The following is a 144,179-nucleotide window of genomic DNA, read 5'->3' as shown; positions in this document are numbered from 1 at the left end:
GCAGAAGGAGGCAGGTCAGTATGCAGCCAATCTACATCCCTTTTCTCTAGAGAAAGCAATGGATGCTGTGCGCACATTCCAGCACACCCATCAGGCCATCTATGGTAAACAGAGGCAGATAAGATACCTGGCATCTGATCAAGAAGATCAAATCAGGGCTGTGTCAAGGTCACCAGTTAGCAACTCCAGAACCCCAACCCTGGAAAAGAAAATGGACCAGCTGGAGGCAAGGTTCGACAAGATTGAAACCATGCTATTCAAAGTAATGGGAAGGTTTAGTAATAGGCGTTCCCGTTCCTCTAGTCCTGCAACATAACCTGCTCGGAGCAATGAATGTTATTAGTGTGGCCAAGTGGGACACTTTAAGATAAATTGTCCTCAGAGAAGCCCGATTAAAGATAAAAGGGTAACATTTCAAGAGGAATGGAGTTCCGGGGAAAAGGAGTTAAACTCCAACGGGGTGGGTCGAAAGGCCTAAGTCCTACCCCGCACTGGAGTGAAGGCCAGCTGGAAACTGCAATCAGGGCGCCACAGCTAGGTCTCTCAAATTCCTTTAAAGGTGCCCACGAGGAAGTCACTGCTCACAGCAATGGTCCTAGCAGACCACAAACTGCTGTGAGTAGTGACATCTTCAAATGTCCATGTCCTGAAGTTACCATCAATGCAGTGCATCATGGAACAGTTTTTACCATCCCGCTATTGGTCCAGGGCACAAAGGCAGAGGCAATAATTGATACTGCAGCAGAGGTGACAATCATCTCTGACAAGTTATTCAAGAAGCTTCAACATTAACCAGCGAAGAACCATGATGTCACCTTAGGCACGGCTGGACGAGAATTGAAGATGCAGGGTTTCCTCACCAAACCAGTCACATTGCAGGTTCAAGATAAGCTTTTCCAAATGCCTGCATATGTGGCTCCAATAGGAGATGAGATAATCCTGGGCTTTGACTTCTTGCTGAAAAATAGTGCAGAAATTGACATGAAAAATCATATCCTAACTATAAATGGAACAACAGTGGGCATGGTTTTAAGGGATTCAGGTAAACCAGTTAATGCATGTCGCATCATGATACCCTGGCATATGTTACTACCACCCCATTCGGTAACCAGGACACCTTGTTACATGGAGCAAAGTTTACAAACCTACATCTCCGAACCAACTCCAGAATGGCCGACATTATATCACCACGAATTCTTCATTCACCGGGAAATAAGCCAGTCATTTGCTTCCTTAACACTACAGACCACCACATTACGGTAAAGAAGGGTCAAATTGTTGGGGAAGCATCAGAGGTGGATATCAGGGAAGTCGCTCTGGATGAAGGAGATGACAGGAACAAACAAGACATCAATCTAGGGACAGAACAGCCTGGTGAAATAGATCATGGCACACATGTAAACTTACCAGAACATCTCAAGGACCTCTATTTACTTCGTGCAAGCATTTGCCACAGGATGATCTTTCACGATTAACAATGCTTTTATGGAGTGGGTCACATAAGTGAGCCACTGTTTTCCCATCCTTTTTTTGTACTTTTTACACAATAAAATATGTTTAAACTTCTGTTTCAGGAATTCATTTTTACCCATTTTACCCAAGTTTTGTCTAAATGGCGATCATAATAAAATAACACCGCTTATGAAGAGTGCGACTGAGGACATAACTAGTGGGGAGTGGGGTCACACACGGGTATATTCTTTCTTGTAACATTACAACAGCTCTCATCTATGTCAACCGTTATCCATCTGGGACATCATAAGTTTGATTGATAACTCGAAAAGTATGGTGCAGTAGTAAGCTCAATATTTTATTTACATCTCTGACGCTGTTGATACTTCAACACCCGCCATCACATTTTAGTGTAGCACATACATAAATACACTACACAATGGTGTATACCTGCCATGTCCACCACTTAGACGGTCTATTTGCAGAGGTTCCCTGTATGCTCTCTCCGTCTTTCCAACCTCTCCTTTATGTAACAATATGTTATAAGTTGTAGCATTATCACGAGGAGTATTTGGGGTTTTATGTGTCAAGGTTGAGATTTTATGACACGAGTCGGAGCCCGCATAAAACCACTTATATCCAGAGCTATACAACGACAACGAATTGATCTTGCCCACATGTTTCAATCTGCCGTTGTAAAATAATTAAAACAAATTGAAAAATTGATAGAAAATATCTCTTGAGCTGAGGTTAACTTGTGTCATTGACTCGTAAGAAACGTGCAGCGTTTTGCTTCGTAGCGGGGTATGAGTGTTTTATTCTCTCGCTCAGAAATCCACGTGCAGCCTGTTTTCATAGTGGCGGGGTATTAATGATTTATTCTCCCGCGCAGAAATCCACATGCAGCCTGTTGTCTTCGTGGCTGGGTATAAGCGATGTATTCCCCCGCTCAGAAATGTATTTCCCTGCCAATTTTGTATAAAGATAACGTGAACTAGTCAGATCTGAACATTCTGAAATGGTGGTAAGATAAGCGCGGTTGATCCATAAAAGTAACTGGTACAGATACATGAGCCTTCGTTTTTCTGGACAGATCTGATATGATGTCTTTTTCATGATAATATTAAATTGATACTTTCACTTAATTATCGTACGAGGAGACCCAATACATCTGACTCGGTGACCGGGTTGCTTTTGTTTCATCGTAACCTGATGGCGTGGATCGTTGCTCATAATATCAATCACTGGTTTGTCTGGTCCATATACTCAATTATTTATAATTACTATTTCGTACAGATGGAATATTGCTCAGTGTTTCATAAAATTACCCACAAACAAAAATACATGGACGTAATTACAAGTATTTGAAACTGTTTAATGCTTCCAAATAAAACAACAACAAACAAACAAACCATTCTAACTGTAACATAAATGAAAGCGGCAAAACTATTTCCATAATTATAAGAAGTTCATTGTACGGTTCCAACGATATCATAAGCATGCGTTTATGAAACACTTTCAAGTAGTGATGAGTCCAGGTGTGAGCGGAAACTGCCCCTATTAATGGCATCCATCACAAACACATGCAAAGGCAAGTTAAATGTTCACCTGAACAAACACGGGAACATAACAAGTTGAATTGGACATCAATCTGGTCACTGGTGGATCAAATTTGGAAACGTCCATAAAACATCATGTTTTCTGAGACCTAAATCCTCTGAGTAAACAAGTGAAGGCATCTTCAAAGAGACGTAATGTATTAATAAATCCGGGGCGGAAAAAGGCAGATTTGGGGTCGGACCGATCATTTAGATTGCACAGCGTGTCAAACACGTGTGAGGGTGGGGGTGCGGGTGGGGGCAATTTGGCCTTTCGTCTTTTACTTAATCCTCACATATACGCTGTTACCGTTTTCAAATTTCATTTTGGTCAAGCATTTGCGATTAAGTAGGTCCTAATGTATTAAAATCTACAAAGTTGCTATGTAGACTTTACTTTCCCGTTAGGAAATATATACTTAAAGCAGAGTTCCTTGTACAATTCCAACTATTCATCAGCACGCGTTTATAAATCACTATACAATCCGTCACAAGCACATGCACAGGCAAGTAAAATGTTCATCTGAACAAACACATTTCAAGTTGGAATACGGCATCGCGTAAGACATCATTTTATCCTATGACGTCCTTCTAAATCTGCGGGGGCACGGGTGACCCAATCGTCTAAGGCGCCGCGATTTGCTGTGCAGAGTTGCGTTCCTTAAGCACGCCAGAAACCTATGATTGTGGGTTCGAATGCCGGTTCGCCCCGATTATGGTTCTAGGTTTGTCAGCACCATACTCGTGCTCGTGGGTTTCACCGAAGTGGTAAACGTCTGAGACCTGCATCACTTCGGGCTTTCCTCCCACAGTAAGCTGACACGCCGTGATATAACTGGAATGCTGTTAAAAGCGGCATTAAACCCAACTCACTCACTCACTCTAAATATGCGTAGAAAGAAGTCATAACATGTATAACTAGTGTTGAGTTCACAACCTCAAGTCAAACGTGTGAACAGCGTCTAGCGTGACATATTTTACTGTTCTAATGAACACAAATCAAATGGCGAGAAGTGGATGGTATCACTGACACATTCTCCGTTTCTCACCAAATATCAACAAGTGTCGACAAAATCACAATTTTACCATTTTTGAAATCGACTTCAAGTGTAACTGAATTGCCATGATGTTTGATGAATTAATTAGGGTACTAATTTGCCAGTGAATGGCACAATTACAATCATAAAGTTAACTTCTGGATTCATATTTGTGGCTTAACCTCGACACTCCAACCCAAGAGCTTCTGTTTTTTTCTTTTCATCGAACATCACCTTCTCCAGTACTTCGCAAATGCATTTGTTCTGACGAGACGTAGGATGTCTTGCAACAACAGATTCATTAAAGGTGGAAGAAAAGAGGCTTTCGTAATTGCTTTCAATAAATGAGAAGAATTTGCGTCTTCCAATGGTACGAGCTGTTTCCTGAAAAAAGGAAAACTATGAGAAAAGGTAGGTTAATGAAATATAGTTTTTCAGACTGCCTTAACATGAGGCTTTTTTATAGCTAAACGGCCTCTTGGTGTTTGATTTTTAGGTTTAATCAAAAGATGATAATATCATGGACCCTTTACCGTGCCAGACATGCATTTCAACATGAACAGTGAAGTTGTCTAAAATTTAAAAGAGGGACTATGCTCCATTTACGATCTATGTCTAGACAGTGTAGTCATACCCCTGTGAGATAGGAAGACACTGTGACTGTGTAATACTCAGTAACCGAGGAGCACGGGTGGCCCAGTCGTCTAAGGCGCCACAATTCGCTGTGCAGAGATGCGTCCCTTTGGCACGCCAGAAACCTATGACGGTGGGTTCGAATCCCAGTTCGCCCCGATTATGTTTCTAGGTTTGTCAGCACCATTCACGTGCTCGTGGGTTTCACCGAAGCGGTAAACGTGTAAGACCTGCATCACTTCGGGATTTCCTCCCACATTAAGCTGACACGCGGCGATATAACTGGAATACTGTTAAAAGCGGCGTTAAACACAACTCACTCACTCAGTAACCGCTAGAATTATATACATTTATAAAATAATACTACAAATTTAAACAAATTAAAGTCGGTTTTGAGTGACTTGAATCAAACTTCCGTGGACTGCCAATTAGCTATTTAATACGGACTAGGGTGACGGCTACTTGATTAAGCATGTCAGTAATAATAATAATAATAATAATAATAATGCGTCCATTTGTATGGCGCCAAACTCCATACCAGCTCGTGTGCTTATGGCGCTTACATTATTACCCCAGTCAATAGATCAGTGAGCATTCGATTTTCATTCTCAGCTCCCTTGGGAGTATACAAGCCAAGCTGCCTGTGATTGAAAACGCAGTGATTCAAACTAGTGTGAACGAGTTAAACTAAGTTGTCGCAAGCGCTATGCATTGTTATTATATTTTAACTATTGCTTATAGAAATGTGATACATTAAATAACGCAAGAAATATCAGGACCTATCTTCCTAAATTTCAACTAGTTCGCCAAACATCTTCAATGACGCAATACTGCTTCACGAAACATCATGAAGTAAATTGATGAATTTGAACCCAAATTGGACTCCTCAGAGTCGGAATTTCTTGTGTGTTTTTTTGTTTGTTTGTTTGTTGTTTAACGCCGCATGAGGCAATATTCCAGCGATCCGTAAATAATCGAGTCTTGATCACTTTCCAGTGATTGATATCATGATCATCGATCCAAGCAATTGGAATACGATGATAGCATCAACCAAGTCAGCGAGTCTGGACACCCGATCCCGTTAGTCGCCTCTTCTGGCAAGCATGGGTTGCTGAAGACCTATAGTAACCCGAATCTTCACGGGGGCGGAAAGTGTGACATAACTATATGCTTATCATACCTCTTTGTTCACGTCTTGGCAGGTTTCATCTCCGTCTACTAGAGTTTCATGCATCTTGTCACAGATGTACTTCTGTATAAATGTAAGAAGAATAAGGGAAAATAAATACTGAGAAAACAATGTCTGCATTACATGCAAAACAAACGGTACCAGCCCTTTCCTGAATGTCAAAAAAAACCTATCCCCCAGGACTAAAAAAAACCGTATAAATGTTAAAACACGGATTTCACAAACACAAGTCATATAACAGCTGTTTTCTGACTCCGACCAGTCCTTGTTTACCCCAGTAATGCTGAGCGTTAGACAGGGTAACAACAAGTACCATATATATGTGTAATAAAGTGTAATAATCTTGCACTCCATCTCAGCTCACCTCATCCCACCTCACCCCACCCCACCTCACCTCACCAAACCTAACAGTCTTGTAGTAAAGCGTTTAATTGTTTCACACGTCGCTGCTAAATGGGGTCATAGGTTACAATTCGTCGCGATATGACTGAAATATTACTGATGTGACGTTAAACTATAACTCAGTCACAACCAATACTTAATGCCGGAATAACAAACTGAAAGTATATACTTACCAGACAAGGTTTGATGTTGTAGTACATTATGTGTATCTGGATTCGGAGTTAAGATCACTGTTTCTTTTTTATCTAGGGACATAATTAACATAAATTAACTAATTCTAATTAGTAAGCAGTACTTTGAAATGTAAATATTATTTGGTATATGGATCTCATATATACTCATTATCTGAAATAATTATTTTATGATCTTGCTACTGGCCAATACCACATCGATTTTAGTTGGCTACCAAGCCATGTTGGAATCATTGGTGATGTCCAAGATCATATATGTTCTGCCCTCGGATCGTAGCTCAGGGTGATGACGGAAGACAAAACTCAGGGTTGAAGACAGCAGCCATGTTTATTGATGCAGGTTGAAATAGGTAGAAATGGTTATCACGTGACAGAACGCACACCGGGACCGAGTGGCCAATGTTCCCAGGTGCGGAGACCCGCTCTGTCACTTACACATAGGCAGGAAGTCGGACGGCGATTCTTCGGCGTCGACGTAGTTGTTGGTGAGGCGACGACCGTAGCCGACGCCACGACTAGCCTACAATCCGTCCGCTTCTGTCAATGATCTATGTTTTGTACATAGAAGTGTTACGTAACGTGGTAGGAGGTCATCTGACCACGTACATACGTAATATCCGGCGACGTAAAGTGTTAATCACCGGAGATTAAGGATCCTGCCCAGAAGGGTATTGTGGTTAGAGGGGATACGCCGAATGTTTGCTGTATACATTAAACAAACAAGAGAAGACAGAATTTCGGTATACTTTGGAAACATATTAAAACAATTAGGTAATTTCGATAACTGAAGTTTTTAGAGAAACGTATTGGAATGGTTTGCACTTTAAGAATAACACAAAGACAGATGCTGCTGCAAAGGCAGCACTCAACACTTCTGTGACACCACTTCTGATCCCATACAGTGATATAAACCCTGTATGCATTTGTTACATCAGAGATCTTATGCAAAAGAAGTTGGACACCCGAGTAGGTATAAATAATTACATCAAATTAAACCAACTACCGGTTCCACCTACGTGGGTTGTCAGTCCAAATTTGAAGAGGTCGTTTTATGAATGTCTCAAATGCACATGCAGAGAATTTGCTGAGTAAATGGCCCAAATGGCATTAACATAGTTGTGGCCATAGCATCAGAGCGCCTTTACGTGTCAGCAACTTTAAGAGACGTCATAGATGGGGTAACCAATGTAAAGTTTGAGGGTTCATTGGTTTATGGTGTCAGAGAAGTTTATGACGACGGACAATGCGCCATATATACTGAGCTGTTCATCTATAAATCCATAGATCATTTCTTTTATTATTATTTCAATTATTTTTTTTAAATTCCATTTTCCATCATATTTTACATTTCAATATCATACACGCCTTTTTATTTCCTAAGTTCCACCAAGCCACCAAGACACCAGGACACCAAAATACAAAAGACAAGTTAAAGTCCGTCATTATGTTTATGCATTCACTACATAGAGATTATCATACGAGCATGTGTGTCATACCGATGACACGAAAAGAGTGTCATAATTCAAGCATTACACTCGCTCTCTCATGACGCAAACAATATTCACCTATGACGTCGTTTCTAGTGTGACGTCATTCCGACCTTACGAAACAATAAGATTTGAATTAACTCAACAATGCCGTCCGGATGACGTTAACAATACACTGTTGCGCATGAAGTTATATTTGCACCAGTACACATACGATTGTTAGGAGCTCGTTTATTTCTAACCCTATGAGTAATAAATAGAGAATACCGCACTCATTCTCGTTAGATACCATTTTTACGAAATGAGGGGATTTTCTATGGTATCTGACAGAGCGAAAACCACGTAAAATATGTATTTAAGTGTAAATACAAAACAACATTCGTTCGTTAACACACCAAACTGAAACCAGTTGAAAAATCTGGTTGTGCGTGAATATTAAAATATATGCCCAAATATGGGCATTGTTGACATTTCTCTACATACGCATTAACAACATTTATTATATACTTAAGTGTGAAAGACTGAGTTTTCCGAAGTTGAGATATTTTCATTGCAGTGATCATAACAATTGATATTTCACTGCAGTGAACATAACACTTGATATTTCACTGCTGGGAACATAACAATTGATATTTCACTGCAGTGAACATAAAACTTGATATTTCATTGCTGGGAACACAACACCTGATATTTCACTGCTGGGAACATAACACTTGATATTTCATTGCTGGGAACACAACACCTGATATTTCACTGCAGTGAACATAACACTTGATATTTCATTGCTGGGAACACAACACCTGATATTTCACTGCTGGGAACATAACACTTGATATTTCACTGCAGTGAACATAACACTTGATATTTCACTGCTGGGAACATAACACTTGATATTTCACTGCTGGGAACATAACACTTGATATTTCACTGCAGTGAACATAACACTTGATATTTCACTGCAGTGATCATAACACTTGATATTTCACTGCAGTGAACATAACACTTGATATTTCACTGCAGTGAACATAACACTTGATATTTCACTGCTGGGAACATAACACTTGATATTTCACTGCAGTGAACATAACACTTGATATTTCACTGCTGGGAACATAACACTTGATATTTCACTGCTGGGAACATAACACTTGATATTTCACTGCAGTGAACATAACACTTGATATTTCACTGCAGTGATCATAACACTTGATATTTCACTGCAGTGAACATAACACTTGATATTTCACTGCAGTGAACATAACACTTGATATTTCACTGCTGGGAACATAACACTTGATATTTCACTGCAGTGAACATAACACTTGATATTTCACTGCTGGGAACATAACACTTGATATTTCACTGCAGTGAACATAACACTTGATATTTCACTGCAGTGAACATAACACTTGATATTTCACTGCAGTGAACATAACACTGGATATTTCACTGCAGTGAACATAACACTTGATATTTCACTGCAGTGAACATAACACTTGATATTTCACTGCTGGGAACATAACACTTGATATTTCACTGCAGTGAACATAACACTTGATATTTCACTGCAGTGAACATAACACTTGATATTTCACTGCAGTGATCATAACACTTGATATTTCACTGCAGTGAACATAACACTTGATATTTCACTGTTGGGAACATAACACTTGATATTTCTCTGCTGGGAACATAACACTTGATATTTCACTGCAGTGAACATAACACTTGATATTTCACTGCAGTGAACATAACACTTGATATTTCACTGCAGTGAACATAACACTTGATATTTCACTGCAGTGAACATAACACTTGATATTTCACTGTTGTGAACATAACACTTTGACGGAACTATTCTCATATAAAAAGAGACCTCCCCTCAAACTGTCTCCCTGTATGGTGTCTGGCCCGTTCACAAACTGTTGACGTCCTGTTAACGTTAGTTCCACACTGGCAAGGCAAAATAAGGACAGATGGTCATTTATGGAGTAAACATCTCCTCATGGCGTTTGTTGTTCTCTTGAAAATGTTCCGTTATAAACTGTAAATTTCTCACTTAACTCGTCAATCGGGACCGTTCGTTTCGCAAAGCGCCATTTTTGTTACTTGACCAGCGTGTATTCTTTCGCTTCCAAACAGCGGTGTCGAAGTTTTCAAGAATAATTTTTGTTCAAGTTGATTTTGTATATAATCATATCTATATGTATGATACAGAATTTTCGCGACCCTAAATATTTTTGTTACTTTTGTTTATATTTTTCATGATTTTGCAAACACTAAACGTTTTTAGTCGCAAATACAAGAGCTGGTGACCCGTCCCTGTGTGTTAGGTAGGGAGAATAGGATATCCCATGTGTAGCCACGAGTGAAAATACCTCCTTTTCCCCGTCACTGATGAGGGAAACATGATATTTCCCTCGACACATGAAATATCCTCTATGTTCTTACTTACTGTTATGTTTTTTAAGTTTTTAAGCTGTTATGTTTAAAAACATAACAGAACCGACGCCCAAGACCCTTTCAAATAATTTATTTAACTTATGGTAATTCAAACGCAGTGTTGTTAGTACGCCGGAAACCTTTAAGAAAACTTAAAAAGTCAATTAGCGCCGCGCTTTGAATATCGGACCAACAGTCGGTCACGCGCACCGCCGGGATCCACGATGTTCAATCACAGTGGTTCGATTGCCTTGATCTATCAGCTGAATTTATATCCTGAACGTGCCATTTTTGAAGAGGAAAAAGACGACCATGTTAACTGTACGACCCTATAACGAAGACGTTAAAATCAAATCTGCTTGCATGTCAGTGATAGCTTCGAAAGAAGGGCAAGGTCACCATCGGAATAAGAAAAGACAACAGTGATCTACTCACAGCGTTTTACGCTAGAGATCTTAGAGGGAATATTATTGTTCGCATTTTGGATGTTTTGGGCCACGAAATAAGTCAGACACACTTCTACGGAGTTTTCGAATGATATGTGTCGGAACTGTTCACTGTGAGTTGTGCAGTCGTGTACGTTCATTCACGAACAAACACCTCCCGAAACGGTGCCACAAACTACGCTTGGCATGGGGAGACTGATGGTACAACGGGAGCATCCACGTAAGTCTAGATATCTGTCCACATAGTTTAAACTGACTTCATTTCACCACGCTTAACCTTTCAAGTTAAATCAAACTGAAAGTTGCGAAAGCGGTCGGGTGCGTCACACTCATCTATCGATCGGTAGGCCTAGTCTTACATTGCAAATTGATATAGCTCGATTATAATGTATATAGTAGCTCTATACATAGCTAAATGTAGAATGCTAAGCGAATTTGATGCATGTGACTATCTTGTTTTATTTTATACAGTATTTAATTTGTAAATGTCTCTCGCTTTCATGAGATTCCTTCATTTCTGCCCCGTAGTTGTAACTGTTTTGTAAAAGTGAATAACTCCTCGTCTTTTTTTAATGAATTCAAAAGTAGTTCCAGTTTGACAGAGGTCACGGGTATCCAATCAGAACGAATAAAACGAGCTCAACCTTGTTTATTTATGTACGACATACGTGTGACGTACGGATTTAGTATCTTCACCACGTGGGTAATAAAGCTCATTATGCTCGCCATGTTACATATAACTGGGTAATTCAACTAACTGCAACCAACACTAGTACCCAATAAATCATATGATAAGGAGAATCTGTTTACAAAGGATACAGAGGGTTTAGTGAAGTCGACATGTATGAAGATGTTCGTTTCCAAGACATGTCGAAGGCTGTAGTTGCGTACCCACTTCTGTACTCGTCTTTCAGCCTGTAACCAGGCATATGAACTTGTGAGTATTTAAACATATTCCATTTGGTATAAGAATCAAAATAGCTGCGAAGATTATGTGAATGGATCAGTTGTTTGATTAAGGTTATAACATCCAAGGCCTCAGTTAAGCTTTCAGAAAGTTATATTGTAGCCATGGGGAGGACATTTCCAAATTTGAAGCTTTAAAATTATGTCCGAAGCAATTCCCTATTTTCACTTGTACTGTATGTTCCCGTGTTTTTTAGGTGAACAATTGACTTGCATTTGCATGTGTTTGTGACGGGTGCCACCGGTGGGGTATCGTCACTATTTGATAGTGATTCATTAACACACGCTCATGATATAGTCGGAACTGTACAATCGACTGTTTTGGCATAGACTTCTTATGAATATAGAAAAAGATTTGTCGCTGGTATTTACAGCACCTCTTCCATTCATTATGCTGATACATCAGAAAAAATATTAAGCAATTGCACAACATCCTTGACTAAAAACGACTTGTCCTTGTTACAATGCACACTCACCATTTTCATCATGATGCAACTTGCGATTATTTGCGCAGTTAGCAGCCCTGGGACAATTCCAAACCACATAAATGTGGCATCATACAGACGGCTCCGTGTCGAATGTATTAAACCCACAATGAATGCTACCACAAGAAACCACAAGACGAAACTGATGCAGTACCAACTGCAGCAGCGGCCGCAGGAATTGAAGAGGGAAAAGTATTTCATCCGAAATGAGTTGTTGATCACATAACTTGCTTCATAATAAGTTTTTTCAGCAAACTGAAATAGAAGGTTTATGTATCACTCTTCAGACAGAAACGCCATAGGTGACCTTTTCTGTAATTTGGAATGTGCTTTGACATTTGTCTTTCGCTAAGAAAGTTGTTGCAGTGGTTTCCGGGTGATTGTCATATCAGTCTGGTATGTGTCGGGATTAATCGAAATACATACATCATGTACAATATATTACATGAGTGAACCTCGAAGTGATGAAGATTTAACGATGACTGATGCACGCAGAATGATCGTGTAAATCCAAATAGCAGTCATGGAATCATAAGTTAATGCTCCATTGATAGTAAAGTTCCCGATCATATCCTAAGTTTCTGCCCGAGGGAACTGCATTGTAATAATGAAGAACAGACGTAAAAAAATGTCAGATATATATTGTGATTCACTGTTGACAAAAAAAATAATTGGCCAAAGCCAGAGAATATCCAGTCTCGATTATTCAACGAAACAGATTACAGTAGGAGTAAAAGACACAAAAAATGTGGTGAAAAGTATATGAATGGTTCACTGAAATTCAATGACAACAGGTGTTGGCGAATGATTGCCTAGTTCAGTGCGTGTCATGAAAACCAGTTCGTGCTATTGCTTAAGGCCACACTCAGCCCTCGGATAGGTTACAATACATAGATACATAACCGGCTGTAATGACTGCATCATTACCTTGCTTCCAAGCTGGCGTAGCTGGTAACGCTGGTGCTGGTCAAGACTTGAAAACCACCATGCTGGCCCTCTCCAGGATTTCACACGTTTTCCTCCAAATATCTGAACACTTTGTCCATTCAGTGGTCCTCAAAACAGATATTTTTTCAAATAAAATATTATAAAGCTAATGAATTATCTTTCACAAATGCTAAACCTGAGCAGATAGAAGTTCGATCATATCTTAAAATTTAATTTAATTGACTTTTAATTTAAAATTTAAAACTGAAGGTGCACCGAGGTACTTTAGTTTAGAGTCTTGAATTGTCAACTGAAATATGACCAGGTGAGGAAAGTTGTTGGCATCAATACTGTTAAAACAGGTATGCATTGAAAATTCAGACACACAATATTATCGTTTGAGTATTTGACGCGACACTCTGAAACGTACTGAAACTACGAAGGATGTATAATACAACCCCAACAGTTTGCATGTCAAAGACAACACGTTCCATGATTAAGTGATCATCATTTGCTTATTTCAACTATATGATGAAAACCTATGCTTAAAGTACAAGACGAATGGATCGAGTTATTTCAATGTTTGCTCCTGCAAGAACATGTTTCATTTTATGACCAAATTTGTAAATACCTATATTCTTTTCCCGATGTTTGATTTCAGGTACGAGGTACTTCATATCACCTGAAAATATTAACATGATTTGACTATTGGGACAGCAACTACAGCGACGGCGGCCCGTCAAGGGCCCAATACTGAATACCCGAAAAATATGCAATGAAAGATGCTGATAAAGTTTTGTTTTGGAACGATGAAGAGGTGTTCATCTTAACGTAGATGTTCACAACAACAAACACTATATCAATGCAAAATGTGACATGAATATACATCTTACATCTTCATATATGCTCCCCTAGAATATCTTCAAACTCGTACAGTTTGTACAACTTAAAACATATGGATGTAGTAACAGTGCAAAATGGCACTGTCAGTTGTCAGTAATTAGTTACTCGCCATTCCTCCAAAATGGCTGATTCTATGTACAGTTCACCAATGAAACAGCCGTACACTTCTTTTTGATCATGTTTAAGAATAGTATCAGAGTCAGAGCAGAATGCATTTGTCAAATGTAGAAAATTTTGGCCATTTGGCTTGTTTCAAGATATCCACCTTGGAGACATCTTGAAGCATCGATGACCACTGATAGGAGTAAGCTGCAAAGTTTGTACAGAGAAAAACTTGTATGGATGCCTGAATGCATGTTCTTGAAGTGAATTCCCTGCTCACCACAGCATCAAACACGCTTTTCCCAAGAGCATTGAAATTATGTCCGAGTTATGTTTCTCCAGGCTTTCGAGTGTAGTCCTGTTGATCATTCTGAAAATTCGGTTAATAAGCTCCGTTCAAAGTTGACTTCTCCACAAGAGGGTATAACTGACCTTAACTGGCCCATTGCTATCAACATGGAATGGATACAATACCTTCTAATAGCAAGTAACTTCTGTACATCATGCATCAGGGCGTAGTTGTACAAAGCGATATTAGCGCTAAGGGGGTCGTAACTCCAATGCATTAACATAGACTTACGACAGTCTTAGGGCTAAGGTTGTTTTGTGCAACGGCACCCTGGATCCTGTTTATAGCTGATGTATTGAAAGTGTGTCATGTTGCACTGGGCACATGAGCCTATCTTGGTGGTCTCGTTCACCTTCTCATTACTATGTGAACATCTACAGCTTGTCAATCAAAAGGTAAACATATACCTCCTGTTCCATCCAATTGTGGAGCACAACTGACCCACTCATAAAGGCGCAGCAATTCATTGTGCAGAGTTGCGTCCCTATTGTCATGGGTCAATCCCTGATTATCCTCCTTGATTTACTGACCCGTGAAGATCCGGAGTATAGAATAGGTCTTCAGCAACCCATGCTTGCCATAAGAGGCGACTAACGGGATCGGATGATCAGGCTCGCTGACTTATTAATGCATGTCATCGATCCCAATTGCGCGGATCGATGCTCATGATATTAATCACTGGATTGTCTGGTCCAGACTCGATTATTTACAGACCGCCGTCATATAGCTGGAATATTGCTGAGTGCAGTGTTAAACAACAAGCAACCAACCTTGATTTACTAGCATCTTTCCAGGTACAGTGACATTCATCTCATTCGTGTGGACTCACACAACAAGCTGACATGATGTGGTATATATATTCTCAAAAAACTAGGGGATCGTAAAGTATTATGTCATGATCAGTCGTCAGCAGACAGATCAACTTTGAAAAATGACTGCTAGAATGGTGTCGGAACCAAAACCTAGCACCCTAACACACCCGAAACATGTGACATGAACCATGCAGCTCGCCGTGCACGTAGGTCGGGTTCATTCTTGGATGTTTGACACTTCAGTGAAATGTCGTCAAATCGCTCTGAATTATGGGTATTGTTGATTTTCATTACCCACAGTAACAAGTAATCACTTTACTCTTGCTTTTTAAAGCAATATTTGTGATCAGACTGGGAATGGGTCGTCTACAACGTGATGAACTCCTAAGGGCTATTGGCATGCTTCGAACTGGTAGGACTTGAGAGGTAGCCAATATGTTCAAAGTGTCTCTGTCTGTCATGTTTCTCTTCTCTGGAGACACCTTAAAGCATAGCCTTTCTTGTTGATTCCCACAATGTGGAATCAGCTGCAAGGTTGTATCAACTTCAGCCTCTATGACCATACAGTTTGACAAAACTGAGGTTAAACCTTGTTCTGTGTGTGGGTGCCTGAAGTGTAGTGCTGCTTGATCATTCTGAAAAGCCCCCGGATGTTGATAATCTCCCTTCGAAGTTTACTTCTCCACCAGAGGGTATAACTGACCTTGAGGAGATCTGAGCAGGTCTGGCAAAAGAGGTACCTTGCTATCAATATAGAATGAATTCAATACCTACCGATACCAGGAAACTTCTCCCTATCAGACTGTACCTAAATGCACCTGGATCTTTTTTACAGATGATGTGATGGGCGTGTTTCTCGTTGCATTGAGCCTACGTGTATATATGCCTATTAGTATTTTTAATTATATGCATTATCCACGTTAAACATGGAAAGCTCTCTACTCTTGCTTAAATGCAATATTTGTGAGCAGACTCGTAATGCCTAAGGGCTTTTGGCATGTTTCAAACTGGTAGACATCAGCAAGAGGTAGCCAGCGAGAGGTAGGTTTCTACAGACACACATTCTTAATCATCGGCCCGCGCAAGGCATTCCATCTCAAAATCACACGTCCAGGATCGATCAATCAGAAACCAGGCTTAATGAGATATAGCTCCAAACAAATCAGTGTTCAATTACGTCAGGCCACCGTTGTTCAAGTCAATGACCAATCGTATGCATGTGGCTATTCTGAATGATCGATGTGTTACCACCATTAACAAATCGACACATTCTAGCCAGACGACAATGGTGTTCAGGGCGTAGAAACCAGGGGAATCGCCTATGGTCTCATGCAATGTTTCCGAATGAATTCCGATTCACTCTGGACGTTCTGGATAGCCGTGGATGTGTCTGAAGGCGTCCTAACGAACGTCATGCGTACGTTAACGTAAGGTTATATGACCTATTTCGGGTGTAATGCATTACGGGGTCTGTAATGATTTGGGGCGCGATCACACAGACTGTCAAACTGCATATTGTCCTTGGAAGGGCCACTGAACAATACGAACTCGCGCCATACTGATCTACGTTGCCTAAATTGAATAAATGGGACGTCTAAATATGTTATGTAAATATAGACAAGAATGTTTCTGGTTGACTAGGGTATTATAACTTTTATTAATGTCATTACGTGAACGGTTTTCTAGAATGGAATGCAATTCTAGAGACATATGAAACATATTAAAAGATTGGTCACGAAATTGTTTCAAAACGAGGTTAACGTCAACAACTATTTGACTTAACCATATAAAGCAGTAAGAAAACCAAAGGTTTCTAAAATTTGAAGCCCACGTGTTACCTTGCCCATATTATCTAAATCTACCAGCGTATTATAAGGAATAATACTTTCTCTTTATGCCGTGCAATATTCCAGCAGCTCCAGCTTTTGGTGTCTATATTTCACAACTTTTGAAATATGACCCTTGCTCAAAAGTTGTTTAATCAGGGATACAACATTCATGGCCTCAGTAAAGCTTTCAAACAATTTTATGGTAGACATGTGGAGGACATTTAAACATTTGACGCATCAGTGAAAAAGATTATGCAATTCCCTTTTTTTTGCTTGTACCATATGTTGCCGTGGGTTTTTTTTAGGCGAACTATTGACGTACACTTACATATGTTTGTGACGGGTGCCCCTGGTGGGACAGAATATGCTCACCTTTTCCCGAACACCTGGTATCATAGCTATTTAAAAGTTATTCATGAACTTTTCTTGGAGTAAAGATGTATTATGATGGAAATGTTATTGACGCTTTTATTAAGATTGTGAACAGAAGATTTTGAACCGTTCCCTTTTAATTTTGTATCATGTTCCACACAATGGTGTTCGGGTACTTGTTTTGGAGACATATTTCTTCCAACATTGATGCCTATTTTGTTTGAAAGCACGTCGTAATGTTCAGTTCATCTAAATTATTATGAATTGTTAGCAGTTTGCGGAAAAATATATCTGCTTTCTCCCTGAAGTTTGATGCCTGTTTGCGTTCATTGTTAAAGCATGGTTTAGTAATAAGATCTGCAGAGATATTAGGAATATTTTGGTCAGCAATGTCATTAAGTTCATAAAAAAACAACTGAATCTGAATTTGAATAGTCTTTGAAACAGTCAAGACCGCCCCCGATGTATATTGGATAGAGCCTTTGACCGCCTATTCCATGACAGGCCCGACGAATAGTATTTGGAAGTCATTGGCCCTAAAATGCTTCAAGTTTTCAGTTACCTTATAAGATGTTCAGAAGTATATAATACCATGTCGATATTTTGGCCTGTTTGGGTTTCTAATCTTAAACTTACACGTGTCTTCGTCAAAAGAGCGTCGAATTCTGAATGCATAGTCTTCCCCTGCTGTGACATCAACATAATTCATGGTCGTCAGTATTCCAGGTAACTCACACATTTTCAACATGAAAGGTATAATGTGATTCTCTGTACTGTCCACAGAAATTCCAAAAGCGAGACTGAGTTCATATCTACACCATCCGCTCCTTACTGCCTCTGACGAAGACGACCTTCATGGAACACAGGATTCCACCCTGTATCAATTCGCCAAGATCATTTCCGGGGGTACACTAAAATATGCCATAGAGGAATTTTGGCACAGATGGCATACTCATCTGAGGCATCACAATTTATTAGCAGAGTTATGTCCCCTGGATGTGCCAAGGTCTGCTTACTTCGTATTCTAATCCCTTGGTTTGTCCGCACCATACCCATGAGCGTAGATTACACAGACCTGATAAACGTCGACATTATACATGCGTATCTTTCCTTGACATTCAGTTGCGATTCCGATTATAACTTAAATACTCTTTAAACAGGCGTTTAAGCCATCTTATCTATCCATAATTTAAAAACATTGAAGGTATAATTAAGCAAGCAAATACTACGTACGTGTGTCTTCGTCAAAGCATCGACGAATTTTGAAGGCATATTCCTCTCCGGCAGGCACATCAATATAATTCAGGGTCTTCAGAATGCCAGGAAAGTCGCACTGGCTAAACATTACAGGAATTATCTGATTTTCTTTACTCTCAACAGAAATGCCAAACGCAAAATTCCGTTCATATTCGCACCATCGGCTTTCCATGGAAGCAGGAGACAGAATGAAGACAACCTTCACAGAAGACAGGATTCCACTCTGTATCAAGGATCCAACATCATGGCCGGGGGTAAAGTCTCGTTTTGGCCAAAGGCATTTCAAGCCATAGTCTCGCTCCATGGTGTTGACCAGTTGCTCTGCCCATGCCAATTCATCCGGAGGATCATTACTATGAGAAATGAAAAGATGGTGTGTTTTTCCACTTGGAAGTGGGGGGATATCCAGATTCAGGGTGTTCTTTTTGAATGCTTCTTCCTCCCTAGCAGCTCTCTCAGCCTCCATGCGGCGTTGTGCCAGCTCAAAGTCATATTCCTCATCTTCTTCCAACTGGATAAGAGTGTGGAGATCAGTCGAGGTAGCCATTGTTTATTTCTCCGACATCTGCAAGAGTTAATAAATGTTTTTCAACAAACTTTTTTACACAAAGAGATAAATTACACCTGCATATAATAATACAACACAGCCTTAGGTCAGGTTACAGTAAACTACGTTTATAACGAACACGCTTATAACGAACTGACCGATATAACGAACTTATTTTTCAGTCCCGGCCATGAATTACATACTTACATTTAGTACTAACGACTAAATGACTTTATCGCGCGTATCCAAACCATGGGCTAATTTCGTCTGTAACCCAACCACCCCTCGTAACCCAATCACCCCGGGCCACCACTCGGCACCGTGCCCGGGGAATAATCCCGCGCAAGCATCATCCCGCCCTTTGTTAGTCCGGCATTCGCGAGCAACCCTCCCCCGAGTACACACGTGTGTCACTGTATCTAATCGCTTTAAATACCATCTATTTTCAGCACTCGCCGTATCGCATTTATTCCGTTCTACTCCCGAACTTCACCCTCGGGACAATTTACGCTTGTGGAATACCAACTCACCACCTCGACCTTTCGTGATGCCTCCCAAGAGAAGAGCAACCGTCAACCACAAGCTTGTGAGGGGAGCCAAGCAGCCCAGGACAACCAGAAGACAAACCCCTGGAGTACACATTGTACAGGAGGCAACAGCTGATGGTGAGTCTGCCAATTACGGCACTATCGAAGGTGGCAACAGAATTAACGTGCAATCGGCGCAGCTTGTAAATGCCGCGCAGGCTGCCAACTCGGCTACCCAGGTAAACGAGCAACTGGAAAAAATACTCCAGTTGCTGGAACATTCAGCGCCTGGCCCGGTTAGCGCAAACCAACAGGAAAGGCGTGGTTTTAGTTCTCCCGCCATTTCGCCCAACATAGGGAGAATCCCCGATGCTCTCAACGAGGCCGACGGTGACGCGGCTTGGCCAGCCAATCACACCGCAGGATACGGGGATTCCCTTTCTTTCCGTGCGGACGGAATAGACGCGCACGTCAAACAACAGGTGAGGGAAAAAATCTGGCGTGGCGAGTATGTCGACCTCGGCACAATACTACCAAACAACGAGGGAGGTCACGAGGACGGTACGATTACCATGGCGTACGACTCCTCAGGTAAGGTAATTTTTAAACCAATTAAGCAGCAACCAAAGCGTCTGTCCCTGGCAAGCTGGACTTCAGCTTTCCACATTTTCATGTTTATATATGTTAGTAGGCACTCCGAGGTCCGCACAACCCAGGGGTTGCTGTCCTACATGGAAACCATAAGGACGGCGGCACTTCGATTCGGGGGGGATGCCTGGTCAACCTACGACCAACAATTCCGACACAGAATGTCAAGGGACCCCTCACGACGCTGGGACAACAGCGACGGGGAGTTGTGGTTGAAGTCCATGGTAACACAGCCGGTACGACAACCAGAATCAGGCGGACGGGGCGCAATGACACGCGTACAGGGGGACATCGCCAGTCAGGTATGCTGGGATTTCAATAAATTTGGCTGTAGCAGGGTTAACTGTAAGTACACTCACAAATGCGGTAAGTGTGGCAAACATTCCCATAGCTCTAGGACCTGCTTTCGAGGGAATGGGGTCCAACCGACCCCATACAAGCCCAATCAGCCTTTTCCTAACAGAAAACAAGCCGGCAAGGCAGGTAAATTCAATGGCCCCTTCCCCCGTGGACCTCAATGAAATGGCACCTTGGTTACGCCAATATGCTAGGGTCAATTACAGAGATGCAAATTATTTATGGGTAGGTTTTAGCTTTGGCTTTAAGCTCGAGTTCCAGGGAAGCCGCACGGGTCGCCTGGCACGAAACTTGCGATCAGCCACGCACCAAGACACGGCAGGCTACGTGAAACAAAAACTACAAAAGGAAGTCGACCTTGGCAGGATGGCGGGCCCCTTCAAGGACACCCCCCTAGACAACCTCCAAGTATCCCCAATAGGCCTGGTGCCCAAGAAGCAGCCAGGATATGGTCAGCACCTGGGTAAGCATGCGGAGGAATTCCGTCTAATTCACCATCTATCCTATCCCAGGGGTAAATCTATAAATGACTTCATAGACACAGAGGCCTGCTCCGTTGTGTACGCCAGATTTGATGAAGCTACCCATATGGTTCAACAACTGGGAAAGGGAGCACTACTAGCAAAATTCGACATTCAGTCGGCCTTTAGAATTATACCAGTCCACCCATCCGATTTCGAGCTGCTAGGCATCAGATTCGAAGGTGAGTTCTATTTCGATAAATGCTTACCATTTGGTTGCTCCATATCTTGCGCCATATTTGAAACGTTTAGTACCTTCTCGCAATGGTGCATGCAACCGCATCTTCCAACGCGTCCGATCATGCATTACCTGGATGACTTCCTAACGGGGGGCACAGCAGGCACCAGCCACTGCTCAGACAACCTCAACGGATGCGTGAATACACTTGAACAGCTTGGGGTTCCTATTGCGCACGAGAAGACGGTGGGCCCCACAACCAAACTGACATTCCTAGGGCTGGAAATCGACACCATTGCAATGCAGATCAGAATCCCAGAGCCCAAGATCAAGGAGGCAACAAGAGAAATCCATGACATCCTGTCAACAGGTAACATCAAGGTCACAAAAAGGGCCCTTCAGTCCCTCATAGGCAAGCTTAACTTTATGTGCAGGGCTATACCAATGGCAAGGGCATTCAGCCGCAGGCTAATCGACCTGCTTAGCAAAGGTAAGCAACCATTTCACCACATTAGGATTACCAGCTGGGTCAAGGAAGACCTACAAATGTGGTTAACATTTCTTACGAGTTACAACGGCATTTCAGTGTTTCAGGACCAACTATGGGTGGACAGCGATTTCCTCCAGCTGTTTTCAGACGCAGCGGGCGGCGCCGGCTTTGGGGCCTACATGCAGGGCAAATGGTTTAACGGCGCATGGCCAACCCAGTGGGTGACGGATGGAACTACACGGGACTTGACGCTCCTGGAGCTGTTCCCCATCACACTGGCCATCCAAATCTGGGGCAAGCAACTCGCAAACAAAAAGGTCCTCTTTTACTGCGACAACCAAGCCGTCGTAACAATAATCAACAAGCAGTCAACCAAGGCCCCCAGAGTGATGAGCCTACTCCGTCGCCTAATCCTGCAGTGTCTCCGATTTAATATTATGTTTAAGGCGAAGTATGTATGTTCCACTGCTAACACTATTGCCGATGCTCTCTCGAGGTTTCAGCTCAAACGCTTCCGAGAGGCAGCACCAGCCGCGGACCAGAACATATGGCTGATCTGAGGCAGGAAGCCGGCAGACTCCTACAACAATCTCTGTCTACTAATACATGGGCCACTTACCAAACAGGCATCAATGCCTTGCACCAGTTCCGGTCCGCACACCAGCTACAAGAGGTGAGGCCAGTCCCGCTGGATCAGGTTGTAAACTTTATTGCTTATCTGTCAGTCACTCACCACTCCCCCAACACAGTCAAGACTTACATTGCAGCGCTGTCTTCACACCACAAATTCCACGGGCTCACCGACTGTACAAACCATTTCCTGGTAGGCAAGATTGTAACCGGCTTACACAAATCAGCGGGCCGACCAGACACCAGAAAACCGATCACTGCAGATCTGCTGCAGGTAGTAACCAACAATGTGCCTCACGTATGCTCATCAGCATACGAAGCCAGGCTGTTCAAGGCAGTCTACTGCACAGCCTTCTTCGGTTTCTTTAGGGTTAGCGAACTGGTCCAAACTGGACCCTCAAAAACAGGTTGCGCCATCCAGAATCTAAGCTTCTCGGGCAACCCCCAGCAGCTTGCAATCCATTTACCACACTCAAAGTCCGATCAGTACAGGATGGGGACAACAGTTACAATGTCATCTATACCAGGTAATCCGCTATGTCCGGTAGTCGCCATCAAGCACTACCTGGAGGCGCGCCCCTCCGGCCCACAACATGCATTCGTCCACTTTGACCATTCCCCCGTTACAAGGTACCAATTCCAGGCACTCCTAAAAAAGGCCTTAGCACACAGCAACATAAACACGGCCTGCTATTCTTCGCACTCCTTCCGCATTGGGGCAGCCACATCAGCAGCCATGAACGGGGTGCCCGAACACCTCATACAACAATACGGCAGGTGGAAATCAGATTGCTACAACGCTTACATACGCCTACCAACAAATTCAATGTTGCACAACTAATTCAAATAGTCTTTCATGGTACTTACTACACTTCTTATTGTTTACAGTTTGGATGGTGGGATCCAGCTACATGGCCAGGGCACGGCAGTACTTGCTCCTGAAGGGCACCAGTCCGAACCAACCGAGGATGCTATGGCTGGCACGAGGGGGGATGAGATGGAAGGAGCTGGACACCATTCTGGATGCACAGGTCAAGGCGACACGGCGCAGCCCCAGAGCCCTCATCATTCACCTGGGCTCCAACGACCTGTGCTCAGTCAAGGGCAGCCAACTCTACCTTGACATGGTGGCATCAACCCTTCGGATACAACTCCAGCTTCCTGACACCAGGATCATCGTATCCTCAATGCTGCCCAGGCGCTACTGGCACGATGCCAGGGACCCACTAAAGATCGAGGGGATGCGGAAGAATATCAACCGCCGACTGGCCAACCGAGTCAAAGAGCTCGGCGGTACAATGGTGCCACATCCCCAGATCCTGGCATCAGACAAGACATGGTACGCCTGGGAGGGCGTCCACCTCAGCGACAAAGGACTGTGTGTGTTTACGGACAATTTATTGCATGCCCTGGCGCTCGTTTTGCGCCAGTAAAGATATTATCTCCACAGGTTAGTGTTTCCTTCCAGTACACAGGCAAGCCGGGCAACAATGCTATCTCCGCGCATCGCGTGGCCGTGGGTGTGGGGTAGCACTCGGGTGCTTTGTGGCGGGGTTCTTGTGGGCTACACTGCTAGTAACAAATTTACTTGCTTCAAAATTAATACTCGTGCTTAAGGCTACCTGCTTTTCAGCGGGAACCTTTCCGGGGTTACCTGCTTCTCAGTGGGAACCTTGTCTTTCCCGACTTTTCAGCCGGGGAATCGTAAAATAACATACGTTGGGGCAAACAATTGCCACGTATATGGGCCCGGCGGCGGAAGTCGTCTTGTCAAGCGGTAGCTGACAGTTGGGTCCGCGGCGGGGGCCGCACAATGGTTTTGCTAATGGGGCCGGGCAGTGTGATCTGCTTTGGCCGGCTACCTGGGGCCGGGCAGCGGTAGTCTGACTTAGGCCAGCAGCGTGGACCTGCTTTTGGCAGCGTGGGAGTTGCCAAGCAATGGTAGCGTTTAAATATGCTACCGTGGGGGCCGGACAGCGGTAGCAGTCCCAGGCCAGCAGCGCTAGCTGCAATCGCCGTCGGCCACGCGCGTGGCCTTGGCAACGGTAGCATTTTGGTATACACAATTAGCAGCTAAGTAGCCCACTAGTACCTGCACACCCTCGGCCATTTAACCCAACCTCATCTTCTGTTTTTATTATAGGCACGGGCACCCACGGCTCGGTGCCCCGTGCCTCTCCTTGGCATATCGCGGGATAATTACATTTAGTACTAACGACTAAATGACTTTATCGCGCGTATCCAAACCATGGGCTAAATACGTCTGTAACCCAACCACCCCTCGTAACCCAATCACCCCGGGCCACCACTCGGCACCGTGCCCGGGGAATAATCCCGCGCAAGCATCATCCCGCCCTTTGTTAGTCCGGCATTCGCGAGCAACCCTTCCCCGAGTACACACGTGTGTCACTGTATCTAATCGCTTTCCCACCCACCCACCCACTCAGCTTGCCACTCCCTTTTCTTTCCTTTTCAGCCTGACGTGTCCTCTTCACCTGGAATGCTAATCACTTCTTTTTCAGCGTTTATTCTATTACAGGTACCAGCAGAGCGGACTGTATATATGTAAATAAACCTGTACATATGTAAAATAGGTTTTCAGAGCGCTTGTATATATGTACATACTTTTAAATGATTCTGATATATGTAAATAAACATGACTTCTTAATAGCTGTATATATGTATATATGAAATACCTGTCTCAACAATAAACTATGTCGAGGTGTAGGGGGTTCTTGTGGGCTACACTGCTAGTAACAAATTAACTTGCTTCAAAATTAATACTCGTGCTTAAGGCTACCTGCTTTTCAGCGGGAACCTTTCCGGGGTTACCTGCTTCTCAGTGGGAACCTTGTCTTTCCCGACTTTTCAGCCGGGGAATCGTAAAATAACATACGTTGGGGCAAACAATTGCCACGTATATGGGCCCGGCGGCGGAAGTCGTCTTGTCAAGCGGTAGCTGACAGTTGGGTCCGCGGCGGGGCCGCACAATGGTTTTGCTAATGGGGCCGGGCAGTGTGATCTGCTTTGGCCGGCTACCTGGGGCCGGGCAGCGGTAGTCTGACTTAGGCCAGCAGCGTGGACCTGCTTTTGGCAGCGTGGGAGTTGCCAAGCAATGGTAGCGTTTAAATATGCTACCGTGGGGGCCGGACAGCGGTAGCAGTCCCAGGCCAGCAGCGCTAGCTGCAATCGCCGTCGGCCACGCGCGTGGCCATGGCAACGGTAGCATTTTGGTATACACAATTAGCAGCTAAGTAGCCCACTAGTACCTGCACACCCTCGGCCATTTAACCCAACCTCATCTTCTGTTTTTATTATAGGCACGGGCACCCACGGCTCGGTGGCCCGTGCCTCTCCTTGGCATATCGCGGGATAAATGCTGTATAATGCTTTTAACGAACTACGGTTATCACGAACTAAAATTAGTGGTCTCTTTGAGTTCGTTAAAGCCGTAGTTTACTGTAATTCATTTCGAATATTATATTAGATCGGTTACGTCATACAAAGGAAACGTATAGTGAGCAGATGAAAACAGACACCCTCACATTTGTTTCATTGCGAATGTAACATGCCAACTTGACTAACGTGGTACAATTGGCAGAAACATCAGTACAGAAAGCCGTCTTCCTCTCGAACAGCTCTCTCAGACTCTGTGCGATGTTGTACCAGCTCAAAGTCTTATTGTCTTCTCACATTTTCATTGCTGAGAGATCGAAGAAGAGACATGAAGCGTTCATTGATTTAGTACGCCTAAGAAAGAACTAAATATTCGATTGGGATAAGTTTTGGAGAAACATAACACAATGTTTCAATAAATTATGTGTATCAACGGATAGACGCATGGGCTTAAATAGAACCATGAGGTAGAATGAAAAACTGAACATGAACATGGCGTTGTGAACATTTGTTATTAAGATACCATAATTATTGAAGCAGGTGACCGAATTTGCGGATAGGTAGAACTACAAAATGTACTTTACCTGAAAGTGTCAAAGTCAGGAATGATACCCGAAGCACGTGTGTAACGCTACTGCGTGCGGCACGTGCAAACTCTCGGGTGTTTTTTGTTTGTTTGTTTTTTTTGGTCCTCACAGATGTTTTTTTTTAATTTTTAAATCAAACATGTGACTCAAATGGGTATACCTGAAGAATATGATATCAGCAATTACATTGGTTATTGAGCGTGACGCCACAGTAAACAACTCCGTTGTTCAATGTGTGGTGCAATATCGGGGAATCCCCGCTATTCTTAACTAAACAAGTTTACTCAAGTGCTAATGGGTGTATACTTGTAGGTCGGGTTTTCTGTATGGGAGTTTCGTTATTAGCAGCTGGGGCACGGGTGGCGCCGCGATTCGCTGTGCAGAGCTGCGTGCCTTGGGCACACCAGAAACCTATGATTGTGGGTTCGAATGCCGGTTCGCCCCGATTAGATTTTTAGGTTTGTCAGCACCATTCCCGTGCTCGTGTGTTTCGCCGAATTGGTAAACGTCTGAGACCTGCATCACTTCGGGCTTTCCTCCCACATTAAGCTGTAACGCCGTGATATAACTGGAATAACGTTAAAAGCTCACTCGCTATTTTTTATGGGTTCTTTCAATGAAATAATGAGTAGTTAGTATGGCAGGGCTTTCAAGGTTTGCGGCATTATGCACAGTGACAGGTACCTGGACCATTGTGAACAGCTTTCAAAAGGTTTTCGTTTATCAGGTTTGGTTTGGTTTGGTTTGGTTTGTTTGTTATTTAACGCCGCACTCAGCAATATTATAGCTATATGACGGCAGACAATCCAGTGATTAATAACATGAGCATCGATCTACGCAATTTTGTTCGTTTATCGGAAAATCTGTGAAAAAGTACAAAAAGTACAAAAAGTGCAAAGGATATTACTTTGAAACGTCAAAAGAGAAAGCTTGGATTTTATCCCCCCCCCCCCCCCAAAAAAATAAATAAATAAAAATAAAAACAAACAAAAAACAACAACAAAAACAAAAAACAAAATATCAGGGAGTATGAATAATATTTTTTGTGAAGGATTGTTTGGCATTCAATGAATTAATTCAGGATTTTATGTCAGAACCATTTTTTAAAATATTATTCACTTCCTCATAGGTAAATCTTCATATTTTTTTTTAAACAAATGGGCAGAGAGGGGTTTGTTTTTCCACCCATCCACCCCGAACCCCACCCTCCTCTCCCCCACCCATACGCCATATAGTTAGTATGACTGGCAAAAACTGCTTAGAAACAGGAAACTCTTGTGCAGTAGAAATGTTTTCATGATAAAAAAAAGTCCCCAAAATGTTTTACCAGTTGTTTATCGTGCTATTAGAACATAATGTAAAACGCTACCGCCATTACGATCGTGTTATTTGTCGCTTTGTAAGTGAATATATGAATATATGCTCGTTTGTCACCGTCGGTGGTGATTTTAGAAAAAAAGAATTGAATAGCCATAGTATTTCCCTCTGTAGTGTATATAGAGCTGGACAAGTAGGGTAACTACCCTGGTGGGCCGTTGTTGGAGTGAGGAAGTCAACAGATTGCTGTACAAAGTAACGGTTTGGGCTGTGGTTTGCGGATAACCACAACGAAACTGATTTGTTGGGGTTAATGGACAATGTATTTTCTTGTTTTTTTGTATTGGGAACTTAACGGTAAGAGTTCATCACAGCTATGTTCAACATATCAGTTAGTTTGGTTGTTGAAGCACATTAATGTGACTTGCACGGGTCAATCTTGGATGTTTGTATTTTTGTTCACTTCACTGTTGAGTTGCTAGATTAAATCACTAAAATTAACTGAAACTTTGTATCCATGTCCTGTTGAAATGCACAAGACAATGTATTTAACTTACCCGAGTCTTCCGCTTGTCTACTCGTTGTCATTGACACCCGAAAAACAATCGGGATAGACACAAACACTGGGGGAAGGAAGGTCAAGGACGCAATGACGTAAGAGTCTCATGTACATTTGGATTTCCCGAAGCAATACACGACAGTGTGGAGCTCAGTGATTTCTTTTGGTAAGTCGAGCATTCTCTGTTATAGCTTATAACCTCTTTTTAACCAATCAGAATCAAGCATTCATCAATGTCATGGTAGAATCTATATTATTACTAGTCCGTGAAGAGATCACCCGTTTAATAAACATACAGCTGTATTACACATTGTGTAATACCAAAACGCGTGCTTATGTACTCCCGCCGAGAACACGTTTCACGAACAAATATTGACAGCTCTTTACATCCCTTAGCTTATTCAACGACATTGCAAGTGGAGATGATAGATCACTGAGAGGAGCTTATGCACACTCGATGGCCCCAGCAACGTTGTTGCTAGGCTGACGAAACATGGCATTGTTTCGCCGATGGATCGCAAAAAAATTCAACAAAATACGTCATTGTAAACTTTTAGGTGCAAGGCCCCGTTCCGCAAGGCGATCATATTGTAGCACAACGACAGCCGTTAGTCTAAGTTAAAGTATGTGAGTTGCGATAACCTTAGCGCTACGATAATTTTGAGGAACGGACGCCTTAGTTCTAAAGGTGGGCCGTTGTATGATATTAAATTCATACGTTTCAACTTTTGACGTATTTGAAGCATTATTCTGTTAAACTCAATTGGACTATGCCGTGGATCGTGTAGGTGTCAGCCTATTCATACTCAACAGTATAATTCTAAAAACGTAATACATGACAAGTAATAAATAAAACACTAAACCCGCTCCCGTGTCAAACCAATTTTATCAAACTCGTGAATAGTTGTGGTATCTATACCAGAACTATTCACTCGTTTCATAAAATTGTTATTACACGGGAGCTCGTTTAGCATTCTATATGTATCTGTAAAGTGGCAGTGTAACATTTACGATTAAAATGCCAAAATGCATTCTAGAGTTCAATTTGGGTTTCATTAATCGGATAAACATTTGTTCTTTTTCCAGTCTCTGATGTTTATTGCTGGTATATAATTTATAAAACGGAAAAAAATATTAAGTTTCCCGTTTCCGCAATCATTAATGTGTTTGCTGACTCTAGGAACATTAGGGTCTCTATTTTGCTGTTTTTTGTACAGTGACTCCATTTTTCTACACCAAAGTGAGACAATGAAACAAGGTCTGAATACATTTAATTATAAAATTATAAAAAGTACCAGGCAACCCAAAAATCTCAAGCAAATTCTTTGTCCATCAAAGTATTTTTGTACAGGGTGTATCATGTGTTAAAAGATGTAACAGACCAAGATGCAGCACATGTAACATCATTTGTGAAGGTACATAAACAGCAAAACAGAGACCCTAATGAGACAGTGAAAGTACTATGTCTGAAACTGATATAAAGAAGATGTTGGACTAACGTGGACTTTATTATTTTTTACATATATATATATATATATACATATTCCCATATGAAACCTTTTATTTTATTGTTATTTCAGACCGACAAGGACATACATGAAGCAAACAACATACTTGTAACTCGTATGTCTTGTTCCTGGCCAGATCAAGGACAATGCTTACATTGGGATCTTGCGCTATCCTTTTAGGTCTCCTGGCCGGAATTGCAAACACCTTTATGTGTCGTCCTAACACAGTGTCAGCAGGAATCAACTGGAGGTGTATAAGTGTGAAGGAGTGTATAAGTAGAGGATTTCTGGTTTACGGTAGAAGGTGTGTGCATTCCTGTCCTCATGGAACATTCTTTCTGCGGGAGACACGTACATGTGTTAACCAGTGTCCGAGACATACCATTTTAAATGGAACCGAATGTTTGAATGGAACATACTGTATGTCCAAAAACAACCAGGTACTCTTCAATGGAACCTGTCAGGCAAAATGCCCTTCCTTCATGGCTTTTAAGAAGTACGGGACTTGTTACAGAATGTGTCCAAATAATACAGTCGTCAATGGATCGGAATGTTTGCTTCGGGAAGATTGTAAAAAGAACAATGGTTTCGTCAATGGCAGTGCATGCGTGGTTCAATGTCCTCCAGAAAACAAATACATTCTGAAAGGTGTTTGTCATCGTTGGTGTCCTTCCAGTATCGCTGTAAAAGGCAATGGGACAAACTGTTTATATAAGGAAACTTGCACTGTTAAACTAGGATGGGTAATTTTTAATAGCTCCTGTGTCGCGACCTGCCCACGTGAAGCTCCATACAAAGATACCAGCACCTGCTATAAAACGTGTCCGATAGGAAAGGTTGCTCTTGGAAAAAACTGCATTTTTGTTGAAGAATGTAAGCAAAAGATCATGCTTGTGTATCAGAAAGCTTGCACAGCAAACTGCCCGGATGTTGCACCGTTACGTGTTGACAGCCACTGTTATGGGCAATGCCCAGAAAGGACAGTCTTGTATAATGGTTCATGCATCTACGAACAGGAGTGTGTATCACCATTCGGTCATTTTATGGTAATATTCAATGGGACATGTGTTGATATATGTCCACAAGAAGCACCATTTGTCAATCATGGAGGCTGCACCAACACGTGCCCAAACACAACAGTTGTCAGTGATATGCAATGTGTTGACATATATGACTGTTTGGATAGCAATAGATATATTTCAAATGGAACATGTGTTTCAACGTGTCCACAAGCCTCGCCATATGTATTACGTAGCTTGTGTTACCATACATGTCCAGAGGGCAGTGTAATTAGTGAACCCGGCCAGAAACTGTGCGTTGAAGAACTGCAGTGTAACAAATTGAACAAGAAGGTGTACAACAACACATGCGTAGCAACATGTCCATTACAAAGTCCGTACATCTATGCTGGTCACTGCTACTCAGTTTGCCCAAACAAAACTGTAAGCTTGACAAGTAGGTTTTGCATATTAGCCTTGTCTTGCAAATATCAAAACAAATTTGTTCAGGAAACCGAGTGCGTTGACTCATGTTCATCAACCTTTCCATATACTCTGGACAACACCTGTTATTCAGAATGCCCCTCTAACAGCTCTTTGTTTCCCGGTAACCGATGTGTGACCATTATGAATTGTTATTCTGAATCAAATGCCGTCATTTACAATGGTACATGTTTACCATCGTGCCCACAGAATGTTCCATACAAACAGGATGGTAAATGCTTGTCAAAGTGTCCATTGGAAATGTTGATAAACGATCATGATTGTGTTTATCCAAGATCATGTCCTCCCAGAGTGATTTACAATGGTACATGTTTACCATCGTGCCCACAGAATGTTCCATACAAACAGGATGGTAAATGCTTGTCAAAGTGTCCATTGGAAATGTTGATAAACGATCATGATTGTGTTTATCCAAGATCATGTCCTCCCAGAGTGATTTACAATGGTACATGTTTACCATCGTGCCCACAGAATGTTCCATACAAACAGGATGGTAAATGCTTGTCAAAGTGTCCATTGGAAATGTTGATAAACGATCATGATTGTGTTGATCCAAGGTCATGTCCTCCCAGAGTGATTTACAATGGTACATGTTTACCATCGTGCCCACAGAATGTTCCATACAAACAGGATGGTAAATGCTTGTCAAAGTGTCCATTGGGAATGTTGATAAACGATCTTGATTGCGTTTATCCAAGATCATGTCCTCCCAGAGTGATTTACAATGGTACATGTTTACCATCGTGCCCAAAGAATGTTCCATACAAACATGATGGTAAATGCTTGTCAAAGTGTCCAATAGGGATGCTTATTAAAGGATTTGGCTGTGTGATCACATTTTCCTGCTTCCTGTACAATGGAATATGTATGCCAGCCTGTCCAACGAAGGCACCATACACTGCTAAAGGGACCCTATACAATACATGTCATTCGGAGTGCCCACAAAGCACGTTCTTAAAGGGTTCTTACTGTGTCACTGAATATATGTGTACACTTAGCAATAATTTCTTTATTTACAATGGTAGCTGTGTCACAGAATGCCCACCAGGAACTTTGACTTTCGTTAGAGGAGTATGCTACGATGCAAGAGTAGATCAATACGCCGTCACAGTGATACCAGCCTTGATCTTGGTGATGTTCGTGTTACTATACTGTTTGGTCCATAATCCTAACAACTTGAAAGGAAAGGATATTACACAGGTGCGACCCGTCAATCTGAAGGTAAGTTGAATCGGATTCCCGATAATGATAACACACTGTGACATTGTCAATGGATAAAATGGCTGTCACATTATCCATTGACAACATCACGATACTACGCTAACACTACATTTGAAAGCATAATGAATGTGGGGAAATGGGAAGGCCTTTTGGTTTGTTTTGTATCCTTTATATTGACTTTTTCTGTCAGTGTAGAACAGTTACTTATGAAAGAGTTTTTTTGTCATGCAAACGGGTTTATAAACAGGAAAAAGGAAAGTCAGGTCGTCGCGTCAATTAGGCCAAACCAAAAGATCAGAATCATAATACCTTTTTTGCCTAATGATAAAGTGGTTTGTAGTCACATGTTTAATTCTTCCCGTTTAAGGTTCAAATGTTCTGCTGCAGTTACTGGAGGCCGACGATGACCTCAATTGTGTAGTTCTTCAAACTATGCTAACCCAAGAGCAAGGAACCTCAAGTGGACCCGGTCAAGAAAAAGAATGTCCAGAGGTGATGATTGCAATGGAAGAACTATCCAATGCCAACCATCCCATGGCGGAAGGTGGTGTCGTCGGTGCCATTGTCCAGCACCACAACGACGAAGATGATGTGCCATTGCTTCGAGATGACAACCCTTTGATTCAACACGAGGACATATATCAGAATCACTCAACAGACGATGCTCTCTTATTCGGTGATGGAAACAATGTTTAGGTTAACTTATAACTTGCTTATAGAGATATGTTTTACTGTTGCCATGTTTGGATAAGAACTGACAGAGTTAATTTTATACGGATAGACATATGTCAAAGTGTGCATATATCCTCGCGTTCTGTAAAGATAATTAGTTATTAATCCTAAGATGCTATTGTAATTATGTGAGTGAGTGAGTTGGGTTTAACGCCTCTTTTAACAGTATTCCAATTACATCGCGGCAAGTCAGCTTAATGTGGGAGGAAAGCACGAAGTGATGCCGGACGTTTACGACTTTGGCGAAACCCACGAGCACGGGTATGATGCTAACAAACTTAGAAACATAATCGGGGCGAACCGGGATTCGAACTCGTGATCATAGGTTTCTGGCATGCCCAAAGGATTGCAACTATGTAAAAAGATTATGAATGTCACTTTGTAATTTCTGTTCATGATACGCTTGTTCTGGGCAGATAAATATTTACCATAATACTATTAGACATTTTATTGTCATCTTGTACCTTATGAATGTCTGACTGCAATTGACCGAAACCAGCTTGTGGCTCGTTGTTAATGAAGCATTTCTGTCTCTCTAAACTGTAAAACTTGCAGTTATCTCCCTTTGACTGCAATGCCCACAAAACGCCATTACACTCTCGAGGTTGCATTGCATACACACAATGCTTCCAAGTGTTCGCGAAAAGATGAACGTATCCTGTCCCATTGGTGGCACACGCGCAAACACATGCAAAGGCAAGTCAATTGTTCAGTCAAAATAGCGATTTGTATCAAACTTATTTTTTGCCACTTATGACATATTTGGAAATGCCCTCCACATGTCTACAATAAAACTTTTTGAAAGCTTCACTAAAGCCTTGAATGTTTTAAACCTGATCAAACAACATTTGAGTTGTATGACGCTCTTTAAAATCATCGTAGTAAGAGCATGCTCGCTTGTACAGCAATAGGCTGGAGCTGATGGAAAGTTGACTATTGGAAACTTGGAGTCGTCCCTCTTGTCATACAGTCATTCGGATAGTATTTGTTGTCACTCTGAATCTATATGGGTGGATCTAATTATGAAACCTACGAGACACTGTTTTGCTGGTATACGTATTTTATTCTTCCCGTATTATCTAAGTACAACACCGCCACATTTATATTCAAATTTTTTTTGTATTGTTCTAGAATTTGTATTGGGATATGTAAATATGTTGTTATGATTGTGCGTTTGACAATAAAATAAACATTACACTTCTTGCACTCCTGTCATGAGAAAAATAAGAAAGGTCGAATGATTTACATTATGGGGACTACAAAACAAGCTAACCGTAAAGTTACGGGTTAGAAAAGGTCTTCATCAACCCATGCTTGTCGGAAGATGCGACTGACGGGATCGGGTGGTCAGGCTCGCTGACTTGGTTGATGCATGTCATCGTGTCCCAATTGCGTGGATCGATGCCCATGATGTCATTCACTGGATTGTCTGGTCCAGACTCGATTATTAACATACCGCCGCCATATAGCTGGAATATTGCTGAGTGCGACGTTAAAACAACAAACAAACAAAACAAGCTTGCTCATTTCCTAACTATTGCCTCGAGGGGAGGATCGTGTGGACAAAAAAAAAGTATGAAGAGGAGGTTGTAGGTGACAATTGTTTAGAGATTTATCCACAAATCATCCGCAAACACAATTCAAATTCTAGGATGTGTGTGTGTGTGTGTGTGTGTGTGTGTGTGTGTGTGTGTGTGTGTGTGTGTGTGTGTGTGTATTTTGTGTGTACGAGTTGACACACAACTGCAAACAAGCCGCACGTGAGATTTTGATTTTGGTGGTCGTATTAATTTGGTTAAAAAAGTATCACCATAAAAAACATATTGCAGTGTTTACCTAAAAATCAAATATTTAAAACTAACAAATGTGCAATATGTTACACAGGTCGGTGCGGTGAAGAGAAGTCTACCTGTTGTCTATTTATTGTTCGAGTCCTTGTAGTTAATGCACATGTCTTGTGTAAACCGCATAGTATCTAATTTGCGTAAGTGTAACTTCTATATATTGTCATATATGAAAAGGGACGCGGCTCGTGTTACTGTGGTAGACCCTTGGGACATTGTATACTGGCCGACTCGGTTTACTGTAGCAGAGAGACCCTATTGATATGCTCCAACAACCCCTTGGGAATTATCTTGTGACTGAGTGAGTATGGTTTTACGCCGCTCTTAGCAATATTCCAGCAATACTAGTCACGGCGAGGAACACCCGACATGGCTTCATACATTGTTCTCATGTGGGGAATCGAACCCGGGCCTTCGCGTGACGAACAAACGCTTTAACCACTAGGTTACCCCACCGCCCCTTTGTGGACGGGAAGTCATATATAAAGATGGTCGCTACACTAGATCATTTTGTTGGGGTTTGTAAATATAAAACGTCAACGCCACTGAATAACCAGTCTTGATTGTCCGCCAAAACAGATTCCTTTGGGGGTAAAAGTCAAAATAGCGGTGAAAATTGTATGAATGGATCACTGAAAATCAGTGATGACACTAGGTTTTCTCGAAAAGGGTAGGCAGGTCATGCCCTACCAGTAGCATCCGCCACTCAGCACCCTTTGAATAAACGTGTATGTGTTTGTTCAGAAACAAAGCTTTAACAGTCCAAACAGCACATCAATTCGTTGTTCACATGATCCAGGCCACCGGAGTACAAGTTACAGACGACGATTAGAAATCGTCTGCATGCTAGGCGACCACGTGTTATACCATCGCTAATAAATCGACACATTCCAGCCAGGCGCCGATGGTGTTCAGAACGTAGAAACTTTGTCGATAGTCTCGTGTAATGTTTACAGATGAGTCCAGATTCACTCTGGACACTCTGGACAGTGCTGGACGTGTCTGGGGGCGTCCTCACGAACTACCGAGACATCTCACTGGACTGGAGCCAATAGTTGTGTCATGTGCGCGGCATGCAGGGCCAACTTGCACAAATCAATCTTAGTGCTAAAACTATCGTAAACCTATGTTAAAGTATGGGAGTTACGATCATCTTGTGCAAGTGGTCCCTGGTCCATGTTTTGTCATCCCAGGCGATAAATGTCGTGCCCAACGTGCGCGTGTCGTAATTAATTACCACCAGAAGCAAAACATCACCAGAATGCAACAGCCAGCTATGAGTTCTGACCTTTCCCCCACAGAGCCCGCCTGGGACAAAATCGGGAGACGTGTACGCAGACGTCAAAGGCCAACGCCGACGTCAAAGGCCAATGCCGACGTCAAAGGTCATCCCCTACGTTAACCGAATTGGGCCTCGTGCTCCAAGAGGAATGGACAAGACACCCTCAAATTGTCTTTGGGAGATTGATTCGGACGTCGCCATGCTCTTTAAACGATTAGATGACCAATCGTGTAGGCACGACCTATCCCTGATCAGATCATCTCAAACGTATATTTTTTGGCTACACACGCCTGCTGTTTGCACCCTTACAATATACCGCCAACATATTCGGTTGATTGCGTTACACCTCGTCCTTCCTCTTCCTTATGCATCCATCCACATCACTCGATACCGCTTTGTATTTCTGTAATCATGTTTTATTTTCGAATACCCCATACTTTTTGGGAGGCTATATAATAACGGGTTGCGATCGAACTCTGCATACACCATAGAATTATAAGTAGATTTTATTTACTCTTAATAACCGTTTTACCGTTTAAATGCAATCTTTCAACATTATCTCCTCTACGGGAACCCCAAACCTCAGAAGCATGACAATGAATATTGCCAACGTAACAGTCAAATACAGAAAGCAAAGACTCGGTGTTGAGACAGACATGTTACAATGTGACAGAGACAAGTGCTTATAAACCAAGATCCGACAACCTTATTTCAGCTCTAGTAAGCTAATATATAGAGAATCTCACCCGAGTGTCTTTTGATATCAAATATATCAACACGAGTTGATAAAAGTGGAAAAATTCCGAGGTTTGCCGTGGATTTTTGCCACTTTTATCAATTTTGATGCCCTCGTAAAATTGTTTCGAAATTTATATCGCCAAAGTTGCCAAAACTTATAAAATGCCTTAGCTACCTCACATTTAGACAATGATTTTCAGTATATTAGACTGTTCTTTTGATGATGATAGCAATTATCCGTGTAGTTTATCCAGATTCCCGATGGTTAATTCTGACTCGATCGCCGAATGACGAGGGCGACGCCATGTTTGTTTATTAACAGTGAAAGTCGTCCCTACTTGACATTTTATATCTATCTGATATTGCATCTCTATCCGCATATGACCCCAACGGATGTCGTTTTTATCCGTTGGCTTTATCCTGCCGAGAAACCTACCCATTATATGATAAATAATATTATATAATTCCCAAATATGTATCACCATGATAATGACACTGCTTCCAATGCCACTGATTCAAGGAGTTTGTCTCATTTCACCTACACGCCAATTCACCTACGCTTCAGTATGCTTACGGGTACTGCAACCACCCCTCGACCCAGAATGCATCGCGACCTGAGCCATGTGAGACTGAGGGAGCGAGCACATGCCGCTGAAAGGAAGACACCGCTTCAATTCCTTGATGCTTTATATGTTTGTTTGTTTATTTATTTGTGTGTTTGTTGTTTAACGCCGTACTCACCAATATTCCAGCTATATGACGGCGGTCTGTAACTAATCGAGTCTGGACCAGACAATCCAGTGATTGATGTCATGACCATCGATCCACGCAGTTGGGATACGATGACATGCATCAACCAAATCAGCGAGCCTGACCACCTGATCCTGTTAATCGCCTCTTACAAGCATAGTCGCCTTTTACAGCAAGCATGGGTTGCTGAAGACCTATTCTACCCCGGATCTTCACGGTTCTCCTGTCGATCATCTATTGAAGTAGAGATAATATAGATCTATTGTATGGTCTCTTATTGAAAGTTTAAATGACTTTGAGTATGACTAGTGACTATGGTGACGATGAAGGTAACTTGTTCAGCCCATCGCAAAAATAGATAAACTTTGATATTTCTTGTTATCTGTTAGACCATACCATCGTTGTATATATATTTATGCATCATAAATTATAAAATCTCTTGCAATAACACCCACAGTTCGTCTTCTTGTTGAATACAAAATGGCCCTGTCCATTCTTCACAAGGGGTAGACGTCTGACTATAAGAGCATATCTTCACGACCACTAGACCATAACTTGTTGTTATAAGACTGTAGGCAAAGTGGAGTGTAGGCGATAGGATAACATGTAACAAATGCTATATGTGGGATAACACTTCCTAAGTAAAGTACAGATTCTAGTACTTTTGGGGGGTTGAGTCCCATCCGGGATTCAAACCCACATTCCCAGAGTGAGGCACCTAAACGCCAGCACACGAAGTCAGCAACCTCACCCATACATGCAGCCACCGAGGCTTCAACAAAAAAGGAAAGTCCGACAACTGATAGTCTAGATCACATACTTTGTGTACCCCTCTGACAAGTGTATATTGGCACGGCTCCCACGGCCGAAAGCTAAGAACACACAATGCCATTTAGAAAATGGTCTAATGTAACAATTGTTACCCTGTCTGGCGCTCGGCATTAAGGGGCTAAAACAAGGACTGGTCGGCTCGGAGTCAGTATACTGTGTCTGAGTGGGGTATTCATGTTAAACTGCGGCATGGTATCTCAGTGAGCTAGCACTATAAATCGGCATCAGTCCGGACTAGTACAAGCAGCCACACACACGCGTGCATGCACGTCGCTATATAAGTGCAATAATCTTGGACGCGACGTTAAACCCAATTTCCCCTCACCTCACCTCACCTCTAATGTAACAAATGTTATAGTAGTATTTGGGATAACACTTTCTTAGTAAAGTACAGATTCTTCCAGTACTTTTTTTTAAAAAGTATTAGAATCTGTATTTTACTATCAAAACAGTACTAGAATCTGTTCTTTACTAAGAAAGTGTAATTCCAAATATAACATTTGTTACATTTGACCACTTTCTAAATGGCATTGGGTATTCATGATATGATATTAATTCAGCTGTAAGCGCTCCATCCGTCTCCAACACAGCTCCTGCATCTCCGAGTGTACTGGACATGCCCAACACATTCAACCGGTGTTCCTGAACTGAACTGAACTTTATTACGATCAGGCAACAGTCTGTATCACAATCATGTACAATGGGCCTATTAGATACTTTTTTGTACAATTTACACACATGTACAGCAGTGAGTGGGTACCCGGTAGGATGAGATGGTAATGTGGCTGCTTGGGTTGTATAGTCCCCAGGGAGCTGAGAATGAAAATCGATCCTTGGAGTTTGGCGCCATACAAATGGACTCAGTATTCTTCTTCTTCTTCTTCTTCTTCTTCTTCTTCTTCTTCTTCTTCTTCTTATTATTATTACAGATCTGCGTTTGATGGTAACAAATATATACACACAAAATACATATAGAATATAGAGATATACAGAAGTTCCAAACACAATTCATTTTCTAAATGTAGCCATAATTTTATTGCAAAATATAGATAATTGTCTTAGTCTTCCTAATTTTGAGCTATTAAAGAGATAATTCATTCTGAGATAATTCATTTTGTAACAGTGTATTCATGCAAGTCCCTAATCCGCTTCGTTTACAATTCACTGTTTCCAGAGCAGTTAACGCCGAGATAAGCCTGTTACTTTGTAGGACCACTTTGTATAGCGTTAATTACGTTCATCACAGGGTGCCTGAATGACGATGGTTACTTGGTGAATAATTGATTAACCCTGTCGGATTTGTTTACTAAACGGCTTTCCACGAAATGAGCCATTGATTGGAAATACATGTAATACATAATTAGAGGTGATAATTAGTGGTGCTCGTGTTGGTTGCTAATTTTCGGGAATATATATGCACATATTTGGTTTCAAAGGGACCACGAATAGACAATCAAATAAAGGAAATTATCAGTTTACAAATTGTTTGAAAATTTCAGCCATTTTACAAATTGACTTATAGTGAGTGCCTGTGACTGAGATTTTACGCACAGTTTTGCAATATTCCAGGAATATCACGGCAGTGTATAAATTAGGTACCAAGGTCCACAGACCATAGGGGCTTGTTAACAAAAACTGTTGCAAGCCTACGTCATATTTTACTAGCTCAAAACACTTCCGATATACTACGAGTGGCAGTGAAATGGGGTTTAACGTCGCGTCAAAGACTATTGCACTTGCATAACAATGCTATGTGTGTGTGGCTGCTTGAATTACTCCGGACTGATGCCGATTTGTAGTGCTACCCCACTGAGATACCATGCCACAGTTAACCAGTCCTTGTTTTAGCCCCTTAATCCCGGGCGACAGACAGGGTAATAACAAGTACCATTCTTTTAACGTCTTTTGGAATGACGCGGCCGGGGATCGAACCCTTCCGCTCTCCGGGCGGACTCTCTACCACTAGACCACGGAGGCGGTCTGATATTCTACGAAATGTGTGAGTTAAAATTTAACGTCGCATCGGCATTATTTCAGCCATATAGCGACTACTACGAAATGAAAAGTTAACAAAATGACAACAGTCGGACCAGCTTCACGGAAATGGCTAGTGGTCAGGCCGCTATTTCGAACACTGATCACGTTGTGGGGTGGGGGCACAATAAAATGGGCTTTACACGTCGCACACATGTGGTAAATCGACAGCTGTAACAACGAATACACCTTGTTGTCATAATGGAGTAGAATATAGACAATTTATTATCATGACCTCTATATAGATGAACCGGAGATTGACCACAATTGACCCCCGATCATGATTAATTATATTGATCGAAAGCCAGTTTAGTGCAGGTTATAGTGTCCAAACGGAACACGGACTCTCCATTATCAATCAATCGTTTATTTCAGTACTTTTAGGCATCAGGTCTTTCTGTACAAACATTACGGTACATCGCAGTTTAACGTACATTTCTTTCCAATTTGTGCATAGTACACATATTTTGCTAAATTTGTAATGATGTTAGAGTTTGACGATGGCATCAACATGTTAAATTTATGGATGTTAGGATGAAGATACAACTTTGTGTTAATGTATAGTTGTGTTAACTTTCGTATGTTCGACACACAAAAAGAAAATGGATTTCATTTTCAGCGCAGTCTGAGTTACAAAGTTTACAGTTTCTTAAATTTCTAGGTATATTGAAGTGACGCCCACGCTCAATTTCCGGGTCATGACAACTTAAACGAACACGAGAAAGAGCAATTTTGAATCTGCTTTGTGTTATGAGGTTCAAATAGTTTTCACAATTTATATGAACTTACAACAGTACAAATACACTCCAGGTTAACTCAACTTTATCATTTACAGACCATTGGACCTCTACAATACACTGTTATCTTCAACTAGTCCAACAAATGTCCATTCGATGCAACTGTTCAAACAGCATACATCCTATATGCCAACACATTAAAAAAAAGGGGCCAAGAATACACCATTGTCTCACACCTAATTGCCAATCCAATGGTGCGCATTATTATTCGTATTATTCATGGTGTTCAGCGTTGTTTGCAGCAAATTGGAAATAATAAATAACAATCAAAGATTATGTGAAGATAATAACAATATGAGTGTAATTACGCAGCGGGCATTTTCGTAAACACAATACGGAAACACTGGAGATTCCGTAACATACCCGACATAACGCAGACACTAAAACTCACATACATGAATATCACGGTTGAGCACACCACTATATAATCTGTAGCTATGTTAACAGGAATGGAATACTGTAGTACATTTAAAGAAAGAACTTAATAAATACAAAGAAGCATTACGATGACTATATACAGAAACCTGTTACCATATTCTGTTCAATAGCACGGTCCATTTTCACGTTGCTAGAGGGGATACGGGTGGCCCAATCCTTTAGGCGCTATGATATAACTGAAATACTGTTCAAAGTGGCGTCATATCCAACTCATTCACTCGCATTGCTATGGTTCGTTTCCAGCTACACGAGGGCGGTCTGTACATATTGGACTGGACCACACGACCAAGTGATTGACATCATGAGCATCGCATTGCTATACATACGATCAAGGTTCTGTGATGCCATAGCTTCGTGTTTGGGTCATGTTCGGCTGTCTGTGAAGGTCGACAATGAGACGGGGCACGGGAAGTCTTGAGCGATGTTAGTTAAATGTATTGTTTATATGAAAACGATCGAAATCAGCAGTGGTGACATTTTCCGATATCTTATGCAGCTAACATATCATTCCTTTTCTATTCTTCTATTATCATAACCAACTGAGGAGCAAAAGAAACTATATACCTCTCAGCTGATTTGATCACATGTTTGATTTTTAATTGAACATATTTTAAGTCAGCAATATCATAGCCATAAAAGGAAATGTACTGACGCTTAGTCGGTCCTAAAAGAATACTTCTACAAGGTTTTATTTTTGAAATTTATTTTGATGTTAAACTTTTAAAAATTAAAATAAAATACAACACTCATGATGGGTATCTAAGACATATTATTTTTGAAACATTTCAAACATGGTAGGGGTCATGTGGTTGCAAATTCATTTCAAAACCCATTCTTCATTGAACCAATTAATATTTACACAAAATAACCCAACCACAGATTACTTTTTACAAACTGTTGCAGGAATGATTGATGGTTAGGCAGACATAATCAAATAATTTAGCAACTGTTCTTTTAAGTTTTAAATACATAAAAACATATACTTTCTTTAGGCCCCCAGGTTTATAACTGACATTATGTTCAAAGCGGCATTTTTTAAACCCACTCACTCACGCGACACAAATTCAAACCTGAATTTTATGTTCATCCCGTAGACAATTTATCCAATTAGTAAACACAGCCAGTAGTGAATGGGTACCCGGTAGGAGGAAATGAGAAAGTAACGGATAACCTTCTAGTGCCACACAGGCAGATTGGATTGTATACTACCCAGGGAGTTGACAATAAATCGAGTGCACACTGATCCACTAATGTGGCGCTTTGAGCATGCTACAGCAGAGAAACAAGTAGATTTAGTAGTATTGCATTCTGAGTTGTGTCTTTCCATATCCGAAATTCATAAAAGGAATTTGAATATGAAAGATCCTTAAACATTTCATCTCTCTTTTCAAGTAGGGCATTATTAATGATTTTCTTACAGGAAGTCTCGAAAGACGATAGTTTGTTTGTTTGTTGTTTAACGCCGCACTCACCAATATTCCAGCGATATGACGGCGGTTTGTAGAACAATCGTGTCTGGACCAGACAATCCAGTGATACATGTCATCGATCCCAATTGCGTGGATCGATGACATGTATCAACCAAGTCAGCGAGCCTGACCACCCGATCCCGTTAGTCGCCTCTTACAACAAGCATAGTCGCCTTTTACGGCAAGTATGGGGGGGCTGAAGACCTATTCTACCCCGGAATCTCCACGGGTCAAGACGATAGTGATATGTATTATTCATATAAATACAATCGAAAGCAGCAGGGTTGAGATTTTCCGAAATCTTATGCATTGCTATAAAATCATTACTTTTCTATTACCATAACATTCTGAGGAGCAAATGAAACTATACCTCTCAGCTGAAATTATCACATGTCTGATTTTTAATTGAAAATATCTAAGTCAGCAATATTATATCCATAAAATAGAACCACTGGTATTAAGCCGGCACACAAGGAACACTTCTACACAGTTCTACTTTTGAAAATGTAATTTGATTTAATGGTATTTGATGGGAATCGTAGATATTTTATCTTTGAATATCAATAAATATGCTTTTTTCGACACAAATTTTCAATCAAACATGGGGTCATGTGGATGCAAATACATTTCTTTACCCAATCTTCATTGAACCAATTTATTTTTAAAAAAATACCCAACCACAGTTTTTACGAGACTGTTGCAGTAATGAGTGATGGTTAAATAGACATAATTAAATTTAACAACAGTTTTTTTAATTTTCAATTACATAAAAAAACAAAAAACTCGGTATACTTTATTTTGTCCCTCAGTTTATTATCGTTGAAGTTGTTTTTGTAATACATGCACACTCTCATGATTAAACGTGTTTGTTATTATCACCATCATTAGGCTAAAGAATATTGATTTTTATGGCTTCACAAAATTATGTGACATTATTTGTTTATTGCATGTTGAAAATGGCTTGAAACATTATTTACATTCCTGTAAACGTTTTAATTAGATTTGAAGTACGCACTTGCTCAAATTGTGCCTGTTAAAAACCCATGCTGCGATTTAAATGATAATTGTCGTGGCCCACAATACGTATACTAACTGCTGGCCAAAAGAAGGTATACACTTGAAAATTGGATTTGACCAAAATATTGCTACCGTTAACACACGCTACTAGGCTGAACGCTACTAGGCCGTAACACTGCAAACTTAATGCCCACAACAGAACTATGATACCCATATCAAATACATCAACATCGAATAACTAGTTTTTGTTTGTTTCGTTTTTAGCGACCATGGTACATGGGTGAAAACATGTATTTTCTTTTGCTCGACAATTTACTTCAATTGCGAAGAAATGAAAATAATTTCCTCGTTTCTTTCATCAAATATTTAAATTTCGTTGAAAATATTCAAAGACATGTTATTTGTACTTTAAGTTACTTGTGTTTATCGCGAATTGCTCGTTTCACTGCGTCAACACCCTGAGGAACGACCTGCCTGTCAACCACATGTTCCTGTTTACAAACTGTAAACCTGGGATTTCCCCTTGTGTATTTTTAGAAACAACCGGTTGCGACCGTTGTCAATGCATGCTGGGATGTTTAAACCTCCTAATGTTGAACCATGCATTAACCAATCATCTAGCAGAATCTAGCCAATGGAATGCGGCGAGTAGGCGTCCATAGTGCCCGCGTTGTCAAGTTACCTTGATAAAAAAGCGACCCGCGTTATACATTCAGACGGCGACCTGTCATCTACATCGAAAAGGCAGAAGTTACATTAATATTCTTACAGTTGGCCTTACAGTTTTGATAATACGTCGTTCAAACCACCAGATTTGTAAGTATGACATTGTTTATTGAAACGACGTGTGTGCAATAATAGCTATTTCGTAAAGTGTCTTTGTGCGCTCGTGCCATTTCGCGTGCTTTTTAATTTCCGAATAATCCTCATTGACAGCCACTGCCCGTGGAAGGCCATTACATAATTTATGTCAATTTTTATTACCGCCGAAGTATTTTTTCACAAGCAAAAACAATATATTGATGTACAGGGATACTTATTTAGCCAAGAAGGTACAGCAGTGTCTTATTGTCACGTGTCATTAGTGCCGCTATAATTAATATGAGGTCATTATAGTAATCGTCGATTTGGCGGTTTATAATGATGTCATCACATAATTGATTTAAAGTCGGTTGGTAAAAACATTAATCGTGTGACTCAGTCTGAGATTTTAAAAATCAGAAGCACAGCGGTGACACAGCGGGAGATTAGCCCGATCGTGTCCGTGCAGCGCTTCGGGTGGTTTCGTTTATACTGACTCTGGAGATCATCCTATCCGTATAAATTTCAGAAAACACTGTTATAGTATTGCTATTTAAAGCTAACTAGATTTAAAGAGCTTTTTTATTTGATTTTAAATGCGTTAATGTCCGTACATATATTACATGATTATTCCTTTTTTTCATCTAAACGGGATTTCTATATATTTTTAGGGTAAGCAAATGATACAGATAGCCCATATAATTCATGATACTCTCTTATTACTTTCAAATGTTACGTCATTCCCATTCATCGCTGACCAATCCTTCATTTTGTTAACGTGGCCGGGTATGTGAATTTATTCAGTTGCCTAGGTTGCCATGATGCCTATAGCGGTGTGTACAAAGTGTCTTCCCATTCACATGTGGGGCACTCCCTGCAGAGCTTTGTAAGCAGGAATGTCAGATATAAACGGCGGTCTTATACCCTCATTGACTGCCCCCATTCACATGCCTTGTGGCAGGCTATGGTGTATTTGCTTAAAGGTAGTTGAGGGTTCAGGAATGTCAAGCATACAATCATATACAGTGTTAGAAGGTCTTGGGTGCCATGACTGAGGTCTCCTGCTAACATGTCCAGTCTTGGGTACCATCTGGCACTGTTAACATAGGTTTGAGACATGGACTGCAGGGATAGAAACTGCTACTTGACTGTAACTTAGCCCTACTCTTGTAAACATACAGAGGGACTCGTCTTACATAACCACTAGTCCGAAATGAGCAATGGACTATATAGCTATTATATAGACTTGACCAATGGTGGATCCTTGACCTGCATTCTTAATCTGGAAACACTGATTTAATTTTACTTTGACTGATTTTTGTAATTATAGTTACGTGTGTTGGTGTATCAGTTATGTCACTGGTCAAAATATGTCGGTACTCTGTCGTACTTGTAGGCTGTTTTGTGTCTTTATTATTTCTGATATTTCATATGAAACATTTGTTTTGCAGCAAAATGACCGAAAGGAAAGCAGTCATCAAGAATGCCGACATGAGCGAGGACATGCAGCAAGATGCTGTAGACTGCGCCACAACAGCTCTCGAGAAATACAACATTGAAAAAGACATTGCTGCCTACATCAAGAAAGAGTTCGACAAAAAATACAACCCAACATGGCATTGTATCGTTGGACGTAACTTTGGAAGCTATGTGACCCATGAAACAAAGCACTTTATCTATTTCTATCTTGGACAAGTTGCCATCTTACTCTTCAAGTCTGGATGAAATGGAACTGTATACTTCCTCCACGATGATATTTACCGGTCTCTTTCCTACATATGACGGATGAAAGGCAAGCTGACAGCTGGGAATCGGCTGATTAGTGTGGACTTGTGTGTGAGATGATGTTTCTTGACTGTTTGTGGATCTGCATTTCTCAAAGAACCAAATCAAACCAACCTCTGAATCAGGACGTATGAGCCTGCGACTTAAAACGTTTTTGTACTTATATATTTATCATTTTTTGTTACTTTTGTTGTCATCATGTGGAACATAATGAAGCCTTTTTATTTAATCTATTAAAATCATATTGTTTACTATACAATCATTTTCTTGTTTTCTTGTGCTGGCATAGTCTTTGAGCAGGAATATCACAGACGATGTGATACCACTGACTTAATTTGGGTCCAATGTTGTAAGTACAGAGATGACAACCATTCATCAATATATTTTTAACCATTCTGCTTATAGGAGTAAGTGAAAGATACTGGGAATGTTTTCAAAAAGCATTGCCCAGTGAGTTTTAGCTCTCCTGACTGGCAGTACAGTAATGTTATGTCAGGCCTGGTTTGTCAGAAGCATCTTCACAGAAACCACTGAACCAATGAAGCTGACACTTCACATACATGTTCCCACCAATGATGACTTCCCAGTTTGTTTGAGAGATTCAAATCTCACTTTCAACATGGCAGACACAGCAATCCTATTCACATTTACCCACCAATAACTACAATTTTTCAAGAGGTTTGAATCCAATTTTCAATATGTTCACACCAGCAGCCATATCGAACAAGCACTGTACTAGTTATCAGCCCAGTTACGTCACATATGCAAACAATACATAAATCAATTGATAATAAGTTGTTTAAGCTTGAAAACAGGGTGTTCATCTTCCTGAGGCAAGGGACTTAAAGAACGATAAAAGTCCAGTTTCCACCCTTACTGTTAAAAGGCTGGAATTTTGTGGCTAGATCATAGCGTCACACTGATTTTACGGAACTCATGGCAGAATTCCTTATATGTCAGCATGACACACAATTTCTTTATTACCTATTATTTCATAGCCACTCTCCACTCCCCTTGAGAAAAGGTCACTAATCATGATCCGCATACTAGAAAGCAACAAATGTTTTCAGCTCTGAGGTTGTTTCTAGTGAAGTCGTTCCGAGCATAAGTCATGATAAGTTTGAATGCTGTCAACACTGCTGTACGTATGATGTAAACAATACGGTGGTGCGCGTGAAGTGATATTTACGCTAGTGCACATACAACCCCTGAAGATCTGTGTTAGAATAGGTCTACAGCAACCCAGGAGGCGACTATGCTGATGGTAAGAGGTGACAGGATTGGGTGCTAAGACTTGGTTGATGCATGTCATCGTATCCCAATTGCTTGGATCGATGCTCATAATATCTATAACTTTCTAACCCTATGGGTAATAAAGCAAAATAGGATATATTTTATCAAACTCATGAAGTCAACCATGTGTACTTTAGATCCTTGTTATCCTAGATGTTCCTATAGTGGCATGGTTTGTCCAAACTGATCGCAGACCAGAACAAGCATGGTAGTTGTCTAGTTCTCAGAGCCATCATGACCGAGGTTTAGAAGTCCCTACATTCTACAGTAGAAGAAGCACACTTTAATTACCCCGCGCCCTTCTTAACTCAGATCCGGGGTAGATTAGGTCTTCAGCAACCCATGCTTGCCGTAAAAGCCAACTTTGCTCATCGTAAGAGGTGACTAACGGGATCGGGTGGTCAGGCTCGCTGACTTAGTTGATGCATGACATTGTTTCCAATTGCGTGGATCGATGCTCATGATATCAATCACTGGATTGTCTGGTCCAGACTTGATTATTTACAGACTGGTGTCATATAGCTGGAACATTGCTGAGTGCGGCAACAAACCAACCAACCAACCTTAGAATTGGTCCCTGGCAAGAGATGCTGATGGTATGAACCGTCGAAATGGATCAGGTGATCAGGCTTGGTTCATGGTGTGTTGATGAGTTCTCAGAGCCATCATGTCCGAGGTTTAGAAGTCCCTACATTCTATTGCAGAAGAAGCACACCTTTATTACCCTGCGCCCTTCTTAACTCAGATCAGAGTAGGTCTTCAGCAACCCATGCTTGTCGTAAAAGGCGACTTTGCTCATCGTAAGAGGTGACTAATGGGATCAGGTGGTCAGGCTCGCTGACTTGGTTCATGCATGTCAACGTATCCCAATTGTGTGGATTGTTGCTCATGATATTAATCACTGGATTGTCTGGTCCAGATCGATTATTTACAAGATGGAATATTGCTAATTCCTGCATTTAACCAAAAAATAAACTGAATTTCAAACCTTGTCTCAGACTTATTACATTTTGAACATCGGGGGTAGAAGAGATCTTCAGCAACCCATGCTTGCCAATGCTTCTCATCGATCCCAATTGTGTGGATCGATGCTCATGATATCAATCACTGGATTGTCTGGTCCAGACTCGATTATTTACAGACCGCCGTCATAAAGCTGGAATATTACTGAGTGAGACGTAAAAGAACAAGCCAACCAACTACTCTGCAGTGTAGTAGTGAGTGAGTTGGGTTAACAACACTCTGAACAGGTTTCCAGTTATATCACGGCTTGTTGGAATATTGCTGACAATCCAGTGATTGATATCATGAGCATCGATCCACGTAATTGACATTTCTAAGGATATATATATATATTAGACACTAATTGGGACAACTTGTTATTTTTTATATAAACTAGAAATTATGATTTAAACTAATAAATATTGCCTAAGAGACTTATTGCCTTAGAGACTTGTGCAAGTCTACAAATATGATACAGTCCGAAGTCTCACGGCCGAGGTGAGCTGACATGTATGTTCAATCTCCGTATCTGGAATTCTTGGATGCAAGGTTGGGATATTTCCGTACACAGAATGTTGATGACTTGATTATGGATAATCTATCTTGAAAGGACAAGTAAGTGAAGTTGGTCAATAAGAAGTGTTGAGACTCGATAATGTGAATGTTTTCTGGAGAAACTAATTATGACAAAAAATACAGTAATTTCTAAGTGGGAATCCCTAGGCAACGTCGTGCAACAGAACTGTTGAAATCAATAATATAAGTGACTAGAGCTAATGAAACAGCCCATTACAAGTACTGTATTCAGCATTTTTCCTTCAAATCTTTGGAGTTTTTGTAACCAAGCTCCTCACAGCAACACCTCGTGTTGGAGGAAGTTATGTCATAAATGCACAGAAGCAGGGGGCCCAGTTGGCCCAGTCGTCTATGGCGCCACAATGCGCTGTGCAGAGTTGTGTCCCTCAGGCACACCTGCAACCTATGGTCATGGGTTTGAATCCCATTTCTAGGTTTGTCAGAGCCATACTTGTGCTCGTGGGTATCACCAAAGTGGTATCGTCTAAGACCTGCATCACTTCAGGCTTTCCTCCTACATGAAGCTGACACACCGGGATATAACTGGAAAACTGTTCAAAATGGCGTTAAGCCCAATTCTCTCACTCACTCACTCATAAGAGCATGTTTGTGATATTCAATTTCTTTTGTAATTGAAATTATGCTTCCCAACTGAAGATGATATTTTTAGTCATAAAACCGGTTTTAGGGATGCAACACTTTTCCAAAATGGACACTGCCTTTTTTAAAGAAGATAATAAGAAATTATACCACTTGCAAACACATGTACATCCACGCACTCCACAAATCAACAAACAGCAACGTTAAGATGACCCGGGAAGATCCGGGGTAGAATAGGTCTTCAGTAACCCATGCTTGCCGTAAAAGGCAACTATGCTTGTAGTAAGAGGCGACTTACAGGATCAGGTGGTCAGGCTTGTTTACTTGGTTCATGCATGTCATAGTATCCCAATTGGGTGTATTGATGCTCATGTTAGTATTAACTGGATTGTCTGGTCCAGACTTGATTGAAGATCCAGGGAAGAATAGGTCTTCAGTAACCAATGCTTGCCGTAAAAGGTGACTATGCTTGTTGTAAGAGGCGACTAACAGGATCCGGTGGTCAGGCTCACTGACTTGGTTCATGCATGTCATCGATCCCAATTGCGTGGATTGATGCTCATGTTATTAATCACTGGATTGTCTGGTCCAGACTTGATTATTTACAGACCGCTGTCATATAGCTGGAATAATGCTGAGTGCGGCTTTAACAACAAACAAACAAAAGTATTGAAGTTGTGTTTTGTGTGCAACAAGCAAGGGTCCTGGAATCCCAACAGGGCTTCGGTTTGGAGGACAACATACAAACAGTAATAAGCTAGAACAAGGCATTTTTTATGAGAAATTTAAATATGTTTAATTTAATGTTGCAGGTTTCAAACCTTTCTATAATATCCCAGCTAATACTGGGTTCTTCAAACAAAATTCTTCATGATAAACTTCAATTTGCAACAATATCAAGGAAAAGATTGAGTGCACAACAAAGTTAGTTTTGTGCCATGTCGTCAGTGATGACATGATGATGATGATAATCTGGTGATCCCCTGTTCCTTCTATATGCCCATCATCTGTCTCTCACAAAGGTCAAACACCAACCTTATGTATCAGTGGTAAACCTGTGTCACTCATGCTGCAAGGAATAATTCCCAATGATCTTATTAAAAAAGCAGACCTTTTACTCTGATACTCATTTTGTGAACATCTGACACAACGATTTTGACGTTTTCCCCTGGCAGCCTTAGCAACAAGCACCCGTTCTATGGCACCCAGTGGCACCCTGGGAGGATAAGTTTTTATTGTAATCCCTGTCGTGATGACAACCATGGAGCTAACGCTGTCCTTCTGTCGCAGTTCGTCGCCAAATTCTTCGTCTTCATGCCATAAATTTGATTCTGAAAGACAACCCACAGAACAAAAATACCATGACAGCAAACCTGATAGTCCATGGATTTCACAAAGGAAACAGGAAGGAAAATATCCACATCAATGTACTGTAGTACCACATACTTTATTATTTTCCATTCAGAACTTCCTGTCTGTGTTCAAATTCCAAGTCAACAATGCTGCTTTGAATGCTTCACTCAGTGGTAGTGATAATTTAGAAGCCTGATTGGCTGATAAGAAAGTTCACCTGACGTGACCTAATGAGTGCTAGTCGGATCTTCAACAGAGAGGTGTGTCAGGGTGAAGGTCTGATATTACTGACATTGAGTTCACACAATCTTAAATCCAGAATGAATGGCAGCGACTCCAAATGTGAGGTTCTCATGGCTGACAACTCTGAAGCCAGCTCTCCTGATCATTGCTGAAAAGTCCTCCTGAAAAATACAAATATTATCAGTCAGTTGTGATCAGAACTACATATGTATACTTGACTGTGCCAGAAGTATTTGAGACTACTTACCTGAACATGTCTCTTAGCATAATTTTCAGTACACCTTAGTGTTATGATATGGATTTTTTCTAGCCGAGCTTACTGGACCCAACAGAATTTTAATAGACTCTGGCTTCAGACTGGTGAGTGAGGTGGGTTTAACGCTGCTTTTAACATTATTCCAGTTATATCGCGGCATGTCAGCTTAATGTGGGAAGAAAGCCCGAAGTGTTGCAAGTCTCAGACGTTAATCACTTCGGTGAAACCCACGAGCACAGGTATGGTGCTGACAAACCTAGAAACATAATTGGGGCAAACCAGGATTCGAACCCACAATCATAGATTTCTGGCGTGCCTAAGGGACGCAACTCTGCACAGCGAATCGCGGTGCCTTAGATGACTGGGCCACCAATGCCCCCTTTTGACTAGTTGCAGACAAGCCTACAAATCTACTTATTTTGTATGACTAGCATACTAATCTACTTATTTTGTATGCCGATTGAATTTTCGTAATATGAAACTAAACGATAATACACAATACACTTTATTCCGTATTGATTCACAAATAATCATGATAATCTGCGTTAGTGAGCAGTATTTGAACAGTGTTTCAGTTATATCACAGCATATCAGTTTAATGTGGAAGAAAAGTTAAAAACCAATTAGGATTGAGATGTTTACCACTTTGGCGAAGCCCATGAGCACAGGTTAAATAATGGAGTGTCATAATGGGGTATAATTTGGGCTCAAACCAACAGATCCTTAAATGACTAAAAGAGACAACTCTGCTGCTTGGGTCCTTCAAGTCACAGAGTGAACAACCCAGTTCGGATTCCGGGTTAGAATTGTTTGTCATAAGAAATGACTTAATGGATTCCAGCTAGAATTGCTTGTCATAAGAAATGACTTAATGGATTTCAGGTTAGAACTGCTTGTGATGAGAGGTGACTTAATGGATTCATGGTTAGAATTGCTTGTCATGAGAGGTGAGTTAATGGATTTCAGGTTAGAATTGCTTATCATGAGAGGTGACTAAATGGATTCCGGGTTAGAATTGCTTATCATGAGAGGTGACTTAATGGATTCTGGGTTAGAATTGCATGTCATGAGAGGTGACTTAATGGATTCTGGGTTAGAATTGCATGTCATGAGAGGTGACTTAATGGATTCCGGGTTAGAATTGCTTGTCATGAGAGGTGACTTAATGGATTCCGGGTTAGAATTGCTTGTCATGAGAGGTGACTTAATGGATTCCGGGTTAGAATTGCTTGTCATGAGAGGTGAGTTAATGGATTTCAGGTTAGAATTGCTTGTCATGAGAGGTGACTTAATGCATTCCGGGTTAGAATTGCTTGTCATGAGAGGTGAGTTAATGGTTTCCGGGTTAGAATTGCTTGTCATGAGAGGTGACTTAATGGATTCTGGGTTAGAATTGCTTGTCATGAGAGGTGACTTAATGGATTCCGGGTTAGAATTGCTTGTCATGAGAGGTGACTTAATGAATTCTGGGTTAGAATTGCTTATCATGAGAGGTGACTAAATGGATTCCGGGTTCGAATTGCTTATCATGAGGGGTGACTTAATGGATTCCGGGTTAGAATTGCTTGTCATGAGAGGTGACTTAATGGATTCCGGGTTAGAATTGCTTGTCATGAGAGGTGACTTAATGAATTCTGGGTTAGAATTGCTTATCATGAGAGGTGACTAAATGGATTCCGGGTTAGAATTGCTTATCATGAGGGGTGACTTAATGGATTCCGGGTTAGAATTGCTTGTCATGAGAGGTGACTTAATGGATTCCGGGTTAGAATTGCTTGTCATAAGAGGTGATTTAATGGATGGGGGGTCAGAATATGTGGCTTGGTAGACACAGGGTGTCTGGACAAATGGGGAAAGCGAACCCCCTGCCTTTGAATCTGCCAATGGCATTCTAACATCCTGCAGGGATACAATGACACGTTTCAATGAAATCCAAAATCCTGACCACGAGATCCATTAGGTCACATTATGCTGGGGACAAATTCTAACCCGGACTACCCTTGGGGTTGATCTGCCAGTGGCATCCTCTCATCTTTTTATCCATGTGACTGTGCCTGGATCACACTGGCTCTGTTCTCCTTTCTCCTGCTCGGTATTGATCTCATCAGTGATGTAACTGCCAGTCAGCCTGACCCACCAGGTGGGACACATGCAGAAGATTTACTGCAAGCCGTACTTAACACAAATCAATCCTACTGTCACAACTATTTCTTGTTTGCCAAAGACATCAGCATGAAAAAAAATCAATACTGGGCTTACACTACCTTCAGATATACTACTCAAAATAAGTTAAAGAGCACCCGACTTTTCCATATGACTATACTTTCCTAGTCAGAGGAAACAAGAGTCATCAGAAGACGACAAATCCCCCCGGCCCCCACAACATCAAAAGTCACCACTTCAGCCCCTGGTTAATACATGTACCAAGTTTGGATGAAAAAGCTTTCACGGTTTTTAAGTTATGCTCCGGAAATGAAATATGGACAGACAGACATACATACACTATGGAATTAGCAAACGTTGATGGAATAAATACAGTGTTTATTCCTAATACAGGATATTTACCACCCAGAAACACTTCGCGTGATTATGTGATAACATCTATAAACTCTTCAATCCTGTGCATAAGACGACATCCCATGAGTGAGTGAATATGGTCGAACACGGGTCTTCAGCATGACGAGCTAACGCTTTAACCACTAGGCTACCCGACCGCCCAGTGATGCAGGTCCCAGACGTTTACCACCTCGTTGAAACCTACAAGCACGGGTATTGTGCTGACAAACCTAGAAACATAGTCGGGGTGAATCCGGATTCGAACCCACAATCAAAGGTTTCTGGCGTGCCCAAGGGACGCAACTCTGCACAGCTAATCGCGGTGCCTTAGACGACTAGGCCACTTGTGCCCTCCTCGCCTTATACAGAGCTATATATGGTACTGTTTTGCAATTGAAATGAATTGGAAACACGACTGTGTTGAGATACTGGTCAAGTTTCTCAATACTGTTGTATGCCTGCCTTTCTTGTTCCGCTACCTTCATTTTATGAGAGTTATTTCCCCAGTTGTCCATTACTGACCGACCATTTAATATTCATGGGGTGAGTGGAAGAAGGGGACCCAGGACTCTGGACAGACAAAGACTGTTTTTGTGTGACTGTTTCAAGACATATTATTTTTTCTGAAGGGAAGAACATAAGATATGAGGGGAAACACAACACAACTGTTTCAGGACATGAAGCAAAAATATATTTTTCAGGAACAAATAATTTGCTTTTTTCAGAAACACTCCCAGGCCCAAACCATGAATTTGAGTGAGTGAGTGAGTGAGTGAGTGAGTGAGTGAGTGAGTGAGTGAGTTTGGTTTGACTCTGCTTTAAATAGTTCCAGTTATATCACGGCATGTCTGCTTGATGTGGGAAGAAACTAAGTGATGCAGGTCTTTGATGTTTGCCACTGATGTTTACGAGGACAGGCATGGTGCTGACAACCCTAGAAACATGATCACATCAAACCAGGATTTGAACCCACATAGATAGGTTTATGGTATGCCCAACGGAAGCAACGCTGCACAGCGAATTGCGGAGCCTTAGATGACTGGGCCATCTGTGCCGCCATGAAAATCCAAAACTTCGGAGAGAGCTACTGAGAGCATGGCAAGGATTTCATTCTGGATACAGTGAGTGAGTGAGAGAGTGAGTATGGTTTTACGCCGCTTTTAGCAATATTCCAGCAATATCACGGCGGGGGACACCAGAAATGGGCTTCACACATTGTACCCATGTCGGGAATCGAACCCGGGTCTTCGGCGTGATGAGCGAACGCTTTAACCACTAGGCTACCCGACCGCCCCTCATTCTGGATACAGTGAGTGAGTGAGTGAGTGAGTATGGTTTTACGCCGCTTTTAGCAATATTCCAGCAATATCACGGCGGGGGACACCAGAAATGGGCTTCACACATTGTACCCATGTCGGGAATCGAACCCGGGTCTTCGGCGTGACGAGCGAACGCTTTAACCACTAGGCTACCCGACCGCCCCTCATTCTGGATACAGCTTTTAGTGGTTGAAGGGAATGCTAGATCAGGTACAACTAAGTATTTTATAGGACAAAATGTATTGCTGTTTATCAATGCATTGCTATATGCTATAAAATTCTTATTAAGCGTAAATGCAGCAGCCACAAATCAATAGCTGACGTTCTCAAACAGTTAGACTCACATTTACAAACATGAAGTGACATCATCCTTTTCCAAGGTTTCTTCAAATAGTGTGCCCCGGGCATTCTGATAGATTCAATGCTCTTGACCTTCGAACTTAACTATTCATTAACATCCTTTTAATATGCATCTAATGTTGACTGGTAAAAATTCACGATTTGTTTACATGAAAATTTGTTGACGTGAATCGAACCTGCAACCTCAGATATCGTGTTAAAAAAGGTAATGTAACCCACTGTTTGCCCACTTAGCTGCTGGGGAAGGTGATGAAAGGGTATTCAATCTTACATAACTTCAGTTGTCTGCATGCTGCATGTGGTCTTTCTCTCATCTGTTGTTATCAAATTTGTTTTATACCGCAACTACAGTATTGTTTCATTATAAGGTATTTCTGGTATTTATTGCATTTAACTGGTTCATAAATAGAGATTATTATATGAGCACATGTGTCATACTGATTTTACAAACAAGTGTCACAATTCTTCTATTTCCTGATGGAAAACGAGGATAAAACACAAATTCTTACACAAGTTATATAAAATCAGTATGACACGCATTTGAGTGTAATAATTCCTTTATTACCCATTATTTCTTAATCCTTTTAAGTTCCCCTGTAGAATGCACTGATCATGGCCACCATCTTAGAAAACAACTGTCCTATGACATCAACAATCCTCAGCTATGAAGTAATTCCTAGAGAGACATCAATCGTACCTTATGTCACAATAACCATCAACAATGCCATGCAGATGACATAAACAATACAATGGTGTGCATGAAGTGATGTTTGCACTGCTGCACATAAGATTTTTATAAACTTGGTTATTTCTTACTTTGGGGTAAAGCAAAATCTTGAGCTTGGGAAAAGCTCACGGGCCTAAGAATCCCTCGCACAATATTTTACATTTTCCACCGAAACCTTGGAGCTGTGTTCTGACCGGAATTTCAACCACGCCAGTCTGACTCAGTTATATACAACATCAGCTACATAGCTGGAATGATGAGCGGTAAAAAATCCTATTATCTCCATCCAATATTGCTAAAAAAGATTTCAGATCTCATTTTTTGGCACTAGAACCAGAGATTCCATCAACCGTTCAATTCAAAATTATGTCAGTTTGACAAAACCAATGAATACCATCCCTGACCTTTCTCGACATTCATTATCCATGGAAGCATTTCGTCTACAGACAAGCTAGTATATTCCACTCTGTCGTCTCTAATTGAATTACATGCTATTTTAGACCTCTACACTGTGCCAACACCGTCCACGCTATCTACTGGTACAGTCACCACCTCGTGTTACAGTCACCTTGTGTTATAGACTATGGTGTAGGTGGGATTACTGTAACACAGTTTCCTGGAAATCTCCTCAGGGAATATCCTTGCATCAGCATCAGTACTATCGTCCTCATCTCAAGCTTCATATTACCAATAGTATTGTTCACGGAATTAGCTAGGATTCTAAAGTGCCCTTTGCAGGTACATTGGCAAGAAAAATATTTTGTTCAAAATTGGGATTTTCATGAAAGTTTCTGTCATAATGACTGACCTTTGTCTGAAGAACATTTAATTATATGGCCAACATCACTGACATGGATTATGTCATAAGTATAAACAACAGTAAATTATCAGTGACATAGCTGCATAGTCAATGTACAATACATTGGGATTAACTAGGGCTGGGATGGGTAACTCGGAGTAGGACCCCGGTACCCACAGGACTACCCGGACCCTTGGTTAGTCACGTGATATATTGTTTAATGACAAAGAGTATCTAGAACTCTATGGTAACACTATAAGTCACAAATGTTCACATTTCTTTCTGACTATGCACCCATTCCTTTGGACTTTTCATATCTTTGAATAAAGATAGAACTTAGTCAGCTTCAGTGTATGCATGACCAGATTGTTTAATACATATATCTAAATATTTTTTGCTATGACAAAAAAATGCCCAATCGGACATTTTGTACCTATCTCTTGAGACCTACAGTGGGTACCCAGGTAGGGTAGGGTAATAGGGGGGTGGGTACCCGGGTAGTAAATTCGGACTCGTCCCAGCCCTTGGATTAACAATGGGTATTAGCTTCTTAAAGTAATGCCTTTCTGGATCTCTATGTATATGTGGTTCACACCCAGAGTGATTAGTAATTAGTAATTAGTCTTTGGAATTAAATGTTCATTCAGAAAAAGGTTGTCCCAAATCAGTCGCTATGACAGTTCTTGTTTTTCTAAATTCTGTATTTTAACATTGCAATAATGTAAAACTAAGCCTTAAAGCCTCTTTCTCTTTGCTGGTCCTGTTTCCAGCGATATACAAGTTACCTCTATAAAGCCATCACATTTGTTCTAACTGTATTTACGTGAATTGGGATATTCTTAATTCCAATTTGAGATATCAACCTCAGAGCAGGTCTAGATAAACTCTCATTTCAGTATGTTTTTGTTTGTTTTGTTTGTTTTTTAATGTCGAACATTTCAGGTATATGATGGCGGCCTGTAAATATTCGAGACTGGACCAGATAATCCAGTGACTGACATCCATGAGCATCAGTCTATGCTGTTGGGATACGATGACATGCATCAACCTAGTATGTGACTGTAGGCATATCTGTATTGGAGTGTAGGCACATCAATATGTGACTGTCATCATGGCAAAGTTTCACAGAAAAACTGCAACAGATTTCAAAAAGGGGGGGGCGGTTGGGTAGCCTAGCGGTTAAAGTGTTCGCTCATCACGCCGAAGACACGGGTTCGATTCCCGACATGGGTACAATGTGTGAAGCCCATATCTGGTGTCCCCGCCATGATATTGCTGGAATATTGCTAAAAGTGGCGTAAAACCACACTCACTCACTCACTCACTTAAAAAGAGGATGTGTATTTCTCACACCAATGTTTTTTCTAAAAGCAAGCAATCACTTTCAAGCACTCATTGAACCAAAGAGAAGTTTGGGTGTATTACATCTCCTGAGGGCCACTGGTCCTTGTGGCTTCCCAGGTATTGATGACAGACAGAGTCAAGCAAACACAAGATGTTCAGCCTTGAGAGCCTGTGACCACACAAAGCCAGCTGAGGGAGAATACATTACAAGCATTTGTAACAGCTTCGTCATCAGCCAAGGTGTCAGCCTCTCCCTCAAAATACCACCACCCAATGCATGTGTTGCTAAATGGGAAGAAATCAAACGATGGCAGCTCCATCAACAGATTGCATGTTATATGAAAATCACCGGTCTGTTTTGCTAGCCGCGGAACACAAGTGTTATATCTGCTTGCTGTCTATGACTACACAAGTATTTATAGTATACAGCAGGTCTTTGTTTGGGTCACTGTGACTTTAATGATCTTTACTTTTTCCCCCCAGTTTTAAAGTTCACGTGTTATACAGGACCCGCCTTGTCTGTAGCTGACATCTCCAATGTAGAAGTGGAAGGCTATCTGCCGTTGACTGAGCATAAAATCAATTTATTTTATGGGCCTTAAAGACTAAAATCAACAACAAGCATGGTACAGGAGATCTTAAATTCTCAATGAGGGATTTTTGTTCTGTAGGCCGGACTAATTTATAATTAGTTATAACAACAATTTATATCAGTTTTTTTTCAGAAATATTTTCTTGGTCAAAATACCCAAAGTCTAGTCAGGGATCAGCTTTAACAGCTTTGACCCCTATTTGACCCCTTTGACAGCCTATTGACACTTTTTCACATACACATGTTGAAATGATCAAATTCTAACTCTCTGTTAGAGCGTAACACTCAAAACTGCTAAATGTTTTGCTCATTGTTTGTTTGTTTGTTGTTTAACGCCACACTCAGCAATATTCCACCTATATGACTGCGGGATGAAAATAATCAAGTCTGGACAGACAATCAAGTGATTGACATCATGAGCATCAATTTTTAAAATTGGGATACAATTACATGTTAACTGAGTCAGCAAGCCTGACCACCCGATCCCATTAGATGCGTCTTACGACAAAAATGGGTTGCTGAATGGGTGAGTGAGTGAGTGAGTGAGTGAGTGAGTGAGCGAGTTTAGCTCTAAGCCGCTTTAAGCAACAGTCCAGCAATCAATCACGACAGGGGACACCAAAAATGGGCTTCACACATTGTACCCATGCGGGGAATCGAACCTGGGCCTTCGGCGTGATGAGCCAAGGCTTTAACCACTAGTGTACTCCACCGCCCCTGCATGGGCTGCTGAAGACTGATTCTAACCTGGATAAGTTATGCACACACTGTGGGCTAAAAACGGCCTCATCATACCATGTCCTTTTTCTGCATAAGAATTCTAAAAACTGGAGAGTTAGAAAATACATAGCTGTAAGTGTGCCTATATAAAGACATTGAGCAATTAAGCTTAAGTTGCTTCATGTGTAATCTGGTTGCTCCGACATAACCCAGAGAAATCAATGATAGGCAGTGACTGAGGACAAGATGAACATGTGCACTTCTCATAACTCTGCCCTTCAAGGACATGTCCTGTGGCGAACAACTTTATCCACTTATATCAATCTATATACACTTTTGAAGTCTTTTTATCTGTAATATGTTCTGTGACCTAGGATAAAAACATCTGGCTTTTTTTCATTATGACAGCTGGTATGAAGATGAATCACAGAGGGCCATATCCCTGAAGATGGAGAACAAAGGGGGCATATCAAGAAGTTTGTAGAAAATATTTCACATGACTTGCAGCAAGTACTTATTTAGCCATACCCTGATCATTTAATTTAATTGTAAAGATTCCTATATAATTTGATACACTAAATTAAGTAAATTGTATAATATATCACATTTATGAAATATGACACTAAAATCTTTGGAATGGTCCCTGCTTCATAAAGATACTTCATATCTCATGGCAATATTTCTTAAACCTCATGAGGAAGATTTTGCCAACCAAAGCAAAGTTCGAAGACATTATCAAACCAAGACCACTGAGTGTCTTATTTCTCCAGAAACTCATGGTTATAATCAAGATGGTTTCCGATAACCAGGGAGTAGATGGACTTACAATAAATGACATGATACAGCTAGTTTTCCTGAAGATAGGATTCTGTGCACATATATTGTATATCTATGCTAGAGATGTTGAAACCATTCGTGACCAACTCGTGTTATTCCGGGACAAGCCGAATAGCGACTCGTGTCCCTCTCGTGGCCATTTTTGTGACCGGGTTCCGTCTAAGCGCAAACGGGCATACGGTACCTAAAACAATTGTCAACTCGTTGTGTAATGGTTCACATATATTTTCCCATATATTAAATATATTTCAGACGCAATTCAAAACATGGTTTCTGTGGCAATACACACATTTTTCATCACTCTATGTAAATAATTTGTTCTAGAAAATACTGGGAAAGAATAGAATAGCTTCAGGTTTTAACAAAAGAGAACACTGTTAACAGAACGTCCTGAAAAAAATGTATTGTGGGTTAAAACAAAATAAAGCTTTGTCTTGAAAAAGGTACCAAAAAATCTATTCTGTCTGCAACAGTGAGAGAGTGAATATGGCTTCACTGTAACTGCTGTAACAGTATTCCAGCAACATCACAGCGGGAACATCGGATATAGGCATCCCACTCTGTACCCATGTAGGGAACTGAACCCAGGCCTTAAGCACAACAAGCATACACCTTAACCACTTGGCCACCGATCAACCCTGTCTGTAACAAAAACCCTGGGTCCATCTTCAAAACATTAAATGGTTGATCCCTGAATCTGGATGATTTCGGTGAAGACACTCAGTCTAGATTTAGTAATTTCAATATACATGTATGTATGAACATCAACAAAATTGCTCATAAATATTCAACATTTGAATCAATCACTTTGGATAGACTACAGGCTGTTCTGCCTCCACGGAAACCTATAAATAAACCTTGAATAATGGCTATATTCATAAAACTCGCTTCTCCACAAGATTAAAATCCACAAGGGCTGCCTGATTCCAGCCTACCCATGGAGCCTCATGCTGGCTGGTACAGTGGCTCAGTCAGGACCGATCAACACTGGAAGCTTCTGCTTATCACCTTATCACAGCCCAACACTTGCTGCTGGCACATCAACCTGTAGACTCAGTTCAAGAGAGTTCTCCACACAGCACAACACTTGCTGCTGGCACATCAACCTGTAGACTCAGTTCAAGAGAGTTCTCCACACAGCACAACACTTGCTGCTGGCACATCAACCTGTAGACTCAGTTCAAGAGAGTTCTCCACACAGCACAACACTTGCTGCTGGCACATCAACCTGTAGACTCAGTTCAAGAGAGTTCTCCACACAGCACAACACTTGCTGCTGGCACATCAACCTGTAGACTCAGTTCAAGAGAGTTCTCCACACAGCACAACACTTGCTGCTGGCACATCAACCTGTAAACTCAGTTCAAGAGAGTTCTCCACACAGCACAACACTTGCTGCTGGCACATCGACCTGTAGACTCAGTTCAAGAGAGTTCTCCACATCGCACAACACTTGCTGCTGGCACATCAACCTGTAGACTCAGTTCAAGAGAGTTCTCCACACAGCACAACACTTGCTGCTGGCACATCAACCTGTAAACTCAGTTCAAGAGAGTTCTCCACACAGCACAACACTTGCTGCTGGCACATCGACCTGTAGACTCAGTTCAAGAGAGTTCTCCACATCGCACAACACTTGCTGCTGGCACATCAACCTGTAGACTCAGTTCAAGAGAGTTCTCCACACAGCACAACACTTGCTGCTGGCACATCGACCTGTAGACTCAGTTCAAGAGAGTTCTCCACATCGCACAACACTTGCTGCTGGCACATCAACCTGTAGACTCAGTTCAAGAGAGTTCTCCACACAGCACAACACTTGCTGCTGGCACATCAACCTGTAGACTCAGTTCAAGAGAGTTCTCCACACAGCACAACACTTGCTGCTGGCACATCAACCTGTAGACTGAGTTCAAGAGAGTTCTTCACATAGCAAAACCCTTTCAGGCCCTGCTTGTCCTCACTCACAATAATGCAATAACATACACACCCTGTAGACTCAGTTCAAGAGAGTTCTCCACATAGCAAAACCCTCTCAGGCCCTGCTTGTCCTCACTGACAATAATGCAATAACACACACACCCAAAAAACACACACAGACATCGTCATCGTCATAGCTAAATAGTTCCAGTTATTGATTCAGTCCTGAAAAAAGACATTTTAATGAACAAAATTAACAAGGTATTGATAGTATTGATGTTGTCTGATTCGTCTTTGATTGTTGACATACATATGTTAGAATCAATAACGCAACATTGATAATGACTTTGTATGTCTGTATGATGTGTCAAGCGTTATTTTGAACTTTCTTGTTGTTTTACATGCATTAAATAGAAAAGGTACAATGGCAGCTTTGTCAGTCATTGAAGTGGACTTGGTAACCTTTCATATTTGTGTGTTTTACAGAACTCTAGATAAGCGTTTGGTTATTTGGGTGTTTTACCCAAGAGTTTCATTTATTATTGGGTGTCCACAATTTTCAGAGGGTATTCAAATATTTGTTACCCACCTGTTTCTTGACATTTGGGTATTTTAACTTAAAACCTGTTTGGTAACAATCCCCTTAAATCCTTTAAAACTATGTGAACAGTACAGTAGAATATATACGTTTGCGTCTGCTTGTGGCTCCCTCCCCGGGAAGCCATTTTTGTTTGCAAAACTTAGCATAGTAAGAAAGGTGGTATTTTTTTAATCACCAATCAGCGACTGATTAAGATACATGTACATTGACTAGGCACGATGTGCTTTTCAATTGGCATCTATCAGTATGTTGTCGCACAAGCTTTTTCGAATTAAACTGCTGGTAAGTGAATTATTATGGTATGTTTATGGTTCTGTTCGGATGAACAGAACCTTCCAAATGGCATGCTGGTTTTCTTGGGGGAATTAGTCAGCAAAGAGCCGGAGTCACAGGAGACTAATCACAATTTTATTTCCAAGAACAATTTACAATGAGCAATTTACAATATCTTAGAAAATAGCTGAGGGTGCCACAGAGAGTTGGTACAACCCTCTGGGCTGTGGGAGAGAGATCTGCTTGGTATGAGCGTCAAACCCCTTCTGCCTAACATTTTGCTTCGGTATGTATTTAACTATGTCTAGGAGATGCGCTCCCGTTACCTTAGGCTAGCATCTATCTAAAAAGCTATAACTGAAACTACTGATATTTTATATGTGCATTTTACCTGATGATAAGTATTACTTGCTGAACTATAATTGTATGAAATGATGTATAAATATTACACCATGATATCTCATAAAAGCACTTGATGTGGATCTAATTATTAAAGGAAAACTTAGTATAAATGTTATATCATGATAGAATTTTGCGATCGGCTAATACACAATCATGTTATCTAACAGTTGTAACATAGGAATTTTAAGCAATCATTTATCTAATAGTTGTTATATATGCATCAGTTTTATTTCAATAGCATATTTATAGTTCCTGCTGCATATTTGATACGCTAGGATTTTAGTTGTCTGCATATTTCTGTTTATTTAATGCATATTTACGCAAATAGCCTGCTTATCTTACAGACCCTGATACAAAGATATAGCAAATACAGCCCATGCAAGTCTATAATGTTTGGCAAGTCTAGATGCAGTATCTGAAAATGAAGAGAGTCACTGGGCTCCCTTTTATTATATTTTTATTAAGATAACTGAACAACTGTTTTTTCTGTAGGATATGTTCATTTCAGAGACTAGATGTTAGTCTAGGCTCATGACTGAGAACTAGATCACTGAGAGGGACCTTTTGTACACTCCATGAGCCCAGCAACCCTGTTGCTAGGCTGACGTCACAGGGCATTGTTTCACCAGCATGTCTTGCAACAAAATTTCACAAATTACATCAACTTTGTGGTGCAGCCCTTTGTTCTTATCAACAAGTCTCTCAAAATGTTATTTATGTATAAGTTAGCTGTGATAGAAGATCTGCCATTTATTGCTTTTTTCCATGATTTAGGGATATTTAGCATTACTCTGTTGTAGTCAAGTAGAGTACCTTTAATTTGAAATTGGTTTTGTAATTCTTCAAATGCTAAAAATCTGTTGTTGCTACATAAATCTTTTAAACTATGAATACCCTTATTAAACCAATGTTTCAGAATGAAATTATTTTTAAATTGGTGATTGAACCATAATCATGATAATGGTTCTGATAAAATTTCGTCAATACTTTGTAAACTTTATGTTTTCTGTAGTAATTACCCCAAATATTCAATATATCCCTCCAAAAGGGATTTTTCAAAGTAATAAACTTATCAATATTTGCTCCAAAAAGGAATATCTGTTTTGATTGGAAGTTCTTTAATGTTGACGATGTACTTAGCCATATCGGATCATGTTTTAAGATTCGATGAATTGCTACATGTATATACTTCATGTACCAATGTTACATGTATGTCTACTGAATTGAAATAAAAATAGTTAAAAAAAACAAAAAAAACTTTGTGGTGCAGGACCCCGTTCCACAAGGCGATTGTAGCGCAACGACAGTCGTAAGTCTATGTTAAATATGGGAGTCAGGATAACCCTAGTGCTCCGATAACTTTGTGGAACAGACACCTGAATTCTAAAGGTAGGCCGTTGTATGGCACTGAATTAATACATGTAAACTTTTGATGCATTGAAGTATTATTCTATTAAACTCAGGCTCACTGACTTGGTTGATGCACGTCATCGATTCCAATTGCGTGGATCGATGCTCGTGATATCAATCACTGGATTGTCTGGTCCAGACTCGATTATTTACAGACCGCCGTCATATAGCTGGAATATTGCTGAGTGCGGCGTTAAACAACAAAACAACCAACCAACCAATCAATTTGATTATGCTGTGGATTACACAGATGACTTCCTATTCACACGCAACAGTGAAATTTAAAAAAAGTTATAAATGGCAAGTAATACAAAAAATACTAAACAAGCTCCAATACCAGTTTCAGACACCATCAGACCCCAGAACTATTCACTCGTTTCATAACACTGGTATTACACGGGAGCTTGCATGTTTAGTATTATATGTCTACAATGAACAACCATGAGCTTTAGAAATTGACGGAAACACCTAAATGTGCAAGTTTGTATCCATTTGTTGAATAATGATTACACATGTATATGAAAATTGACATGTCTTCATAAAAGATGGAGGTTTTATCTATTAGTGGTAAACTAAAAAGTCCAATGCTATCAACAAATAGCCCTGAGGAGATCCAGGTAAGACAAGGTCCCCCATACTGGTCGCTAGAGGCAACTTAATGGATCGGGCAGTCAGACTTGGTGACTTTGTTGATTGCATGTCATTGTACCCCGAGGGCATGGATCGTTGCTCATATTATCACTCACTGGTCCAGATTACATCATACATCCTAACAGTACCGTATATGACTGTAGATAAGCTGATCTCATAGTTAAGGCGAGGCATAAACTTGATCCTTGAAATCTGTATCAAACTGAAGTCTTTGAATGGCAATCTCTTCCTCATGTATCAAAATGCGGGTCCGCCGATAGTTTGGTACATAAGCCGGACCACCAACCTACCTACTGTACATCTTCTCGTCATAATCAATAGAATATCAACAAATCTGTAGTGAATTATGCAAGTCCTGTTGTTACACTGTCTAGTAATACAAAGTGTTCATTGTATATCTGGACTTACGTTTGCAATAAATTTTATTAAATTATTTAAAATTTCATTCTGTAACGTTTACATTAATTTTGTTGAAATCGTGTTTCCCTCCAATACTTTCGTTTACCTCATTCCATAGGGTCCGCTTCATGACATACTGCGACAATACTAATATTATTCACAGCTTACAGGAACATATCACCGCTATTGATGCCTTGAACTTAGATTTTTTTGTTTGTTTGTTATGTTTAACGCCACACTCAGCAAGATTCCAGCTATATGATGGCGGTCTGTAAATAATCGAGTCTGAACCAGACAACCCAGTGATTGGTATCATGAGCATCGATCCACGCAATTGGGATCAATGACATGCATCAACCAAGTCAGATAGCCTGACCATCCGATCCCGTTAGTCATTTCTTAAGACAAGCATAGTCACCTTTTACAGTAAGCATGGGTTGCTGAAGACATATTCTACCCCGGATCTTCACGGGTCCTTGAATTTAGAGATGATCAGGACCCAGGGTTATGTTTCACAAAGTGAATGTAGTTGTATACCTGTCATAATTTGATGTTAGAGTACAGGAGTTATGACAGACGTCACACTAAAATCGATTTGTAAAACGGGGCCCCGGATACCCTTATCATTGAACAGTGGTGACCAGTTTCCCTGTCTGCTCCCAAATAGATCCTACTTTTGTTTTCAATTCTCGGTGCTTAATAAATGTGTCTTGCAGTGACCCACATATGTTTGTATTCATACAGTAGATCATACAAGATTTTAACATTTTTGATAGCACTTATCATATGAAGAGAACCTGGATTCTTTTGACAAGAAACAGCATACATCCTTACAAAGCCATTATGATGTTCACATGGTTATTATCAGCAATTCTAAAAGGAAATGTAAAAAAATATCAAAATAATGAATCTCTTAAAGATAATTTCCTTGAATTCAAAGGGGATTATAAAAAATATCTGTAAAGGTTGCTAAACATGATAAACAAATTGGTTTCTCTGACGTAAATGCCTCATCACCAAAGGCTTAGTCATGTTTTACAATCACAAGAAACAGGCTATATTGGCAGTGATAAAATTGTATTTATTCCCAGAGACAATAAAACAAAAAGAAACTCCTTGCATTTTCATTTCCACTGAGTTTAACAACTCTAAAAGATCATTTTGTAGATGAGGTGAGGTGAAATGAGTTTTAATGTTGCATTGAAGCTTTTTGACTTACTTTGTGACATCCATGCTTGATTTCATATCATTGATGATTTCATTTCCTCTACAATGATCTGTGTGAGATTTTTGACAGACCCACACCAGAAAAATTAAATGGTGTCAAAGCACTTCTATAAATTGATAAAATAATATTCATATCATGAACTTTGAACATATGCACAATAACTAATCTCTATGCAGCAACAGACAAAATATTTCCGAAATATCAATAGGGTCTGTTGTACGAAGCGATCTTAGGGATAAGATGATCTGTAACTCCCATACCTTCACATAGACTTACGACAGTCGTAGTGCTAAGACTAGACTTGTGCAACGGCAACAAGATCACTAATTATCTTGAACTTAGATTGGTATTTCCATCTCATCAGCCATACAGTTTGTTTGTTTGTTGTTTAATGCCACACTCAGCAATATTCCAGCTATATGATGGCAGTCTGTAAATAATCGAGTCTGGACCAGACAATCCAGTGATTAATATCATGAACATCAATCCACGCATTTGGGATCGATGACATGCATCAACCAAGTCAGCGAGCCTGACCACCTGATCCCGTTAGTCGCCTCTTACGACAAGCATCGTCGCCTTTTACGGCAAGCATGGGTTGCTGAAGACCTATTCTACCCCGGATCTTCACAGGTCCAGTCATACAGTGATGCAAAGTCAAAGAGTGATGCAAAAATCAAACAAACATCAATCAAACTATTACATCCTAATAAGATACAATTCTGTGACATCCCACACAAGGAAACAGATCTTAGTGTTATTTTTGTCCATTGTATGAGGACTTCCCATTGTGATATTCCAAGCTACATTGTGTCCTACTGAGTGGGAGGTTCACACAGCAATCAACGACACTATCTGGTATGTGTATGCACTGGGCAGTTCTTTTGATTTCCTCTCAAACCAGGTTCTGTACAGAATGACATAGAATTCCCTTGCCCACGGACCAATTGGTGCTTGTACCTGTTTAACCTGATACATGGCTTGCAGGGCTTTAATGCCATTTTGAACAATATTTCAGAAATATCATGAAGTGTCAGTTTGGCCAGAAGCACTTAACAAAAAGAGTATGACAAGATGTCTGTATCAGAGGAAAGTGAATAAGAGTGTGTTCACAATGTATCTTGTCTTGCCATAACGTTCGATTGATTCACGGCCAATGAGGTGTCTTTTTTTCTATATCGTTTTCAATACAATTGCAGAATAGATCAGGTTGACTTCAGGTAGAGTGAGCATGTTGGATTCTTACTGTTATGTCTGCATTGTATAGGAGGAGAGGAAGTGTGGAAGGAGAGGCAGAGCGTGGGAGGAGAGGCAGAGCGTGGGAGGAGAGGCAGAGTGTGGGAGGAGAGGCAGAGTGTGGGAGGAGAGGCAGAGCGTGGGAAGAGAGCCAGAGTGTGGGAGGAGAGGCAGAGAAGTGGAGGAGAGGCAGAGTGTGGGAGGAGAGGCAGAGTGTGGGAGGAGAGGCAGAGCGTGGGAAGAGAGGCAGAGTGTGGGAGGAGAGGCAGAGCGTGGGAGGAGAGGCAGAGTGTGGGAGGAGAGGCAGAGTGTGGGAAGAGAGGCAGAGCGTGGGAAGAGAGGCAGAGAAGTGGAGGAGAGGCAGAGCGTGGGAGGAGAGGCAGAGTGTGGGAGGAGAGGCAGAGTGTGGGAAGAGAGGCAGAGCGTGGGAAGAGAGGCAGAGCGTGGGAAGAGAGGCAGAGAAGTGGAGGAGAGGCAGAGTGTGGGAGGAGAGGCAGAGTGTGGGAGGAGAGGCAGAATGTGGGAAGTGAGGCAGAGCGTGGGAGGAGAGGCAGAGTGTGGGAGGAGAGGCAGAGCGTGGGAAGTGAGGCAGAGCGTGGGAGGAGAGGCAGAGTGTGGGAGGAGAGGCAGAGCGTGGGAAGAGAGGCAGAGTGTGGGAGGAGAGGCAGAGTGTGGGAAGAGAGGCAGAGCGTGGGAGGAGAGGCAGAGCGTGGGAAGAGAGGCAGAGCGTGGGAGGAGAGGCAGAGCGTGGGAGGAGAGGCAGAGTGTGGGAGGAGAGGCAGAATGTGGGAGGAGAGGCAGAGTGTGGGAGGAGAGGCAGAGTGTGGGAGGAGAGGCAGAATGTGGGAGGAGAGGCAGAGTGTGGGAGGAGAGGCAGAGAAGTGGAGGAGAGGCAGAGTGTGGGAAGAGAGGCAGAGAGTGGGAGGAGAGGCAGAGTGTGGGAGGAGATGCAGAGTGTGGGAGGAGAGGAAGAGTGTGGGTGGAGAGGCAGAGAGTGGGAAGAGAGGCAGAGCATGGGAGGAGAGGCAGAGCGTGGGAAGAGAGTCAGAGTGTGGAAGGAGAGGCAGAGCGTGGGAAGAGAGGCAGAGTGTGGGAGGAGAGGCAGAGTGTGGGAGGAGAGGAAGAGTGTGGGAGGAGAGGCAGAGCTTGGGAAGAGAGGCAGAGTCTGGGAGGAGAGGCAGAGAGTGGGAGGAGAGGCAGAGTCTGGGAGGAGAGGCAGAAAGCTACTGAGAGGCTGATGACTGAATCAGCTGGTTGGAGAGCTTAGAAAGAAAGACCGGATTGCAAGACAGATGACTGACTTGGTTGGGGAACTCACAGTATGACTGACCTGGTCGAGAGGCTGACACTAGAGACACACCTGGTTGAGAGACTGACACTAGAAACACACCTGGTTGAGAGAGAGACTGACACTAGAAACACACCTGGTCGAGAGGGTGACACTAGAGACACACCTGGTTGAGAGACTGACACTAGAAACACACCTGGTTGAGAGAGAGACTGACCTGGTTGGGGAACTGTCTGATGCTCTCCACCAGGTACTGGTAGGACTTCCAGTCTCCAGCTATCAGCTGCCCCATCACGGGAATCACTTGGAAGGAGTAGCTGTCATACAACCTGCAAGCACAATAACCGATACAACTCACATAGGACCAGAACAATCATTCAGCGTAGGGTATTTACATAAACTGTCCACAAAACAGTGTTTGAAATCCAGATTATAGTCTCACTTACAGATCCCACAGCATATATTCAGAATAACAATCACCCCATTCTCAAGCAGCCTATATGTTAAAGATAAATCACGACTCTGAGGTTTTGCTTGAAAATGTATAACCGCGAGTGAGGGAAAAGCCTGAGGGTCATAGGCCCTAGCTTGAGGTTTTACATTTTCAACCAAACCCTAAGAGTGTTTCATCCAACTTATTAACTGTCAAAATGCAAGAAATACTAGAAAAAAACAAAAAAACATTAAGATACCTTATAGCAAAACAGTACAGTGTGTCGCGGTATAAAAGAAATTCGATCAAAGTGTGTGAGAGAAATACCATGTGCAGCATGCACACAACTGAAGTCACAACTAAAATCTTGGTCAAATGTAAAACCTGTGAGCAGGTCTCACTTGAAGGTAGTACCTGAGTCTCACAAGGTTGTTATGAGACAAGAAGATACCTACAATACAATAGGCAAAAGTGGCAGTAGGTTTATAATCCCATTCTCAGCTCTAGCAGCCTATACTCATCCCCTTCTCAGCTCTAGAAGCCTATACTCACCCCCTTCCGGGCTCTAGCAGCCTATACTCACCCCCTTCTCAGCTCTAGCAGCCTATATACTCACCCCCTTCTCAGCTCTAGCAGCCTATACTCAACCCCTTCTCAGCTCTAGCAGCCTATACTCAACCCCTTCTCAGCTCTAGCAGCCTATATACTCAACCCCTTCTCAGCTCTAGCAGCCTATACTCAACCCCTTCTCAGCTCTAGCAGCCTATATACTCAACCCCTTCTCATCTCTAGCAGCCTACACTCATCCCATTCTCAAATCTAGCAGTCTATACTCATCCCATTCTCAAATCTAGCAGCCTATACTCATCCCAGTTCTAGCAACCTCCTATACTGACATCACGTTTTCAGCTCCAGCAGCCTATACTCATCCCAGCTCCAGCAGCCTATACTGACATCCCATTCTCAGCTCCAGCAGCCTATACTGACATCCCATTCTCAGCTCCAGCAGCCTATACTCATCCCAGCTCTAGCAACCTCCTATACTGACATCCCATTCTCAGCTCCAGCAGCCAATACTGACATCCCATTCTCAGCTCCAGCAGCCTATACTGACATCCCATTCTCAGCTCCAGCAGCCTATACTCATCCCAGCTCTAGCAACCTCCTATACTGACATCCCATTCTCAGCTCCAGCAGCCTATACTAACATCACATTTTCAGCTCCAGCAGCCTATACTCATCCCAGCTCCAGCAGCCTATACTCATCCCAGCTCTAGCAACCTCCTATACTGACATCCCATTCTCAGCTCCAGCAGCCTATACTAACATCACATTTTCAGCTCCAGCAGCCTATACTCATCCCGGCTCTAGCAACCTCCTATACTAACATCCCATTCTCAGCTCCAGCAGCCTATACTCATCTCAGCTCCAGCAGCCTATACTCATCCCAGCTCTAGCAACCTATACTAACATCACATTTTCATTTCTAGCAGCCTATACTCTTCCCATTCTCTAGCTCTTGAAATTCACAAATTAGGGGTTCCTTAACAGCAGAGGGTTTCATTATGGAATGATATTGATTTAACCTTTTTGATAACCTCATTTCAGGGACTTAACATTAGTCTATCAAGGAGGGGGAGAGGGCGGGCCTCACAGGGGCCCATGAGAGCTTCTCCTATAGTAGTTTAATCAGTAGGAACCCTGTAAATCTACTGTTAAAACTTTGACATGACGGTTATTTGAAGGACCCCTTGACTTTCATGTTTAATTTCAAACACTGCAAAAGGAACAGAAAAATAAGGTCGCCTTGATCCCATGAAGAGAAGAGTAAGAACAGGTCCCCAGCACCCATTGCTGGTGGTGAGAGGAGACTACACTGTTTTGTTTGTTTGTTTGTTTTTTCACCTTCAGCAATATTCCATCTAAATGACGATGGGTTGTGAATAATTGAGTCAGGACTAGACAATCCAGTGACTGCTGAATGCCAATTCTAACCCGGAATCTTCAAGAGACAACTAATGGTATCAGCTGATCAGGTAATGAGACTATGAGTTAGCTGATTGTGTGTCATCGTTACCAAAATCCCAATCTCATTTAAGTCAGACCTTAGTACCTGCTACTGCTAAACAAAGATCTGAAGACATCCCATTATGGGTCACGTCAGGACGACCTTTCATCTGACCAACCAGAGCGTCGCTTTCCAGATTATGAAAGTGACAGTCGGAATGTGATTTCTAATCACGCAACCGGGGCGAACCCACAATCATAGGTTTCTGGCGTGCCCAAGGGACGCAACTTTGCACAGCGAATCGCAGCGCCTTAGATGACTGAGCCACCCGTGCTCCCCACTGCTTAGAAAGAACAGCAGTGAATGTTCAGGTGTAGGAGTTGCTGGGCTGGACTGTGTTATCTCAACTTTGGGAATAACTCAGTTCTTCCACAGTAGGTTTATGAGATCTGACACAAGTATCTAATCGCCATTGGGTTCCCAAGATTATGTTTATTTCAAGAAATACATAAAATAAGACTGGTGTTCAAACAGCAGTATGTACGGCTGCTACTGCTAGGGGTCATCTCATATTTAGAAAAGCTATTAACTGAGGACTTATCTGTCCCAGGCACTTAACTACGCAGTGGATAGGGGCCATGTTATCAAAGGTGGGGGCAGACTGTGAACAGTCCTTTTTTCAAAATAACAAGGACAAGTTATGATAAGAGGCCTTAAATTTGGAACAAGCAGTGTTTGAAATAAAGCATGATAGTCAAGAGGTCCAAGTCAAAACCCAAATGTTCAAAGTTAAAGATTTAGGGGTCCCTAGACTTAAATACCATAGAAGACATCAAGGTTTACCAAGGACACTCCTTAACTTTGGCTGACTGTTTGTTGTTTAACTCATTCTAGCAATCCAGTGACAATATGAGCATCTATATACGCAGTTGGGATACAATGTCATGCATCAACCAAGTCTGCAAGCCTAACCACCCAATCTCGTTTGAAGACTCTTGCAATAAAACATGGATCGCTGAAGGCCAATTCTAACCCGGATCTTTATGGGGTTCTTAAATTTGAACACAGGATATGCATTATTTACGATTTTATTTTGAAAGATATCAGATAAGTAAATATGAATGAGAGTTAGACTTTATCCACGTCAACAAATGAATGTTTTGGGCATGACAGAAATATTGTATGTTTAAAGTTCTTCTGGCACATCCTTTAGAATCTAAGTGCGCCGACAACAGAACAAAAAGAAATACTTTTGATCCATCTTCAAACTAAGGAAAATGTCATTTTCCCATGAGGTAGATAACTTACAAACTTAGCCCCTTCCCTTTCACTGACATTTACGGGCAATGGATTAGTCTAGTGGTAAAAGCGTTTGCTAACCAGGCCGAAGACCCTGGTTCTTTCCCCACATTTACGTATAACGAGTGAAGCCCATTAACGGTGTCCTCCGCCGTGATATTGCTGGAATATTGCTAACAGTGGTGTAAGACCATGCTCACTTACTCAGATTTACATACTTTCGTCAATTGCTGAATCCCAAGCTTGTTCATGTTTATTTCATGTGTACATTTACAAGCACAGAAGAACACTTATCACTGACTTCATACACTAAACATCAGCACAAGGCAAGGTAGACACAATTTTATGGATAACAATTTCTTTAATACTGTAAAAAACGACGTTTCGGTATAGATCCTTATACCGTTGTCAAGCATCCGCCAACTTCTAAGTGATGCCTAACAGTCTTGCTTGATCTATACTGAAACATTGCTTTTTACAGTATTAAAAAAGTTGTTATCCATAAAATTGTGTCTACCTTGTCATCCGTCAACTTCTAAGAAATGCCAATCAAACAATTTATCAACACAAGGCACTGTATAGTTTTGCAAGCAATAGTTTCATGTCACAGCTATTTTTGCAGACCAATCAGGCATTTTTCTTTTATTGACTTCCACACATTGTCAAACCAGCCATTAGGATGAAATAATCCCTCACATGCTGTTTCCCTAATTACACACTGTCTCTCAGTGTCACCACACTGATCAGGAACATGCACTGACCCGCCACATCGGGTCAAGTTGCTCACGTAACAATGAGTGTCCCTGACATACACCGGAGCCTTATAAAACTACAGTTAGATAAACACGCTACTCCATTCTTCCTTGTCCACTACAACATCGGCATCTATAGATTACAAAACACTGACTGACACAAAGTAACCTTTTGTCACACCACTTCCTAGTCGTAAAAAATAAGACATCCAAAACAACACGTGCAGAAGTAGCCTTGATCTTTGGTTATATCAACAGGATGTAGCATACTTTCCAGCTGCAGTTAAGGTTATAAGCGATATGCAATAATTTTATGGCGCAAAGTATAAATACAGTATTTACAGTAAAAATTTACAACAATGGATTCTAGGGGTATAGCCATGCCATTACTATTGTGACCATGCCGCTGGCACTCTAACAAAGGGAATGTTGAACCATGTCAGACTATGCTCATCTCTCACCTAACAAACATATTTGCATCAATTCTGCCCAGACCTGTCCCTGATGAAGACAATATTATCTACGAAATGATATGAACCCACAACGCCATTTAGAAAGTGGTAAAATGTAACATATGTTATATCTGGGATAACACTTTCTTAGTAAAGTACAGATTCTCATATTTTTTTGAGGTTGAGTCCCAACCAGAATTCAAACTCACACTGCCAGAGTGAGACATCTAATCGCCAGCACACAAAGTCCGCGAATTAACCCACTCAGCCACCGAAGCTTTCACAAAAATGAAAGTCCTACAACTGATAGTCTAGATCACATACTTTGTGTACCCCTCTGACAAGTGTATATTGGCATGGCTCCTATGGCCGAAAGCTATGAACACACAATGCCATTTAGAAAGTGGTCAAATGTAACAAATGTTATATTCTCATTAAAATCAGATCTTTGTTCTCGCTATCGCTGAACAAAGATCTGAGGACATCCCATTACGGGTCACGTCAGAATGACCTTTCATCCAACCAATCAAAGCGTCACTTACCAGATCATGAAATGTTAACACAGGGTATTCCGAACGACAGTTACGGCCCGTAAGACTGATTCCGTCAAAATTATCGTCTATCTCTCGGTGTGGGACAAACATTTGAACGGAGGACGCGTTGCACAGTACGTAGGGAGCACTGCCATACATTCTCAACCATATATAAGACATTCCGGAATGTTCGTTTGTTCAGTTTTCAAATGATTAATCGAGAACTGTGTCAATATATTTTTCAAGCGTAGACAGAAACGGAATTCGCTAGGTTGAAACGAGTGCCGTAAAGCTCGAGAAAGCTGCTTTCTAATTGGCTGATGCCGACTTGGCTGATGTCATTTCAGCTGTCGGTCAAAGTTCGCGAAAGGTCGTCCTGACGTGACCCGTAATGGAATGTCCTCAGATCTTTGTTTAGCGGCAGCGAGAACATAGATCTGATTTTAATGAGATTGGGATAACACTTTCTTAGTAAAGTACAGATTCTTAGTAAAGTGTTATCCCAAATAAAACATTTGTTATATGGTGTACATATATACAGTATATTTGTTTGACAAAATTCTCAAAAAATAATTTGGTCTCATGTTTTACACACTTAGGTCTGTGACTCAGTGCTGGAGACGCGTGTATCTTCCTACATACCCACAGTGTGCGGAGTCTCCTGTAGGACCTGATTTATTTCTGAATATGACATCGTGGCCACAAATCTGACCAAGTAGTATGACACAGTGGTGGAGATGGGTGTATCCTCGTACACACCAACAGTGTGCGGAGTCTCCTGTAGGACCCGATTAATTTCTGAATATGACAGTATGACAAATCTGACCGAGTACTATGACTCAGTTCTGGAGACGCGTGTATCTTCCTACACACCAACAGTGTGCGGAGTCTCCTGTAGGACCCAATTAATTTCTGAATATGACAATGTGGCCACAAATCTGACCGAGTACTATGACACAGTGGTGGAGATCTGTGTATCTTCCTACACACCAACAGTGTGCGGAGTCTCCTGTAGGACCCGATTAATATCTGAATTTGAAAATGTGGCCACAAATCTGACTGAGAACTATGACACAGTGCTGGAGACGTGTGTTACAATGTTCCCACACAACAACACAATGTGCAGTCTCCCGGAGGTGGGGATGATCAATACTTGTCCTACAGACTACAAGGAGTAGGTGATGCTGCATTGTATAGTCCTGTGATATTACACAATTGCAAACACGGACCCACCCCGTTGAAAATGTATTACATGAATTATATATTGCTTTATTTGATTACTGTGGATGTCTGGCATAGTCCTTTTCTGATGCTTAGGCCAGGTGGCTAAGTGGTGTAGGGTGCTTAGAGGTGTGGTGCTGCTTAGTGGTGTGGTGCTGCTTAGTGGTGTGGTGCTGCTTAGTGGTGTAGTGCTGCTTAGTGGTGTAGTGCTGCTTAGTGGTGTGGTGCTGCTTAGTGGTGTAGTGCTGCTTAGTGGTGTGGTGCTGCTTAGTGGTGTAGTGCTGCTTAGTGGTGTGGTGCTGCTTAGTGGTGTAGTGCTGCTTAGTGGTGTGGTGCTGCTTAGTGGTGTAGTGCTGCTTAGTGGTGTGGTGCTGCTTAGTGGTGTGGTGCTGCTTAGTGGTGTAGTGCTGCTTAGTGGTGTGGTGCTGCTTAGTGGTGTGGTGCTGCTTAGTGGTGTGGTGCTGCTTAGTGGTGTGGTGCTTCTTAGTGGTGTGGTGCTGCTTAGTGGTGTGGTGCTGCTTAGTGGTGTGGTGCTGCTTAGTGGTGTGGTGCTGCTTAGTGGTGTAGTGCTGCTTAGTGGTGTAGTGCTGCTTAGTGGTGTGGTGCTGCTTAGTGGTGTGGTGCTGCTTAGTGGTGTAGTGCTGCTTAGTGGTGTGGTGCTGCTTAGTGGTGTGGTGCTGCTTAGTGGTGTGGTGCTTCTTAGTGGTGTGGTGCTGCTTAGTGGTGTGGTGCTGCTTAGTGGTGTTGCTTAGTGGTGTGGTGCTGCTTAGTGGTGTGGTGCTGCTTAGTGGTGTGGTGCTGCTTAGTGGTGTGGTGCTGCTTAGTGGTGTGGTAGGATTACAATAATATTTTAAATTAGCCAGTAGCACTTATCTAGAGTGCCAAAGAAAAAATCTACCAGTACTCTGCAAGACTGTAACATTTAAATGTTATCCATAAAATCATTAATACTTGATGATAACTGTGGCTAGGTCTGTAGACGTTTAGTAACAGTTTAAACGGTAAATCATTTATGTCTGTTGTCAGCCAAGACAATCCTGAACAATTACACTTTAAATAATCATATTTCATAGCCAATCTTAACTTTACTTCCAGCCAAGGGGCAACTCAGGGCAATTTCATTTAACAGTACATTTGAAAATAAATGACTGCTTTATCCTTATATTAGCTCAAAACCAGTAGAACTTTATGTTCATATGTGCCAGATAGCAAGGGACAACTCTTAATAAACAGAACCTATGTCTAAAAATTAATGATTAAAATGTTGGTCTGGTTTTGACAGATTTCAAAGAATACCCCTAATACATTTCAGCAATTTTGAATATTGTCAGTCTGAAAGTACTGACATTACACTCAGTATAAGAAATGATAGTCAGTGAGTGAGTTGAGTTTAACTCTGCTTTTAACCATATTCCAGTTATATCACAACGTGCCTGCTTGATGTGGGAGGAATGCTCGAAGTGAGCATGTCTTTGGCATTTAAGCAATGTTAAGGCTGATATCAAATACTGTCACTCTACAGAAGACCCGTGAAGATCCAGGGTAGAATAGGTCTTCAGCAACCCATGCTTGCTGTAAAAGGTGACTATGCTTGTCATAAGAGGCGACTAACGGGATCGGGTGGTCAGGCTCGCTGACTTTGTTGATGCATGTCATCATATCCCATTTGACTCATGAAGATCCGGGGTAGAATAGGTCTTCAGCAACCCATGCTTGCTGTAAAAGGCGACTATGCTTGTCGTAAAAGGCGACTGATGGGATTGGGTGATCAGGCTGCTGACTTGGTTAATGCATGTCATTGTGTCCAAAATGCGTGGATTGATGCTCATAATGTCAATCACTGGAATGTCTGGTCCAGACTCGATTATTTACAGACCACTGTCATATACATATCCATATTTTTAATATATATCGTGATTTCCTGCTTAAAACGTTCAGAATAACACGATTTAACAAAAAATCTTTCGCCAACTTCTGAAATTTATCAAACACGAGCTTGGTATCACAGCTATAATTTGATTGGCTGCCTGAGGTCACGTGTTCAAAATTGACCAATCACGAAACTTGTAGTAGATTTCGGCAAGAAAGCGTCATTAGAAACAAATTTTAATCCAATGAAATCGCTTGTTATAACTACGGAAAAAAAAACAGGCGATGTTATGAAAGCGCGATTACGAAATGAATGACCGCCGTGTTGTGACAGCAACTACATGTGTGTGACAGTGTCGCCTCAAATTGGATTGCCCACTAATTAAGAATATAAGGATCAGATATCAGGATATAAGATCAAAGGATGTATAGTGTGAAAAGTTAACTAGTTGAACAATCGTATTTCCGGGACTTGCCGCGGATGTTTTCAAACAGATTATTAGAACTCCATTCAGCGATAAACGGTTGATTATGCAATGAGAAGCGTTATGTGCAAATGAACAACGAACAACAATACAATTATGTCTGTGTAAAACTCTCAGTAATAAAAGTGTACATAAATTTTGGGAGCCATGCGTTACCGCGCGTAGTAACCGAGGTAGCGCTTTATCGAAGAGCGCAATAGCGAGGGATCACTGTAGCTGGAATATTGCTGAGTGCGGCATTAAACAACAAACAAACAAACTCAACAGAACACGCAGTATTTCAGTTCCATCCTTCCTTGGTCTTTTTTGATACATAGACTCAGGGCCCTTTCACCACCATAGCTTCATTTCGGAAGTGACATCACCTTACCACTAACTTAGGAGAGAATTTCTCTTAAGCTGGCTCATGAGCTTGCAGTAAACCAGCAATCAAATGCCTATTTCTGAACATGTGAGTGAGTGAGTATGGTTTAACGCCACTTTTAGCAATATTCCAGCAATATCACGGCATGGGACACCAGAAATGGGCTTCACACATTGTACCCATGTCGGGAATCGAACACGGGTCTTCAGCGTGATGAGCGAATGCTTTAACCACTAGGCTACCCAACCGCCCTCTGAACATGTGTTTACCACTGATCTACATTCAAAATCCAAACCAATGAAGATCCGGATTAGAATTGTTCTTCAGCAGCCCATGCTTCTCATAAGGGGCGGCAAATGGGATCGGGTGGTGAGGCTCGCTGACAAGGTTAATGCTGGGAACCAATTCTAACTCAGAATCCTCCAAGGGTGATTATGGTACTGGAGATCATTCTGCTTGTTTATATCATAAAAAATCAGTGTTTTATTTTTTATTGCTATATTTTTTATTATATTTTTGCCATTGTGTTAATCAAAGAAAAAACCCAAAGCAAGCTATGAAGGTCCATGGTGTTTATCATATAGAATGTAATATACTGGATAACAGAAGATGAGTTCTATCATGGAGTGTCCAAATAATGCAGGCGGAAACCTGAGCACTGGTATGGTGCTGATAATCAAAGGCCAAAATCAGGGTAAATCTAGGACGCAAACCAGCGATCATAGGATCATGGTATACCCAAGGGAAGCAACTCCATACAAACAGATGTCGGACTCCACGACTTTTCTTGTCAAACATTCAGTAAGCAATGAGCAGCAGGTTGGAGAAGTTAGAAAAAAAGCCAAAAGTCAACAGTTTTCTGTTAAATGTTATCGAAATAGGATATGGTGTAAACACCGCTCATACTGTTTTGCAAAACACCATCTTGATATCTTCTCGTGAATGTGAAAAGGTGAATCCAAGAAGGAAAATATACACTTTCCTGAACCAACAAGAAAACATATAACCCTGAATATCCTCTTTTCATCACAATAGCAGTCTGTGTCTGTGCACATGGTTACATCATGACGTACATGAACATTTTAAAGAAAATGACATATATTAGCTATACATTAATCCAGATAACGTTTCGAGAGTTTTAAAAAAAACTGAGAGTTGCCCAATGAATACTGGGTGTGTGCGAGTTAGGGCACTCATTTCTAACCCAGTCCACTTTATTTCAATTTTTCATCGCCATCTTCATGATCAGTTTAAGAATTTTAAGAATTAAAAAAAAAACAACCTTTGGATGAGAATACATCAAGTTGGAATTTAAGGTGAGGTGAAATGGAGTTTTACGTCACGTTAATGATTGTTGCACTTATATAGCGACGTGCATGCACGTGTGTGTGAATATGCGTGTGTATATGGCTGCTTGTACTTACAAAGTCTAGTCTAATGCTGGTTTTATAGTGCTAGCCGACTGAGATACCATGTCACAGTTTAACATGAATACCCCACTCAGACACAGTATACTGACTCCGAGCCGACCAATCCTTGTTTTATCCCCTAATGCTGAGAGTCAGGCAGGGTAACAAGAAGTACCATCTTTTAATGTCTTTTGGTTTGACAATCTAGGTATCAACCCACAGACCTTCCATTCCCTGGGCAGACGCCTTTTTACCACAGACCATGGAGGCGGTCACTGATTTAAACTGATACAATGCAATTCATCTAGTTTTATTAAACAAAGTTACAGTTACTTTTTATTTTGTACTTATATTTTCTAGTTTCTACTAATTCACTAATTTGCTTTTTTTAATGCCTTAGTCATGAATAAAATAGATCAATATTTAGCCACACAATTATTGTCAGCTGTCCATTCCATCAGTGTGCAAAATAATAATCTGCCTGCCCGCTAGTCCATAGCTAGCAAAATTTGAGATGTGCTGAAGATTCTTAAATGTCCCCAAGCCCGAGTTAGTACTCCTGTTTCTATTGCAGATAAATATGATCATGAAACAACAAAAATCAAGTTTATATCTGTACAAATCGAGGTAATACACCCCTTCATCTTGTTAGCACGACGGTAATACTGTGAAGAAAAACGTGTTTTGATTTGTTGAAATCTTTAGTTTAACCAATCACAAGCTATGTTACTTAAACTCTGACTACCCATATCAAATATTGCGGGGATGGTGAATCTTTTCACTTCTATTTTGTCAATTAACTCTGACTGTAAATCTGTGGCACTTTCAGAATGATTCAACAGAGCAACTTGCATTTATTTTGGGGGAGGGAAAACCTGGCCCATACCTGAGGCGAAAAATGAGTGATGAAGAGAAACGGGCGAAAATGGGAGTATGAAAAAACAGGTTGGGAATGGAAATTTCTTCCAAAATAGTCAGTGCTGTATCCATGGCCAGTGGAATTTGAAACTGGTCAGTTACTTAGGCAAGCTAGTCTATATGGCCAGCAATATTTTGTGGCTATTTCACACACCGATCAAGCGTCTGAAGAACAACTACCGTAATCGTTGTAATAAGCGCCCAAGGCGCTCTCAAAATTAGAAATAGGGGGCTCTTATCAGAATATTATTTTGGTGAAAGATAAATTTCATGGTTTATGCTGACAGCCTGAAATGTTTATATAAGACAGATATATTTTTCCAAAAATTTAATTGCCAATACTTAAGGGTGCATATAACACATGAGTGCGTATTATACGTGAATAAACAAGTCTTGTGTACATTAATCAATCGGAAGGGGTCCTAATTGGGATTGTTCACTAGCCAATATATTAGCAAATATCGCTGTGGGCGCTTATTAGACCAGGGCGCTTATTATGTTGAATTCGGTATAATGTGGCCTTTCGACTCCAATACTGCACACCAGAGCTTGTTTCACACCACATGGTATCTACTGGACTCTCAGTCTCAGTATAATTACATGCCACTGGCTGGACAAACAAACAACCTGCCACATCAACAAACAATAACAGTCCTGAGTTCTCATGCCAACTCAGGGGTAGACACAGTCTGTTATGTCCAACTAGCCGGCAGCTCAGATAGGACTCATGGACTAGTACTATGCTCATGCCCATGAAGATCCGGGGTAGAATAGGTCTTCAGCAACCCTTGCTTGCCGTAAAAGGTGACTACGCTTGTCGTAAGAGGCGACTAACGGGATCGGGTGGTCAGGCTCGCTGACTTGGTTGATGCATGTCATCGATCTGAATTGCATGGATCGATGCTCATGATATTAATCACTGGATTGTCTGGTCCAGACTCGATTATTTACAGACCGCTGTCATATAGTTGGAATATTGCTAAGTGTGGCGTAAAACAACAACCCATTGAACCAACCAACTGTGCACACTATGTACAAAGACATGTAGGCCTCATGGTATTCCAGGGAAGTATATGTTCCCTGTGCCCATTCTTGTCAACTGTGCCAGGGGCTGTTGATAACTGAGGAATTTAGTCTATATTTACTATATGGATAAACTTCTCAGTTACAATAATGAACCAATTTTCAATTTTCTTTAACATATTCAACTTCTTATGTAGACAATCATTGATTTCAATTGAGCTTAACCGCCTATTAATTTACTACAACATCATCATCATTATTATTGAAGCATATCTGAGATATTTTACGTCATCTCATTCATCTTTCGAGAAACTTCATATGAAATTTCAAGTTGCTTTTGTGTCCAGTTTACAAAAACCATGACGACTGCCAGTGCTGGAATCAACATGAAGGTAAACAAGGGACCATACTTGTCGTAGCCCTTAAATTATATTTAAAGTTAAAGATTTTGGGGGTCCTTCAAATACCATAGGAGAAGACCTCAAGCTGGGACCTCGGGATCCCCCTCATATCCAACACTGATCACAATATGTTCTCACGGCATAGTGCGTACCACAGGCTGGGAGAAGGCTTGGTAGATACATAATTTACTAAGTCAACATGTGACAGCTAACATCCATCAGCCAGATTGTGGCTGACCTTTCCCCCTTGGTGCAGTGCAGAACAGACAGAAGACCAGGTCTGCAGCTTCTGTCATACACTGGCGTCAGCAATAAATATCACATCTCCCTCCCTCACATACACAACCCCCCCCCCCTACTCCTCACAGCCCCAGCCCTCACAGCCTCACCGCCAGACTACTCACAGCCCCATCCCTACAGCCCCAACCCTCACAGCCTCCTGTCTCACAGCCCCAACCCTCACAGCCTCCCGTCTCACAGCCCCAACCCTCACAGCCTCCCATCTCACAGCCCCAACCCTCACAGCCTCCCGTCACACAGCCCCATCCCTCACATCCTCACTACTCACAGATCCCCCATCCCTCACAGAGCCACCTCTCTCCGCCTCACTACTCACAGCCCCAACCCTCACAGAGCCACCTCTCCCCGCCTCACTACTCACAGCCTCCCGTCACACAGCCCCACCCCTCACAGCCTCCTGTCTCACAGCCCCAGCCCTCACAGCCTCCCGTCAAACAGCCCCAACCCTCACAGCCTCCTGTCTCACAGCCCCAACCCTCACAGCCTCCCATCACACAGCCCCACGCCTCACAGCCTCCTGTCTCACAGCCCCATCCCTCACATCCTCACTACTCACAGATCCCCCACCCCTCACAGAGCCACCTCTCTCCGCCTCACTACTCACAGCCCCAACCCTCACAGCCTCCTGTCTCACAGCCCCAACCCTCACAGCCTCCCGTCTCACAGCCCCATCCCTCACATCCTCACTTCTCATAGATCCCCCACCCCTCACAGAGCACCTCTCTCCGCCTCACTACTCACAGCCCCACCCCTCACAGCCTCCAGTCACACAGCCCCACCCCTCACAGAGCCACCTCTCCCCGCCTCACCACTCACAGCCTCCCGTCCGGGGCCCCACCCCTCACAGACTCCTGTCTCACAGCCCCATCCCTCACAGCCTCCCGTCAAACAGCCCCAACCCTCACAGCCTCCTGTCTCACAGCCCCAACCCTCACAGCCTCCCATCACACAGCCCCACGCCTCACAGCCTCCTGTCTCACAGCCCCATCCCTCACATCCTCACTACTCACAGATCTCCCACCCCTCACAGAGCCACCGCTCTCTGCCTCACTTCTCACAGCCCCACCGCTCACTGTTCACAGTCCCACCCCACCAGCCCGCACCACTCACAGCCCCACCCCTCACAACCCTACCCCTCACTGCTATGATGTATTCACAAGGGACCCATGCCCTCCCTCCACTGGTGGAATGGCTCCCAAGAGGCCACATCAATATCCTATGATTTTTGAGGATTTATCACATTAAGTGATAGGGGACCCCTGTTAAGTGTTTCCGGATGGTTATTGCTGCAGCTGGATACCGTAATCCTCTTAATGACATGAACCAATGATGGCATTCTAAAAAATGCACTCATTTACTGTAAAGCTGGAAACTTTTGCACCATGAAATTATTGCGAGCATCTAACACTTAGACCTCAACTGCATCTGGAAACTTTTACACCATGAAATTATTGCGAGCATCTAACACTTAGACCTCAACTGCATCTGGAAACTTTTGCGACACCCTGTTGACGAGATTACCAAAGATCAAAGCTACTTCTGCACATGTTATTTTTCATAAGTAGGAAGTGGCATGATGAAATGGTATCACACCGTCAGTCAGTGTTTTCCTAAACTGTAGATGCATGTATCGTTGTCAACAAGGAATGTTGGAGTAGAGTGTTATCTAACAGTACAGCCTGGCTGGCGTATGATCGGACTACTCACTGTTACATAAGCAACTTGACACGATGTGGTGGGTTAGTGAACATTCCTGATCAGACTGTTGACACTGTGTGACCATGTGTAATTATGGGAACAGGACGGGAGGAATTATTGATTTAATTAGGCAACTGGCAAGTAGACAATTTGTGGAAACAAATAGAAGACATACCTCCTTATGTTTTTTTGTTTCTTGTTGATCCACAAAAATAACTGCATCATGAAAATATCGCAACTGTTTTTCGCGGTACTTTCCTGCTGGAAAGACTTTCCAGCTTTACAGTGTTTAACACATACATCTCTTTTACTATAGAACTTTCTGTACAACCATTTGCCTGAGTGAGGATAACGTTTATGGATGCACAACTTCACAATCTTATCCTTACTTAGTACTCCAACTTCTAAATGCCTCTCAAAGAAGCTAACCATCTGCCTGACTGCAACCACATTATTGACACCCTCTTTGCTGAACTGACACACCTTAATTTACAGATACTTGTCTTACCTTACAAACATTTGCCTCACTCAAGAGACTCCTGCCTTAATGTACAGACACCTGTTTTAATGTACAGTCAATTGCCTTAATGTACAGACACCTGCCCTAATGTACAGACACCTGCCTTAATGTACAGACACCTGTTTTAATGTACAGTCAGTTGCCTTAATGTACAGACACCTGCCTTAATGTACAGACACCTGCCTTAATGTACAGTCAATTGCCTTAATGTACAGACACCTGCCTTAATGTACAGACATCTGCCCTAATGTACAGTCAATTGCCTTAATGTACAGACACCTTCCCTAGTGTACAGACACCTGCCCTAATGTACAGACTCCTGCCTTAATGTACAGACACCTGCCCTAATGTACAGTCAATTGCCTTAATGTACAGACACCTTCCCTAGTGTACAGACACCTGCCCTAATGTACAGACACCTGCCTTAATGTACAGACACCTGCCCTAATGTACAGTCAATTGCCTTAATGTACAGACACCTTCCCTAGTGTACAGACACCTGCCCTAATGTACAGACACCTGCCTTAATGTACAGACACCTGCCCTAATGTACAGTCAATTGCCTTAATGTACAGACACCTTCCCTAGTGTACAGACACCTGCCTTAATGTACAGACACCTGCCTTACCATACAGTAAATTGCCTTAATGTACAGACACCTGCCTTAATGTACAGACACCTGCCCTAATGTACAGACACCTGCCCTAATGTACAGTTAATTGCCTTAATGCACAGACACCTTCCCTAGTGTACAGACACCTGCCCTAGTGTACAGACTCCTGCCCTAATGAACATACTCCTGCCTTAATGTACAGTAAAATGCCTTAATGTACAGTCAATTGCCTTAATGTGCAGTCAGTTGGCTTAATGTACAGACACCTGCCTTCATGAACAGTCAATTGCCTTAATGTACAGACACCTGCCTTGACACCTGTTTAACTGAAAGGACACCTGTCTGACAGCACATAGACCTGCCTTTCTATACAGGCACCAGTGTTCCTTCTATGTTTTAGTGGCAGTAAGTATGTCAGTAGGAATGAATTAATGGGATGTTAACCTGTGACTGTACTGTGCTGGCTGAGCTTTGACAAGACCAGTCCAGGAACTGGGTGAGCAGCACACCAAAACAGTGAGAATTGGGTGAACAGCACACCCCAACAGCTGGAACTGTGTGATCAGCACACCACAACAGCAGGAGCTGTGTGAGCAGCACACCCAAAGAGTAGGAACTGTGTGAGCAGCACACAACAGCTGGAACTGTGTGAGCAGCACACCACATCAGCAGGAATTGTGTGAGCAGCACACCACAACAGCAGGAACTGTGTGAGCAGCACACAACAGCTGGAACTGTGTGAGCAGCACACAACAGCTGGAACTGTGTGAGCAGCACACCACAACAGCAGGAGCTGTGTGAGCAGCACACAACAGCTGGAACTGTGTGACCAGCACACAACAGCTGGAACTGTGTGAGCAGCACACAACAGCTGGAACTGTGTGAGCAGCACACAACAGCTGGAACTGTATGAGCAGCAAACCACAACAGCAGGAGCTGTGTGAGCAGCACACAACAGCTGGAACTTTGTGAGCAGCACACAACAGCTGGAACTGTGTGAGCAGCACACCACAACAGCAGGAGCTGTGTGAGCAGCACACCCAAAGAGTAGGAACTGTGTGAGCAGCACACAACAGCTGGAACTGTGTGAGCAGCATACAACAGCAGGAACTGTGTGAGCAGCACACAACAGCTGGAACTGTGTGAGCAGCACACCACATCAGCAGGAATTGTGTGAGCAGCACACCACAACAGCAGGAACTGGGTGAACAGCACGCCCCAAGAGTAGGAATTGTGTTAACAGCACACAACAGCAGGAACTGTGTGCAGCAAACCCCAACAGGAGGAACTGTGTGAGCAGCACACCTCAAAAGCAGGAAGTGGGTGAGCAGCACAGCACAACAGCAGGAGCTGTGTGAGCAGCACAGCACAACAACAGGAACTGTGTGAGCAGCACACAACAGCAGGAGCTGTGTGAACAGCACACACCAGCAGGAACTGTGTGAACAGCACACACCAACAGGAACTGTGTGAACAGCACAACAGCAGGAACTGTGTGACCAGCACACAACAGCAGGAACTGTGTGACCAGCACACAACAGCAGGAGCTGTGTGACCAGCACACAACAGCAGGAACTGTGTGACCAGCACACAACAGCAGGAACTGTGTGACCAGCACACCACAACAGGAACTGTGTGACCAGCACACCACAACAGGAACTGTGTGAGCAGCACACAACAGCTGGAACTGTGTGAGCAGCACACAACAGCTAGAACTGTGTGAGCAGCACACAACAGCTGGAACTGTATGAGCAGCACACAACAGCTGGAACTGTGTGAGCAGCACACCACAACAGCAGGAGCTGTGTGAGCAGCACACAACAGCTGGAACTGTGTGAACAGCACACAACAGCAGGAACTGGGTGAACAGCATGCCCCAAGAGTAGGAATTGTGTTAACAGCACACAACAGCAGGAACTGTGTGCAGCACACCACAACAGCAGGAGCTGTGTGAGCAGCAATCCCAGCAGCACATGTTTTAGTGGCAGTAAGTATGTCAGTAGGAATGAATTAATGGGATATTAACGTGTGACTGTACTGTGCTGGCTGAGCTTTGACAAGACCAGTCCAGGAACAGGGTCAGCAGCACACCAAAACAGCGAGAATTGGGTGAACAGCACACCCCAACAGCTGGAACTGTGTGAGCAGCACACCACAACAGCTGGAACTGTGTGAGCAGCGCACCACAACAGCAGGAACTGTGTGAGCAGCACACCCCAAGAGTAGGAACTGTGTGAGCAGCACACAACAGCTGGAACTGTGTGAGCAGCACACCACAACAGCAGGAACTGTGTGAGCAGCACACCCCAAGAGTAGGAACTGTGTGAGCAGCATACAACAGCTGGAACTGTGTGAGCAGCACACCACAACAGCAGGAGCTGTGTGAGCAGCACACCCCAAGAGTAGGAACTGTGTGAGCAGCACAAAACAGCTGGAACTGTGTGAGCAGCATACAACAGCAGGAACTGTGTGAGCAGCACACAACAGCTGGAACTGTGTGAGCAGCACACCACATCAGCAGGAATTGTGTGAGCAGCACACCACAACAGCAGGAACTGGGTGAACAGCACACAACAGCAGGAACTGGGTGAACAGCACGCCCCAAGAGTAGGAATTGTGTTAACAGCACACAACAGCAGGAACTGTGTGCAGCAAACCCCAACAGGAGGAACTGTGTGAGCAGCACACCTCAAAAGCAGGAAGTGGGTGAGCAGCACAGCACAACAGCAGGAGCTGTGTGAGCAGCACAGCACAACAACAGGAACTGTGTGAGCAGCACACAACAGCAGGAGCTGTGTAAACAGCACACACCAGCAGGAACTGTGTGAACAGCACACACCAACAGGAACTGTGTGAACAGCACACAACAGCAGGAACTGTGTGACCAGCACACAACAGCAGGAACTGTGTGACCAGCACACCACAACAGGAACTGTGTGGACAGCACACCACAACAGGAACTGTGTGGACAGCACACCACAACAGGAACTGTGTGACCAGCACACTACAGCAGGAACTGTGTGGACAGCACACACCAGCAGGAACTCTTTGACCAGCACACCACAACAGAGGAACTACGGTATCATGGTTGTGTCATATGGTGAACCTGAACTCCCTTCACATTGAGTAAAATACATAGTTGAATATTTCAATAGGATTATGAGTAGAAAGTTGATGATTGATGTTTTGCAGTGCCCATGTCATCACACTCAGGACATGGGGGAATAGGGGAACTTGTCAGTATGTACAGATTCATGAGAATTGATAGTATGTGACACAATCAGCTTGTAAATATTTAAGGAGAGCCAACCCCTGAAAACATATCACGATAGACCAAATTTTGATAATGGCTCCATTTTATTTCATATTGGTGTTTCTCGTTTCAGGACAATGCTGACTGTTCATTGAACTCCTACTCAACAAATTATTTATTTTGTTTCAGGTACTTGAGTGGATTTACAAGAAAAAACAATTTTCAGTTAGAGATTGTGAATGTGTAAACTGATCATGTGTTAAATTGAAATACATCATCGTATAATGAGATATTCGTGTATCACTAAATCTAAAATGTCGATATTATATTGATACAAATTTTAAAGTATCAATACTCAATTATTAATTCACTGCCACAGACACATTTACAACTGTTAACATTACCATGGCAAAGGTGGACAATGAGATAGCAGAAAATTCAATTTGAACGTTTAATGGATCGGCCTAGTTCATATTTAGAATAAAACTGATTAATTTCAGCTCTACACAGGTCATTGTTATCTATACACACACAATAATTCATTTCACTATCAAAACATTGGGATACTTTTGAATTTATATACTAGTATTGATACTAGGGCTGTTACGATTCACTCGCGTATTCTGTGAATCGAACCGTAACTATTCATGAATTGAATTCGTTCTTCATTGCCTCTAGAATCGAATATTTATGAATATGCTATCATGTAGATTTACATACCCTGTACCTAAAAATATCCATAACAACATATCATATGCATAGATTTCTTTCAGTGACAACACTCTAATAATATTTAATTTGACGGTATTGTTGTCACTGGTCATTGCTGCATTTGAGCAGATACTAGTACCTTGATAAGTGCAGTATATAAATGTATAATTTTTTAATAATTAACAAACCATGTCAAATAATTTATGTTATTGTTTCACTGAATATAATAAATAATACATAAACTGCTGACTTGCTGTAATTGTGAAATAATATTTGTATTCGTTACCCTATTTTTGTGATATGAATCGTAAACGCCTCACAGTGTATTCGTTGCAGCCCTAATTGATACTGAAATTTCCAATGAATGACAACCCGAGTTTGAGGTATGTACATGCTCGGACTGAAGCCGGAAAGATTTAAATTCAACACTCAGGGGATTAATTTTCATTCAGTCATCAACCCTTTCATTGCTGATGGTGAAGACAAGTGGTCAGCTCCAGATGATGATGGGCCAAAGTGATAGCAGAGTTATTATCGGCTCGCTCTGGGCCTGCTGTTCGGCCAGCAGATGTGGGCTACACATTGGGACCAGCTGATGTGTAACTCAGATCTAGAAGCATCAAGTGCTAAATGGGGCCTATTCTGCAAAGCTTGAGCTATGATTTCCTGGGGAGACCTACTAAAAAACACTTGGTCCCACTGAAAAATACGACATGCTGGAAATCACAAATTTTAAAGTTTTAAAGATTGGTATGAAAATTATTAGACATATTCAAATGGGTGTAAACTAGCCTGCTTATGTCTTATACTTGCAAATTTATACTTCGGGCACGATTAAGTACACCTGTATGGACAATTGTGTGGAAAAGGCTGATTTTCCAACTTCAAGAGAAAATCCAACTTTCACCAAGTCTTTCATTCAACTGAACTTTTTCCAGGTTTGCACTGTTTTCATCTACAAAATGCTTGAGTGAAAGACTTGATCACGTTCACATACAAGAAAAAGGCTTCCTGAAAACCACTAAAACTAGGCTTTTCAACATGTAAGCTTCACCAAAACATACAAATGAACACAAGTGACAACTTTCATGACAATGTCTAAATATTTTACTCATTTCTTTACTTATGCAGGTCCTAAAACATAATTTTGCAAATTAATTTTCAAACCTTTACAGTTTGCGACTTTAGCCAATAATCTATGTTTGTTTGTTGTTTAACGCCACACAATATTCCAGCTATATGACAGCAGTCTGGACCAGAAAATGATGTAATTGACATTATGAGCATCGATCTACGCAGTTGGGATAAGATGACATGCATCCATCAAGTCAGCGAGCCTGACCCTCTGATCCCGTTAGTCACATCTTATGGCAAGCATGGGTTGCTGAAGACCAATTCTACCCTGGAGTACAATACTGTCCGCCTAAAGTACTCACGGAAATGAAAAAACACTGTTTTTTCGATCTCAGATTTTAAATAAATGCAGTTAATATACAAAATATATAAATATTCAAACAACTCAATCAGTACTAATTGGGCCTTGGCACAAATACAGCGTATCACAGGTTTTTATGTCTTTTTACACGTAAAAGTGTGTAAAAATATGAACAAAACAGACTATTGTGAAACTGAGCATAACCAGGTGTTAGTAGATCAAGGTGAATGTCCATGACCTATGACATCTTGACGACAGGTGAAAACAGGTGCTTGAAACCCACGTGCATGTGAATTGTCAGTGGTTAGTGATTTGTGAGTGGCATTGTGGGATAGTGAATCATCGTCAAAATATCAGAACGTAAAAGTAACATATTCCCTTCTCAAACAACAACTTACATGTCATTATTATTATGTACATAAACATAGCTGTTATTTTTATTATTGTTTTGATAACTTTTTTCCAGGCTAATTTGCATAATGCCTATAGCTTGTTTCTGCCATGTCAATTTGGACTTAGTTTTATTTTTGAATGTTGAAAGTGCCTACAAATTACCTCCTGTAAAGTACATTTTGTATTGAGCACTGAGATAAAACTAGCAAATCCAGACAAGTACTTTTCCAGTTGTTTTGTTATTTCGTATTTACATCTATGTAATGCTTTGTGTCGATTATTAAATCAAGCAAAACAGTTTTTTTTCATTTCCATGAGTACTTTAGTAAGCTCCGCTAATAAAACTCCATATGATAACAAAAAAAATGTACACAAAATGATGCTGAGAGTTCGGGCAAGTACACTCAAAAGTTTTTGGCACAGACTGCCTTTATTTGCATACATCTGACCATGGTCATTACCATGTAATGATGAAATTGTTCCAATTATGATGCATTATGGCAAAATTGTGTGACAGCATGAACATACCATAAATTTTCAAATAGTGTAAATTTGGATAAAATGTGTTGTTTTTATTTTAAGGTACATGAGAAGTTGTGTTTGGACGTCAGTGTATTTTGAATGTGGGAGTGTTTTAATGTCCTATTTGACCACAGTGAGCAGTATCGAGCTTAATCATACCTCCATGTCAGAATGATGAGATCTGATTGGTCCACATGATCTTGATCAAATACTATGTTTCCCACCTTGGAGGGGAATAGATTTCTCAGCAGGGGAATAAAACCGTTATACCACTACACAAGCAAGACAGACTGCACATGGATTTTGGGGAGGCAGAACAAATCCCTTATATCCTGCTTCCAAGCAATAAAGCGCACACTTTTTCCGAGTCAATGAAAGTCATGTGACATAGCACAAGCTAACCTCAGCTCAATCGAACAGCTGTTTTCTATCAATTTTGAATTTGCTTTCATTCATTTACAATGTCATATTAATACATGTTGGTGAGATAAATTGGTGAGGGTTTTTATGCACCCCTCGTTAGGTTTTATACCACTGGCCTCCAACTCGAGGTAGAAAACCTAACGTGGGACGCATAAAACCCCATGTACCCCGAGTGACCCTGCTACAAATTATATTGTCATAATGGCAGCCTGCAAATAAGAGCTTGGACCACGCCAACGGAGGTTATCAATCCATACAAGCCCCAAGGATCACTTCGATCAGATCGAAGATTTACCCCGTTTGTGTGTTCCACAATATAAACTCAAAGGCTATGGATACAGGTCTTTAAGCACAACTGGGCTACATCTGTGGACTAATCTTCCTATTCATACCAATTGTGTGGATCGATGCTCATGGTGTCAATCACTGGATTGTCTGGTCCAGACTTTATTATTTACTCGATTATTTACAGTGAGTGAGTATGGTTTTACACCACTTCAACATTTTTCCAGCAATATCAGGGTGGGGGACACTGGAAAAAGGGCTTCACACATTGTACCAATGTGGGGAATCGAACCGGGGTCTTAGGTGTGACAAGCCAATGCTTTAACCACTAGGCTACCCCACCACCCACGATTATTTACAGATCTCTCTCATATGGCGGGAATATTGCTGAGTGACGCATTCAACAACAAACAAACAACAAACATAATTCCTGAAACACTCACAAAAGTGTTTGATACGAGACGTAACTGACACAATAAGGAAATCTAACTTCAGAATACATTTTTTTAAATACTGACGGCTACTCCACTAGTTGTTCTAAATACAACAAATCAACAAACTTTCACAATTAAATGAGACTGAAATAACTTTAATAAAATAACTTGGATCTATTGGATCTATTTCCAGATCGCTTTCGCAATGAACAACTGACAATCCAGTGATTGACAATCAGATCGTTTGGACTGGGCGCCGCCATTTTGTTTGAAGCAAATACAATTGTAGTGATATGAGAGGTGGAATCTGATTGGTCAATAGGAGGGACATAACTTGTAATAGCCACCGGTGGTGCTACAATAGAGCCAAAGGTGGAAACTAGACTTTTATAGTCAGTTAACTCCCCTGCCTCAGGAAGATGGGTAACAGAAGAGATAATCCTACTTACGATCGGAGAAGTGCATTATTGACTTGACTAAACTCCAGGCACATAAATCTGCCTCCAGGCTTCAGAACCCTGTATGCCTCCGACAGAACCTGCAACACATCATGAGAACATGGACCAAGTTGTCACATACACGCCTGACTATTATTCCACAGCCAGGAATATTTTGGTGCTCCATTGCCCCTTCACCTCACAAAACATGTTTGAGGCTGGTTCGGTAAATTTTATTATTTACAAAGGCATGCTTTACAATACTGTCCTGTGTCTGCACATTGCAGGTAGCACAGCTCTAAATTGAAAGCACAGTTAGTTTATCTTTTAATTGAACACAGCCATAGTTTAGATCAAACAAGAAATATTTCATGAGTTCATGATTAAGTGAGTGAGACAGTATTTCAGTAATATCACGGCATGTCAACTTGATCTGGGACAAAAACATGAATGCTTCTTAGGGTTTTACCTTGAGTCACAAAAGTGGAGGTCAGGGGACCCCCAATAATTACTTTTAAGGTTGAGTGAGTGAGTTTGTTGGGTTTAACGCAGCTTTTAACACTATTCCAGGTATATCGCGGCGTGTCAGCTTAATGTGAAAGGAAAGCCCAAAGTGATGCAAGTCTCAGACGTTCACCACTTCGGTGAAACCCACGAGCATGGGTATGGTGCTGACAAACCTAGAAACATAATCAGGGCGAACCGGGATTCAAACCCACAATCTTAGGTTTCTGGCGTGCCCAAGGGATGCAACTCTGCACAGCGAATCACGGTGCCTTAGATGACTGGGCCCCTAATTTTAAGGGTTCTTACAGGCAACATAAGGGTCCTGTAAAGTAATGAAATGGTGTAGTGTGATGTGTTTTGATAATTACTGGAATGAATCATTGATCATAGAGACAGTGGTCATGATTGGTGGATAAGATGTTGGACACCCATAACTGCCCTTCATGTGCTGTATTTTTCTGTGTTCAATCTCAACATTTGTGAGTCATGCAATACCCTGAAAATATGCTCATAAAATCGGATTGGAACCTCTTGAGCATATTCAGATGTTACCATTAGTGACAACAAGCATGTCAAGTTTCAGCATCATTGGTCCAGTGGTTTCTGAGATGCTGCCGAGATGAAGCAGGCCATAACACAACCTCACTTGACTTGTGCAAAAACTTGTGTCATACCATAAATACCCATTGATCAGTTAACACACATAGGAGGTATTGAGTCAGTAGGCATAAAGCAGCAGGTCCAAACTCAATTTAATAATGTGACCCTATGTCCAAATAACTCCTGCTTGCTGTCATTGATTTCTTTCATTGAAATACGTCACGATGATGGTAGGGTGGTGCTTTTGGTAATAATATTTCATTCCTGGGGTGTCCATACACAGAGGGTGTTTGATGGCAAAATTGCATAATTTGAACATGACCTTGATTCCTGAGCTCACATACATCACAGACACCCTTAACACCAGAACGTGTTTTCACTCAAAAACGTATGTCTCCCCTACTTCCGTTCTTTTATGTATTAGTTCAAATTGTTACTGAAAATGTGTTTGTAAATCAGAAAAGAAAAAATAGCAAATATAGACTGGAAAGGCAATGGTCTCATGCAGATAAATATTTATTAGCTGTAGAGCTTAGATGGGAAACAAATGCTACTTGTTTGAGACACTGAGTCATTTGAGTCAAAACTGTTTTAATGGACACAATTTAAAAAAAAAAAAAATCAAAATTGAAAAATATTTAAAGGCAAAAATTGAGCATGTATAGTTTCATATCTCTCATTAGTATGAGAGATATGGCTCGAAAACAAAGCCTTGAGTTTGTTTTAGTTGAAGATGAAATTGTATCCATGGAAAAATTAAAAAAATATATTTTTGAAAATTTGTAATAAAGCAAACGGCACCAGTTGAGCTGTTGAGCAATGTATATTACAAATTTTGTTGAAAAACAGCCAATGGTGATGCCAACGCCAATGCTAAGGGGAACCCAGCCAAAAACAATACGTCTCCCTCCTATAGTTTCCAATCTTAGCCAGTGTTACCTGGTTGTTTTCAAGAAACAACTTAAAACTCAACTGTTCAAGACCTTCTTTCATCAAATGCATGATTCAGTGTTTTGTTGGCTGATGCAGACGACTAGCATCATTCGTCAGTGTGTGTTGGGCAATATAAATGATATTATTAGTAGTAGTATTAGCAGCAGCAGCATTAGCAGTAGCAGTAGCTGTAAGTAGTACATACCTTGTCAATGTGGGTACAGTTCCTGATGCCAAAAGCTATTGTGTAAACATCGTATGTGTTGTCTTCCAGTGGTAGACTTTCTGCATTTCCTTGTAACCAACTTATTCCTGAAAGGTAAGACAACACTGATTTTGATATTTTGGTTACAGATCTGACTATAATCAGAAAAAAATCTACATAATAGTATCATTTTACCTTTATTTTCATGCACATGCACTCTTTGATGGATAAGAAAATGAAAGGATACAACTACAGATCAGCGTACACATTAGGGCTGGGACGAGTCCAAATGTACTACCCGGGTACCCACATCCCTATTACCCGACCCTACCCGGATACCCGCTGTTGGTGTCAAGAGATAGGTACAAAATGTCCGATTGGTAATAGTTTGACAGTAGCCCTGGCAGAATGTTTTTAGATACACATATAAAACGATGTGGTCATGCATACACTGAAGTTGACTGAAGTTTTAGCTTTGTTCAAACATATTGAAGTCAGCAGGAACGTTTTCATAGTCATGAAGAAATGAGAACATTAAAGACTTAAAATTGTTGTGTAACCATGTAGTTATATACAGAAATGATTTTTTTTTATTCAGATATTTTTATTTATATTCAGTAGACATATATATAACATTGGTAATATAGAGAATTTTTGTCATGAAACAATATATCAGGTGACTAACCACAGGTCCGGGTAGTCCTGTGGGGTACCTGGGTCCTACTCAGTACCCACCCGACCCGGGTAACCAAGTTACCCGTCCCAGCCTTAGAACATAGAGAGAATTTAATTGTATCAGAAACAAAACATGATAGCAATACTAAGCACATATCCTCCTAAAATACAAATTAGTCATTACTTTATATTATTGTTAAGTAACTAAACTGATTAAACATATTTTCTCCGATGTCCAGTGATAATCGTTTCGAGACTTCCTATCTCATCAATAGATATCACAAATCAATCTATAAGTTGTGTATTAAAACAAAAAAATTGTGAAAGATCATAACACAACCAGTTGCAACAAGTCTTAAAGGGGCACTAATCTCTGGCTTCTTCTCGGCTGTCTGACACTATCAATATACTATCCTCAGTAAGGATAAGAATTTATGGATGAACAACTTCTTTATTACTGTTAATTGTAATAAAGAAGTTGTTCATCCATAAATTCTTATCCTTACCTAGTACTCCAACTTCTAAATGCCTATCAAAGAAGTTATTCTATCCTTATACTATCAATAAAAGTGACAAATGTGCTTATGAATGGCGCAGCACAGGTCGCGAAAGAGTCTCAATTTCTGCTATATCATCCGGGTACTCAAGGGGAAAAAACAATAACAAAGGCAACAACCAGTCCCGGGGAATTGCTTTAGATCAGTGCCCCTTTAAGACCTGGACTGAAACTGCTGTTTCAACTATCTCAACTTCCTCACAGCCTAACTAGATATCCTAGCAAAATGTAAATAAAAAATATTCATCCCTCACCTTTACTCACCAGCTACTTAGCAACATTACAATTCCCCAACTTACTGACATTATTCACATTTATATCACTTCCAGTAACTAGAGTCATCTCCCTTAGACTGTAAATACATGCCACTAAAAATTCACCTACAATTTAACTGGAAATATTCACATTTAAACAACTGTCTCCAAAGTGAATTTTTTAATGTTCAGATCAATCCCTGAAGTCATGGTATTTGGTGGTTTTCCATGTTTCTCTCTACAATTTCAGTGAGTGAGTGAGTATTGTTTTACGCTGCTTTTAGCTATATTACAGCTATTTCATGGCGGGGGACATGAGAAACGGGCTCCACACATTGTAGGCATGTGGGGAATTGAACCTGGGCCTTCAGCGAACACTTTAACCACAAGGCTATCCCTAAGATTCCACAATATGGTCGAAATATTGCATGTGAAATTTTAAATCTGAACTCACTGACTTACTCACTGACTCTAGAGTAGAGCGACCATCTGTTACAACTGAGGCCCATGCAGTGTGGGTGATGTAGACGTCTTTCTTTCTTGCTCTCTGTATATGTTATCAGCATGTTTCAGAGCGGACAACAAAATCAGAAAAAAACACAGCTGTTGTATCTTTGTCCTTGGGTACCATATTGTTGTCTGCATTTTAACCTAAAGATAACCAGGGTGTTGGGGTAGCCTAGTGGTTAAAGTGTTCGCTTAACATGCCAAAGACCCAGCTTCAGGTTCAGGTTTTGTGTCATTGTACCCTAATGGTGTGGAATGCTGTTCATAATATCAATCACTGGTTTGCCTGGTCCAGATTTGATTATTTACAGGCTGACATTATATAGCTGGAACATGGATCAGCGTCAAATGAAACAAACAAACAAACAAACAAACAAACAAACAAACAAACAAACCTGATGTAAATCCCAGTTTTTCAAGTTTTGTCTTCCCGACATCCAGCATTGCCTGGTTGATGTCACACACAGTTACCACTGAGCTGGGTTGAGAAGATTCTGTTTCCTCGTCTGAAGATGAACTGTCGGAGCTGTCCTCATCGGCTGGGTCCATGTATATATTAGCTTTTATTTCTCTGGGTATTTGGACTTTGAAATCTTGCCTGGCTGCATATTCCGTTGATCGTTGTGACTGGATGTAGCGTAGAAATCGCAAGGCAATGTCACCTGGGTGTAAAAATTGGGAAACATATTAATAAATGCACACGCAAAAAATATTCTTACATTATTATAGTTAGTTTCAAATGCCTGGAATTTCCAGGGAATAAGGGATCCCCAGAAACTACATGTTGGTCAATAGAAACTGATATTGGGTTAACTAGGACTGTTTTTTGGGAAAAAATTTGTATTGCAATATATTGTGATCGAGGTCTCCTTATTGCAAAACGTAAGGCAATATGAGTCAGGACAATGTATTTTATAGGTGTTTATTGAAACAATATTTATGTCAAAATGGCACATCCTTGAATTGACACTCAAGCACAAAAATTAAGTTATGCACAAATGCCAATTTTGGCCGAGTCCACTGTACTTGGATTCAGACAATGTTTAGAAGCGTCACCTTGAGTGGATCTTTGCTGTTGCTTATTCCAAGTAAATTGAAAAAATCTATTCTAATGACTCTATGCTAAATCAATGAGCCTGTTCTTTATATAAAAATAACACGACCAACCTGTTACCCTTGCCACATCAATGAGCCTGTTCCTGCAACTTATATCAGGTATCATGACCAACCCATTCCCACCTGCTACATCAATGGGTGTGTTCCTGCAACTAAATATATCAAGAAACGTGACCAACCTGTTCCCCCTGCTACATCAATGAGAGTGGTCCCTGGTGTTGGCGCCATGCATTCCATAAAGTGATCTTTCCACAGCCTGTGCACTCCAGCACTCATAGTGTCGTTCATCAGGTCATAGCGAGAGGCCACATTTTCGAACACTTCATACACTGGAACAGAACAGGCTGAAGTCACTTCACAAATCACAACATGTGTACATAATAGTCTAGTAAATGTTTTTGTTTGTTTGTTGTGTAACGCCACACTCAGCTATATTCCAGCTATATGACGGTGGTCTGTAAATAATCGAGTCTGGACCAGACAATCCAGTAATTGATATCATCAGCATCGATCAATGCACATTGATGACATGCATCAACCAAGTCAGCAAGCCTGACCACCCAATCCTGTTAGTTGCCTCTTACGCCTTTAACAGCAAGAATGGGTTGCTGAAGACCTATTCTACCTCGGATCTTCACTGGTCTCTAGTCAATGTAAGATTTGACACTTCATAACTAACACATAAAACATGTAGAAATAAAAGTATTAAAATTTAGACACAGGAAATGATTACAGGAGTCTTAAAACAATTATTGTGTGCTTCAGGATTATGGGCGATGAAATGAACAAAACAAAATTCCACAATATTCCAGCTATATGACAGCGGTCTGTAATAATATCTGTAGACAATCCTGTGATTCACATCAGGAGTATCGAGCCATGCAATTGGGATACAATGACATACATCAACCAAGTCAGCGAGCCTGACCACCCGATCATGTTAGTCGCCTCTTACGACAAGCATAGTCGGCTTTTACGGCAATCATGGGCTGCTGAAGACCTGTTCTATCCCGGATACAGTCAAAGAATATAGAACATGAACTAGGCCCTTCAGTCTTCAACTGCCGTGGGGATTTTGGTTTAAAATATGTAAGGGATGGTCAGGAGACATGGTTCACTGCATGTCATCATACCCTGAGAATGTGCATGGATCGTTGCTCACAATATCCATCGAGAGGCCACTGTCGTAGAGTTGTAATATTGCTTAGTTCCTCGTTGGACAACAATAACAATATCGAAAGGACAAAAAAATAATTTGTACAAAAGTTACCTCGCAAATTTACAGCCCCTGGTAATCTTCATTTATTCTTATCAAGTGCATGTTTCGGGGAGGGGTGGGGGTTGACGGGGGATGATATATTTGTCAATGTCATGTGTTTACCTTTGCCCTCTTTCTCTTCTTCAGGGATGTATTCAAACCCAAAATGAGTTTCCCTTTTTCCATCATCATCACCATTCTTTGTTGTTGTCAAACATCTGATAAACGCCCCTGAGAGCTTTTGGAGGCTACATCGACGCCGAAATACGTCTGCTAGGCAACGTGAAGCACGCACGGTCATGGGCGCAGCCATATTGGGAGTACTCATAAAACATTAATATGTATTTCTTTTAGACTTAGTAAACAATGATATTGTCAAAATTGATTACATCATTAATAATTAAACATGTCTTAGAAATTTAAGACAGTCATAAAATGGTGAAAAAGTAGTGTGTTTTCCAAAAAGGTATTTAAGATGGTTTTCATTCAATGAAGTATCCCTCAAGGAAACATGGCGGTTGATGGCGAATTCCTGCGAAGTGAACGAGAGACATTTCGCAATTGTTGTTTTAAACTGAGTACATTTGTGTATAAAGACGACGACAGCACTCGGACAAATTTAAATTTATTATTGGATGAGCTTACAGCTGCCGAAAACTCACAGAGGAGTGTATCAGAAGAAGTAATTCTTAAACATGTCAAACTTGGTTCTGCTACTGTCAATCTGCCTCAGTATCGGCTTAACGATATGACTGTCGTAACTCGCAGTATATTATATAGACTTACGCCAGTTGTTAGCCTTCTTAGCAAAGCTATAGAGTACAGAAATAAGTATAGTATAGAAGTATAGAAATAAGCGTTCGCGATAAAAAGCCAACCTGTCAGTCAATATCATGAATTAGCTCTAATAAGCATTCAATTCTATTTCATGTATGATATCTATGAAATGTATGAAACTGTCCCTAAACAGAGTACAACTTCTACCTTTGGCAGTGTATCTCTCAATTTTCTAGGCTTTGTTCAAACAACAGAGTATGTCTACCTATTGTTATAACGAACAGTCCAGGAAGGGGATTACAGGGGAGTAAGACAGCCAAACCTGGTTAGAAGTCACAATGATTATTTGAATGGTTATGAAATGGATGTCACTAATTGTAATAACAACTTCTTAATTGAAATATAGAAATTTTGAGGATACCTCATTGCACAGTTGACATGGTCAAGGCAGTGCTGCATTACCCATTTGGCAATCACAATGTTGAAGGCCTATAGCCAAACTTCAGTCTTCAATCATAATGGGAATTCCTCGTTAGAATAGGTCCCCAGCAACCTATCCTGGTCGTTAAATGCAACCAAATGGATCCGGTGGTCAGGCTAGGTGAATTGGGTGATGTAATATCATTGTACCTTGGTGGCGTGGATCATTGCTCACAGTATCAATTGCTGATTACCTATGCTATGCTTAACATGATGAATCCCCATGTTTAACACTACAATTAAGACAATCAGCCTTTGATTTTCATTCTTTATTTTGAAAACTTTATCGTTTCAGGATGGCAATGAGTTGCTTCTGAAACTATCATCCTTGGTTCCATTCCACCAGGAAAGACTTATTGCCAAAGTTTGCCAGACCATAACCAACTTCAAACTCAGACACCAGGTGAGCTACTGTAAATGGCAAACAATGAGAGAAGAATTATTTCAATCTATATTTACATAAGAGTAGACAATCTGCCATTGTTGATCAACTTATCATACTTTTATTACAGACCCATGAAGAGCCTGGTTAGAATTGATCTTCAGCAACCCATGCTTATCGTAAGAGGTGACTAATGGGATTAGGTGGTCAGACTCCCTGAGATGGTTGATGCATGTCATCGTATCATAAATGCGAAGATTGATGCATCATGATGTCAATCCATGGATTGCCTATAGAGAGTTAACTATTTACAGACAGCTGGCATATGGTATTAACATATAGCTGGAGTGCGGCATTAAATATCGAACAAACAAAGCTGATATTATATGTGTACTTGTAGGAGATGGGATAAGTATCAACTCACCAGTCACTTTTCATCTGACTTTCTTATGGTTTGATGCTGCTTTTAGCAATATTCCAGCAATATCACAGCAAGGTATACCCAAAATTGGATTCACACATTGTACCTATGTGGTGAATCAAATAGATCTTGGGCATGACAAGCGGATACTTTAACCACTAGGCTACCCCCACGCCTCTTACATTGTTTGGATAAATAGGTCTGCAGTATCATAAGAGATAGGTAACACTTCTTTCAAAAGTATTCGAGTTATATACAGGGTGTTAGTTTAATGGTTGAGGAAAGCCTGAAGTGATGCGAGTCTCCACTTTGGTATAACACATGAGCTCGGGTATGGTGTTGACAAACCTAGCAACATAATCAGGGCGAACTTGGATTGGAACACACAATCACAGGTTTCTGGTGTGTATAAGTGTTTACAGCACCGGTTTAGTGAGCGATGTCTGGATGTCTCAGTTAGTGAGCGATGTCTGGATGTCTCGGTTACAGAGCTCCAGATAAGCTGCGTATCTGCGTGAAATATGCATCAGAAATGCAGAAATACGCAGTAAAATATAATCCAAGCGTATCAAATACGCAACGAACATTACAGATACGCTACAAAAATAAAATTTGTGCGTATCATCAAAATATTGTGAAGCAACCCTGCGTATTCGACTAGCAAATCAGCAACTTATTTGGAAATTATAAACGGGCATTCCGTCAACCTTGCCAAACTCCACGATGACAGTTACATCATGATCATTTGCCATCACACTTTCGTGTGGAAGTATCGTGGTATTTTTGAGTCCTATAAAGATCTCTAACCCACACGACACCAGTTTGCAGGGACTAGATGAATAGTGTTTTTAAATATTTAACTTAAATACCCACATGTGTAAAAACTAGTGGGTAACAGAAATTTGAATACGCAGATAGAATTACTGATACCCAATGATTTTAAAATGCATGGGTAAAATACCCACAACACCAAAAGCTTATCTGGAGCTCTGGGTTAGGGAGCGATGTCTGGATGTCTCAGTTAGTGAGCGATGTCTGGATGTCTCGGTTAGTGAGCGATGTCTGGATGTCTCAGTTAGTGAGTGATGTGTGGATGTTGTATCTGTGTTGACAGCACTCGGTTAGTGAGCGATGTCTGGATGCCCTGCTCGACTTCTGTATCAAGGCCCTGAAGTGCTGCCAGCCTTGGTCTCACCCCGACATCCTCCAGGCACTCAGCGCCTCCCTCCATGACAACTGTAACAGGGTCGGAAAGGTTAGCTGTTACATGTAGCAGGGAAGCCGTAGTCAGGTCCACGATGGCCTGCGTGGGCCGACAGCCTTCCCATTCACACTTGGTCAGATCAGTTATTTTTTACTCAGGCCTGAATATAGCAGCCCAAGTTCAAATCCCTGGAATCTGAAACCTGTTATAGAAGTCCATTACAACTTTTAGATTGAAGAAAATCAATCATTGACACCCTGTTCTAGATAAACATCTCGACTCTCACATGAACATATTTCAAAAGTTGTTAAATCATTGTGATAAAATATAATAAACAGGAGCCCAGAGACTCTCTTCCTTTTCACTGCAGTAATCTACACTTGCCAAATATTATAGACTTGCATGGGCTGTATTTGATATATTTGTTTCAGGGTCTGTCTGACAGACTAACTCTGATCATTTTGCTTATTTCTTGCCTGAATAGAAAAGTTGTTTATCTGTAACATGCAAGCTACAATTTTGATAAATTTAATGATTCAAACAGCCATGCTTTATTGCATCAGTAAACTATTGTGTCCCTTCTCAATTTGTATGACTTTAGAACCCAATATTTTGTGTCCGGTACGTCCCACTCAGCTGCTTCTTTACCATGTTGCAGTAGCCATTGATCATGGTGGCAGGCATGTCCAAAGATTACATACTAAAATGAAACACGGCTGTTAACTATTTCCTGTTGCCATGACGATTTCAAGATTGTCTCAGGCATGAGAGTAGCAGGGCTAAATTTAGCACCAAGTGCATGTAAAAAAAAATCAAATTTGTGTATGACTAACCCTTACTGGACCACACATCGATTTTTGAACATAAACATGATAAAACCTCTGAGATTTATTTACCATACTATATCACTAATCCTTATGTTATGTATAATTTCTCATGCTTTCTTGGGCTTATTCGGCAAGGATGGAAATTGGACTTTGATAGTCAGTTAACTCCCTTGCCATGGGAAGATATAGATAACCACAAGATCAATGAATAAATAAAAAATCAAATTGAACAACGTAGGATTTAGGTTAAATCATAAAAGGGAAAACAATAGGTCCAAGTTGATCGTAGATGGCGTCCAATCACCCTCGTCTCGCGCTTATACAGGTGAAGCCAGCCTTCTAGAAACTATTGCTTCATGAAGCATCTCAATCACTCAGGTCAATCCCTCAAGTGAATCTCCTACCATAAACATCCACAACTAAGGGAGGTAACTTTAAATTGCTAGCTGTTAAGGTCACAACCCAAACTTGATATTTTACGAGCGCCACAATCAGTTTACTGCCTCCCCGACTCATCAGAATTAAAATTACAATGTATTAACGAGTAGCAAACCTCCTTGGCATTTACTGTGTTGAGTCATGAGTCTATTGTAATGTAATTAATAAGCATGCTGTTTCCTGTAACCAAGGTAACTTATATCAATAATTGAATATCATTTTTTACCGAACTTATTTACTTTTCATTGAGCATTCTTAGGTATATCACAAATGTTGATGTAAATTGTTTCATACCTTTCTTGATTTGTAAATGATAATCTATGTTCTATTCCCCTTGGCAACAGTACCATGAGTTGTTGCTAGGCAAGCAGGGTATCTTGGTCCAGTTGACAGATGATGGGGTTACGGACGAGGATGTCCTGACAGGGGGTGTACAGTGCCTTGAAAACCTCACTGCCAAGTAAGTTCCTTCCTGTACATCCTCACAGAAATAAGTACTGTTACTCTAATACGATACTTCTTCCTGAAGAGCTGACAACCCCTTCATTTGGTGAACCTTGAGGAAGGAACATGATGAAATATGCTGTGGTTTGTGAGCCAATCAGATGTCAGCTTTCTAACATGATTCAGCTTCATTCCTTGAGCTAATCAGATGTCAGCTTTCTAACATGATTCGACTTCATTTCTTTTCCATGCTGATTCGGAAATTTTGACCACCCACTACTTTGGGTTAGCTTAGCTGTCTTTGCGAACAAATTACTTTCCTTTCTATTCAACAGGGGAAAAAGATAATGATTTTGTTTAAAATTCGATGTTTATTTATTTTATTTCTTTTGAAACTCAGAGGTATGTTAACATGGTAAACATCAACAACATTGTATTCAATGTAATAACGTCAACTAAGCCAAAAGCCTTTACCTTTCCTGGGCCTGTTATCAGTGAAATTCAAGTCACCTCTAAAAAATCCTAAGATTAGTCAAGTATTATAAGTTGTGAAATTGTATGTTCCAATTTGGGAATGTTTGTTGCAGACTTGGGGCCAAATATCAGCCTCTCGGTAGGCCTTGATAAACCCCTCTTCAGGTGAAGTATAGGCTGGAGCGACGATGCTGATATTGTCAATGTGTCAGTCATTGTAAATTTCAAGTTTAGGTTACTGGACCTGGTTATTTCCCATTAAAGATTAGAGGGGGAGGGGCAGAGATTGGCTAAAATGAGACACGTGGACACATGAAACATGTAATGAAGTTAGTCTGGCCTACAGCATGTACAGTGTCGCTGTTGTTTGTACAGAGTGCCCGGTCAGAACGGGCTGAGTGATGCACACAGTCAGCTTATCTTCTCCATCTTCCTGCGCCTCCTCCACACTGTTCCCACGCAGAAGATCGACCTCATCGTGCAGTGCAAGGTCAGTACCTAACTTGTAGCTATGACCAGGGGGCACGGGTGGCCCAGTCGTCTAAGGCGCCGCGATTCGCTTTGCAGAGTTGCGTCCCCTGGACACGCCAGAAACCTATGATTGTGGGTTCGAATCCCGGTTCACCCCGATTGTGTTTCTAGGTTTGTCAGCACCATACACGTGCTCGTGGGTTTCACCGAAGTGGTAAACGTCTGAGACCTGCATCACTTTGGGCTTTCCTCCCACATTAAGCTGACACGCTGTGATAAAACTGGAATAATGTTAAAAGCGGTGTTAAACCTAACTCACTCACTGTAGCTATGACCACGGGCACAGAATTTGGTAGCTTGGAAGATGTTTCTTCATTTCTATTGTAATGATGCGTTATGATACATCTGTTATACTTACATATATCATAGCTTTCATGATGTTTTATGATGGTGATGATGACAATGATGTTGTTGGTGGTGATGATGATGGTCTTGGTGGTGATGATGACAATGGTGTTGATGGTGGTGATGGTGGTGATGGTGATGATGATGATGATGATGATGATGATGATGATGTTAACTGCCTTCATGCATTGATGACTGGATAACCTAAACTGTAACTCTTCAGATCCTGATTTGTGCTCTGCGTGGCATCCAGAATCTCCTCCTCACAACCAAGTTGATGCCCACCGACAATCTCGGACCACTGTTGGCCGGAATCAGGGTGAGCATACAGAATATGAGTTGCCTCATTTAAGTCAGCAACCTACTCAGAACATTGGACTCATTACCTTTGCTGACACTAAACTGTTTGCATTAATATCTCATTGAACATTCTCATGTTTACCTGTAGATTTGACAATGCTTAATAGAAAATTTGAAACCTCATAAATTAAACTAAGCACCATAAGATCTCCAGGTAATAAAGCTCTACATTGAGCACACAACATGTTTATATCCTGATCGATCATAGCTCTGAATCACTCTTTCATCCACCCACTTAACGACTGATTCACTCTCACCCACTCACTCACCCATCCACTAACCTGCCAAAACACACCCACACACTCACACGCTCACTCTCACCAACACACCCACCCACTCACTCACTCACTCACTCACTCACTCACTCACTCACTCACTCACTCACTCACTCACTCACCCACTAACTCACCCACTCACTCACGCACTAACTCACTCACTCACTCACTCACTCACTAACTCACCCACTTACTCACTCACTCACCCACTCACTCACTCACTCACTCACTCACCCACTAACTCACCCACTCACTCACGCACTCACTCACTCACTCACTCACTCACTCACTCACTCACTCACTCACTCACTCACTCACTCACTCACACTCACTCACTCACTCACTCACTCACTCACTCACTCACCCACTCACCCACCCACCTATCCATCCATCCACATAATGTACATAAATATTTGAGTTAACTGGTGAATGTTTGTATTCCCAGGCCTACATGTTCCACGGTTTGTCCAGCAATCAACTGTCCCCCATACCCCCCAGTTTGTACCCGACCCCCATGGTGCAGTACGACCTTGGATCAGCGTCGCCAAAATCCGATACAAAAGAGGAAACGAAAGACGCTCCAGCTAAATCAGCTAAGAAATCACGACGAAAGAAGGCTTCAAAGAAAGAGACTGACAAGGAGAAAGATTCTGAGGTTCCGAGCGCCAACTCTCCAGTGAAGACGGAAACAGAGACTGCAGATACTACAGCATCAGCAGCAATTTCCGCTGAGGATGCGGCCGCGACCTTTCAGACACCTTGGATGAAAGTGTTAAGTTCGGATTCTGAGTATTCTGACACAGAAGGGGGTCAAGCTTCAAGAGTGAGGTCGATGTGTACCAAAGTGAGGCAGACGGCCTTCAGCTGTTTCCATGCTTTAGCCAAGGTGAGAATGTCATTGATAATGCTGAGGCACCATTCAGGAGCATTCATTACACAGGGTTCATACAAACCTGAAAAGTGCTTCAATTTAACCCTCTAAAAGTAGGGTGCGGAGTCATCCCACACATGACATCCTTACCTCGTCAGCCTGCTCATGAGCTTAACCTCTTCGGTCATGTTGATGAGGCGTCAGATCAGAAGGTCAGAATCCCAGCACAGGACGTGAATATTTTGTGGGCACTTATATTTACTATTTCTCTATATTTTCTATATCTCAAACGATATGCTTGAAAAATGCTGAAATTGTATAAAAGTCCTTGAAAAGAGCTGAAGTTTTAGTAGGAATAAACCTGACTCTCAATTTGTCCGCTTTATTGACCTCTCTTTCACGAGATTGGGCACTGGCTGGGTTCTTTTTATCTGGCATTTATGTTATTGCACATACCATCACGAGAACTAGTTTGATGTCATAGACAGTGCTGGAGCCTTATTCTGGCCAATAAACAAAGTAGATTGTGTGGTCACCGTGACTCGTGTGCTGAACTGATAAGGAAAACTTGGAGCTCTGAAATTTATTAGATTATGTTGAAGTTGACTGTGTTTCACCTGAACTTTTTTTGGACTAACCATTTTACTGGTCTATCCTTGGATTAATAAGAAAGAAAAACATGTCAGACTCAGAGAGAGGGGTTGTAAAAGGGGGATGATATTTCTCTATGAAAATGAATATTTTTGGCTTCTTTAGCAATTTGCTGTTGCAGGAGTTAGAAAAAATTACACATTTTTGGGTATTGGTATATTAATAATCTGCTTGCATCAAGTGTGTGTGTGTGTATCTGTGTGTGTTTGTCCATGTGTGTTGTCTATGTGTGTTTGTCCGTGTGTGTGTGTCTGTTGACTGTTCCTTAGAGCACTGTTTTCATATGACAACATGATATTTACGCGAAAGGTTTATCATATTTATCATATAACCATATTGTTTTTACAGAATTTAGACAAGAAAATAATTTTTGGTTACTGGTCGTCCTTCATCCCTGACACAGCAGGGGCAGGTAACTCCCCCCAGAACCAGACTCTCTTCACTTCCATCCTCAAAGACCCATCACCCATGGTAAGAACTGGGACAAATCTGAGATATTGATCCGATCAGTGTGGACCCTCCCTTTTGTCTTGTACTGTATACAATGTCTTTAATAGGATAAAAGGTTAAAGCTTGTGGATGTTGTATTGAAAGCTTGCCAGAGATCTTGATTTTGTACTGTTTTCATATTTTGGCAGAAATATGTCGTGGTGATAGCAAAAGGAAAGTGCCAGGTGTTCTGTAACTTTTTTTGAGTAGTAGATTAATTGATGGTGTATATAAGGGAGGTCACAAGCGACTTTTCCTGGTTGATACATATTGCGATATTTGTTAAAGATAAGATGTATCACGATACCAAATTCATCGCAATTTGGCATGTACTTTTATATTCGATCAGTTGCGTTTGATTGCCTGGCTTGGACCTTCTGAAAAGTCTTCGATTATTTCAAGTAGTTGGAACATCACCTGTAATGCGATAATGGGGCGGTCGGGTAGCCTAGTGGTTAAAGCATTCGCTCGTCACGCCGAAGACCCGGGTTCAATTCCCGACATTGGTACAATGTGTGAAGCCCATTTCTGGTGTCCCCCCACCGTGATATTGCTGGAATATTGCTAACAGGGGCGTAAAACCAAAGTCACTCACTCACTCACTGTAATAGGATAAGGGTACATGGTGTATTTATCAACTCACTCTTTGATTGTTTCAGTGCCGGATGGGGGCGCTGTCGGCTCTGACTGCCCTGGTAGACAGAACAAGAGCCTTCCTGGCCCAGGCTGAGGAGAAGTAAGACTTCACTGTTATACATACTGATGTGACTCCTGGGGATTTCTAACCGCCTCTGTAGTCTATAGGATACAGGTCTCACTGGGGAGCAGTTCATTTATGACCGTTGTGTTATGTATTCATGAGCCACTGTGGTCATGAGAACATGCAAAATGTGCATCGATTGGATGTTGAATGTGTGCAGTTTAAGGGTGTGTAAGATATGTTTTGAAACAGGTTGTAAGGTAGGTTGTATCTGACAGTAGTAACATATCTTGTAGTAATCTCTATGGAATATTGCTGTCTGTAGTGTTAAGAACTTCCATGCACACACTTATGCTGACAAATTCTTAGGGATTGGTTTATGTATCCTTTTTGGGGGGTGAGGGGTGTTCATGAAAAAATGACAGTGAAAGAGGTGGGGTCGCCAACAATATTTGGGGGGCAGGGGGAGCACATGAAAAAATTACACATTTCTATTTTTTCAAATAAATATTGAGTAAATTTGAAATTTTTTAAGGACTGGTCATTTATTATAAGGAGGGGGGGCCTTGACAATGTTTTTTATGTATTTGGGTGTGAAAAAGTGTTACATGAAATGGGGGAGGGGTGGGCAGCAAAATATGATACGGTCATGAGACCAATCTTACCCACCACTCTGTAATAAATGACCAGCCCCTTAGCATAAATCATAGTCAGTAGGTTGGCTCTTGTGTGGAGTGACTGATATGTGAGATTTGATTGTTAATAACTGCACCACCTCCGTGGTCTAGTGGTAGAGCGTCCGCCCGGAGAGCGGAAGGTCCAGGCTCTGATCCCCAGCTGCATCATACCAAAAGACGTAAAAAGATGGTTCCTGTTGTTACCCTGTCTGGCGCTCGGCATAAGGGGGCGAAACAAGGACTGGTCGCTTCGGAGTCAGTATACTGTGTCTGAGTGGGGTATTCATGTTTAACTGCGGCATGGTATCTCAGTGTGCTAGCACTATAAATCGGCATCGGTCCGAACTAGTACAAGCAGCCACACAAACACACACATGTACATGCACGTCGCTATATAAGTGCAATAATCTTGGACGTGACGTTAAACCCCATTTCACCTCACCCTGTTAATAACTAGTTTGCCTTGTTCGAAATAGACTAGGCCTGCTTCTGCTTGGGTATTGGGTATTACTTTTAAACCACAATTATTTGAATAATTCACCTGTGACAAGACGACTGCTACCATTTACAGTTACCAAGTGAGAACAGCGTTTGTGCCATTCTCTGCTGTCCTCGGCTCCATGATTAAGGAACTGCACAGATGTCTCCTGCTGGCCTTGGTTGCCGAGAACTTCCCCCTGGCTCTCACTCAACTCATCAAGGTTCGCATTCAACGCTTTCTAAACTGCCATCATGTCTAATCCCCTTGGAGATTCCGGGTTAGAATAACGTCGCTATATAAGTGCAATAATCTTGGACGCGACATTAAACCCCATTTCACCTCACCTCACCACCGGGTGAGAATGCTAACCGACCTGTGTCTGTCTTGAGGTGACATACCAGATCCGGTGGTCAGACTCCGTGACTTGTTGAATGTGTGTCATTGTACCCTGATTGTGTGTCTTGAGGTGACATACCAGATCCGGTGGTCAGACTCCGTGACTTGTTGAATGTGTGTCATTGTACCCTGATTGTGTGTCTTGAGGTGACATACCAGATCCGGTGGTCAGACTCCGTGACTTGTTGAATGTGTGTCATTGTACCCTGATTGTGTGTCTTGAGGTGACATACCAGATCCGGTGGTCAGACTCTGTGACTTGTTGAATGTGTGTCATTGTACCCTGATTGTGTGTCTTGAGGTGACATACCAGATCCGGTGGTCAGACTCCGTGACTTGTTGAATGTGTGTCATTGTACCCTGATTGTGTGTCTTGAGGTGACATACCAGATCAGGTGGTCAGACTCCGTGACTTGTTGAATGTGTGTCATTGTACCCTGATTGTGTGTCTTGAGGTGACATACCAGATCCGGTGGTCAGACTCCGTGACTTGTTGAATGTGTGTCATTGTACCCTGATTGTGTGTCTTGAGGTGACATACCAGATCCGGTGGTCAGACTCCGTGACTTGTTGAATGTGTGTCATTGTACCCTGATTGTGTGTCTTGAGGTGACATACCAGATCCGGTGGTCAGACTCCGTGACTTGGTTGAATGTGTGTCATTGTACCCTGATTGTGTGTCTTGAGGTGACATACCAGATCCGGTGGTCAGACTCTGTGACTTGTTGAATGTGTGTCATTGTACCCTGATTGTGTGTCTTGAGGTGACATACCAGATCGGGTGGTCAGACTCCGTGACTTGTTGAATGTGTGTCATTGTACCCTGATTGTGTGTCTTGAGGTGACATACCAGATCGGGTGGTCAGACCCCATGACTTGTTGAATGTGTGTCATTGTACCCTGATTGTGTGTCTTGAGGTGACATACCAGATCGGGTGGTCAGACTCTGTGACTTGTTGAATGTGTGTCATTGTACCCTGATTGTGTGTCTTGAGGTGACATACCAGATCGGGTGGTCAGACTCTGTGACTTGTTGAATGTGTGTCATTGTACCCTGATTGTGTGTCTTGAGGTGACATACCAGATCGGGTGGTCAGACTCCGTGACTTGTTGAATGTGTGTCATTGTACCCTGATTGTGTGTCTTGAGGTGACATACCAGATCCGGTGGTCAGACTCCGTGACTTGTTGAATGTGTGTCATTGTACCCTGATTGTGTGTCTTGAGGTGACATACCAGATCGGGTGGTCAGACTCCGTGACTTGTTGAATGTGTGTCATTGTACCCTGATTGTGTGTCTTGAGGTGACATACCAGATCCGGTGGTCAGACTCTGTGACTTGTTGAATGTGTGTCATTGTACCCTGATTGTGTGTCTTGAGGTGACATACCAGATCGGGTGGTCAGACTCCGTGACTTGTTGAATGTGTGTCATTGTACCCTGATTGTGTGTCTTGAGGTGACATACCAGATCGGGTGGTCAGACCCCATGACTTGTTGAATGTGTGTCATTGTACCCTGATTGTGTGTCTTGAGGTGACATACCAGATCGGGTGGTCAGACTCTGTGACTTGTTGAATGTGTGTCATTGTACCCTGATTGTGTGTCTTGAGGTGACATACCAGATCGGGTGGTCAGACTCCGTGACTTGTTGAATGTGTGTCATTGTACCCTGATTGTGTGTCTTGAGGTGACATACCAGATCAGGTGGTCAGACTCCGTGACTTGTTGAATGTGTGTCATTGTACCCTGATTGTGTGTCTTGAGGTGACATACCAGATCGGGTGGTCAGACTCCGTGACTTGTTGAATGTGTGTCATTGTACCCTGATTGTGTGTCTTGAGGTGACATACCAGATCGGGTGGTCAGACTCCGTGACTTGTTGAATGTGTGTCATTGTACCCTGATTGTGTGTCTTGAGGTGACATACCAGATCCGGTGGTCAGACTCCGTGACTTGTTGAATGTGTGTCATTGTACCCTGATTGTGTGTCTTGAGGTGACATACCAGATCGGGTGGTCAGACTCTGTGACTTGTTGAATGTGTGTCATTGTACCCTGATTGTGTGTCTTGAGGTGACATACCAGATCGGGTGGTCAGACTCCATGACTTGGTTGAATGTGTGTCATTGTACCCTGATTGTGTGTCTTGAGGTGACATACCAGATCCGGTGGTCAGACTCCATGACTTGGTTGAATGTGTGTCATTGTACCCTGATTGTGTGTCTTGAGGTGACATACCAGATCCGGTGGTCAGACTCCGTGACTTGTTGAATGTGTGTCATTGTACCCTGATTGTGTGTCTTGAGGTGACATACCAGATCGGGTGGTCAGACTCCGTGACTTGTTGAATGTGTGTCATTGTACCCTGATTGTGTGGATCGTTCTTTGATTGTCTGGTCCAGGCTGGATTATTTGCAGGCCACATAATCTGTCAAGGTTCCTAGAAACCTTTGCTGGTCGTAAGAGGCGACTTAATGAATCGAATGATCATGTTTGATACATTGTTACTGGCGTGTCAACGTATGCCGATGGTGTGGATCTTTTCTCATAATATCAATCACTGGATTGTCTAGCCCTTGCTGAGTGCAGCGTTAACTATTGTGAACCACACACTTTGCACAGACACTCACACAGACATACAGACACACACACTTTACACTGACAGATGCACAGACACTCACACACACAGACAGACACACACACTTAACATAGACTTACACACAAACACTCAGACAGACACACACACTCACACACAGACAGACACATACAGACACACACAGAGAGATATACACACTCACACACAGACAGGCACATACAGACACACACAGAGATATACACACTCACACACAGACAGGCACATACAGACACACACAGAGATATACACACTCACACACAGACAGGCAACAGACACACACACAGAAACACACTCACACAGACAGACACACACTTTCTTTGCATCACTGCAAATTCTTTTAGCATGTTTTGCACCCCATTTTTTGCATCAATTTGTCAAAATACAAGCAAGGTGTTGAATGGTCTGTTATGCCTGATAATCGGTACTATAAGTAAATCATATATAAACAGAATAGGTTAATTAAACGGCAACATAAGTCAGTAAGAACTTGGTCCAAATGTTGTTGTCACTGAAAAGTCACATGACATTGGGTGTTTCTCGTGTGACATCTATATTTTCTCCTTCTAGTGTCTGGGCACACTGGTGATGAATGTTCCCTACCACCGTCTTCATCCCGGCCTGTTGACGAGAGTCATCAAACAGATACGTCATTTCCTCAACCATAGAGGTAGGTACTAGCCACTTCCTCCACCATGGAGGTACTAATGGGATCGGGTGGTAAGAATCGCTGACTTGGTTGATGCATATCATCATATCCCAATTATGTGGATTGATGCTCATGATGTCAATCACTGGATTGTCTGGTCCAGACTCGATTATTTACAGACCGCCGTCATATAGCTGGAATATTGCTGAGTGCGGGGTTAAACGACAAACAAACTAACAAAAACCAAAAGGTAGGTACTAGCCACTTCCTCATCCTCAGTGGTAGGTACTAGCCACTTCCTCTGAGAAGTAAGAGTGGGAGAGTCATATCTAATCACAGTAATCCTATATTACTGATACTTTTCACTTCAGACCCGAATGTACGAGTGGCCTGCCTGACCTGCCTGGGCTCTGTGGTCAGTATCCAGCCCCCCCTGATGGAGGTGTGTCACATCGTCCAGCCATCCACCCCACCGGTCAGCACCAGGATATACCCCACAGACTCTGCCCAGTCCCAGAAACCAGACGACAAAGCAGCCAGTTCCGATTCCGGTTTCAGTAGTTTCTCCGCAACCGATGCAGCCAATCCCATCGTGGGTCAGAGTTCAGGTCAAAGTTCAGGTCTGAACACCCCGGCCTTAGCTGCGACACCTGGTATCCAGACACCAGTATTTTCAGATCAGACGCTGCAGGCCTTTGCGAATGACACGTCATGGATCATCAAGCTGTGCATCCGCAACGTGATGCCGCAGCCCCAGGGAGAAAGCTCCAGCAACTGGAGGGAGACCAGCATGTTCTTTGAGCCACTGCCTGTTCGACTGGAGTCTCTACAGGTCCTGGCCAACCTCACCAATGGATACTTTCCTATAATCAGGTAATTAGGGTAGTGGTGAGTGAGTATGGTTTTACGCCATTTTCAGCAATATTCCGGCAATATCATGGCTTCCCCACCTCCCAATAAGGGTGGTAGATGTGACAGGTAGAACAAGATTGACTCAAGCACCCATGTCTGTCCTGACCCTGGCTCTTGTACTTTTCATATGCTGCTCAATTGAAAGATTGTCCCTTTTCCTTAGCATCATCTATGACCGCCTATGTGGTCTTGTGGCAGAGCGTCCGCCCGTCTGCAACATGCTTTACAGATATCAGGGCTGGTGGGGTAGCCTCGTGGTTAAAGCGTTCGCTCGTCACGCCGAAAACCCGGTTTCGATTCCCCACATGGGTACAATGTGTGAAGCCCATTTCTGGTGTCCCCCGCCGTGATATTGCTGGAATATTGCTAAAAGCGGCGTCAAACCATACTCATCCCCTCACTCACTTTGGAGATATAAAAATGTGAGTTATCTCCCCTGTTAAGGTACACAAGTCCTTGACCTAGGACTTGAGTCCGTCTTTTCCTGGGTTAAAACAAGGACTGGTCAGCTTGTAGTCGGTATACTGTGTCTGTCTGTATCCATGTTAAACTGCGTCTTGGTATCTCAGTGGCCTAGCACTATAAAATGGGCATTAGTCTGGACTAGTACAAGCAGCCCCACACATGCACACATGCACCTATGCACTTATGCACTTATGCACTTTGCTATATAAATGCAATAATCTTGAACGTGATCATTTCACCTGATCTCGTTTATCGTGGCGATCTAAACATTACATGAATTGTTGCTGACTTAGATAAGACTATCACTTCATCATCAATAAACAAATGACAAAGAAAAGTACCCAACAACTACCCAACTTCTCCATACTGATTCCTAGATGATTCAAAGCAAGTGTGGATAATATCTATTGAACACCACGTGTGTTACAGGAAGAGTGTGGCTCTCCTTCAAGACCTCATCCAGGCCTGCTTCGAGGACAAAGACCCCATAGTTAAACTCCACGGAACAAAGGTAGACTGGTCAATTCCTTCATATGAACTGCCTCGTGCAGACCCTCATGCAGAAATAAATACGTCTCAACTCCTAGTCTAAAACACTTTTTCGCATCTAGATTTCATCAGTGAAAATGAAGATATTCTTTGAACTCTTTTCTATTGTGTTAATCAATAATTTACTCGAAGAAATCTCAAAATATTTTGTGTTAGTTCAAAGAACTGTCTTCAAGAGAATTACTAACTTTGGATGATAATTTGTCTTTCATATATTTACACAACCCATGCTTGCCATAAGAGGCGACTATGCTTGTCGTAAATGGCGACTAATGGGATCGGGTGGTCAGCCTCGCTGACTTGGTTGATGCATGTCATCATATCTCAAATGTGTAGATTGATGCTCTTGATATCAATCACTGGATTGTCTGGTCCAGAGTCTATTATTAACAGACCACCGTCATATAGCTGGAATATTGCTGAGTGCGGCATTAACAAACAAACAAAAGTTGACCAGTTGAGCCATGGTGGCATGTTATCTAGAGCATCACTACATGCAGTGCACAATGGTGTTTGTACGAAGATCTGCTGATAGTGTGTTTGAATCCCTGACATTCACTCAGATAGGATCCTTGGTTTGTCTGCACCATGTTTATGGGTTCTACGGGGGCACGGGTGGCCCAGTCATCTGAGGCGCCGCAATTCACTGTGCAGAGTTGCGTCCCTTGGGCACGCCAGAAACCTATGATTGTGGGTTCAAATCCCGGTTCGCCCCGATTATGTTTCTAGGTTTGTCAGCACCATACCCGTGCTCGTGGGTCTAAGACCTGCATCACTTCGGGCTTTCCTCCCACATTAAGCTGACACGCCGTGATATAACTGGAATACTGTTAAAAGCGGCGTTAAACCAAACTCACTCACTCACTCACTCACTCACTCACTCACTCACACACTCACTCATGGGTTCTACAATCATCACTTTGGGCTTCCCTTCCACATCACTCTAGTCATAGTGATGTAATTTATAACTCAAGAAATGTCTAGAGAAAATGGCTTCAAGATATTTAGTCTTGTTTTAAGTAAGGAAATATCATTGTATGTCATGCATCTGTGCATCAGTTGCTGGACGAGCTGACCCAGGCCATGCTACAGGACATCCAGAAGCAGGCTCAGGACTCCACAGCAGCGTCCACCATCACCCTGCAGCAGGTATACGTCCTTCTTAACATGGGCCCACTTGCACGAAACAATCTTAGAGCTAAGATGATCGTAACTCCCATACTTTAACATAGGCTTACAATAGTCGTAGCTCTAAGATTGTGCAAGTGGGCCCCGGTCTTCAGCGACCCATGGTCTCAAGCAACCTGTGCTTGTCATAAGCACCTCTTGCTTGTCTTCAGCAACCCTTGCTTGTCATAAGCACCTCTTGCTTGTCATAAGCACCTCTTGCTTGTCTTCAGCAACCCGTGCTTGTCATAAGCATCTCTTGCTTGTCTTCAGCAACCCGTGCTTGTCATAAGCACCTCTTGCTTGTCGTAAGCACCTCTTGCTTGTCATAAGCATCTCTTGCTTGTCTTCAGCAACCCGTGCTTGTCATAAGCATCTCTTGCTTGTCTTCAGCAACCCTTGCTTGTCATAAGCACCTCTTGCTTGTCATAAGCACCTCTTGCTTGTCATAAGCATCTCTTGCTTGTCTTCAGCAACCCGTGCTTGTCATAAGCATCTCTTGCTTGTCTTCAGCAACCCGTGCTTGTCATAAGCACCTCTTGCTTGTCATAAGCACCTCTTGCTTGTCATAAGCATCTCTTGCTTGTCTTCAGCAACCCGTGCTTGTCATAAGCATCTCTTGCTTGTCATAAGCACCTCTTGCTTGTCATAAGCAACCCTTGCTTGTCATAAGCATCTCTTGCTTGTCTTCAGCAACCCTTGCTTGTCATAAGCACCTCTTGCTTGTCTTCAGCAACCCATGCTTGCCGTAAAAGGTGTCTATGCTTGTCGTAACAGGCGACTAACAGGATCGGGTGGCCAGGCTCGCTGACTTGGTTGATGCATCTCATCGTATCCCAAATGTGTAAATCGATGCTCATGATGTCAATCAATGGATTGTCTGGTCCAGACTTAATTATTTACAGTTTGTCGTCATGTAGCTGGAATATTGCTGAGTGCAGGGTAAAACAACAAACAAACGAACAAGCATAGCATGCACAATGACTTCCATGGATCTCTACCACACTGGCAGTCTAGGCCATCCCATACTAGTTGTAAGTGTTGACTGAAATAATTTTGTCTCTTTGTTTCTCTGGTTTTCCCAGTCAGGACACAAGGATTCGCTGGCATTATAGGATATTTACAAAAAAATGAAATTAAATATATCTTGTAATACCTCTTTGGTTGGCATTTTGAACAAGCTTTCATTTGATATCCAGCAAGGGTGTTAGAATCTGCTAGAGATCACGCTTCCTGAGCCTTGATCTCCAGTCTTAAGTATCACTATCCATCACCAGGGACACTTAAAGATGCAAGATTTAAGAATCCTCAAAATCAATAAATACCAACCAAGGACGTGGTTATTACCAGCAGTTGCCCATGGACATATTACATGGCATTATTTTCTGTGGCAGGTCCAGGAGTTCTGGGAGTGCCTGCTGAGCGGCCCGCTGCCGACGATGCTGCAGCTGGAGAGGAACAACCAGGTCCGCGCCAACGCCTGTGACTGCATCTCCAACATCGGACCGGAGGTCCTCTCCCACCTGCCGGTCAGTGCCCAGCAGTCGTGGACTTCTTCAAAGTTCATGCACTTAATTACTCAATTCCATAATTATATAATAAAAAACAAATCGTTTAAATGTATTTAAATTTGTGTGATCTTTTCATTTTTTGTAGATTAGAAAATAGAATGATACAACTACAAAAATTGGTTTCAGGTGGACCGCCGTGTACTGTGTATAACTCTTATCCTCGGGTTAACTTGTGAAGAAGACAAACTGGTCAAGTCAGCCGCTGTCAGGGCTCTCGGAGTCTATGTGCTCTTTCCCTGTCTGAGGGAGGTGAGTTACCAGAGTTTAAGGTCATGTTAAAAATTATTAGACTTATATATCGATGTGCATGCATGCGTGTTCCTGTATGTTTGCTTGCTTGTGTGTGTGTGATTGCTTGTACTAGTCCGGACACACACACGCACACATGCACACAATAAATAAATGAATGAAAGGTCGGTCAGTTGATTATTGCACTTATATAGCAACGCGCATGCACTTTTGTGTATGTGTGTGTCTGCTTGTACTAGTCCAGACTAATACTGATTTTATAGTGTGCTAGCCCACTGAGATAACCTGCTGCAGTTTAACAGTACCACCTCAGACACAGTATACTAACTCTGAGCCGACCAGTCCTTGTTTTGGCCCCTTAATGCTTAGCTGACATTTATACAGTTATCCGTGTGAATGAGACTGATTGTGTGTCATATTCCAGCAGTGTTAGCGTTCCTCTGATTTTCTTATCCATGGTACTGTTAATTATAGATCATCAATGAACTTAAAGGAACATTCACATGCTCTTCAGGGGCTCTTCTGGATGCTTTGTGTTCATGTTATAAGTAACGGGTAGATTTAACAACAAATTTGTATGTAGCCAGTGGGGCTTGCTCCTTTTAAAAGTTACTGGCCTTTCTCCAAACATGGTGGAGGCCACAAAGTGGCCGAACATGAGGTCACATAGCCACGTAGCAGGGCTCCTCACCAATTTTTTCCTGCGCTCTGAGATTAAACCTTGGCTTCCAATCAAAAAATAAAATATTAAGCATACACGAGGAAGGGGTGAAAATTTGACAAGGCAGATGGGCCATCTACTTTACTTCTCAGCAAGCCCTTTGTAATTTTAACTGGCCACAAGCCAACGGGCCAGCAGTTAAATCAACCCCTGTGGTAAGGAAAGGGGCATTTTATTCCACTGAGTCGGCTTCAAACAAAAGTAATTCTCTGGGCACATTCAGTATGGCAGCTATGTAGTATATTTATCAATGTGGGATCAACCTGCCATTGATTGTCTCCCCTCCAATAGGATGTGTCCTTCATTGCCGATGCTGCGAATGCCATCCTGACAGCTATGGAGGACTGGAGTGTCAACGTCCGGATGAAGGCTGCCTGGTCCATGGCCAACATGTGTGATGCCCTCGCTCTCAACAGGTCAGACCAGACTCCACTGGCAAATATCTGTTAGTTTACCTTGTCCCTATCCTTCTAGGATAAGTATTAACGATATTATACCTTGTCCCTAACCTTCTAGGATAAGTATTAACGATATTATACCTTGTCCCTAACCTTCTAGGATAAGTATTAATGATATCTTACCTTGTCCTTATCCTTCTAGGATAAGTATTAATGATATCTTACCTTGTCCCTAACCTTCTAGGATAAGTATTAATGATATTTCACCTTGTCCTTATCCTTCTAGGATAAGTATTAACGATATTATACCTTGTCCCTATCCTTCTAGGATAAGTATTAATGATATTTCACCTTGTCCTTATCCTTCTAGGATATATATTAATGATATTTTACCTTAATCTTATTCTTCTTGGATAAGTATTAATGATATTTTTACCTTATCCTTCTAGGATAAGTATTGATGATATTTTACCTTGTCCTTATCCTTCTAGGATAAGTATTAATGATATCTTACCTTGTCCCTATCCTTCTAGGATAAGTATTAATGATATCTTACCTTGTCCTAATCCTTCTAGGATAAGTATTAATGATAGCTTACCTTGTCCTTATCCTTCTAGGATAAGTATTAATGATATCTTACCTTGTCCTTATCCTTCGAGGATAACTATTAATGATATCTTACCTTGTCCTTATCCTTCTAGGATAAGTATTAATGATATTTCACCTTGTCCTTATCCTTCTAGGATAAGTATTAATGATATCTTACCTTGTCCTTATCCTTCTAGGATAAGTATTAATGATATCTTACCTTGTCCTTATCCTTCTAGGATAAGTATAAATGATATCTTACCTTGTCCTTATCCTTCGAGGATAAGTATTAATGATATTTTACCTTGTCCTTATCCTTCTAGGATAAGTATTAATGATATTTCACCTTGTCCTTATCCTTCTAGGATAAGTATTAATGATATCTTACCTTGTCCTTATCCTTCTAGGATAAGTATTAATGATATCTTACCTTGTCCTTATCCTTCGAGGATAAGTATTAATGATATCTTACCTTGTCCTTATCTTTCTAGGATAAGTATTAATGATATCTTACCTTGTCCTTATCCTTCGAGGATAAGTATTAATGATATCTTACCTTGTCCTTATCCTTCTAGGATAAGTATTAATGATATTTCACCTTGTCCTTATCCTTCTAGGATAAGTATTAATGATATCTTACCTTGTCCTTATCCTTCTAGGATAAGTATTAATGATATTTCACCTTGTCCTTATCCTTCTAGGATATATATTAATGATATTTTACCTTAATCTTATTCTTCTTGGATAAGTATTAATGATATTTTTACCTTATCCTTCTAGGATAAGTATTGATGATATTTTACCTTGTCCTTATCCTTCTAGGATAAGTATTAATGATATCTTACCTTGTCCCTATCCTTCTAGGATAAGTATTAATGATATCTTACCTTGTCCTTATCCTTCTAGGATAAGTATTAATGATATCTTACCTTGTCCTTATCCTTCTAGGATAAGTATTAATGATATCTTACCTTGTCCTTATCCTTCTAGGATAAGTATTAATGATATCTTACCTTGTCCTTATCATTCTAGGATAACTATTAATGATATTTCACCTTGTCCTTATCCTTCTAGGATAAGTATTAATGATATCTTACCTTGTCCTTATCCTTCTAGGATAAGTATTAATGATATCTTACCTTGTCCTTATCCTTCTAGGATAAGTATTAATGATATCTTACCTTGTCCTTATCCTTCTAGGATAAGTATTAATGATATCTTACCTTGTCCTTATCCTTCTAGGATAAGTATTAATGATATTTCACCTTGTCCTTATCCTTCTAGGATAAGTATTAATGATATTTTACCTTATTTTGACTCTAATAGCATATCTCATTTCCGAAAGGTAGTGAAAACTTCTTGAACTGAAATGGTTCATATTTCTACAAGGTCGCAGTAACCTAAACTATCACCCATGAAGATTCCGGGGTAGAATAAGTCTTCAGCAACCCATGCTTGTCGTAAGAGGCGACTAACGGGATCAGGTGGTCAGGCTCGCTGACTTGGTTGATGCATGTCATCGTATCTCAAATGTGTAGATTGATGCTCTTGATGGCACTCACTGGATTGTCTGGTCCAGACTTGATTATTATGTCTCCCCCAGAATGGAGGGAGACATATTGTTTTTGGCACGGTTCCCGTCGGCGTCGGCGTTCCCACCGTTTCCGGACCATAACTCAGAAACCGTTTAATATTTTTTCGCGAAACTTTGTATACACATTAATGCCTTTTGCTATTTAGAGATTTTTGACATTTTTATTTTTTCTCGTTTCCATGGAGATAACTTGAACATAGACTCTGAATGGGGGTAAGCTTGGTTTCCGGACCATAACTCAGAAACCGTTTAATATTTTTTCGCGAATTTTTGTATACACATTAACCCAGGACTGAAGTGGTGCCTTTTGCTATTTAGAGATTTTTGACATTTTTATTTTTTCTCATTTCCATGGAGATAAGTTGAACATAGGCTCTGAATGGGGGTAAGCTTTGTTTCCTGACCATAACTCAGAAACCGTTTAATATTTTTTCGCGAAACTTTGTATACACATTAACCCAGCACTGAAGTGGTACCTTTTGCTATTTAGAGATTTTTGACATTTTTTTTTTTTTCTCGTTTCCATGGAGATAAGTTGAACATAGGCTCTGAATGGGAGTAAGCTTTGTTTCCAGGCAATAACTCAGAAACCGTTTAATATTTCAACATTGACCTCAATACAAACAAAGCGCAACCTCTTCTGCAAGAACCCTTCACGCAGCTGATTGAAGTGTCCACTACCAGGAAAGAAACTGTTATTGACCATATTTATGTCAAGGATCTTTCACATCAGAGAGCTGGTGTGGTGCCTTGCTATTACAGTTTCCATGACATCACATATGTCATTGTGTAGAAGACCTGCAGAGTCAGATACACGGGCAATTACATCACAGAGACTTTCCTTTGTGCCATATAACATTGCTACATCATTTCTGATATGTTGAGGGGCGGTCGGGTAGCCTTGTGGTTAAAGCGTTCGCTCGTCACGCCGAAGACCCGGGTTCGATTCCCGACATGGGTACAATGTGTGAAGCCCATTTCTGGTGTCCCCCGCCGTGATATTGCTGGAATATTGCTAAAAGCGGCGTAAAACCATACTCACTCACTCACTCTGATATGTTGGGGATATTAATATATTTGTGTCCAAACTCTATCAGTACTTTAAGTGGATTTTCTACAAATACTTCAGTAACAAGAAAACTGTGCTACTTAGATGACTACACTGTCAGGTGGGTAAATGATTGAGGGATTAGTGGTGTTGATTAGACGTTCTAGAGTTCTATTTTTGTCTCTGTTATTTAGTAATGGAGGGTGGGAATGAAGAGATGGGGTTAAACGTGAAGTAAACGAATGAATGGGGGTTAGGGGAGTGGGGGGAGACATATGTTTTTACGAGTAAAAACACTTTCTAGTTTACAGACTGCCATCATATAGCTGGAATATTGCTGAGTGCGGCGTAAAACAACAAACCAACTAAACTATCACTAGGAAGACCCAGGTTTTGTTCCTCCTCTGTGTACAATGTATGAAGCCTTATTGTGTTTCCATCCTCGTGTGAAGGTGATATTGCTCACTCACAAACCTGCACTGATTCTGTTTTCACACAGGGAAAGTGGTGACCTGGAGTTTGTAGATGAGTTCTCCGACATGCTGCTGCTCAAGCTCCTCACAGTGGCGACCAAGTCATCTCAGGACACCGACAAAGTCAAGTCAAACGCTGTCCGTGCAGTCGGCAACCTGCTGCGATATCTCACAGAGAGAAGTCTAGGTAATACTGTAGTAAACTTTCGATGTCAGCTTGTAAGAAAATGGGCAGAGTTGTGTCCCTTGGTTCCAAATCCCCAGCTTCCTCCTGATGCATGATTTGTTACAAGATTCCCTGCCTTGCAGATGACACCTCCATAAAACAATTAAACAGTGAGCCTCTCCAACCTACAGTCATGTTATACTCTGAACAACACCCTGTTCAATATAAGCCAGTGTGCTTTTGATATTGATCCTTGAAGTTTGGATCTTGGATATGGCCGCAGATTGATATCCTGAGATTTGTATGTGAGAAATTCAAGGTTTAGGCAACTTGTCTTTCCTTTGAGTGGTTTGTACAGCAATGTGATCAAACATGCATGTTTATTTATTTTATCATCGAGAGGTATTTACAACTTTGACAAAGTGTGATAGGATCATATGATAAGTTGCATTATTGATACAGCTGTGATAAAGAATTGATCATCCATATTATCTTCTGTTAAATTAAGGAAGAGAATTGATGGAAGGTCTTTATCATGAGGAACACAACGTTTCGGAGTATATGTTTACTCCTTCATCAGGTGAAGGGGGCACGGGTGGCCCAGTCGTCTAAGGCGCTGTGATTTGCTGTGCAGAGTTGCGTCCCTTGGGCACGCCAGAAACCTATGATTGTGGGTTCAAATCCCGGTTCAACCCAATTATGTTTCTAGGTTTGTCAGCACCATACCCGTGTTCGTGGGTTTCACCGAAGTGGTAAACGTCTGATACCTGCATCACTTCGGGCTTTCCTCCCACATTAAGCTGACACGTTGTGATATAACTGGAATTCTGTTAAAAGCGGCGTTAAACCCAACTCACTCACTCCTTCATCAGGTGAATGAATGTAATATTGTAATATTATAAGTTCTGTAATATAAATATTATGTAATCAAATCCATCACGTTGTGTAATTTGAAGTCAGAGTCAGTGCAGCTTTTCAAACATGACATTTTCTTTGTGGCCAGGTAAAAGTAACTTTGTGAGTGCAGTTGGAGAGAGTGTGAAGGCCCTTGTGAAGAACATCCTGTCCGGGACAATGAAGGTAGTTACCCACCAGATGTAGACAGGACGGCACCCTCCTCAAGGCAGGAGACCGCCTCCGTGGTAGAGGGGATGGTCGGGGGTTCGATCCCCGGTCGTGTTGTTTGTTTGTCCATTACAATGGAATTACAATGATTACGAAGAAGAATAACGACCCGCTGAAACAATGTACATAGTGCTCCCTTGTGGTACAAGTTACAACGCTACAAATACAAGGGAGTTATCTTAGTTCTCCCAACGATAGCCAGGCCCTAGTAGAACGTTTAGCTGGTGGCTACCTGAGAACGCCAGCACCTGTTCCTGTAGTGCCATGTGACCTTTAAACCGCCTTCATGGTCTTGTGTACAGAGCATCTGCCCGGTGCTACGAAACCCCATTTCACGTCAGCATGTGACCTGTGCAGGTGTGCCAGCAGGGTTCTACCTATTCTCAAACATGGCTCGCAGTGAACGCATGTATTGTTAATTAGCTTGTCTACTGTGTGTTTAATAAAGGGGTGCCGATGCTCCTGGGAGCATGTCATAATATTTTCCTATGAATGAGCTGCCCACTGTGCATTGTTATGACAAGGGGGATGCTATGTTCAAATTGAATCTCGAATGCTTCACTAGCTCCCCTGTTAAGTCTGAAGAATATTTTTGGCTTCGTGGACCTTACTGAAGTCATCGCTCTCTTGGGTGTCCCACCATTAACACTGATCTCATGAAGCTGTCACCTGCACACGGTCACCAGGTTTCTACCTTTCTTCAGTCTTGGTTTGATCCATGCGGACCTGCCAACCTTCTGTCATTGCCTGATATTGCTCACGAGCTTGTCTACATATCTTGAGCCAGTGATAGGTTGTATAACCCTGACACCCAAACTTATGTAATGACGCTCTAAGCAGAGAATTATGGTGTCTACTCCTTTACAATTGGATACATCTGTTATCTTACATCTCTGTATTTAGGTGAAGCAGTTGTCAGCAATACCTGATGTGCACATGGCAAGTTCTTAGGTTCTATTCGACGGACCTGTTCCTGTCATTATGTGGGGGCATTGGTGGCCCAGTCATCTAAAGCATCTAATTCATTGTACAGAGTTGCATCCCTTGGGTGCAACAGAAACCTCTGATAGTGGGTTCGAATCCTGGTTTGGCCTGATTATTTTTCTAGGTTTGCCAGCACCACACCAATCCTCATGGGTTTCATCTGAAACCTGCATCACTTCGGGCTTTCCTCCCACATTAAGCTGACACAGCAGTGATATGACTGGAATACTGTTAAAAGCGGCATTAAACACAACTCACTCAGTCCAGTCAATATTGTGTCCACTCCTTGAGGGTGTTCAAGTTTCTTCAATCTGACGTTCCATCCCTAGGTGAGGTGGAACGCCTGCTATGCTATCAGCAACATGTTCAAGAACAATCTCCTCCCCCATGGCAAGGCTGAGTGGACAGTAAGTGTGTTCTTGTTTTTATGCAGAATCTTGAGTATTCTTAAATAATGGAATTTATGCCCAAGAGGCTATATTCTGAATTATTTTGGGTTGAAACCGGATACAATTTCAGTCATAGTTCAACTATGGTCTTTAAATGTAGGGACACCCTAAACTTTAACTTTTAACATTAGTGTTATAACAAGGAACATTGCTCATGGCTCAACGTCCGGTGAAGATCCGGGGAAGAATAGGTCTTCAGCAACCCATGCTTGCCATAAAAGGTGACTATGCTCGTTGTAAGAGGCGACTAACTGGATCGAGTGGTCAGGCTCGCTGACTTGGTTGATGCATGTCATCGCATCCCAATTGCGTAGATTGATGCTCATGATGTCAATCCCTGGATTGTCTTGTCCAGACTTGATTATTTACAGACCGCCGTCATATAGCTGGAATATTGCTGAATGTGGCATTGAAAAACAAACAAACAAACAAATATTGGTCACAACCGTTGTGTTTGCATGGACCAGATGTACCAGAAACCTATCATCATGGAATCTAATCTTGGTTTGGCTTGATTATATTTCAACACATATACACATGCTTGTGATAAACTAATCTAAGGTCTGTACAACTTCGAGCTCTCCTCCAACATCAAGCTGCAATACTGTTCAAAGCAGTGTTAAACCACCCAGTGTTATTTCCTAGATCGAAGTGATGAATGCACTCTCCTCGGTGGTGAAAGACTGCAAGAACTTCAAGGTCCGCATCAATGGTGCCCTGGCTCTGTCGGTCCCAAGGGAGAGGAACGCGTACGGCTCGTCTGAACTGTACGCCTCGGTGTGGGAGAGCCTCATTGAGGCGCTCAGATCATCAGAGGACATCTCCGACTTTGCTGAGTTCCGCTACAGGGACAATCTGACCGATCAGGTAACTGGACATTGATTCGCTTGAACAGAGAGTGGGGAGCCAAGGTAGGATGTGGGCTTGAGGTCAGAAGCGTGTCAATGGGTCGGCTGTGATCTACTTTAAGTGGGCAGGGTTTAATAGAAATATTTTAGGGCTTAATAAGGTGCTTCCTGCAGATCCAGTGACCCAAATATACAAATGTGGAATAAAAATGAAATTTTCAGAAAAATCTTGTCAACAAATTTCAGTAATTCAGTACCTTTAATGTTGAATAAAATTAGAAAGGAACTAATGCGTTTATTTGACGTTCAAAGAAACACTCATACCATCACTAAAAGTGGTGTAAAACCCTCCTCACTCACTCACTCACAGATCATAGAGGCCATCTTCCACATGTTGCACCTGCTGTGCCCCGAGGACCTTCCGGCGCTGCTGCCATGTCTGCAGACCAAGGGCTTCATCCTACAAGCCTTCATGGAGAAACTCCGATCATCCAACGCCCAGTTCCTGAAGGGTAGGGGGAAAAAATCCTTTGCTTTGATTCTATTATTTAATATGTGGCAAATAGATGGCAAGTTTTGTACATCTCAAGGCTGTTGTGGACAAGCAAGACCCCCAATATGCAGGCATGTGTTTCAGTACATCATGGATTCATGATTGTGGGTGTATGACTGATAGCAAACCTTGGTGATTCTGCCCTTCTGAAGGGAGGTGCAAGGGTAGCACTATCAGTTGTAGTAGGATCACTCAGGGTACATGGGTAGCACTATCACTTGTAGTAGGATCACTCAGGGTACATGGGTAGCACTATCAGTTGCAGTAGGATCACTCAGGGGACATGAGTAGCACTATCAGTTGTAGTAGGATCATTCAGGGTACATGGGTAGCACTATCAGTTGTAGTAGGATCACTCAGGGTACATGGGTAGCACTATCAGTTGCAGTAGGATCACTCAGGGGACATGGGTAGCACTATCAGTTGTAGTAGGATCACTCAGGGTACATGGGTAGCACTATCAGTTGTAGTAGGATCACTCAGGGGACATGGGTAGCACTATCAGTTGTAGCAGGATCACTCAGGGTACATGGGTAGCACTATCAGTTGTAGTAGGATCACTCAGGGTACATGGGTGGCACTATCAGTTGCAGAAGGATCACTCAGGGTACATGGGTAGCACTATCAGTTGTAGTAGGATCACTCACGGTGCATGGGTAGCACTATCAGTTGTAGCAGGATCACTCAGGGTACATGGGTGGCACTATCAGTTGCAGTAGGATCACTCAGGGTACATGGGTAGCACTATCAGTTGTAGCAGGATCACTCAGGGTACATGGGTAGCACTATCAGTTGAAGTAGGATCACTCAGGGGACATGGGTAGCACTATCAGTTGTAGTAGGATCACTCAGGGGACATGGGTAGCACTATCAGTTGTAGTAGGATCACTCAGGGTACATGGGTAGCACTATCAGTTGAAGTAGGATCACACAGGGGACATGCATGGGTAGCACTATCAGTTGTAGTAGGATCACTCAGGGTACATGGGTAGCACTATCAGTTGAAGTAGGATCACTCAGGGGACATGCATGGGTAGCACTATCAGTTGTAGTAGGATCACTCAGGGTACATGGGTAGCACTATCAGTTGTAGTAGGATCACTCAGGGTACATGGGTAGCACTATCAGTTGAAGTAGGATCACTCAGGGGACATGGGTAGCACTATCAGTTGAAGTAGGATCACTCAGGGTACATGGGTAGCACTATCAGTTGAAGTAGGATCACTCAGGGGACATGGGTAGCACTATCAGTTGAAGTAGGATCACTCAGGGGACATGCATGGGTAGCACTATCAGTTGTAGTAGGATCACTCAGGGTACATGGGTAGCACTATCAGTTGTAGTAGGATCACTCAGGGTACATGGGTATCACTATCAGTTGAAGTAGGATCACTCAGGGGACATGGGTAGCACTATCAGTTGAAGTAGGATCACTCAGGGTACATGGGTAGCACTATCAGTTGAAGTAGGATCACTCAGGGGACATGGGTAGCACTATCAGTTGAAGTAGGATCACTCAGGGGACATGCATGGGTATCACTATCAGTTGTAGTAGGATCACTCAGGGTACATGGGAAGCACTATCAGTTGTAGTAGGATCACTCAGGGTACATGGGTAGCACTATCAGTTGAAGTAGGATCACTCAGGGGACATGGGTAGCACTATCAGTTGTAGTAGGATCACTCAGGGGACATGGGTAGCACTATCAGTTGTAGTAGGATCACTCAGGGTACATGGGTAGCACTATCAGTTGTAGTAGGATCACTCAGGGTACATGGGTAGCACTATCAGTTGTAGTAGGATCACTCAGGGTACATGGGTAGCACTATCAGTTGTAGTAGGATCACTCAGGGTACATGGGGTTTTATGCGTCCTGCGTTAGGTTTTGTACCATGAGCCGGAGGTATCTTACTGACGTGTTTAATATGACATTGTAAAAGAATTAAAACAAATTCAAAATTGATAGAAAATGGCTGTTCGGTTGAGGATTTGTGCTATCGTTGTCTTGGAAAAAGCATGCATCTTTATACTTCGAAGTGGGCTTTCCGACCATATTCAGCTCTTGCTGTAACACTGTGTAACATACTTGTGTCCAGGTCCGACACTGCTCTGTAACACTGTGTAACATACTTGTGTCAGGTCCGACACTGCCCTGTAACACTGTGTAACATACGTGTGTCCAGGTCCAATACTGCCCTGTAACACTGTGTAACATACTTGTGTCCAGGTCCAACACTGCCCTGTAACACTGTGTAACATACTTCTGTCCAGGTCCAACACTGCCCTGTAACACTGTGTAACATACTTGTGTCTAGGTCAAACACTGCCCTGTAACACTATGTAACATACTTGTGTCCAGGTCTAACACTGCCCTGTAACACTGTGTAACATACTTGTGTTCAGGTCCGACACTGCCCTGTAACACTGTGTAACATACTTGTGTCAGGTCCAACACTGCCCTGTAACACTGTGTAACATACTTGTGCCAGGTCCAACACTGCCCTGTAACACTGTGTAACATACTTGTGTCAGGTCCGACACTGCCCTGTAACACTGTGTAACATACTTGTGTCAGGTCCGACACTGCCCTGTAACACTGTGTAACATACTTGTGTCAGGTCCAACACTGCCCTGTAACACTGTGTAACATACTTGTGCCCAGGTCAAACACTGCCCTGTAACACTGTGTAACATACTTGTGTCCTGGTCCAACACTGCCCTGTAACACTGTGTAACATACTTGTGTCAGGTCCAACACTGCCCTGTTACACTGTGTAACATACTTGTGTCAGGTCCGACACTGCCCTGTAACACTGTGTAACATACTTGTGTCAGGTCCGACACTGCCCTGTAACACTGTGTAACATACTTGTGTCAGGTCCAACACTGCCCTGTTACACTGTGTAACATACTTGTGTCAGGTCCAACACTGCCCTGTTACACTGTGTAACATACTTGTGTCAGGTCCAACACTGCCCTGTTACACTGTGTAACATACTTGTGTTCAGGTCCACCACTGCCCGGTAACACTGTGTAACATACTTGTGCCAAGGTCAAACACTGCCCTGTAACACTGTGTTACATACTTGTGTCAGGTCCGACACTGCCCTGTTACACTGTGTAACATACTTGTGTCCAGGTCCGACACTGCCCTGTAACACTGTGTAACATACTTGTGTCCAGGTCCGACACTGCCCTGTAACACTGTGTAACATACTTGTGTCCAGGTCCGACACTGTCCTGAAACACTGTGTAACATACTTGTGTCAGGTCCAACACTGCCCTGTTACACTGTGTAACATACTTGTGTTCAGGTCCGACACTGCCCGGTAACACTGTGTAACATACTTGTGTCAGGTCCAACACTGCCCTGTTACACTGTGTAACATACTTGTGTCAGGTCCAACACTGCCCTGTTACACTGTGTAACATACTTGTGTTCAGGTCCACCACTGCCCTGTAACACTGTGTAACATACTTGTGCCCAGGTCCACCACTGCCCTGTAACACTGTGTAACATACTTGTGTCCAGGTCCGACACTGTCCTGTAACACTGTGTAACATACTTGTGTCCAGGTCCGACACTGTCCTGTAACACTGTGTAACATACTTGTGCCCAGGGCCAACACTGCCCTGTAACACTGTGTAACATACTTGCGTCCAGGGTCAACACTGCCCTGTAACACTGTGTAACATACTTGTGTCCAGGTCCAACACTGCCCTGTCACATTGTGTAACATACTTGTGTCCAGGTCCGACACCCTCCTGTTACACTGTGTAACATACTTTTGTCCAGGTCCGACACTGTCCTGTAACACTGTGTAACATACTTGTGCCCAGGTCCGACACTGCCCTGTAACACTGTGTAACATACTTGTGTCAGGTCCAACACTGCCCTGTAACACTGTGTAACATACTTGTGTCAGGACCAACACTGCCCTGTAACACTGTGTAACATACTTGTGTCAGGTCCGACACTGCCCTGTAACACTGTAACATACTTGTGTCCAGGTCCAACACTGCCCTGTAACACTGTAACATACTTGTGTCCAGGTCCAACACTGCCCCGTAACACTGTAACATACTTGTGTCAGGTCCAACACTGCCCTGTAACACTGTAACATACTTGTGTCCAGGTCCAACACTGCCCTGTAACACTGTAACATACTTGTGTCAGGTCCAACACTGCCCTGTAACACTGTGTAACATACTTGTGTCAGGTCCAACACTGCCCTGTAACACTGTGTAACATACTTGTGTCAGGTCCAACACTGCCCTGTAACACTGTGTAACATACTTGTGTCAGGTCCAACACTGCCCTGTAACACTGTGTAACATACTTGTGTCAGGTCCAACACTGCCCTGTTACACTGTGTAACATACTTGTGTCAGGTCCAACACTGCCCTGTTACACTGTGTAACATACTTGTGTTCAGGTCCACCACTGCCCTGTAACACTGTGTAACATACTTGTGCCCAGGTCCACCACTGCCCTGTAACACTGTGTAACATACTTGTGTCCAGGTCCGACACTGTCCTGTAACACTGTGTAACATACTTGTGTCCAGGTCCGACACTGTCCTGTAACACTGTGTAACATACTTGTGCCCAGGGCCAACACTGCCCTGTAACACTGTGTAACATACTTGCGTCCAGGTCCAACACTGCCCTGTAACACTGTAACATACTTGTGTCCAGGTCCAACACTGCCCCGTAACACTGTAACATACTTGTGTCAGGTCCAACACTGCCCTGTAACACTGTAACATACTTGTGTCCAGGTCCAACACTGCCCTGTAACACTGTAACATACTTGTGTCAGGTCCAACACTGCCCTGTAACACTGTGTAACATACTTGTGTCAGGTCCAACACTGCCCTGTAACACTGTGTAACATACTTGTGTCAGGTCCAACACTGCCCTGTAACACTGTGTAACATACTTGTGTCAGGTCCAACACTGCCCTGTAACACTGTGTAACATACTTGTGTCAGGTCCAACACTGCCCTGTTACACTGTGTAACATACTTGTGTCAGGTCCAACACTGCCCTGTTACACTGTGTAACATACTTGTGTTCAGGTCCACCACTGCCCTGTAACACTGTGTAACATACTTGTGCCCAGGTCCACCACTGCCCTGTAACACTGTGTAACATACTTGTGTCCAGGTCCGACACTGTCCTGTAACACTGTGTAACATACTTGTGTCCAGGTCCGACACTGTCCTGTAACACTGTGTAACATACTTGTGCCCAGGGCCAACACTGCCCTGTAACACTGTGTAACATACTTGCGTCCAGGGTCAACACTGCCCTGTAACACTGTGTAACATACTTGTGTCCAGGTCCAACACTGCCCTGTCACATTGTGTAACATACTTGTGTCCAGGTCCGACACCCTCCTGTTACACTGTGTAACATACTTTTGTCCAGGTCCGACACTGTCCTGTAACACTGTGTAACATACTTGTGCCCAGGTCCGACACTGCCCTGTAACACTGTGTAACATACTTGTGTCAGGTCCAACACTGCCCTGTAACACTGTGTAACATACTTGTGTCAGGTCCAACACTGCCCTGTAACACTGTGTAACATACTTGTGTCAGGTCCGACACTGCCCTGTAACACTGTAACATACTTGTGTCCAGGTCCAACACTGCCCTGTAACACTGTAACATACTTGTGTCCAGGTCCAACACTGCCCTGTAACACTGTTACATACTTGTGTCCAGGTCCAACACTGCCCCGTAACACTGTAACATACTTGTGTCAGGTCCAACACTGCCCTGTAACACTGTAACATACTTGTGTCCAGGTCCAACACTGCCCTGTAACACTGTAACATACTTGTGTCAGGTCCAACACTGCCCTGTAACACTGTGTAACATACTTGTGTCAGGTCCAACACTGCCCTGTAACACTGTGTAACATACTTGTGTCAGGTCCAACACTGCCCTGTAACACTGTGTAACATACTTGTGTCAGGTCCAACACTGCCCTGTAACACTGTGTAACATACTTGTGTCCAGGTCCAACACTGCCCTGTAACACTGTAACATACTTGTGTCAGGTCCAACACTGCCCTGTAACACTGTGTAACATACTTGTGTCAGGTCCAACACTGCCCTGTAACACTGTAACATACTTGTGTCAGGTCCAACACTGCCCTGTAACACTGTGTAACATACTTGTGTCAGGTCCAACACTGCCCTGTAACACTGTGTAACATACTTGTGTCCAGGTCCAACACTGCCCTGTAACACTGTGTAACATACTTGTGTCCAGGTCCAACACTGCCCTGTAACACTGTGTAACATACTTGTGTCCAGGTCCAACACTGCCCTGTAACACTGTGTAACATACTTGTGCCCAGGTCCAACACTGCCCTGTAACACTGTGTAACATACTTGTGTTCAGGTCCGACACTGCCCTGTAACACTGTGTAACATACTTGTGTCCAGGTCCGACACTGCCCTGTAACACTGTGTAATATACTTGTGTCCAGGTCCAACACTGCCCTGTAACACTGTAACATACTTGTGTCAGGTTCAACACTGCCCTGTAACACTGTGTAACATACTTGTGTCCAGGTCCAACACTGCCCTGTAACACTGTGTAACATACTTGTGTCAGGTCCAACACTGCCCTGTAACACTGTGTAACATACTTGTGTCCTGGTCCAACACTGCCCTGTAACACTGTAACATACTTGTGTCAGGTCCAACACTGCCCTGTAACACTGTGTAACATACTTGTGTCAGGTCCAACACTGCCCTGTTACACTGTGTAACATACTTGTGTCAGGTCCAACACTGCCCTGTAACACTGTGTAACATACTTGTGTCAGGTCCAACACTGCCCTGTAACACTGTGTAACATACTTGTGTCAGGTCCGACACTGCAGACAGCGAGGAAGCAGGTGGAGAAGGTGGGGCTGTGTCTGTCCACTGGAGACGATCTGGTTGCCATGCAGCTGCTCACAGAGATCTGCCTCATACATGCAGGTAAGGGACTGGACAGGAAGAGCTTAGGCTTGTTGTCTCTTGCCACCAAGAATGTGTTAATCATACTTGGTCCAATATTCCTTGTGCGTTTACCAGTGGGGAAGGTCGGCATTGATTAGCCAGTGAATTATGTCTCCATTCTATTTTATTATACCTGGGACTCATTCATTGCTATGGGTAAGGTTTGAGTTCCGTTTGAATGCTTTTATGCTATAAATCATCCTTTCAAATTACACTTTCCTGATAAGAGGACCACCTGTGGTGTAGTGGATAGGGTGCCTGGTAAGTGGAAGGTCAGTGGTTGAAGCATATGTAGCACATGTGGTGTCTCTTGCACATGCAAGTGACTTTGTTCAAATATCCCTTGGTTCTCCCAGAAGACCACATACGTGGCCTTGTGGTAGAGTGTTTGCCTGGAGAGCAGAAGGTCCGGGTTTCATTCCCCAGCTGCGCCATACCAAGAGACTTTAAACGATGGTACAGTGATTCCTTGATATACCACGGTCATCGGGGTCCAAGATCCCGACCCTGCGTCCTCAGAAAGAGCGTTATACAGATATTCATTGTTCAACACATTACGTAATGATAGTAGTAAATGGAACATAATTATTTCACAGTAGCATGGGACATGTAGATCTATGTAACACTGATCGTGGGCGATCAATCAAAACACACACAAAAATTAAATAATTATTAGTGTAAATGAATAAAAGTACAGTGTAATATTTTACGAGTGGATTTATACATGTAGATTCTATGTATGGAAACAAACTGTTGTTATATTCTAGTTCCTCGGAAGAAATGTGGTCTGATTGCCAACCTTCAGACATTATTGATTGATGACAGTGCATTACAAAGCCGAACAAGCCTTGTAACCAAACTAATGTGAGACAAAGGCTGTGATTGGTTAATATATGTTGTACTTGTTACCCTGTCTGGCACTTGGCATTAAGGGGCTAAAACAAGGACTGGTTGGCTTGGAGTCAGTATACTGTATACACACTAAGACCCACCCGCTATTCCCGCCCGTATGCATGCAGGGTCCGATGTGTGGCTGAACCACTCATTGGAATTTAATGAAATTTGACTGGAAGCATCCCTAGGTGGTGGGGATTCAAAATTGTACAAATGGTGGGGCTGACCCCCCCAGGGCTGAGGGGCGGGGCCAAATAGGGGTAATTTGGCTATGTTGCTTGAAACGACTCCTTCTCAGGAACTAAGAGATAGATATCAACCATATTTGGTTGGAAGCATTCTCCGGTGGTGAGGATTCAAAATTGTACAAATGGTGGGGCTGAGGGGCGGGCCAAAAAGAGTTTATAACTTGGACACAGTTAAGTCCCAGCACTGGCAAAGGAGTTAGAACCTTGACCATAACATGCAAACCAATATTATTCCCACCCTATAATAAACAGATACATGGTATACATTTGTTTGTTATGAAGAGAATAATACATTTATGCCGACAGGATCTTTAACCAACATTTGTATCAAGAGAAGTACACGTTCATGCTGTCAGATTTGCCATCCACCCCTTTTAAATGCTGAGTCAAAATTATGAAATATTTGCGGTATTATATACATTTACAATGCAAATGTATATTTGTCATGGTTGCGTAAATATCCAGGTGAACGATACAAACCCTATGGGCCTCTTGTTCTTGTTGATGTTATTATTAGTCCAGCTACCTAAGCTATGGGTACTCTGAATCAATCAAATGAATCCTGGGAAGAACAAACCATTTTCCCTGGAAATAGAGCCCCATATTTGACACGCAAGATGTAGCACTCTCCTACCCAGAGTTTGTTATGGTCAACCAAGTACCACAGCCACAGGCCAGCGAGATAAGACGATTTGTGCCATTACACGATTCATTCAACAAATTACATGTTTTTCATCTATTTCATTTTTGAAAAGTCAACACAATGGCTTTTAGATAAACACATCATAAATTGGTTAACTTTCATTGAGAAAATATATGAAACATGAAAAACTAGTTGCATTTACGTATTTGTCCTTTGTTTACATTGGTGGTATGATTCCACGTGCTGTCATCGAAGTCATGAATAGCTAGTGTTACAGTTGCTTTGATGTATAAAAATATATTGTCATGCACCTCACTGTCACAGTTGCAGTAGCATATCTGTATAATAATGCACTGAAAGGATTCCTTTAGGCCAATCTGCTCTGATTTAAGAATAAGCGCATTTGTTTACAATCTAGATAAAAGTCTGTTCACGTGATATGCAAATATGCCTGCAGCAGCGGTATATCGCTGAGTCATCATGGTGCTGGAGTGGGGAGGTGAAGAAATGTTCACGGTAACCAGGTGATGAGATCCTTCTTTCATGTTTCAGACACTGATGAGGAACAAGAAAACAGACCAGCAGAAAAATCAGCTTTCATGCAAATCTATGACTAATGGAGAGATGATACTCTTGATGATGGGCATGGAAACAGAAAGATGTTCACAAGACATCAAACCCTGTCTACTGAAGTCACAATTACTTCGAATCACGTCATGTTGACTTGGATGATGTAGATCTGAATTCTGAGGTCTGGCTTAGTAATTATTGACTGCTTCTGAGAATCATGGGTTCTGCAGCCTACAGAAACTAGCCGTACATTCTTTACTTGACTACCTGGTCGTCACTGATAGATTCCAATTTCATTAAAAAAAACCATAAATTATTTTGAATACACAAGAGCCACGATTTCAATAAAACCTGTATGTGTCATGAAGACATCCAGTCCTTTACAGCTCACTGATAGGTTCACCATATTGGTCATGTGGTCAAGTTGCCCAACCTGATCAGGTCTGTGGTTCAAATCCCATCACAGAACTCGGAAAATGATACTGCATGATACACACATATTAAGGTAACATGTAAAATAGTATATACATTATTTGTAAAATCATATATTCCGCTGATACATAAAAGTGGTCTCAAGGCACTGGTGTATGATTTAACCCAAATGCATTACATTTGATTGAGCTTTCTTTGATTCCCATGTTGATGGAATACAACTCAAGACAAGACTTGTGTCAATATGCATGTATCACATTGTGTCTCAAGACACGATTTAAGGAATTTGATTTAACTTGTACCAGATTGCATCAGACAAAACCAGGTTGCATCCTGGTCCTATACATTGAAACATGGCCTGCTGCCAGTGTCACGTGGATTAAAGACGCATTTCTATAATATGTCATAGGAACATGTGCACATAATCTTAATGTACCCACAGTTTGATGACATCACGCCTAAGAAATTACACATGACTGACTGAGTATGATTTTACGTCGCTTTTAGCAATATTCCAGCAATATCACGGCAGGAGACACCAGAAATGGGCTTCACACATTGTACCCATGTCGGGAATCGAACCCGGGTCTTCGGCGTGACGAGCGAACGCTTTAACCACTAGGCTACACAATTTGAAGTATGTAGACCTAAGTATCAGGTTACATTTTTCAGTTATAGGTTGCACTAGTGCATGTTTGATATCGCTAAATTGAGCCCTTTGTATCATATCAGAACCTTACTATCAAGATATGTATGGCATCATAACAACTGCAGAACCATATACAGTGAAAGCTTGTCAACATTGGACCAGGATTATGTAGGGACCATAACGTTATGTTATTAAGCCACAGTGGACAGGGGTGGTACTGTTCCTTGTGATATCTAAAGTTCCCTGGGTATGTAATATTATGCCTTTAGTTTTATATCTTATCATTCCCAGTAGGTGTCAGTGGAAGCAGGGTGTCGTTGTACGAGACGCCACTACCAACAAAACCAGGCTAATAGATGTAAAAAACAAATGGTAGTGATGAAAGAACTTATTGAGATGGTATTTATGCTGTTATTATCATCTTGATAGTCTTTTTAAAATATTTTATTATGTCATTGGTACATCATTGCTGTACATGCTGTATGCTAATTGAAAAGGAATAGTTCTCCGAAGGGTTTTGCTGTTTGCTACCGGTTGTCGTCGTCACATTCTCTTCTTCACTCGTCATAAGGGTTTCCATCTTTGTTATTTTCATTAGCGACGTCTCCTGACGTTAAGTTTTTACTCTTAACAGATATCGTTGCACTGTTTCATCAAACCATTTTGATGACTACACTATTGTCACAGTTGATTCTGAGCCAGGAAGTCACTGGCCTTTCTGAATTTAAAGAAATAAATTTATAGAATAGTTTATCAACCATAACATGGTTTAAGTCTGAGAAATCACTCGATTTTGTGGATTCGGGAAGTAGAATCAACAGATTCTCATGATTTCTCCATTACGGAACATACCATGGTGAAGTAATCACCGAAATATACTCTTCATTACGTTGTCAATATGTAACATTTTTCACGTACATGTATTATCAAATCTACCAGTGATTGAAATTAAGAATGAAAGTGAAGGGGAAAGTTAAGGATGGGCCATACCGCACTAGAGACACAAACAACCAACCTCATGGACCCCTTATTTACTGACCCCACTAAAGATATTAGTGAGTTGGGTTTAACTCTACTTTGAACAGTATTCCACTTCTATCATGGTGTGTCAGCTTAATGTATGAGGAAAATGATGCAGGTCTCAAATGTTTCCTACTTTAGTGAAACCTGCGAGCAAGGTTATGGTGGTGACAAACATAGAAAGTATTGGGGCGAACCGGGATTCAAACCCATGATCATAGGAGTCTGACATGCCAAAGGGATGCAACTCTGCAGGGAGATTTGCAACACCTAAGATGACAGGGCCACCGATGCCCCACTGATAGTAAAAGGCAAGACATTCACTTTATTATTATCCCCCGCCCAACAAAGTTGGCAGGGGGTATAGAAACGGGCTCCGTCCGTCCGTCCGTCACGTTTTGTTTCCGGAGCATAACTCATAAACCGTTCAATTTTTTTTTCATCAAACTTTGCAGGTCTGTCAGGTACATGCTGAACTAGTGCCTTTTGTTATTTAGAATTTTTTATTTTTTTACGTTTCCATGGCAACAAGATGGACTTAGGTTCTGTTAGGGTAGGGTTTCGTTTCCGGAGCATAACTCATAAACCGATCAATATTTTTTCATCAAACTTTGCAGGTCTGTCAGGTACATGCTGAACTGGTGCCTTTTGCTAGTTAGAAATTTTACAAATTTTTATTTTTTACGTTTCCATGGCAACAAGATGGACTTAGATTCCAAACTCTTCTTTTTTTACAATTTCCATGACAAGTTCCACCTCGGTTAAAAAAGGTTAGGGTTTGTTTAGATTTAATTATGTCATAAATTCTGCAACAGGGGCAGGGGATATAGCCACGTTAGTGGCAAACTCTTGTTTTAAATGCGTGAGTGTGTGACTGGGCAAATGCTTTGTTATGATGGTGATATAGGGTTCCAACTTAAATATTATCTTAACTTATAATGTTTGGATCTGATTGGTTCATGTGATCTTGATAAAATACCAATGAGTGGGAGAAAATCCCTTATACCCTGCCACGAAGAAAACAGCTAGGCTGCACATGGATAGGAGCGGGAGAATAAATCTTTTGCATCCCAGTATGAAGCAAAAAGCTGTGCGTTGTTTACAACTCAATGAAGGTCCTGTGACAACACAAGTTAACCTCAGCTCTGTTTTCTATCAATTTTCAATTTGTTTTCATTCTTTGACAATGGCAGATTGAAACATGTCGGCAAGATAAATTCATTGTAGTAGCATCATGGTGTATTTGTTGTTTTATCCGTGCCTCGGCCTCAAGGAATACATAAAACCACATATACCCCTTGTGATACCACTACAACTTATAATGCATTGAAACTTAAAATCTTACTTGCTCACTGTTGAAATCTTGAAACTACGTAACTGAAAATGTTCTTAGAATGCAATGTCAAGCTGTGATATTCTCGAGTTAAAAAGCTCTGTTGTTGACTATTCTTTGCCTGGAAAGTTTATCTAATAATATAATTATGCATAAATATCTGCTTCATACATCATTTGTCTTGTGTTGTTTTTGTGAGTGGGGATGAGTGAGTGAGAGTGAGTAGGGTTTAGTGCTGCTTTGAACAGTATTGCAGTTATGTCACAGATTGTCTCTTAATGTGGGAGGAAATCTCGATGTCTTAGACGTTTATGGGTGCACAGGCGCCGCAATTCGCTGTGCAGAGTTGTGTCCCTTTGGCACACCGGAAACTTATGATTCCGGGTTCGAATTCTGGTTTGCCCCGATTATGTTTCTAGGTTTGTCTGCACCATACCCGTGCTTGTGGGTTTCACCGAAGTGGTAAACGTCCGACACCTGCATCACTGCATATAACCGGAATACTGTTAAAAGCAGCATTAAATCCAACTCACTCACTTAGACGTTTACCACTTTGGTGAAACCCACAAGCACAGGGTATGGTGCTCACAGACCTAGAAACAAAATCGGGACCCAAGATCAAAGGTTTTTGTCATGCCCAAGAGATGCAAGTCTACACAGTGAATGTCCATCTGTGTTCCTTCCTGAAGATGAAGCTTCCCTTCCAAGCTACAGAAACAAAAGATCAGTATGGTGCTACATAGCGTTCAGCAATATTCCAGATGGTCCAGCCAAGACATCAACAATGGTCTTGACACACTGTTCCCTCGTGGATCATTAAATTGTTCT

At 41.9% G+C, this 144,179-nt stretch overlaps 6 protein-coding genes across 12 annotated transcripts; 4 read left to right on the top strand and 2 right to left on the bottom strand.

Moving 5' to 3' along the window:
- Nucleotides 1-3,823: 3,823 nt before the first annotated feature.
- Nucleotides 3,824-28,715, bottom strand: LOC124135148. 2 transcript variants are annotated; one of them, XM_046500364.2, is made up of 9 exons: nt 28,635-28,715; nt 18,856-19,444; nt 13,887-13,937; nt 13,256-13,383; nt 12,320-12,583; nt 11,697-11,792; nt 6,485-6,520; nt 5,901-5,972; nt 3,824-4,471 (listed from the first exon to the last, which is right to left on the bottom strand). In XM_046500364.2, exons 2-9 carry the CDS (start codon nt 19,424-19,426, stop codon nt 4,265-4,267), a joined length of 1,425 nt encoding a protein of 474 aa, XP_046356320.2. In that variant the 5' UTR covers nt 19,427-19,444; nt 28,635-28,715; the 3' UTR covers nt 3,824-4,264. The 2 variants fall into 2 exon arrangements, with proteins under 2 accessions (XP_046356320.2, XP_046356321.2); XM_046500365.2 differs by lacking the exons at nt 6,485-6,520; nt 11,697-11,792; nt 12,320-12,583.
- On the top strand, nt 19,993-24,355 carry LOC125380065. 3 transcript variants are annotated; one of them, XM_048396269.1, is made up of 3 exons: nt 19,993-20,091; nt 20,642-22,263; nt 23,671-24,355. In XM_048396269.1, exons 2-3 carry the CDS (start codon nt 21,016-21,018, stop codon nt 24,208-24,210), a joined length of 1,788 nt encoding a protein of 595 aa, XP_048252226.1. In that variant the 5' UTR covers nt 19,993-20,091; nt 20,642-21,015; the 3' UTR covers nt 24,211-24,355. The 3 variants fall into 3 exon arrangements, 2 of the variants coding, with proteins under 2 accessions (XP_048252226.1, XP_048252225.1); XR_007221046.1 differs by lacking the exon at nt 19,993-20,091 and adding an exon at nt 20,464-20,544 and having other exon boundaries at nt 20,642-22,820; nt 23,666-24,355; XM_048396268.1 differs by lacking the exon at nt 19,993-20,091 and adding an exon at nt 20,464-20,544.
- Nucleotides 28,299-34,784, top strand: LOC124135147 (proprotein convertase subtilisin/kexin type 5-like). 4 transcript variants are annotated; one of them, XM_048396266.1, is made up of 3 exons: nt 28,299-28,434; nt 30,217-32,867; nt 33,255-34,784. In XM_048396266.1, the coding sequence occupies exons 2-3, from the start codon at nt 30,291-30,293 to the stop codon at nt 33,561-33,563; spliced, it is 2,886 nt and encodes a 961-aa protein (XP_048252223.1). In that variant the 5' UTR covers nt 28,299-28,434; nt 30,217-30,290; the 3' UTR covers nt 33,564-34,784. The 4 variants fall into 4 exon arrangements, with proteins under 4 accessions (XP_048252223.1, XP_046356318.2, XP_048252222.1 ...); XM_046500362.2 differs by lacking the exon at nt 28,299-28,434 and adding an exon at nt 28,725-28,802 and having other exon boundaries at nt 30,217-32,846; XM_048396265.1 differs by lacking the exon at nt 28,299-28,434 and adding an exon at nt 28,725-28,802.
- Nucleotides 34,785-47,051: 12,267 nt separating this feature from the next.
- On the top strand, nt 47,052-47,641 carry LOC124135146 (dynein light chain 2, cytoplasmic-like). The gene has a single exon (XM_046500361.1). The coding sequence runs from the start codon at nt 47,056-47,058 to the stop codon at nt 47,323-47,325; it is 270 nt and encodes an 89-aa protein (XP_046356317.1). The 5' UTR covers nt 47,052-47,055; the 3' UTR covers nt 47,326-47,641.
- A 3,985-nt stretch (nt 47,642-51,626) lies between these two features.
- On the bottom strand, nt 51,627-102,512 carry LOC124135145 (2-methoxy-6-polyprenyl-1,4-benzoquinol methylase, mitochondrial-like). Its single transcript, XM_046500360.2, has 7 exons — nt 102,296-102,512; nt 101,094-101,243; nt 100,194-100,460; nt 97,807-97,913; nt 95,574-95,662; nt 71,588-71,699; nt 51,627-52,613 (listed from the first exon to the last, which is right to left on the bottom strand). The coding sequence occupies exons 1-7, from the start codon at nt 102,498-102,500 to the stop codon at nt 52,509-52,511; spliced, it is 1,035 nt and encodes a 344-aa protein (XP_046356316.1). The 5' UTR covers nt 102,501-102,512; the 3' UTR covers nt 51,627-52,508.
- Nucleotides 102,513-102,657: 145 nt separating this feature from the next.
- On the top strand, nt 102,658-142,403 carry LOC124135144 (HEAT repeat-containing protein 6-like). Its single transcript, XM_048396264.1, has 24 exons — nt 102,658-102,854; nt 103,725-103,832; nt 105,347-105,487; nt 107,046-107,161; nt 107,995-108,109; nt 108,719-108,814; nt 109,576-110,016; nt 111,001-111,123; nt 111,801-111,877; nt 113,090-113,219; nt 116,598-116,697; nt 117,048-117,549; nt 118,483-118,564; nt 119,662-119,751; nt 121,164-121,298; nt 121,467-121,589; nt 122,602-122,726; nt 126,438-126,598; nt 127,581-127,657; nt 129,016-129,093; nt 129,781-130,002; nt 130,354-130,495; nt 137,428-137,541; nt 139,900-142,403. Exons 1-24 carry the CDS (start codon nt 102,684-102,686, stop codon nt 139,962-139,964), a joined length of 3,534 nt encoding a protein of 1,177 aa, XP_048252221.1. The 5' UTR covers nt 102,658-102,683; the 3' UTR covers nt 139,965-142,403.
- Nucleotides 142,404-144,179: the final 1,776 nt, after the last annotated feature.

This window comes from Haliotis rufescens, unplaced genomic scaffold (assembly GCF_023055435.1).
Source record: "Haliotis rufescens isolate VD_foot unplaced genomic scaffold, xgHalRufe1.0.p SCAF_15, whole genome shotgun sequence".
Taxonomy (NCBI): Eukaryota; Metazoa; Mollusca; class Gastropoda; order Lepetellida; family Haliotidae; genus Haliotis; species Haliotis rufescens.
Note: the sequence above shows the minus strand (reverse complement) of the source record. Positions and strands in the feature narration are given on the sequence as shown.

Bases quoted from the DNA above. Each gene is read 5' to 3' on its own strand.
- LOC124135145 (XM_046500360.2), bottom strand. From the start codon at position 102,500: ATGAGTACTCCCAATATGGCTGCGCCCATGACCGTGCGTGCTTCACGT. The intron at 101,244-102,295 runs GTAAACACATGA...GTTCTGTTCCAG, and splicing joins AGAAGAGAAAGAGGGCAAAG to TGTATGAAGTGTTCGAAAAT. The intron at 95,663-97,806 runs GTATGTACTACT...GATGTGTTGCAG, and splicing joins ACTGTACCCACATTGACAAG to GTTCTGTCGGAGGCATACAG.
- LOC124135144 (XM_048396264.1), top strand. From the start codon at position 102,684: ATGGCGGTTGATGGCGAATTCCTGCGAAGTGAACGAGAGACATTTCGC. The intron at 116,698-117,047 runs GTAGGTACTAGC...TTTTCACTTCAG, and splicing joins TCATTTCCTCAACCATAGAG to ACCCGAATGTACGAGTGGCC. The intron at 121,590-122,601 runs GTGAGTTACCAG...CCCCTCCAATAG, and splicing joins TCTTTCCCTGTCTGAGGGAG to GATGTGTCCTTCATTGCCGA.
- LOC124135147 (XM_048396266.1), top strand. From the start codon at position 30,291: ATGCTTACATTGGGATCTTGCGCTATCCTTTTAGGTCTCCTGGCCGGA. The intron at 32,868-33,254 runs GTAAGTTGAATC...GTTCTGCTGCAG, and splicing joins TGCGACCCGTCAATCTGAAG to TTACTGGAGGCCGACGATGA.
- LOC125380065 (XM_048396269.1), top strand. From the start codon at position 21,016: ATGGGGTCCAACCGACCCCATACAAGCCCAATCAGCCTTTTCCTAACA. The intron at 22,264-23,670 runs GTGGACAGCGAT...TTTACAGTTTGG, and splicing joins TGTTTCAGGACCAACTATGG to ATGGTGGGATCCAGCTACAT.
- LOC124135148 (XM_046500364.2), bottom strand. From the start codon at position 19,426: ATGGCTACCTCGACTGATCTCCACACTCTTATCCAGTTGGAAGAAGAT. The intron at 5,973-6,484 runs GTAAGTATATAC...ACATTTATACAG, and splicing joins ACAACATCAAACCTTGTCTG to AAGTACATCTGTGACAAGAT. The intron at 4,472-5,900 runs GTATGATAAGCA...TCCTTTTTTCAG, and splicing joins GCCAAGACGTGAACAAAGAG to GAAACAGCTCGTACCATTGG.
- LOC124135146 (XM_046500361.1), top strand. From the start codon at position 47,056: ATGACCGAAAGGAAAGCAGTCATCAAGAATGCCGACATGAGCGAGGAC.